The sequence below is a fragment of the Berghia stephanieae genome, chromosome 1, assembly GCF_034508935.2.
Source record: "Berghia stephanieae isolate SIO BIC M18660-M18661 chromosome 1, UCSD_Bste_1.3, whole genome shotgun sequence".
Lineage (NCBI taxonomy): Eukaryota > Metazoa > Mollusca > Gastropoda > Nudibranchia > Aeolidiidae > Berghia > Berghia stephanieae.
Genome location: NC_088360.1, coordinates 61,331,478 through 61,475,656, shown reverse-complemented (window position 1 = coordinate 61,475,656; position 144,179 = coordinate 61,331,478). Strand labels below are relative to the sequence as shown.

Below are 144,179 nucleotides of genomic sequence, written 5' to 3'. Positions count from 1 at the left end.
CGACCATCTTTATTATTATCGAAATCACGATTATTAACAAGTTCATTTGTTTCTCTCTTTTTGTCGTGATTATAGAATTATATAGTAATTTATTGTTATCAGTTATTATTATTATTGTCATTATATTATTATATATTATTATATATTATTATTATTATTATTATTATTATTATTATTATTATTATTATTATTATTATTATTATTATTATATTATTATTATTATTATTATTATTATTATTATTATTATTATTATTATTATTATTATTATTTATTATTATTATTATTATTATTATTATTATTATTATTATTATATTATATTATTATTTATTATTATTATTATTATTATTATTATTATATTATTATTATTATATTATTATTATTATATTATTATTATTATTATTATTATTATTATTATTATTATTATTATTATTATTATTATATTATTATTATTATTATTATTATTATTATTATTATTATTATTATTATTATTAATATCATTATTATATTATTATTATTATTATTATATATTATTATTATTATTATTATTATCATCATCATTATCATCATCGATCATCATCATCATCATCATCATCATCATCATCATCATCATCATCATCATCATCATCATCGTCATTTTTATAATAATAATAATAATTAATAATAAATAATAAAAAATAATTATTATTATTATTATTATATTATTATTATTATTATTATTATTATTATTATATTATTATTATATTATTATTTTATATTATTATTATATAATTAGTTATTATTATTATTTATTATTATTATTATTATTATTATTATTATTATTATTATTATTATTATTATTATTATTATTATATTATTATATTATTATTATCATTATTATTATCATCATCATCATCATCATCATCATCATTATCATCATCGTCATCATCATCAGCGTTATTATCATCATCATCATCATCATCTTCATCATCATCATCATCATCATCATCATCATCATCATCATCATCGTCATTTTCATAATAGTAATAATAATAATAATAATAATAATAATAATAATAATAATAATAATAATAATAATAATAATAATAATCATGATATATTATTCATATTATTATTATTATTATTATTATTATATTATTATTATTATTATTATTATTATTATTATTATTATTATTATTATTATTATTATTATTATTATTATTATTATTATTATTATTATTATTAATATTATTATTACTATTATTATTATTATTGCTGCAAAAATTGATATGAAAGAATGTGAACGAATTAAGCAATACATTTCTTGATAGTGATGCTATATGATGTTCGCGTGAATATGTGTGTTTGACTTTGTGTGTGTGTGTGTTTGTGTGTGTGTCTGTGTGTGTGTGTGCGCGCGCGCGTTCATCACACACGCACAGAGAGAGGGGTAGGTATAATGCTGTGGTAGTGATATTGATGGTGGTGCTGATACTTATGATATTGTGCAAATGATGGTGGTAGCGAATCTGATGGTAATGATGCTGTTGTAATAATAATAATAATAATAATAATAATAATAATAATAATAATAATAATAATAATAATAATAATAATAATAATAATAATAATAATAATATAATGAACTTATATAGAGCCTAGTTCCAATTTAGAATTTCTCACTGGCGCTTTACATCAACACATCATGTATGATATAAAAATATAGAACTGGCATGTTAAAAACCACACATATTCGATGATAACATAATATATTATAATAAAATACATACTAAGAGTCCAAATTATATGCCCTACAGAAAAGCTCAGTTTTTTACCGTTTTCTAAAGATAAGTGGATTTTCACTATTTTTAGTTTCAATATTGATGGAGTTCCACAGTCGGGGGGCATGGTGGTCAAAGGATTTCTCATGAAAAACTAACGATTTGGGGGTTCCCTTAGGATATTTAAATTAGCAGATCTTAAATTTCGACTGGGTTCATAAAGGTGGATAAATTCCTGAAGGTAAACAGGAGCAGAATTGTTTAAGCAATTGAAAACATGAGTGAGTATTTTAAATTCAATTCTTAACTTTACAGGTAGCCAGTGTAGGTCCTCCAAAATCAGGGTTATATGCTCGCGCTTTTTTGATAACGTTACCAATCGAGCTGCTTTGTTCTGTATCTTTTGGAGTCGATTAATGACATTATTATCACAACCATAGAGCAAGCTATTGCAATAATCAAGGCGGTAAGAATCAAAGAGACCACTAGAAGTTTAGTAGTATCAATATCAAGAAGCCTTCTAATAGCACCAATAGATCTAAGATAAAGATTGCAGGATCTAGTTACATTAGTGACATGGGCAGACATGTTTAATTTGGTATCAAATAAAACTCCTAAGTTTCTCACAGGTTCTTTAGTGATGGGAATTACACAATCAGAAAGTTCAGGTTAAGCGTGGAAAGGTCCACGAGGCCCCGTCTTGTAATTTGCAACACCTCTGTTTTGTTTTCATTTAACCTCAGTTTATTGCAACACATCCAGTCACTAATCTCAGAGATACAATTTTCTATATCCATTATAACATTGAGATGATTGTCTATATTAATGGGAAACAGTAATTGGGTGTCGTCTGCGTAAAAATGGTACTTAATAAAATATTTTTAGATGATGTCACCTAATGGTCTGATATAGAGGGTGAATAATGAGGGTCACAGAACTGAACCCTGTGGTACACCAAAAGATAGGGGACAAGGAGAAGAGAAGTCATGTCGATTTACAGACACTGATTGAATTCTGTCAGAGAGGTAAGAATAAAACCAGTCAAGAACAGTACCCCCAAATCCGTATAGTGTCTTAAGTCTGTCAATTAAAAGAGTATGGTCTATTGTATCAAAAGCAGCATTAAGGTCGAGTAGTATGATAATAACATCATCATTTTTCCGACATAAAGGATTTACGATATCATTGTGGATTTTAATAAGAGCAGTTTCAGTGCTGTGAAAGGGGCGATAAGCAGACTGAAATTTAGAGAACAAATTGTGTTCATTCAAAAACGTGTTAAGCCTGAAAGCAACAATTTTCTTAATTAGTTTAGACATGAGGGTGAGATTCGAGACTGGTCGATAATTATTTGGGTTTTCTTTGTCAAGGCTAGATTATGGGAGTGACAATAGCATGTTTAAGATTATTAGATACCTCACCAATAAACAAACTAGCATTTACAATATGAGTAAGAACGGGAACCAAAATATTAGCACTAGAAAGAACAAGCCATGAAGGAATGGGATCTATTGGGCTGGTTGTTTTGGAGCATTGTCTCAGCGCAGACAGTACTTCTGTTTCAGTGGCGGGTTCAAATTCGTCGAATGCTGCTCCGGCTGTAAGTGCATTAGTTTCAGTTATTTGTGCTTTCATTGTCTCTTCTTTGTCCAACTTATTCCGAATACCTGATATTTTATCTCTAAATTGTAGAGAGAAACTATTTGCGGTAGCAATAGGGTCCTGGAAATTATTTGTAAAAGTGCTTGTGGTAGTGATTATTGTCTGTGATGGTGATGGTTTTTAAATTGATGTGGATCGACGTGCACTTATTTTCAGGTCTGATTCTTTATTGCCTCATTGTTGTAATGGAAATCTAAAAAAAGACGCAAAATACTGTCCATTATACAACGATGTTAAACTAGGCCGAAAAGTGGGTTCGGATGTCAGACCTGCGTATTTGTACACGTCGATGTGGATGATTTGTTAACCTACAACGCAGCACAAATCCCTTTCGAAATGGTACTCTGCCATCCCACAATAATACAATAAGTCGAATGCTTGGCAGGTCTGTATCACTGCGTACATAGTACAGACACACTTTAGTTGTAGTAATATCTATTGAGTTACCACCTTGAGTGGTGATAAGCCAAATTACACATCTGGAATACAACGTTTGCATACAAAGTTGTTTGAATACAGAATTATTGAGAGAAATCGTTATTTTTTCTTGTAACTATTGTTTAAAATATATAAAGCTTATTATGTATATATTTCCGTGTTTTTATTTTTCAAATTTTAACTTAAGTTAGAAATATGTTTTTGGCCAGTAATCTTAGCTTTATCAGACGTTAGAGACGTTTCTAATATTGATGTTGTTATCCATAGACCCCTACCAAGATAAAAAAAAATAATGATCCCAACACCCCTGATAACATTACTCCTTGTTCTGAGTTTAAGAACATGGGCAAGTTATTGTTCTTAGACCGAACTGGGCTATTATGCTCTGTATCATTCTATTTCACCCAGTTTCAACCCGTAGACATATAAATCCCAGCCCGTTAACATTCTAACTTCTCGTCAGGGCAAAAGTGGATACCAAATACTTAATAGTATTTGCTAACGAATATACTGAAAATATTGAGGACTTGGTATTAGTGTCCTTTATTAATCTTTAATATGTTTGACATCGTATATGGAGATTAGATTAAATGCAACGCTGTGCTTTCGGCTTTGGAATTGATTTGCGTGATGAAGATGACAGTAATAAGGCAGCAAAGCATGATATGTACATACAAGATTGAAAGGCATGTCAACAGCAGTGCAAATAAGCATCATTCGTCATATATAAATCCTTCTCACATATTTGTTTGTAACTTCTCATATGAAACGTGATTTATTTTCTAGAACCGTTTTTCAATATCTAGGTGAACTAAATTGATAGCTTGAATGACTACGTTATATCTCAGCCATAGTGTCATGAATTTGCTAAATGGTTTGTATGTTGTTGTTTTTTTTAATCAGCCATCCGTTGTATGGTCAAAATTATGCCGCATTGGACCTAATAAAATTATTATTATTATTATTATTATTATTATTATTATTATTATTATTATTATTATTATTATTATTATTATTATTATTATTATTATTATTATTATTATCATCATCATCATCATCATTATTATTATTATTATTATTATTATTATTATTATTATTATTATTATTATATTATTATTATTATTATTATTATTATTATTATTATTATTATTATTATTATTATTATTCAAAATTGTGAAATGAAATGAAAAAAAAAGCGTCCTTTGTTGAAACTTTAGTTCTAAATTCATAATCAAAACCGTGACGACCCAAGAAAGAGCAGATTTATTATTTTATGACATTATTGTAAATTATTCTAATACTGGTATAGGCATGTCTTGACGATTTCCAAGATCGTCTATTTGGAATGAATAGAATTATTATAAAAGAATCCGTGAGGAGTGAAGATTTTGAATCTTTACATAAGAGCTAAGAAAAACATCCGGTATGAAAGTCATAAAAAATTGTTACTTATTTCCTCTGAACAGTGTCATGTCGGGCTGATTGAAAATGTTCAAAATTGATTTTATGCACAAAATCTATAAAACTTGTGTTGAGAGTTTTTGTGTTTTATTAAAGAGAATGATCAAAATTTGTTAAACTAACAAAATCTATAATTTCACATGTAATGACCAATCGTTTTACTGTTAAATCCATTTTGCTATTTAGTTAATTCAGATATAATACCGTTTGAAAGTTATAGGTGACATATGTTGTGAAAAGACTTCCCAGAATATCGATGGTTGCGGTTTGGATACGATAATATCTCGTATAGTTTGAAGGGCAGAATGACTTAGATACAAAATCGTTTGGTAATGTTATGAATTAGGTTCCGCGAATATAGATTGTTATGGTTTGGAGACGACATAATAATAACGATAATATCACACACAGTTTGGAGGGCATGGCGACCTACACATCGCTCGCACTTTCTGGTTTATACACGTCTTCATTTATTATCATTGACCAGTACCACAGATTTTCGACAAATTATGGGATCGACAGTTTACTATATTTTGGGCAACTGAAGTTAGTATTGAATTAATTGACATTGTCTTGGAAACAAGATTGTTGTAACTAAGACAAGAGATTTTGATCTGGACAAATTAGAATCAACGCGTTGGTAAGAAGAGATAAACTGTTTGTTATGAGTTACAGTTCTTGAATCAAGTTCTAAAAGCCATACGGATCAATAAGCCGGGATTGATCCTAGATTCTATCATTATCCTCAAAGTTTACCTACTGTCTAAGACACACGTTGAGATAAAAGGCACTTAATGCAAGACAATAAACGTTCAAGGTTACACATAGATTTGTGTGTTGGTCCGTTATATTTCCGGATGGCAATGTTGTGAACTTCTTAGCCAATCGCACAGCATCTATTCCCATCACCAACATTTGATCTTTTCATCATCACAACTACATCATCATTAGAGGAAACAGAGGTGTGATGTCAAAAAAACTGGTTCCGATCTCAATGCAAGTGTAAAACCACTCTTCCGGAGGACTGGATACCTTGTGGAATTGATCTTCTGGTTTCAGATTGATGGAATCTTATTTTTTAGTCTAAATAAATGCTAGTTGTCTATCAACGGTCCTCTTTCCTCGCTCTTTTACGTCCCATAATCTTAAGAATCTGCCTACGGTATACATCCTGCTATTAACTGAAATTAATAAAGTTATGCACCTTATGATTCAATATGCAACATTTTCATTATAAGTCCTCCAAAGGACTGGTCAAATCCCAGGAGTTTGGAACCGGAAGAGTAGAAGATGTGATGTCACCATTTCTCTGCCCTATTACGATCGCAACTATACTTTCTGTACTTCTCATTACTGTCTCCACCACCAATAAATATTTTAACCACATATTATCACTACCATACGATAGGTAGATATTCATTTAGCACAGGGACCAACTCCCCCTCTCCTTCCAGTTCCAGTGCATCCTAAAATCTTGACAGAAAGTGTTCCCATAGGCCAGTTTTAAATCTTTCGCGCCAGAAATAAAATGGACAAAAGATGATAGAGGTCGAGTGGATTTTAACATGAGAGGACTAACAAGTTGAGAGCAGAGATTAAAAAGGACAACAAAGGGGATAGAATAAACAACAAGATTGACACCCCCCCCCCTCCCACCCTATAATACGAATGACAACCATAGATAAACTTCAAGTCCCTAGCCTAAGACTTCGAGGAATCGCGGGTCAAATGTGCATAGGTCTCATACTCGTCCCTGGCATGGGAAAACCACCAACATGTGCCAGCGCTCGAGGGTCAATACTGACCAATATCACTCCGTTTTCTCTATAAAGTCATGGGGGCCAAATGACCCCCAAATCAGGAAATAGTACTTTCTGTATTTTTCTCTTTGAAAGCCACGTGGGCCGTTTGGCCGCCAGATCGGAAAATCTCAAATTCCAAATGAGCATGCTCAGTGTGAGTATACTATGCACGTGACAAGCATGAAATTTAATATGGTCATGGACCTCATGATTTTAGAAAAAGACACTAAATGTCAGGTCTCTGCGTCAAATATTGACTGTTTTATAAATAAAAAGCACACCCCTGGGTTTTTTGGCCCCCAAGTATGAAAATAGGGTTTAATAACGCATTGAATTCTCCATGAATTAAATCTATCATTCTGTTATACAGCTAGTCTACTCAAGACGGTACAACTTATAACAATTTTTTCTGGTTAAAGGACATGTATCGGCATTGTTCAAATAAATGAAAAATGTTGGCTAAATTCAAGCCAATATTGATGGCACTCACTGAATTATCAAGATTATAATATTTTTTTAAAACTGCTTCTTATGAGATACAAAACGTTGATGTTTTTGGGCTGTTTATATTATTATAACTAATATTATATTTTTGACAATTTTATACTAGTCATTTAAAACAAATAGTTATTGAGTGTTAAACCACTATCATAGATAGAAAAAATGTAATAAAGGCAAAACACACACACATACACACACACACACACACACAATAAATATTTTTAAAAATAAGAAAAAAATACAAAACATCAAATATCCCCCCCCCCCCCCCCCCAAAAAAAAAAATAGAAAGAAAAGAAAAGAATACCTGAGGAATCTTTCTCTGTGCCCAACCAAGCCAACCTTTCGAGCAAGCATTTGAATGGATACTTGCAGTGACATATATATTATTATGAAGTCCTAGAATACTTGCCAAAAGGAGAATACGAAAATAGTTCCTAATAAGGAAACGATCACGGTTCTGGGAAAAGAATCATATCCCAGAAGAAAATAAAAAAAAAAAACAATCCCTTCCCCCCCCCCCCCCCCCCCCCCCCCCCCACGAAATTAATACATACACACACACACAGAAAACAAACAACCCCCCCCCCCACACACACACACACACGAAATTAACACATACACACACACACACACACACATATATATATATATATATATATATATATATATATATATATATATATATATATATATATATATATATATATATATACACTCAACTGATTATTTGACTCACTAATAGTAGGGGGAATTAGGCTAAAACCGTGCAAATTCGGGTTGAAAGCATGACAATTTGCATAAAGGTTGCTAAGACCCATAGAAAAAACATCTGATATAGAACCACTCTGGCAATTTATCATAACAGTGCGTTTTTAGCACTTTTATTTTTTTCCTATATAGCATTACTTATCCGAGGAAATAACCACGACAATACAATGTGCGTTCTAAAACTTTAAATACACTGGTAACCATTTACGGTAGCTAACTGTTTTTATTTCGTGTTGTAACTAGTCGATATAAGAGGAGAGGAGGGAAAGGGAGAGAGAGAGAGAGAGAGAGAGAGAGAGAGAGAGAGAGAGAGAGAGAGAGAGAGAGAGAGAGAAAGGAGAGAGAAATTTTACTCATTACTGTACTGACCTAACACCCCCCGCATATACACAAGTCAGTGCAAGGCAAACTAGACCTTAAACACTTGCATCGGGTGCCGATACATTCTGTCTTAAACGAACACTTGATTAGTTTTTGGGACACTTTTGACAATTCTGGAAATAATCTCCACAGTGGTTCATGTCGATCGCCACATTTGTTGCAGGGTTCTCTTCCATAAAATATATAATGTTAGCAAAAGCTCAACTTCTTTCAAAAACTGTGACATCATCATTATCATCAGCAGTGACATCTTTTAAAGCTTGTTTTTTAAGTATCGTGCATGAAAAATTGTATGCCAGTGTGCCTCCTGGGCGACTAAATCTCCTCCGACAATAAATGACAACATATCAGAATCTTTGATGGATAACGCTATTACACGAAAATGTTCTTCCATGTCTTTTGCGATTACATAATGGAGTACTCCCGATTCCACGTTTTTACCAAAAAAAAAGCACGTTTGTTTATTACAGCCAATCTCTAATTTTGAACCGTGTCTCATTATACTCGTGGGTGGCGAAATAAATCTCATTCGGTGACTCCTCCCAGTCAAATGACGAAGTTTGGAATTCTTGTAGGACATTTCTTTTAGATTTCTTTAATTTTATCGCCTAATTTTGTTGACATTACATTTTACACGACAATACTTATGCCGGCCACTTAGCATCATTTTGTTTTAAGCTTTCAATAATCTCATTTCTTTCTGATGAATTTGAAAAAATAGATACTTCCAAGTTGTTTTCATCACAAACCAAAAAGAGTTTCATAGCATTGCCCTTTGTCATACATCCTCGACTTAGAGGGACATTCGAAACGGTCTGTGTTATCTTGTTGGCATATCAAACACTTGCCCCAGTCTCTGGGAGCATTTCTTTTTGCTATTGTATGTGTATCTGAAATCATGCAAACGCATTCCTTTATTAGGCATATGCAATATTCTTCCATCTCTCTCTCTCTCTCTCTCTCTCTCTCTCTCTCTCTCTCTCTCTCTCTCTCTCTCTCTCTCTCTCTCTCTCTCTCTCTCTCTCTCTCTCTCTCTATCTCTCTCTCTCTCTAGCTCCCTCTCGTTCTTTCTGTTAAAGACCCATCATCGGCAGGCAAAATGTGTGCAGTGCCTTACATAAGGACACAACAGTACAAATAGCCTATTCTCCCATTGTCCCCATGAGGTAAATAACGTAAAGTAAATAACTTGCCAAAATACAGCATCATAGTGGTTGATGATGATGATGATGATGATGATGATGATGATGATGATGATGATGATGATGATGATGATGATGATGATGATGATGATCATAGCGTTCTTTTATAATTTAAGTGGTATGCCGACTCTTTACTGTCATCATCAAGTTTGACCGAAATCGGTTTTAACTCACGTAAAATGATTATAGCAGTATTTTTGGAAAGAAAAGAAATAAGGAGGGGGGGGGGGGGAGAGAAGGAGCACTGTCCTTTGTCAACACCGGTTATCGGCATTTATTGAGCTGTTCTGCTGGTCTGCTTTGACTACCCCTCTGCTCGTCTGCCCTTCCGTTTTGGAGCAATTGATTATACTTATTAAATCAGATGCAGAAAAATATCATATTATAGAATATTGCTCGCTAGACGTCCTTTAAAACAAGTGAAATTGAATAATATTTACGATTAAATAATTTATATGGTTCGTGAATCGAAAGTAGAGGGAAAGGAAAACATCCGCTTCGACGCTAAAAATAGTCACCAATGGGAATCCAAAGGATGTCGTGAAACCTCCTTGGGTCGGCTTGCCTCGAATGTTTACACAATAACAATGAAATACATTTTTGTCGTCCATTTCAAAATTTTATATTCTTAAAAACCATGTATCTCAACTAATACTGATCTTTCAGAGTGGTTCTATATCATAAATTATAGGATTTTTCATATTCTACAACATATGTAATGATCATGCTTTCAACGTTGATTTGCACAATTCAAGATTGTTTTTTTTACCGAATTCCCCCTACTATAACAAAGGAGGTGAGGTTTGTCAGAAATTTAAGACGATACGGATATATCACTTAATTACGTGGAATCGAATCTAGCTCAGTAAAAACAGGAACGGAATATTGCCTAGCTTTAGCGTGAAGTACGAATAGTGCTAGCAACACTATTTGTCCTTACGTACGGCAATGGCGGTTGATGCTATTCGACCTTAAGGACGAATAGGGCTACCCATATTTTATTGTTGTTGCAAAATGATAAATATCAAAGCACAATTATTATTCCTAACCGTTTCCATCCTCTAACGTGAAAGGCAGGCTCTTCATCCTCGTTCTGAATTGTTGTGACGAGAGAACGGGAAAGAAAATTTGATCACATTTCCGTTCGTATAACTTGACGAGTGCAATCTATTTTTTTTTTTTTTTTTTTTTTGTTTGTTTGTTTGTGCTTTAGGTCTCTTCCAACACAATTGAGGTTATATGAGAGACCGCTGAAACAAAAAAACAAGCAATCTAACAAAAATAGTACAAATGTAAATCAAAATCATAACCTAAAGATATCATAAGCTAAATTATAAACAGGCAGAAGATTTACAGAAAAAAAAATATCCCCTGTCAAAAATACAATCACAAACCAAAGAAGCAGGATAGGCTAGTAAAGAGAAGAAGAAACGACATCACTATCGGATCGTACACCCATGCGAACATCATAGGTATATGATTCAAGGGCGATGCTCCCATCCAACCACCCGCTGTGCAATCTATAACTTGGTAATGAAGGCGCCCAACCGCATGCTCCAGCTGGTTGCGCAGTTGTGACAGGAGCAGAAAAACAATAACAAAAACACGTGTGGGTAACCATCCTCTACACTGTCTCTTTCTTTAAAGCTTGTCTACAAATAATTCACATGTTTGCTGCTATTTTTAATGTAGTTACAGATCGAAGAAAGGAAAATAAACTTCCTTCGAATTACTTAACCACTATAGGCACACGGTAAAAGGTAAACTTAACCGAAACCAGCCTCTCTCGGACAACAGTCGGCTTGACAATCAATTCGTCATCCCACTTATCTAAATCTAGTTCTTGGGAAATATTTCATTACAGGAGAGTATCGAATCAGTTTTACTCATTTGTCCAAAAATCATTATATCTACCACTTATTCTATCGGATTTAAGATCGGCACGGTGGTTAGGAAAGGTTGGGTCACGACCTTAGCTCTGAGTCTAGTTTGCTATGCCTATGGTCACGACATGATCAGTTTGCGGGCAAGACGAGTGTAAGACTCCTTCCGCACTAGGACAAAACTGTCCCAGGACAAATTTGTCCTGTCCCACTGGAGAAAACTTCTATTCAAAAGGGGTTCCGCACTAGGACAGGACTGTCCCGGGACACACCTGCGCGGCCGCAAAATTCGCACTTTTCCGCAATTTACCGCAAATTTTACAAATTTCATGAAAAATCTAAATTTTTCACCATTATTTAACCCGAGTGGTTTTTTTAAAGTGGCGAATTTCCGAAAGTCAGCATCGTCCCTTTCTTTCATTTTCTCATAGCTCCTGGTCTGTTTAAACTGCTACTGGAAGCTGCCCAGTCTGGTTTTTAAACTGCCATACTACTAACAGCCGTTACATTGCAATTAAAAGGAGTTTTTCTACTTTCACTTTCACCTTAGTGACGAGTGACGCTATTATTGTTATCTTCAATTGGTTTCGCTACCGGCGTTCTTTTCTCTTACATCTACTTGTTGATTACAAACTCGCTATGGACAAGTTCCTTGGTTTAGACATGAAGAAGGCAAAATGTGCTCGCCATGTCACTGCACACCAGCGACACTCAGACTACAGCCAGTGGACCCACGTCAGTGGTTCAAAGCTATTCATGCAACAAGGTTATTGACCACTTACGAAAGTCTTCTGTGGATAGCCACCGCAATTCCGCAGACCATAAAACAAAAGAAGAAAGAATGAAGAGGTCACATGCCACTGACGTGGATGAGAGTGAAGCGGTGAAGAAGCAGAGGACATTGGATTCTGTTTTGAAGAAACCGTCTACAGTTTCAACGCAAGGTGAGTGGTGCACCCTTTCCCTCTAAATGAGTACTTAGTTTTGGGTGGATATTGCTCTATAAATCTATACAATTACAACTATATAAAAGATGAGGGTATTATTATTACTATTATTATTATGATGATGATGATATGATTATTATTATTATTATTATTTATTATTATTATTATTATTATTATTATTATTATTATTATTATTATTATTATTATTATTATTATTATCATTGTTGTTCTTTTTATTTTTTACTTTGTGGTATAGTGAAAAGACACTCGCTTTAGGATCGGAAGGACCTGGGTTCGAGCCTCGCTCAGTGCATAGTTGAGTCCTTGGAGAAGGCTCTTTACTCACATTCTCTCATGAAATGGAGGTGTAAAATGAGTACCTGGCCGTTAACAGCGTTGTCTCTGTCCGAAAAAAATTGTAATATCCCCTAACAGGCTTCATGTCCCATCCTACCTGTTAAATGTTGCTGTTGGCCACGGACCCCTTGTAAAGTGCTTTGAGCACGTTTAGTGGATATTGCGCCATATAAAGCTTATTTTTTTAAGCTATTCATATTAACAAACTATTTTTTAAATTTCTTTCTTTCAGCAAGAAATGATATCTGCAATGAAGTTGTTTCAATGTTTGCTGCAGCAAACATTCCCTTATCGAAGGTTGACCACCCAGCAGTCAGAAACTTCTTGCAGACAAGAGTTGAAAACGGTGGTGCCATTCCACAAGCTCATCAGCTGCAGGAATGCTACTTAAAGAGGGAGTTCACCAACAAAAAAGAAGTGGTGTATAAGAAAGTTATAAACAAGCCTGTGGCCATCATCTGTGATGAAATGTCTGATGATTTGGAAGGTGGGTTTTGTTTTTTGTTTTTGACTGACAATGTTTGTAGAAACTAAAGCAAAAGAGTAATTTATACATAGGAGTAGGAGGCAGGTGAATACACACACACACACACACACACACTCACGCACAATCATATATATATATATATATATATATATATATATATATATATATATATATATATATATATATATATATATATATATATAATATATATATATATATATATACACACACACACACACACATATATATATATATATATATATATATATATATAATATATATATATATATATATGGGCGTACTACACAACACAACATACACAGTGATCAGTTCGAATCCTTAGTTTGAATTCTATAATTAAATGCTGAGAGCAATTATGATATCACTTTTGCATCCTTCCCTATATGTTATTTTGTGTTTTCTCTTATTTGTATCGCCTATCTTTTCAGGTTTGTCCTCAATGTCTTAGCTGCACCACTGGAACCCTTGAGCGCTGATGTGGACAAAGTCCAAAGTTACCTCTTGGACACAAGATTTTTGTCTGTCACAAACCACACAACCGTTGCGACGGCCATAATTGAATGCTTAGTCTCCACTGGCATCAAGTTTACTGACGTCGTCACCGTAAACACAGACAATGCAGCATACATGAGGAAGGCTTTCAATGATGTATTGAAAGGGCTCATGCCAAATGCTACGCATATCACATGCATGGCTCATATCATGAGCCTAGTGGGTGATGCCTTCAGAAAGCCCTTCAATCGCACCAACAAATTCGTCAAAGCTGCAAATGCGATATTTTGGAACGCCAATGCCAGAAAGGCAAGATATCTGCGATTCCTGACACCACTCGTCAAATCTCCAAAGATGCCTCCAAACCCAATCGCTACACGGTGAGATTTTGAGAATTTTCCTTTCTTGGTCATGATTCATCTGGGTCTTTAAAAAAACTTTTTTCACCTAAAGGTGACACATTGTTAATATTGGATATTGACAAATAGGAGGGTCAGTCATTCTTATTACCTATTTTGATATTTTAGTAAACATATTTAGTAGTATCATGTTACAGTTATAGTAATCTGCTCCCTTTTTTTTGTTGAAAAGATGAGCTTTAATTAAGTATCTGACTGGGAAAGTGCTTGCTATGGCTTAATAGAATTGATTATTCCATTATGTTATCTTTTTAGATTGTCATCATTTTTTTATTTCAAAGTTAGTTTGCTTTAACCATTGATATAAGAAAATGCACTAGAATTTTTAAAAATAAATATTGGAAGCTATCTTGCACAATTATTTCGGGGTAAAGTAAGAGGGTCATAGTCAACCATTAAAGTCAATGCCTAACATTAGTCCTCACTAGTCAAGTCATATGATGATGGTAAATTCAACAGACTATACTATAAGGCCAAAAACTGATAGATTAAGTAGGTATAATGTTATCTTCTTTTCAAATAAAAATTCAATTTAACAAATGAATTAAAAATGCATCATTTCTTTTACTTCCTTTTCAAAATCCAGATGGAATTGTTGGTTTGAAGCGGTCTCATACCATGAGAAAAATTTGCAGCACTTTGCCACATTCATTGCGAAGGAAATGGAGCACTGTGGGCGCACGGCTCCAGAGTCGTTAGTCTACTTGAATGATATCCTCTGCTCGGTGTCGGAGCGCCAGTTAATTCAAGCAGAGATGAGCTTTATAATCCAGCAGTCTCAGTCCATCGTTGTAGCTACTGATGTATTCCAAAGCCAACGTCCAATCGCCAGACAGTAAATATTCATTTTCTCCTCCTACCTTTAAATCTTATTTTATAAGATTAAGAGCAGGTACCATTATTAATGAAACGATTCCATCTTTGTTGAAACTCTGCCTTTGGACACAACATTATAGTTGAATGTCTTTGACTAGAGCAAGAAAAGAATTACAAAACAAAAATACTTTCTTATGTTTTTTAATCCTTGCCTTATTCTTATTTCTATTTTCACCAGGCGTGGTCAAAGCTCATGGAAATTAAGGACCAGTTTTCATCTTGCCATGTGACCCTACAAGATGTAGAAAGACACTGTCCGCATGACCTGGACCAACATCTCAAGCTTCAGCTCCAGGATAGTTTTTGTCAAGCTTTCTCTTTGGCCAATGAAAAGCTTGAGAAATATTCATCGACGGAAGGCCAACCAGGATGGAATTATTGAAGGAGATACCTTTCTTCAATCCTTGCAATTTAGTGTTCATTGCTGACTCTGATATTGATTCTTTGACCATTCCTGGTATTCATGAAGTACCTCGTGTAGAAGTACTTCGATATAAAGAGTCTCTTGGTCCAAGAGCAGTGTCGACATCTGGAGGCATTCCACTTGATCTGACTGTTTTTTGGAACAGTGTTAGCTCAGATGTTCCCCATCTTGCTACGCTGGCAAAGAGATACATATACACCTGCCTTAATTCTGCTGATGCTGAGAGGTCCTTCTCCATTTATAATCTTGTATTTTCAGACAGGAGAAGGCGGCTCAACGAAGCAAACTTAAAGGCTTTGGTGTTCCTTTATTATAACAGTTTTATTTCCTATGAATATCTTGTTTAATTAAATTTTGATACCTCTCTTTGCAGGTTTTTCGTACTTTTGTTTTGATATAAGATTAAGATTGATGTTTTAAATCATTTTTCATTCTGATCTGCACCTGAGTGACTTTTGTGTGCATCTTCAGATCATTGTAGTATTTGGGGTCCCCGGGAACGAAAAAAAGTTATCCGATTAGTTAACAAAATTTGCAAAATTTGGCAATTTTTACGGCAAAATGTGGCAAATTTTTCTATTTTTTGTGGCAAAATTGTCATTTTTTTGTGGCAAAATTTGGCAAAATTTGGGATTTCAAATGGCAATTTTCCGCGATGCCAGTTTAATAACGCATTGAATTCTCCATGAATTAAATCTATCATTCTGTTATACAGCTAGTCTACTCAAGACGGTACAACTTATAACAATTTTTTCTGAAGTTAAAGGACATGTATCGGCATTGTTCAAATAAATGAAAAATGTTGGCTAAATTCAACCAATATTGATGGCACTCACTGAATTATCAAGATTATAATATTTTTTTAAAACTGCTTCTTATGAGATACAAAACGTTGATGTTTTTGGGCTGTTTATATTATTATAACTAATATTATATTTTTGACAATTTTATACTAGTCATTTAAAACAAATAGTTATTGAGTGTTAAACCACTATCATAGATAGAAAAAATGTAATAAAGGCAAAACACACACACATACACACACACACACACACAATAAATATAAAAAAAAAAAAGAAAAAAATACAAAACATCAAATAGCCCCCCCCCCCCCCCCCCCCCCCCAAAAAAAAAAAAAAAGAAAGAAAAGAAAAGAATACCTGAGGAATCTTTCTCTGTGCCCAACCAAGCCAACCTTTCGAGCAAGCATTTGAATGGGATACTTGCAGTGACATATATATTATTATGAAGTCCTAGAATACTTGCCAAAAGGAGAATACGAAAATAGTTCCTAATAAGGAAACGATCACGGTTCTGGGAAAAGAATCATATCCCAGAAGAAAACAAAAAAAAAAAAACAATCCCTTCCCCCCCCCCCCCCCCCCCCCCCCCGACGAAATTAATACATACACACACACACAGAAAACAAACAACACCCCCCCCCCCACACGAAATTAATACATACACACACACACACACACACACACAGAGAAAACAAACAACCCCCCCCCCCACACACACACACGAAATTAACACATACACACACACACACACACACACATAATATATATATATATATATATATATATATATATATATATATATATATATATATATATATATATATACACTCAACTGATTATTTGACTCACTAATAGTAGGGGGAATTAGGCTAAAACCGTGCAAATTCGGGTTGAAAGCATGACAATTTGCATAAAGGTTGCTAAGACCCATAGAAAAAACATCTGATATAGAACCACTCTGGCAATTTATCATAACAGTGCGTTTTTAGCACTTTTATTTTTTCCTATATAGCATTACTTATCCGAGGAAATAACCACGACAATACAATGTGCGTTCTAAAACTTTAAATACACTGGTAACCATTTACGGTAGCTAACTGTTTTTATTTCGTGTTGTAACTAGTCGATATAAGAGGGAGAGGAGGGAAAGGGAGAGAGAGAGAGAGAGAGAGAGAGAGAGAGAGAGAGAGAGAGAGAGAGAGAGAGAGAGAGAGAGAAGGAGAGAGAGAATTTTACTCATTACTGTACTGACCTAACACCCCCCGCATATACACAAGTCAGTGCAAGGCAAACTAGACCTTAAACACTTGCATCGGGTGCCGATACATTCTGTCTTAAACGAACACTTGATTAGTTTTTGGGACACTTTTGACAATTCTGGAAATAATCTCCACAGTGGTTCATGTCGATCGCCACATTTGTTGCAGGGTTCTCTTCCATAAAATATATAATGTTAGCACAAGCTCAACTTCTTTCAAAAACTGTGACATCATCATTATCATCAGCAGTGACATCTTTTAAAGCTTGTTTTTTAAGTATCGTGCATGAAAAATTGTATGCCAGTGTGCCTCCTGGGCGACTAAATCTCCTCCGACAATAAATGACAACATATCAGAATCTTTGATGGATAACGCTATTACACGAAAATGTTCTTCCATGTCTTTTGCGATTACATAATGGAGTACTCCCGATTCCACGTTTTTACCAAAAAAAAGCACGTTTGTTTATTACAGCCAATCTCTAATTTTGAACCGTGTCTCATTATACTCGTGGGTGGCGAAATAAATCTCATTCGGTGACTCCTCCCAGTCAAATGACGAAGTTTGGAATTCTTGTAGGACATTTCTTTTAGATTTCTTTAATTTTATCGCCTAATTTTGTTGACATTACATTTTACACGACAATACTTATGCCGGCCACTTAGCATCATTTTGTTTTAAGCTTTCAATAATCTCATTTCTTTCTGATGAATTTGAAAAAATAGATACTTCCAAGTTGTTTTCATCACAAACCAAAAGAGTTTCATAGCATTGCCCTTTGTCATACCTCCTCGACTTAGAGGGACATTCGAAACGGTCTGTGTTATCTTGTTGGCATATCAAACACTTGCCCCAGTCTCTGGGAGCATTTCTTTTTGCTATTGTATGTGTATCTGAAATCATGCAAACGCATTCCTTTATTAGGCATATGCAATATTTCTTCTCATCTCTCTCTCTCTCTCTCTCTCTCTCTCTCTCTCTCTCTCTCTCTCTCTCTCTCTCTTCTCTCCTCTCTTCTCTCTCTCTCTCTCTCCTCTCTCTCTCTCTATCTCTCTCTCTCTCTAGCTCTCCTCTCGTTCTTTCTGTTAAAGACCCATCATCGGCAGGCAAAATGTGTGCAGTGCCTTACATAAGGACACAACAGTACAAATAGCCTATTCTCCCATTGTCCCCATGAGGTAAATAACGTAAAGTAAATAACTTGCCAAAATACAGCATCATAGTGGTAAATGATGATGATGATGATGATGATGATGATGATGATGATGATGATGATGATGTGATGATGATTGATCATAGCGTTCTTTTATAATTTAAGTGGTATGCCGACTCTTTACTGTCATCATCAAGTTTGACCGAAATCGGTTTTAACTCACGTAAAATGATTATAGCAGTATTTTTGGAAAGAAAAGAAATAGAGGGGGGGGGGGGGGGGGGGGGGGGGGGGAGAGAAGGAGCACTGTCCTTTGTCAACACCGGTTATCGGCATTTATTGAGCTGTTCTGCTGGTCTGCTTTGACTACCCCTCTGCTCGTCTGCCCTTCCGTTTTGGAGCAATTGATTATACTTATTAAATCAGATGCAGAAAAATATCATATTATAAAATATTGCTCGCTAGACGTCCTTTAAAACAAGTGAAATTGAATAATATTTACGATTAAATAATTTATATGGTTCGTGAATCGAAAGTAGAGGGAAAGGAAAACATCCGCTTCGACGCTAAAAATAGTCACCAATGGGAATCCAAAGGATGTCGTGAAACATCCTTGGGTCGGCTTGCCTCGAATGTTTACACAATAACAATGAAATACATTTTTGTCGTCCATTTCAAAATTTTATATTCTTAAAAACCATGTATCTCAACTAATACTGATCTTTCAGAGTGGTTCTATATCATAAATTATAGGATTTTTCATATTCTACAACATATGTAATGATCATGCTTTCAACGTTGATTTGCACAATTCAAGATTGTTTTTTTTTACCGAATTCCCCTACTATAACAAAGGAGGTGAGGTTTGTCAGAAATTTAAGACGATACGGATATATCACTTAATTACGTGGAATCGAATCTAGCTCAGTAAAAACAGGAACGGAATATTGCCTAGCTTTAGCGTGAAGTACGAATAGTGCTAGCAACACTATTTGTCCTTACGTACGGCAATGGCGGTTGATGCTATTCGACCTTAAGGACGAATAGGGCTACCCATATTTTATTGTTGTTGCAAAATGATAAATATCAAAGCACAATTATTATTCCTAACCGTTTCCATCCTCTAACGTGAAAGGCAGGCTCTTCATCCTCGTTCTGAATTGTTGTGACGAGAGAACGGGAAAGAAAATTTGATCACATTTCCGTTCGTATAACTTGACGAGTGCAATCTATAACTTGGTAATGAAGGCGCCCAACCGCATGCTCCAGCTGGTTGCGCAGTTGTGACAGGAGCAGAAAAACAATAACAAAAACACGCGTGGGTAACCATCCTCTACACTGTCTCTTTCTTTAAAGCTTGTCTACAAATAATTCACATGTTTGCTGCTATTTTTAATGTAGTTACAGATCGAAGAAAGGAAAATAAACTTCCTTCGAATTACTTAACCACTATAGGCACACGGTAAAAGGTAAACTTAACCGAAACCAACCTCTCTCGGACAACAGTCGGCTTGACAATCAATTCGTCATCCCACTTATCTAAATCTAGTTCTTGGGAAATATTTCATTACAGGAGAGTATCGAATCAGTTTTACTCATTTGTCCAAAAATCATTATATCTACCACTTATTCTATCGGATTTAAGATCGGCACGGTGGTTAGGAAAGGTTGGGTCACGACCTTAGCTCTGAGTCTAGTTTGCTATGCCTATGGTCACGACATGATCAGTTTGCGGGCAAGACGAGTGTAAGACTCCTTCCGCACTAGGACAAAACTGTCCCAGGACAAATTTGTCCTGTCCCACTGGAGAAAACTTCTATTCAAAAGGGGTTCCGCACTAGGACAGGACTGTCCTGGGACACACCTGCGCGAATGCATTATTTTTTAATTTTTTTTTTACAAGATTCAAAAGTTTGTTTGCAGGCAATTAATTGTCAATATAACTCATACAAGAATATAATATTTTCATCAACAAATCAAGTAAATAAAATCAATAATAAAGCAAGGCAAACAATGATAGTAATAATGATAATAATAGTAATAATAATAATAATATATAATAATAATAATAATAATAATAATAATAATAATAATAATAATAATAATAAAATAATAATAAAATAATAATAATAATAATAATAATAATAATAATAATAATAATAATAATAATAATAATAATAATAATAATAATAATAATAATGATAATTATAATGGTGATAATAATAATGTAAAATCTTCTAATTAATAGATTAGTTATTTAATAGTTTGAATTACAAATTAATAATTTAAAAAATAAGTCCTTGGTACAACTCTAATAATTCACATTTTATGAATCAACATAAGATACGACATGACGATAATGATTTTTTACACTGTACAATGGCATTTGTTTACATAAGATTTATATAATCATGAAATATTCTTATAGCAAGAGTAATATTATTGCTGCTCCTACTACTACTACTACTACTACTACTACTACTACTACTACTACTACTACTACTACTACTACTTCTACTACTACTACTACTACTACTACTACTACCACTACTACTACTACCACTACTACTACATACTACTACTACTACTACTACTACTACTACTACTACTACTTCTACTACTACTACTACTACTACTACTACTATTACTACTACTGCTGCTACTACTACTACTACTACTACCACTACTTCTACTATTACGACTACTACATCTACAACAACAACAACAACTACTACTACTACTACAACTACTACTACTACTACTACTACTACTACTACTACTACTACTACTACTATTGCTACTACTACTACTACTACTACTACTACTACTACTACTACTACCACCACTACAACTACCACAACTACCACCTCTTCTACCACTACTTCTACTACTACTACTACTACTACTACTACTACTACTACTACTACTACTACTACTACTACTACTAGTAATGGATGAAATAGAGGTTGCATATTTCTGTGCTTTACTACGTGGAAAAAAAAAGACAAATTGAAAGAGAAAACAATATTGGGTGCATCCTTTAATGACCCAAAGATTGCTCAAGGGTCAATTCCGTAGACTCTATGGTGATCTCCGATCTTATCTTAAAATGACTTTCTTGGAATCACCTCATTTTACCCAGGTGCAAATGAGTACCAGTTCGCTGATGAAAGTAATCTTTGACGGACTAGCATCATTCAAGAGGATAATAGAAAGTCAGCATGGCTCGGTGGTACGGTCTTTGCTTCGTACCCGAAAGGCATCAGTTCGATCACCCGCTGATGCGCTGTGTTGCCTTGAGTAAGTAACCTCGCCTAGCTCAATTTGCGGCGCTGCATTGCGGCTGACGCCTGGGTTATTCCAGTCTTCCATTGGAATAGACCCTCGAGAAAAATTTCCCCTATGGGATGAAAAAGGGAATTTTATTTTTTTTAATTTTAGACTGTTATCTGTCTGCTCAACGCTACAGCAACATGGATAAGTTCCGGATTTATAAGCTTAGGAGGCAAGATGGCCCATGGTTAGCGCGTTGTACTCTGGACTCAGAGGTTCTGTGTTCGATTCCGACCGAAGCCAATTTGTACTTTCTAGAGCAAGAAAATTTACTCCAATCACTCATTCCATTCAGGTGTAAAAGGGTACCTGTCAATCTGGGATAGTAATCTGCGATAGACAAGCATCCTGTTCAAAGGTTTTCAAACAAATACGTTAATTGTCCGCTTCACGCTATTGAAACCGGAATAACTCCTGCACCATTGGCTACAAGGCTCTAGAGGAGTTAATTTGTCTTACAATGAGTCCAAGTGGCTCAGAAGGACTTACTTAAAAATATTTTCATTGAAAATTCCCGAAATAAATAACGATAAAGATAATTGATCCCACAAGGTACCGAATAGATGTGCGACCGGTTTTAGACACGTTACTGCTGTGTCACAAAGTGTGACACTTCTTAAAATATATTTATAAACATACGTTTTTAAATTGCCGAAAATGTTTATGTTGCTATGCCTTCTGTACGTGGTTTCATCACATAGAATTATTTTTTGAATTGTTCTTGCTTTTTTATATTCAGAATTGAAATAAATAAATAAATCATAACTGTGAAATTGAATGTAAGCTTCAGTTTACTATACGAAAACAGATAAAATGGACGTTTCGGGTTTCCCCTTCATCAACAATACATGATGAATTAAAAACTACAGACGAATGAGATAATGTGGTAGTGGCGTTGTTAAGATGCATAAACAAAAACATTGATGGGCAGGAAATTGTATGCTACTTTGTGAGGAAGCGCGAATTAAAACAGAGCAATAGAAATTTATAAAAGGTGCGTATTTAATTATGTTAAAAGAGGGGAGGCGGGTAGGAACTGTGTAATGCAGTAGAGAAGACAGTGAACTAAAATAAAGTGTGGACTATTGTTGGAAAATAAATACAATGGAATTGGAAATAAATACAAAATGTAAGGGATGTAGGTATTAATATATTAGTGGCATTAGCAGCAGCAGAAGCAACAGTAGAAATAGTAGTAGTAGTAGGGAGTAGTAGTGTAGTAGTAGTTTGTAGGGATGCAGAAAATAAAGACAGGCATTTCAATTTTGACACGGCGCCGCCAAGTCTGGGACTTTTTTGTCCTAGTGCGGAAGTCTGCTATATTTTTCTACTATCACAAACGATATGAACACGGGACTGGGACAGTCCTGTCCCGTTGATTTTGTAGCATTTCACAACGGCTTGGGACACAACGGGACTGTTTTGTCCCGTCCCAATAGGTGCGGAAGATTTCTCTAAATTCTATATGTTACAGATTTGGGACAGGACTGTCCCAGGACAGTCCTGTCCTAGTGCGGAAGAAGGTTTAAGTGAATGTGTGGGCTGTGGTGTGCATTTCAACTTTATATTCTTTTTTTTTTTTCTTCTGGCAGTAGTTTGTAAAAAGAATTCTTTTCCCTTAAGATGGGCTTTTACTTTCGACTTGGAAAATAAAAACACCATGGGGTGGTCAAGGATGACACTTTTCGGGTTTTAGCCGGAAATCCGTTTTTTTATTTTTTTACCACCAGCCGGTTTTAATCCGGAACATCCGGTTTGTGTCCGTCTTCACTATTCTAAAAAAAAAAAAAAAAAAAAAAAGAAGAAGAAAAAAATGGCGATCGAGATTTGAGCCTGTACTTTTTCGTCGGGTGAATAATTTGGGCTGTCACCGCCGGTCGAATATTCGGGCACCTAAATGGTAGTTTATCTCCGCCAATCCCCATCACAATTCCTCCTTTTTCAATTTTTTTTTTTTTTTTTGGATAAATAAAAAGTGATTTTGAGAATTTCTCAGAAAAATTCCGTTGAATTTGCCGTGTCAAACATTTTCCTCAAAGCCACAAAATCACCATTAAGTCTTATGTCATATTTTGACACCTGTGCATAGTCTCGTAATATTTAGTGACGGTCCCGTTTTTATGACGTCTGGCCAGACGGAATGCCACCAGATGTCACAATTGACACAGACGACCAGTGATGTTCTTTGATTAGCTAGTTGATGGTTGAAGGGGAAGGGGAGGAACAAATCTCTATCTCTCTCTCTCTCTCTCTCTCTCTCTCTCTCTCTCTCTCTCTCTCTCTCTCTCTCTCTCCTCTCTCTCTCATTTTTTTTCCTATTTCCTTGCGTTTCTTCTTTTCTCTTTTTTTCTTCTTTTTTTTTCATATAGATTCCTAAGATCAATTCATAAATTATTCTGGTAGAGAAGTCTTCCCTCCCCCTTCTCTCTCTCTCTCTCTCTCTCTCTCTCTCTCTCTCTCTCTCTCTCTCTCTCTCTCTTCCTATTTCCCTTTGCGTTTCTTTCTATTTCTCTTTTTTCCTCTTTTTTTTTCATATAGATTCCTAAGATCAATTCATAAATTATTCTGGTAGAGAAGTCTTCCCTCCCCCTTCTCTCTCTCTCTCTCTCTCTCTCTCTCTCTCTCTCTCTCTCTCTCTCTCTCTCTCTCTCTCTCTCTCTCTCTCTCTATTTCTTTCTCAACCATCCATTAAATCATCTGCTTATACAGAGATAATACATTAGAATAAAGCAATGGTGATTGGCTTAGTTTACTCTTCTTTCTTTTTACCTTTTGACCATGGCTTTAAATATGAGAGATTCTTGGGGTGTATTTATAAGCTGAATAACCACTAAGTTTCGGTGAAAAATACAAGATATTGTAGTCTGCTTTATAAAGTATAAATCAAAACAAAACAACACTTTCTGGCCTTTTATTTGAATAACATTGTAGGCCTCTAACATGTGAAAAGGACAATTCATTAAATTAAAGTAAATTTATGTTTAATGATACGGAGTGTCTACGTACACGGTAACTTTAGGCAGTTTAGTGAGCAGCAGCAGTGGGAGTCAAATTGTGACCCAACTCGCCCATAAGAAAGTTATGACTGGAAATTGCCGTTCGCTTTTACTAAGTTTGGGGGCGAGGGGGGGGGGGGGGGGGTTCAATTAAAGATGCATAACTTCGTTATAAAGAGGAATATCGCAGATATCTTGGTATCATTATTTTCGTTACCAACCGGGCACCTAGCCTCAGGATCTACGTACACGGTAACAGTAACATACATGGTAACCTTGAATCTCGCCTTTAACGGATTATATTGTATTCTTTGATTTTTTAAATTAACACACACACACACACACACACACACACATATATATATATATATATATATATATATATATATATATATATATATATATATAATATATATATACAGAGCGAGATTAATTCCATTGCTTGTATTGTAGCGGCAAACCATTGACCGGAGTTACCGTGTACGTAGATCCTGAGGCTCGGTGCCCGGTTACCGTGTACGTAGACACTGCCTTAATGATAAGAATGGATTTATACTAGTAATAGTAATATATTACATAATACCAATACAAAACTATGTTCCTGTTATTTTTACACTTTGCTTGTGTTTGACCGATAGACGGAGACATGTTCCTCCTTTTCGACAAATTGCTATTATTATCACTGAATAAAAAACACTCATCAAAACCACTACATCATCTCTACCACCACTACTATTACAACAACCACCACATCATCATCCCTACCAACACTACTACTACAAATAACACCGCATCATCCCTACCACCACTACAATACAACTACCACCACATCATCATTCCTACCACAACTATTACAACCACTACCACACAATTATCTCTAAAAGACCACCACTACTACAACCACCATCACATCATCATCTCTAAGACCACTACTACTACTACTACAATCACCACCACATCATCATCCCTACCACCACTACCACATAATCCCTACCACCACCTACTACAACCACCACCACACCATCATCCCTACCACCACTACTACTACAACTACCACTACATCATTATTCCTACCACAGCTACTACAACCACCACCACACAATCATCCATAAAACCACTACTACTATAATCACTTCCACATCATCCCTGCCACGACTACTACTACAACCACCACCACATCATCATCCCTACTACAACCACCAAATGTAATTACACTTTAAACTTTTCAAATTCTCCGAGTCGTGTCAGAAATTGCTGCGAGATAAATTTTGGATAATAATAATAATAATAAATAATAATATAATAATAATAATAATAATAATAATAATAATAATAATAAAAATAATAATAATAATATATATTATTATTATTATTATTATTATTAATTATTATTATTATTATTATTATTATTATTATTATTATTATTATTATTATTATATATTAATAATAATAATAATAATAAATAATAATAATAATAATAATAATAAAATAATAATAAATAATAATAAAATAATAATGATAATAGATAGATAGATAGATAGATGGATGATAGTAGATAGATAGATAGATAGATAGATAGATAGATAGTAGATAGATAGATAGATAGATAGAATAGATAGATAGATAGATAGATAGATAGATAGATAGATAGATAGATAGATAATAGATAGATAGATAGATAGATAGATAGTAGATAGAATAGATAGATAGATAGATAGATAGATAGATAGATAGAAGATAGATAGATAATAGATAGATAGATGAGATAGATAGATAGATAGATAGATAGATAGATGATAGATAGATAGATAGATAGATAGATAGATAGATGATAGATAGATAGATAGATAGATAGATAGATAGATAGATAGATATAGATAGATAGATAGATAGATAGATAGATGATAGATAGATAGATAGATAGATAGATTAGATAGATTAGATAGATAGATAGATGTAGATAGATAGATAGATAGATAGATAGTAATAGATAGAAGATAGATAGATAGATAGATAGATGATGGAGATAGAAGTATAAAGATTGATGTAGATGTGATTTATTCGAGATATGATGTACGTATTGACGGATCAATCTTATAAGTCTTTTTTGATACCAGTTTCCGATTTTAGTCATGATCAATGCTTCATCACACACATTCAATTCTTCTTTGTTAGCTTTTTCGATACGCGTCCATGTCGGACATGGTCGCCATTTGAAGTAAATCATAGCTTCAATCAAATCCCAACAACATCAAAATGTCAAAATCTATCACTCTTATCTAGCGCATACTCCCTATACCAACTGTCGTCGTCACCATCGACGCTGTCCGCGTCACATCATCATCGTCCTCATCATCATCCTAACCATCATCATCACATCACATCATCATCATCATCATCATCATCATCATTATCATCATCATCGTCGTCGTCGTCGTCATCATCATCATCATCATCATCATCATCATCATCATCACATCATCAACAGCGTCATCATCATCATCATCATCATCATCATCATCATCATCATCATCATCATCATCATCATCATCATCGTCATTATCATCGTCTTCATCATCATCATCATCATCATCATCATCATCATATTATAATCATCACAATCATCTGATGAGACCAGAGAGCAAACAAAGGTTATGTCAGATGCGTCTAAATACGCATCAAATATATACGGCCCCGAGTCATCCCAGAACAACCAACATTCCTCTCTCAACTCATCACCAACAATTACAATGATTATTACCAATACCATCAATACAAAACATGTATAAATGTATATAATGATAAACAACAATGACAACGAACAATCCTATATCCTGATGTGTAATGTGTTCAGCGCTGGAAGGCTGCTTTTCACAGAGCTCTTAAAATTACTTCATTTTACGGCTGTTGTAAGTGTTATTTCTATTCAGGACGAATTTTATTTCATATTCAGAGGATTTCGTATGACTTTGTGCTGCTTTTGACGAACATTCGTTTGTTTTTGTTTTTTGTTTTTGAGGGTTTTACGGCGCTTGCAACACATTAAGGTCATATCAGCGCCAGTAAAAAGGAAGAAAATAAGATAGTAAAAAGTTATAGAATTCAATTAAAGCACCCAAGAAAAGGTAAGACAAAGGGGAATTTGTTCAAATAGGAAACAGATGTAGATTCCAAGAGCACACCATCAAAGTACTTAGTTTGAGATCACCTAAAAGTCTCATCCAGACACAAGCACAGGTCCCCACTAAAAGGAATACACTCAAATGTTAACAAATTAAATATAACATGTAAATAAAACATAATACAGTACATAACAGAGAGATGATTTACAAGGAAAAAACATATCATCTCCCAAGGCAATAACTATACATTCGACTGTTTCCCTCTCAGCCAAGGACTCCGACCAAAGTCAGGACAAAACCAAGCAATCTCACTCCAAGACAAAGACAGAAGGCTATTGGAAAACATAAGAGGGGATAGAAGACACAGCAAGTACCGCCCTGCCCACTATGGGAAGTAGGAACCCCACCCAGTCGAAAATTCGTGGATTTTAAACAATTAATTTAGCAATACTTTAGTCTTATAGATAGTTCGAAGATGACGTCACTCAGGCTTTTGTTATTGTTTTTGCCATCCACGTTTGTGAGTTGTTCTCACTAAACTGTATTAACCAGACTATAAAAGATCATGGTTCCACAGAGTTTGTGTGTTGGTCCGTTATACTTCCGGATGGCAATGTTGTGAACTCCTTGGCCAAGCGCATTCTATCTATAAAATTTTTGCAAGGATTTTATCATCTATTAAGACCATTTTTGTTTACGTTTTACGATTTTAAGGAAAAACACAGTGAGTTATTTTAATCTTATTACAACGGTCGACGATGAACACCGAGAATGACAACACCTAATTATTGTTATAACTATTCACCCCAACACCAACGTACAATACGACACACAATTAATAATAAACCGAATTTAGAAATAGTGAACCTTTTGAGATCTATTAAATTATTCAAGGCATACAGAAAAATAACAAAAAGAGGAAATAAAGGTGGAAGGAAACAAAAACAAAAACAAATAGAAGCCAAAGAAAACATCAAAAACAACTCAGTCAAATTAAAATGCAATAATTTAAATTCTACTAATAACAATCTAAAAATTCTAACAGTGAGCTGTCGCAGCATTGTACACAAAAGAGCTGAATTCTGTGCACTCATTGACAAACATGAACTAGACATTGTCTGTGGACAAGAGTCGTGGCTAAATGACAATATTAAGTCATGTGAAATCTTCCCCAAAGAATACGAGGTATTCCGAAATAACAGAAAACTACCTAGAGAAGAAGCAGAAGATGAAGGAGGTGAAAATGAAGACGATGAGACCAGGCGACCGGGAGGTGGAGTATCCATACTCGTTGATAGAAACCCCCCAAAACACGATACCTTTTCAAAAAGGCCAACTGGGCCGCACTACGAAAACGAATCGAGGGACTGTCATCAGAGATCACAGAACAGCACAAAAGCGGTATGGATGTAAATGAAATGTCGAGCCATTTTCACTCCTGCCTACTCAATGCAATCAATGAGTCAATTCCCCAAAAAGTATATAAAAATACAAGAACGCCGCCGTGGATGAACAGGAAAATACGAGCACTACTAAGACGCAAAGCAAAAGCATTCAAGCGGGCTAAACTGAGCGGAACCTGGGATACAAACAAATCGTTGCAGCGTCACAGTAGGTGTGAAATAAGGCAAGCAGAATGGACGCACATTAACAATGTTATAGAAAAAGGACTTGAAACAAACAATACCAAGCGATTTTTGAACTACATAAAAAGCAAGAAAAACGATTCCATTGGTGTAGCCCCATTGAAAGAAAATGAAACCCTGCACATTGAGGGGAAGGATAAAGCAACGATCCTCTTGGATCAATTTAAATCTGTCTTTACCCCCCATGATCCACACGATACAACCACCCCACCGACATCACAGATGTGTGACCAATCTCTTACTAATATCAACATAAACATCTCAGGAGTTGAAAAGTTGCTGAAAAACGTCGACCCATCTAAGGCGTCAGGCCCAGATAACATCCCCAACACAGTACTAAAGGAGTGTGCTGAGAGTTTGGCCCCCTCATTATGCATAATTTTCCAAAAATCGGTCGACACCGGGATGCTCCCATGTGTGTAGAGAGCCACGAATCCGTAATTTTCTAGTTTCTGCAGGAGTTTTTGGTGGGACACAGTATCAAATGCTTTGGAAAAGTCGAGGATGCCGATGTCTGCCTGAGTGTTGGCATTCTGGAGTCTCAACAAGTCGTTTACAGTTATTAGGAGTTGGCTTTCACACGAGTATCCTTTGCGAAACCCGTGGTTCAGGTCAGTTAGGATGTCATTGTTCTCAAAGTGGATCATCATGTTCTTACAGATTATATGTTCTAATAGTTTGGATATTACACTTTGAGAACAATGAACAAATATTTCAGTAGAGTTGTGCGCCGTATCAATTTTTTTATTGACTCAAATAAGCACAATGTTAGCCACAAGGCTATATTTTTTAAAGAAAGGATACTGGGGATGTAGGAACTTTCGGAATGTCTCCCCTTTACTTAACTTATGGAAAAACAAACACCCTAGCACCTTTCATAACACGTATGACTAACCTCTCGAGCTAACCCTAATAGTAAAAAAACAACTCTCGGACTTCTTTGCACTACTTTTCAATACTTAACAAATCACATTGGCGGCCGAAAATCAAAACAATGGTCAAATTAGGAAATTTTAAACTTTCACAAATCTATCAAGGTGTGTTCTAGAGTTTTTAAAATGCCTGACAAAATATCAACGGTGAAAATACAAATTTAAAGAATACTGGGGATGTAGGAGCTTTCGGAATGTCTCCCCTTTACTTAACTTATGGAAAAACAAACACCCTAGCACCTTTAATAACACTTATGACTAACCTCTCGAGCTAACCCTAATAGTAAAAAAAGAATCAAAATGGCGACTGAAATACCTTCATGTGATCAAGTGAATAATATCACTATGAATGCCACGATTTGCTGAAAAATGCCAACACACACACACACACACACACACACACACACACATGTATACACCACACACAACACACACACACAAACATACACACATACACACACACACACACACACACACACAAACATACACGCAATTAGAACAAAACTGATCACCGCTAAATCAACAACACAACGGAAGTAATAATAATACTTGATGTCATAAATAGATGACGCAAACTGACAACTTTTTACAGTGACGAAATTGGTTGATTTTGGGACTATGATATCTGTGTGACTCAACGAACATTCAAACTGACTTTAAATTATAAAAGGAAATCAAGTTATCTGTTTATCTATCTGTAAAAAATACATTTCTAATTTTCAAATCTTTCAGTAGAGTTGTGCACCGTATCCATTTTTTAATTGACTCAAATAAACACAATGTTCTCCACAATGCTATATTTTTTTAAGAAAGGATTTTTATAAATTTTGAGTCAGGAAGAGGTAGATGAACAAAAGGTTTCGTTCTTGATCACCGTAAAGTTTATAATAGATTTCATACTAAATAAAACAGTTTTCCGACTTTCGTAATTTCCAATGTATTTTCATAATATGACAGTTATTATCATTATTAACCTTTTTAATTTAATTTAATTTTTTATTTTTTTTTTGGTTGTACTTCTTTTTTCTTTTTCTTTTCTCCTCGTTGACGCGACATCACGGTCGACATTGACACAAACCAAATTTGGGATTGGCAGATGCCAAAAAGCCTTGACTACGTGATAACAGGGGTGGGCACTGTCGATTTGTTTTATAAATAATAACAATAATAATGATAATAATGATAATAATAATAATAATAATAATAATAATAATAATAATAATATAATAATAATAATAATAATAATAATAATAATAATAATAATAATAATATAATAATAATAATATATAATAATAATAATAATAATAATATAATAATAATAATAATAATAATAATAATATAATAATAATAATAATAAATAAATAATAATAATAATAATAATAATAATAATAAATAATAATAATAATCTAAAATAGGAGAATTTTAAGGGGTGTCATATTGTTAGTAGTGTTTGGCCACCTGAATTATATTTTATCTCTTTGATGTCTAAATTGGCCACAATAAACCCTGGCCATCTGGTAGCACACGAGTCGTACTTTCATTTCTGGGAAAGAATAAGGATACCGATATTATCTACTATGCTCATGTAAACACGTAATAATGCTGTTATACCCATTTCAGTTGATATTATTTTCGAGCAATTCTAGCCAACGGATTAATATTAAGTATGTTTGGATTCTACATATCTTTGTCCTATCTATCAGACGATTAAAAGTAATCGAAAAGTTAACGGCAACAGGTCTTTATTATTATTATTATTATTATGTCGAATTATTTAAAGGCTCTAGACTCTAGACCTAGATCCTGTTTACATTTGTATCCGTGTTGGAGATTAATCCTACGTGGAGGGTAACACATTCATTTATGAAGGAAGGTTGTGTCTATTATTACTTTATTGCAAAGTTTTGATACTTCTTAGAGACCCTAGAGTACAATATGGATTTAAATAATTTTTAAGTTCCATAAAACCCCAGCCCCAGGCCAAGGAACCAATCATTTTAGGTAAGTTGGTGGACACTGGACGTTTTCTGTGTTATGGACCATCTATCTATCAATCGGCTTCAGGATGTATTATTATTATTATTATTATTATTATTATTATTATTATTATTATTATTATTATTATTATTATTATTATATGCGGAGTAGTAGAAATAGTAGTATCTAGATCTAGATAGATCTAGTAGATCTAGATAGTAGTAGCAGTAGTAGTTCTAGTAGTAGTAGTTGTAGCTAGTGATAGCAATAGTAGTTGTAGAAGTAGTAGTGGTAGTGTTACTAACACTGTTAGAAGTTAATTATTATTATTTATTATTTATTATTATTATTATTATTATTATTATTATTATTATTATTATTATTATTATTATTATTGTTATTATTATTTATTAGTAGTAGTAGTAGTTATTAGTGTTGGTGTTTTTGTTGTTGTTGTTGTAGTAATAATGGTTATAGTAGTAGTAGTATTAGTAGTAGTAGTAATAGTAGTAGTAGCCTATTAGTAGTAGTAGTAGTAGTAGTAGTAGTAGTAGTAGTAGTAGTAGTAGTAGTAGTAGTAGTAGTAGTAGTAGTAGTAGTGGCATTAGTAGTATTAGCATTAGTAATAGAATTAGCAGTTGCAGTAGTATTAGCATTGAGTAATAGTAGTAGTGATTTTGTAACTGTATTTATTTACGTTAAATGACCAATAAAATGGACAATTTGAGAGACTGACGCAGTTTGAAATATATAATTCATCAAATAACATGATACCACAGGGTGTGTGATCCATCGCTCAATTCAGTATTATTTCGGGTTGAACCAGATATCAAAAGGTGATTTTGAAGTTCAGATGATCACAGAAATGTGATAATTTAAGAACTCTTTTAAAACACATAATATTCGTTTTTCTCAATTAGAAAATGTTGGCACAAGTGTTTTATTCTGTGCTATAACTTTAATATTCACTTGATAAACCGTTCCGACATAATATTATATGCCAACTACATGCTCAGAAAGGACTTGGGATCATCTTTGATAATAAATTATGTTTGATGAACGTGATTGTATAAATAAAGCGAACAAGCTTGTAGGAATTATATACTGAAGCTTTAGCTATTTTGATTTAAAAACATTTGTCCAACTTTATAAGTCTCTCATAAGACCTTGTCTAAAGTATGGAAATAGTATTTGGAGTCCCTTATATAAAGGTCAGTCTGTTAACATTGAGAATATACCAAGACGTGCTATGAGACTTTTACCTGATATTCAACATCAATCCTATTTAGAAAGATTAAAATATCTAAATTTGCCTTCACTAATATATAAGAGGTGATCTATAGACTCATGCATGGTTCTTACAATATAGATTTTATAATGATTTTTTAAATTATTCGCATGTTACAACTACTCGGGGAGATAGGTTTAAGCTATTTGTTGAAAGATGTAATTTGTCTATATAAGGAAAAATATTCTAATTCAAAGGACTGTGAAAATTTGGAATAATCTAAAGTTTAGGACAACAAATTCGAATTCAATTAATAATTAAAAGAATGTTATTGATAAAGATCTAACCAACATATTTGATTTTGATGAATAATGTAACATGACATTGGATATTATTGTATTTTGTTATATCAATTATTTGAAACTCTCGAATATACATGTTGGACATGTCAAAATGAATGTAAATAGGGCAAATTATACTACGAATATTGAATATGACACTTATTTATTTTTAGATATTTAATTCTAAATATTATCAATTAATTGACATTGAATACTAATTATATAATTGATAAATTATATCTATGCATAAAAGTTACAAAGAGCATTTAAAGGTTTTTAGAACCTAATAGCTCTTAAATGATACAATACGATAATACCATTTTGAGTTGACGGAGCACATATGACATTATAATACATATGAAATGATGATATCATAAATGACATTAGGTTTCCCTACTACAGTTATAGAGCAAATAGTTACACTTGGTGCTTATTCCAAAGGACTGTGTAATGCAAATGGCCAGTTTCTTACTGATTTTTGCTGCTAACATAAATTATTCATATATAATAGTGCCTTTAAACATCCTTCCCACCATATTAAATCTGGCAGAGAATTAACAACAATATCCCCTCAAGGAGACCGCTTGAGTCCAATTCTATTCACAATATACCTCGAATTGGCCATGAAAGATCTAAGACCAAAATTACCACCAATAAAGAAGATCACATGTGAATTGATATACACAGATGATGCAGACCTAATCTTTGAATCAGAGCATCAATCGAAAATATACACACCAATAATATCAACTACTCTAGAAGCATGGAATCTAAAAGTGAATCGATCCAAAACAGAATATACAAAAATCAACAGAAATTTAAATGAATGGAAAAGTGTACAATTTGATCTATGAAAATGAATATCAGAAAACGAAAGCAGCTGGCCACCAATGCATTCAATCAACTCCAAAATTTATGGAATAGAAATAACATAATCAGTGAACATAAACGAATACAGATTTACGAGGCACTGATTATTCCGATATTGACATATAATTGTGGAACCTGGGGCCTCACAAAAAAGAACTTATAAAGTCTCGATTCATACCACCACAAACAATTACTACTACTAATAGTTACACAAATTTACACACATAAACTCTTTCTCTCTCTCTCATAATTTTTCTTCTTCGGATTGAAAAGTAAAACAAATATTAAGGGGTGGTTTTGGTGTTTTCTAAATAAATTTAATTGCCTATATTAGATGGTTTACATCATTCTGTAACGTCACCATAGGTTAAAAATCAATGATTTGGGTGGGAAAAAAATACATTGTCTGTTTTGATACTCGTTTCGCAAATAGATTTGGGGGCTGGAATCAAAAATTATAACAATCTTGTGGCAAATTTTCTGCAAAAACTATTGAACTTCCATATTCTTCCCTCTTATCAACGTTGTAGCATACTGTGTCACCATAGAGATTTTACAGCTTTAGCTTATCAGATTTTTATTAGAACATTACAATTACGATTCAAAATTTTATGACAAAATTAATGTTAGAAATTTATAATCTGGATTCTAAGTCATTATACACACACCCTTTTAAAAAAATCTCTCTATGGTGACATAATACATTATTTCTGTGATAACTGTGGAAATTTTAAGACAATTTTATGGAATAGGTTTTGAGTAATATTCGACACAGTTTCCTATACCCCTAGAAAAATGACAAATTGAGAAAATGTATTATTGTTATTATTATTATTATTATTATTATTATTATATTATTATTATTATTATTATTATTATTATTATTATTATTATTATTATTATTATCATTATCTTTATCATTAATAATTTAAGTATTATTTTTAGTCATTATTTTATTACTGCTACAATTATATCATTATAATTTTCATTTTCATTTTTCTAATCATTATTATGAGTAATGTTCACAGTGGTGGCAACAATAATAACCTTATTATCAATAATATATTCTTTATTACCGATTTTTCATGATTATTATTATTATTATTTTTATTATTAAATTTTTTTATTATTTATTTATTTATTTATTTATTTTAAAAAAATTATAATTATTATTCTCACGATACTATTATCGTTGTCATTATTTCATTATTGTTATCGCTATCCAATCTATTGCTGTCCATATCAATCTCAGCGTCGCCTATTAAGATGACATCATTAGTGCTTTTATCACCAGAAATGTGATAGCAAAATTCACTAACCAGTGTATTATTTATTTATTTATGTTTGATTATATTTACTTTTTCTAATATCTCTTAATTAGGCAGTGATGGTAATCTTCCGTGGAATTCCGGGATTTGGGATTTGCTCAGAAATTTTCCTCTGGTCAAGCTCAGGTCAAGTTGCGGATCCGTGAAAGAATTAGACTCCTTCCGCACTAGGACAAAACTGTCCCAGGACAAATTTGTCCTGTCCCACTGGAGAAAACTTCTATTCAAAAGGGCTTCCGCACTAGGACAGGACTGTCCCAGGACACACCTCGCGAATGCATTAGTTTGTTTTTTACTAGATTCAAAAGTTTATTTGTAGGCAATTGCCAATATAACTCATACAAGAATATATTTTCATCAACAAATCAAGTAAATAAAATCAATAATAAAGCAAGGCAAACAATGATAGCAATAATGATAATAATAGCAATAATAATAATAATAATAATAATAATAATAATAATAATAATAATAATAATAATAATAATAATCATCATCATCATCATAATAATATTATTATTATTATTATATTATTATTATTATTATTATTATTATTATTATTATTTATGATTATTACTATTATTATTATTATTATTATTATTATTATTATTATTATTATTATTATTATTATTATTATTATTATATTATTATTATTATTTTTTTATTTATTATGGTGATAATAATAATGTAAAATCTTCTAATTAATGGATTAGTTATTTAATAGGTTGAATTATAAATTAATAATTTTTTAAAAAGTCCTTGGTACAACTCAAAATTCACATTTTATGAATCAACATAAGATACGACATGACGATAATGATTTTTTACACTGTACAATGAGATTTGTTCACATAAGATTTATATAATCATGAAATATTCTTATAGCAAGAGTAATATTATTGCTACTACTACTACTACTACTACTACTACTACTACTACTACTACTACTACTACTACTACTACTACTACTACTACTACTATTACTACTACTACTATCACTACTACCACTACTACTACTACTACTACTACTACTACTACTACTACTACCACTACTACTACTATTACGACTACTACATCTACAACAACAACAACAACTACTACTACTACGTGTGGCCTTGAGTAAGTCACCTCGCCCTAGCTCAATTTGCGGCGCTGCATTGCGGCTGACGCCTGGGTTATTCCAGTCTTCCCTTGGAATAGACCCTCTGGACTCAGAGGTTCTGTGTTCGATTCCGACCGAAGCCAATTTGTACTTTCTAGAGCAAGAAAATTTACTCCAATCATTCACTCCATTCAGGTGTAAAAGGGTACCTGTCAAGCTGGGATAGTAATCTGCAATAGACTAGCGTCCTGTTCAAAGGTTGTCAAACAAATACGTTAATTGTCCGCTTCACACTATTGAAACCGGGATAACTCCTGCACCATTGGCAACAAGGCTCTAAAGGACTTAATTTGTCTTACAATGAGCCCAAGTGGCTCAGAAGGACTTTCTTAAAAATATTTTCATTGAGAACTCCCGAAATAAATAACGATAAGATAATTGATCCCACAAGTTACCGAATAGATGTGCGACCGGTTTTCGACACGTTACTGCTGTGTCGCAAAGTGACACTTCTTAAGTTATATTTGTAAACATACATTATTAAATTCCCGAAAATGTTTATGTTGCTATGAATTCTGTACGTGGTTTCATCACATAGAATTATTTTTTGAATTTTTCTTGCTTTTTTATATTCAGAATTGAAATAAATAAATAAATAAATTATAACTGTGAAATTGATTGTAAGCTTCAGTTTAATATACGAAAATAGATAATATGGACGTTTCGGGTTTCCCCTTCATCAACAAAACAGGATGAATGAAACACTACAGACGAATGAGATAATGTGGTAGTGGCGTTGTTAAGATGCATAAACAAAAACATTGATGGGCAGGAAATTGTATGTTACTTTGTGAGGAAGCACGAATTAAAATAGAGCAATATCAATTTATAAAAGGTGCGTAATTAATTAAGTCAAAAGAGGGGAAGCGGGGAGGAACTGTGTAATGCAGTATAGAAAGTGAAATAAAATAAAGTGTGGACTATTGTTGGAAAATAAATACAATGGAATTGGAAATAAATATAAAATATAAGGGATGTAAGTATTAATGTACTAGTGGCATTAGCAGCAGCAGAAGCAACAGTAGTACTCGTAGTAGTAGTAGTAGTAGTAGTAGTAGTAGTAGTAATAGTAGTGGTAGTGGTAGTGGTAGTAGTAGTAGTAGTAGTAGTAGTAGTAGTAGTAGTAGTAGTAGTAGTAGTAGTAGTGGTAGTAGTAGTAGTCATAGTAGTAGTAGTAGTAGTAGGGATGCAGAAAATAAAGACAGGCATTGCAACTTTGACACGGCGCCGCCAAGTCTGGGACTTTTTTGTCCTAGTGCGGAAGGCTGCTATATTTTTCTACTATCACAAACGATATGAACACGGGACTGGGACAGTCCTGTCCCGTTGATTTTGTAGCATTTCACAATGGCTTGGGACACAACGGGACTGTTTTGTCCCGTCCCAGTAAGTGCAGTAGGTCTCTCTAAATTATATATGTTACAGATTTGGGACAGGACTGTCCCAGGATAGTCCTGTCCTAGTGCGGAAGGGGTGTTACCTTCATGTCTTGTGTCATATTTTTCACACCTGTGCTCAGATTAATTTAATTTAGGTGACACTCTCATTTTTATGTTGTCAGTCTAGACAAACTGGCGCCAGATGTCAAAAGTGAGACAAGGCAATAGATGATGGAAAAATAAGGGGGTGAGGGGAGGGGTTAACTACGTCTAGATTTTATTTGTAAGTAGGCCAAGAGTGGTAGTACGGTTATAGCTCCGTTTAAGTTGATAATTATTATAACTTCCCCCTAATTAGAAAGAAAGCCACATCAATTATACTCTCTCCCTCCCCCTCCTCTCTCTCTCTCTCTCTCTCTCTCTCTCTCTCTCACTCTCTCTCTCCCTCTCTCTGTGTCTTTCCCCTCTCTCTCTCTCTCTCTCTCTCTCTCTCTCTCTCTCTCTCTCTCTCTCTCTCTCTCTTTCTCTCTCTCTCTTTCTGTTACTCTTCCCACACACATTTTTTTCTCTTTGTTACTCTATCACTCCCCCTCTCTCTCCCTCTCTGTCTCTCTCACTCACTCACTTTCTCTTTTCCTCCCCCTTCCCCCCCCCCCTCCCCCCTCTCTCTCTCTCTCTCTCTCTCCTCCCCTCCCCTCCTCTCTCTCTCCCTCTCTCTCTCTCTCTCTCTCTCTCTCTCTCTCTCTCTCTCTCTCTCTCTCTCTCTCTCTCTCTCTCTCTCTCTCTCTCTCTCTCTCTCTCTCTCTCTCTCTCTCTCTCCATTTCACTTTGTCCATTTATATCATTGCTATGATATAAAAGCCACCCTATCTACCTCTCCCTTACTCCTATCCCATTTTAAAACTTCTTTGTAGTATCTTTTACTGTATAATACATATTACTGGTCCATTCTCCCCCTCCCCCCTCCACATCTCCTCAACCCTCATTCCATACTTTTCACACACACATACACACATACGCACACAAACACATACATACTGTCTCTCCCCCCCCCCCTCTCTCTCTCTCTCTCTCTCTCTCTCTCTCTCTCTCTCTCTCTCTCTCTCTCTCTCTCTCTCTCTCCATGTATCCCCCTCTTCCTTCTCTTGCGCTTCTTCTTGCATCCACATCCAACACCATCTCTGTACATTTACATTGTGTCCACATTTGACAAAATGTGATTTTTTGTAATCTTACATTTTTGAGTTATGTTGTTTGTCTCCTGACGAAGACCAAGGGCTGAAAAGTTGTTTGCTTTGTGTTGTTCCCTTATATATGAATCACATTTACTCATTTTATTTTTCTCTCCATCTTATCGGCACATTTAGGCACCTCTAGTTTTTGGTTTTACTACTTGTGTGCCAACAGTACGAAGAAAATTATCAGAAGATTAAGAACAGAATCTCACTCTATTCTACTCAAATAAAATATTTATTTTAAAAATTTTAAAGTTGAACATAAACTTAAAATTCACCTGAAAGTATAAAATTCAACCCGACACAGTGTTGTGAGCGGATGGGTCACATATAAACAATAACTCAATGATTCAGTTGATAGAGAGTTTTCAACTTACGCAATAGGATCTTTTTGGTATCGAAACAGATTTCGGATCCCTATCCCCCCCTCCACCTCCACCGACCACCACTAGTTCTTGCGGAAACTGCTTCGTGATGCCACAGTTATTCTGTAAAGTGTTTGACCAATATTTTTATATTCCTTTTCCCGTTACAAAAACTGAGATAAAGTCCAGATTCATGAGCTTTATGGTACAGAGAAATTATTATTACATACATTAAAGTGAGATCGCAGTTACCAAGTCCGAAGTGTTATTTTGCCGGGAACAATTTACATAGTATAGTCATCATTATATACAAGAGCTACTTAAGTGCCTCTTAGTAACACTTGATTATTCATCGTTATTGCATGCACTACAAAGACCAAGATTTTCTTTCCGTAAATAAATTAATGGTACTTGATCCCATCTTTGTCCTCAATAAAAACCCTACTTTGACCTCATTATGATATTTATTTTTATCTAGAATCTAATGTTAAACGGTTTACAACATACCGTTTACTTAAGTTTATATCTCTTTTCATTACAGGTAAAGTAAACTAATCATCAAAAAAGTCTGACCAGAATGAGAGTGAAGCACATAACAGTACTTTTGTCCATATTGTTCACTTTGACATCTGCTTCCATTGGCAGTCAAAGACTGAAAAGAATGGCGTTTAACTTTGCCAACAATAACGGTGCCTCTAATGACGGTATTGACTGGGAAGATGATTCCGCCAAAGCACCAACTTTAAATGACCCACCCCCTGATTTATCGCCTTGGAATGTCCATGTAAATGATGATTCTGAGATTAAACCTGCTGCTGTAAAGATTAATGCTGAGAGTTCGATTCAGTCGACACCACCATCAGCATTTTCCTCTACTACATTACATTATCGTTATGACTGTCGACCCAGCAAGAATTTCTGTCTCCTCGTAAGCCCTTGCAATAAAAATCTTCAATATTGTGCTATGGACCTGAAGTGCATAAACTATGTATGCGTTGATAAAATCTCCCCAGAACCAACAACAGTGATGAATTTCAACGGTGTTCCTGATATCAATCATACATCGCCACTGACAGTAAATACAGCAGTTAACTGTGAGTTGTATTTGTCTTATTCTCAACAAAATAAATTTAAACGATATGACAGGGGGGGGGGGGGAATAGACTTTTCACCTAAATGCAATACAGGAATCATGTCAGATTGTTGAGGACTAACCAATTTATGACAAGTGAAAGACGATGGTTTTGAATATGAGAAAAATATCACAGTGAAAGTCATTTGTCATAAATTTGTTGGTCTATTGAACTCTTACGAGTTAGTACAGTAAGTAATCTCAACAGCATTAGTTATAATATTGGCATTGATTGGCCTATCAAAATTCATATGAATAAAGTATAATATGGGACTCTGTGAGAAAAATACAGAGAGATGATATTGCCAGTAATAAAAAGATTGAAAGCTGACTCCAAAAACTTTTTAATTTAAAGTTCTAGCACTCATTTTGGAACCTGTGAAACGATCAGAGTAAATTGTACGAGGCATTATCTGAAAAAATATACAAAGATATAATTGTCAGTAAAAGATACCAATCCATGATTACTGTTTGTGTCCAGGCATTTAGCTCTCAATTCAAGTGAAATATGCTGTGTCTTATAGTTAACGCAAAGACACAATGTATACCCATCATCTTATGATGTAACTTATACAGTGAAACAACTTTTTATACCGACACATTTGAAACCTTCCCAAGTATGACGATATGAGTTATGACATGTGTATCAGGTTTACTAATTTCATCAAGGAACGGATTTATTTTGTAATCGACTGACAAAAAGATCATTGGTACTGATCGATAACTAGTACATTCACCATTGACAAAAAGATAATTGTCCCTGATTGATAACTAGTACATTGACAAAAAGATTATTGGTACTGATCGATAACTAATACATTCACCATTGACACATTGATCATTGGTGCTGATCGATAACTAGTACATTAACCATTGACAAAAAGATTATTGGTTGTCGCGTCTATGTAGGAGAGTGGTGAGTAGGAGTAGACAAATAGGAGTCAGATAGTTTCCCCATAAATTATCTGGTGCCGCTTTATTTTTTTCCCTGTTATAGTCGGGTTAACGCTCCTGACAACTCGACAGATAATAAGAAAGTGTTTTACGTATAAAGAAATAGGTAGTATAAATAGTGGTAGATTATTGGCATGTTATGTAGGGATAGGTAGGTTCAGAAGGCAAGTATTGATCCCCATTAAAGCATAAGTACTTTAATATAAATCATTAGAATTGCCTCATACAATAAGTTAACACATAATCAGCCACAGAATAAAAGTGCTTGTTTTAATTAATTAAATTTAGGCTGTAGGTAGTTCATTTCATCCCGCATCGTAAACTATTCATTTTTTATTATTTTTGTAAGAGTGCTTATCTTGTTGGATGTGACTGGTGGCGGCGCTAAGGTTTCTTCTGTTTAGTTGGAGAAGGTTCCATTTCCATTCCAGTTGTCTCAGTGGATCGCTTGTTAGATTCCACTCCGTATCAACTTGTAGCCAACAGACATTTACTTGATCTCCAGATGCATGTTTGGTCAGTACCCCGATCTGTGAAAATACCGGAGCAAATCTTTGACTAGTTGCAACATTTTTATATTCCTTATGAAAAGTGGTGTTGTGAGGGATTTCAATTAATACCCTTTACATCACCACTGATCTACATTGTGTTAGTCAGTAATTTAATTAACGGGATACATCAAAGTTAGTGGGATGGGGAGCATAATAATCAATACATATAAATACTGAATAGAACTATTGTGTATTAGCGATAGCACATTGGTAATGTAATTTGTGTAATGTAATTCATTCATTCGGAAGGCATACATATACGATATATATATAAAGATAGTGGATGAAATACTTTGTTATACATGAAATACATGAGTTATTGATTTCTGTTATTTTAAGTTGTGTCTACTTACGGCCAGGCGAAAGACAATATTAATTATTACTTACTACACATACTATTTTTAAATGGCATTAATTAATAATAACACGATGTAAGTCCATCACCTACCCCTATTCACACATGTTTCTCACTAAGTAGAATTTTCGAGTCCCCACTTGTGGATGTCAGTGGTAAGGAAGATGAAATGGGAGAGAGAGCACGATGGCTGATTTTTTTGTTTATATATATTTCTCACGGAAGTTAGTGAATCACAAGGAACTGGTGATATTCCAGGATTCGGCCTTGCCTGTTTTTTTACTGGTGGTTTTCTTGAGACCAATTGTATTCTGCGTGTCATCGTTGTTAGCGTCTTGTAATCTTGTGAATTCCTTATTAGGTCGTTTATTATGCGTATTTGACCATGGGCGGTCAAAATCCACATGGCCCTCTCGCCTAGCGACTAGGTGTGAATTAATGCAGTGTCAATGCAGCGTTGATCTCGTAGCTATAGCAGATGTCCTTTTAATGCAGTGTCAATCCCATAGCTATAGCAGATGGCCTTGTAATTATACAAAGAGCAATAACAATTAACATATGGGCGACGCTGTGAGAATATGTATTGATTTATTTACAGTCCTGGAAAAGTTAAAAAGGATTTGAAATAGATCACTTCATTGGTACTGATCGATGACTAGGACCATTGACAAAAAGATTATTGGTACTAAACGATAATTAGTACATTCACCATTGACAAAAAGATTATTGGTACTGAACGATAATTAGTACATTCACCATTGACAAAAAGATTATTGGTACTGAACGATAATTAGTACATTCACCATTGACAAAAAGATTATTGGTACTAATCGATAACTAGTACACTCACCATTGACAAAAATCATTGGTCCTGATTGATAACTAGTAAATTAACCATAGACAAAAAGATTATTGGTACAGTGACCATTCACAAAATGATTATTGGTACTGATCGATAAATAGTACATTGACCATTCAGAAAAAGACTATTGTAACCGATATATATGCCTTCTGAAAGCTCCTCATGCTAAGGGAATAACTCAAATATTCCCTCAACTAACCCAAAGAAAAATAAAACCTATTACATTTAACTAACCCTAATAGGAAAAAACAAACACGTTAACACCTTTACTAAGACATATGACTAACCCTAATATAAGACAAAAGCCCTCCGACCTCGAGCTAACCTTAATAGAAAAAACAAGGAACAACCTAGTACTGCTTTCAATACTTAACAAAACAAAATGGCAACGGAAAACCAAAACAATGGCCGCATTAGGAAAGTTTAAACTTTCACTAATCTATCCAGGCTTGTTCTAGAGTTTTTAAAATGCTACTATATATTGACAGATAGAATAACTAAACTCATGACAAAATATTCACGGTGAAAATACAAGCGTCGGACAGCTCTGATGGCCTCTGGGTGGCTTGAGAATGCTTTAGAAGGGCTCCGGACGGCAATTAGTAGGACCCCTTTGCACCACTATAGGATGGTGTTGATTCAGTTATTATTCGCGCTGTGATGTTACCAACACACGAGTCGGCGCAGTGCGTGAATCGAGTGAGAGTAAAAAGGCAGTATGTTGTTGACGAGTTGGTGAAAGACAGTGTAGTTATAATTTCTACGTTTTATTTTTTAAATTAAAGTATGCTGTTAATGATTTATAAAAGATTGGTGCGGTACTTGGCACCATTCGATCCAATGGCCCCACGCCCCTGATGGTGGTTCAAGCAAGCCAAGATAATGGGAAAATAAGTAAGAGTTAAGAGTTAAGACTATTGACATAACGAAACAAATTTTATGGATTTTTCACGTAATGCCTATCATTACCCTTTGTATTTATAAACTTGTATTCAATTGTTGCTTTTTAAAAAAATGTTATTGTTGTTTATATTAAATATAATTTTCCACTCATAAACATGTCTTACTAATTTTACGAATATAACTTTACCAGTATCAACCAGTGAACCTTATACCCTGACAACTGGAAGAAGCAGAAAATGCCCAGGTTCTAGTTATCTGTAAGTAGTAAATGACCATTTCACAAGTAATCTCAAACTGCGTTGCATAATTCATTTTAATTGAACACACACATGCAACTTTTTGGCCATGGTTTATAATGCGTTTCTTGTTCACTTTACATTATTTACTTTTGACAAGTTTAAGTAAAGTGTTCTGGACACGCAAAATAAACTTGATGGGTTTTTTTTTTTCCTTCTTAGAATGGCCCGAGGTTGACTACTAACTTGTCATGTTAAAGATCTTTCATCTGGACCGGTTTGTTACGAAGGGTTAAAAAGGCAGTCCCTACCCTTGCCATGATTATATAATATTTTAAGCATGATGTATTTTGTATTGTTTTCTCGTAATAGTATTGATATTGATATACATATTATTTATTGGAAATAAAATAAAAGTGTGCAAACAGTGAAATTTGAGAGAGAGAGAGAGAGAGAGAGAGAGAGAGAGAGAGAGAGAGAGAGAGAGAGAGGGAGAGAGAGAGGGAGGGAGGGAGGGAGGGAGAGAGAGAGAGAGAGAGAGAGAGGGAGGGAGGGAGGGAGAGAGAGAGAGGGGTGGGGTTCATGTATCCCAAAATCTCTACATTTTTGTCTGCATTTGACCTCTTCAAACTTCAATGCTATGTTGAAAAGGGGGCCTAGGAAAATTGATGTGTGGAATCGAACTTGGTTATTTCCTGTGGTTAAATTACTTTGTGTTATGTTTTGATTCAAAGATGAAAATTCATTCCTTGCTTTAACTGTATAGAAATAATCTTGAGATAAATAGATTATGATGAAGGCTTACTGTGAAAAGAGCTTGGTGATTTAAAAAAAATAATTTTTGTGTGGATTTATTTTTGAGGGGTGGCGGAGGAGTGACCAAGTGGAAAAGACATTTCACAAACAGTGAATTGACCCCGGTTCAAGTCCGACTTTTGGTATTATTTTTTCTTGACAAGAAACTTAGCCGCTGTCACTCTTTTAATTTTATTATTTATTTGTTTTGCTTGATTGACTAGAAAGATTTTTTACGCCAGACTAAGTGAACTTTCATTTAAATTGAATACATATTTTATCTATTTCATTAGTTGCGTTCATGGCTACTGCAAACAAAAGAAATGGCACAGTGGAGGCATTTCATTGAAATGTTTGTGCGACAAAGGGTGGATTGGGGACAAGTGTGACGAGCCATGCACAATCGATTGTATTCACGGCAATTGCATGGTTATCAAGCCACAAGGGGTGTATTTGCCCCCAGAAAACATCACTGATCAACACATGAAATGTAATTGTCAATCTGGTTGGCAAGGAACATTTTGCCAAGAGGAGATTCCAGATATAGCAAGTAAGTCGTCTGAAATGCCCACTTACAAAATATCTTTTTTATACATTTTGGCCAGGAAAACAACATTTGAGTCATATTATACTGATTATATGAAGTCTCGAGTTAAAGAGCTTTTGACAAGTTTTTGTAATTGCAATTCATAATTAAGTATTACAGTATTGGATTTTGTGTTACCTATGACATCTCCAAAGTATTGAAATATTGAGGCAAAATAGTTTTTTAAGATAAAACGTATTGTTGATTAAATGACTTATGACCTATTTCATTATGTAAATCATTACTTAATGAACAAGATTATCATCTTAATGAACAAGATTATCATCATTGTCATTACTTCTACTATTTTTCTAAATATGCATAGACCTTATTGATATCACATTAATTATTGTTTCCTTGGTTTAAGATGAAATGACTGTCATTATTTTCAATTTCAGAGGAAGCTGCTGAAAGAATCAGGACCATTGTCTTTTCATTAGGTGCAGCACTGATTTTTGTCATAGTAGTATCTTCTATAGTACTTGTCATGCTGTGGAGAAAGAGGGTCATTTTCGTAATGAAGCTCGTTTATTTCTTCAAAATGGAAATAAAAGATGGTAGGACGAATTATTTGTTTTATTGAGTGCATAATGAAGTTTGTCATAAGTATTTGAATCTTAAAACTTATGAATTGAAAACTTTTTCTATCAATTTTTCAAATGATATTCTGCTTGCACAATTGTAAAGTCAGACAGATATTTGAGGGGTAAGTAGTGCACCTTACAGGCAGTCGTGTTTTGATTGCTGTGATCATTTTCTAATTTTTACTTTTGATCTGCAAGTTCTACCTATCCATATTTTATATCGTTTTAATCGTGATCTTTTTGTGCATAGGACTGAATAGTCTGTATCAGATTTTAAAAGTGATTTTTTGAATTGATACAAAACTGTTTTATCCTGAATATCCCAAGAACAGCTTTTTTAAACATAGATTTATTCCTAGCCATAATTGTATTCACTGTGATGGCTAAAATTAGCCACTATTTTTATGACCAAAACAAAAACGAACCAGGTGTGTTTGTCACAGAAAACAAATGGAAATAAGAGTCAATTAGGTTGCTGTCCAACATATAATTACTGTTCACCACGACCTCCACCAATTCGCGTAAACATAAACACACAGAGAAATGCAACGACAAATACTACCAAATTAAAGAACCCAACTAAAGTTTAAAATTAACAACTAAATATAAAATTATACAAAATGATGACTCAATCAACCAATTTGAATGTGGTGACAAATCGTCAAGCCTCTTATCTCAAAATAAAACCTTAATAAGAAACAAGTCTGAGAAGAGTGATGAACAACTCAGTTGTAGAGGAGGCTCCCCAACTATGAACACGGGTCCCACTAAAGAGTAAAGCTAATCAAATAAAGAAAAAGTCTCACTCATTAAGGACAACAGTTGTCATTGTACAAAGTTTGATAGCAAAAAACGTTGAACTATGGCACTTAATACAAAATTCAAAACCAGATGTTTATTATGCCACTGAAACATGGTTGAAACCAGAAATTGAAAACTACGAAATCTTACCACCAGAATCAAGGCTGCAATATATTTTGGAAAGACAGAAAAGATGGTTATGTCAGAGTACTGCTAGCTTTTGACAATAATTTTAACTTGCATCATCTAGACATAAAGACCAACTGTGAGACTATCTTTGTTAAGCTATGTTCCAATAAAACCAATATTACACTCGACACAATATACAGAACCCTATCACTAAACTCAGGAAAACAAATGGAACAAATGGTGGAATTATCAAAATGCCTTGACAGCCTCAGCACCGATGATGTAATAATAATAGCAGATGATTTCAACCGACTGGACATTGACTGGACAAACAAAATTATTACAGGTCACCAATACCCGATTGCGGTAAATACAGCAATTATTGAAAAGATGTGGACATAGACAAAAAAAAATCAGATCCCAACACGTGGAAGAAACATCCTTGATTGATTTTCTACAAACAGACCAAGCCTTGTGACCGATTGCAAAATAGTACTGGGGGTCAGTGACCATGATATAATCAAACGGAGAGTAAGACAAAAACAGAGAAAATCCTAGCACAACCCCATACAGTCCTTATCTGGAACAAAGCAAACAGTTCACATATTAGAAAAGAGACAAGTGATGTGACAGACACAGAGGTAGCATGGGACTCTATCCGCAAGCATCTATCTCTATGGTCAATGACTTCTCACTGGAACTTGACAAAGGTGGACAAACCGACCTGAAATTTCTTGATTTCGAGAAAGCTTTTGAAAAAGTACATCTCCAAAACATCCAGAAAGTTGGAATAATTGATCAGACACTGACATAGATAAAATCATTTCTGACTGACAGAACCCAACAAGTAGTTATATAGGCCAGGTAACCTCAGAAGTCCACAAAGGATCGCATCTAGGTACTTTGCTTTTTCTTGATTTCACTAACTTGATTTCCCTGATTGCTTAACATCTGAAGTTCGTCTATTTGCAGATGACACTGCACTCTACAAGCACATCCACTCAATTGAAGATAGCATTGAACTTAAAAAAGACTTTGCAAAACTGGAAGCATGGGAGAAATCATGGCTTATGAGCTTCAATGTAAGCATATTCAACGTTCACGTTCTGCCGATATCAAACAAAAAAACACATGTAAACTACGAGTTCCCCCTACATGGCCAAAAATTAGATAAGTCAAATCTGCTAGATATCTTGGACTAAATATTACCCATAACCTCAAATGGAAATCACGTTTCCCAAATATAACATCAAAGACACACAAAACAAGTGCTTTTTTACTACGAAACCTCAGTGGCTGTCCCATCAAAACTCAGACACTGACCTACAAAACTATAGTAAGACCCATCCTCGAATATTCAAGAATAGTATGGGATCCTTACACAAAAACTGTTATCAACAATATCGAAATGGTATAAAATAGAGCTGCAAGGAGAATAACTAATAATACTCATATAACAAGTGTAACAAAACTCACAGAAAGCTTAGGTCTGGAAAAAATGCAATATTGTCGCAAAAGAAACAAGATATGTACCTTCAAAAAAATTACTACAGGCAACACAAGCATAAAACTCCCCAACTACATAAAACCAAAAAAAAAAAACAGACGAACAAGAGGACACGCCAACAGACTATCAATTCAAATATCAAGAAACCCGCCCACCCTCTTTCTTTCCCTCCCCCTTCGCTTATGGGGTTGATAGAAACTAAAAACAATATAGAATTTGAAAGGTCTTTTGGAAGCGTGGAAAAAATACTAAATAATGAAATGATCATATTTTGAATATGTGTGTGTGTCATGAAATTCATAAATGTGAATTTTAGTCTGGATCATCTATTAAAGGGGCTACTACAACGACCACAAATAAGAACAGTGCAGTAAAATGCATATACTACTACTACTACTACTACTACTACTACTACTACTACTACTACAGTCCACTCCGGATAATCGCAACTCGGTTAATCGCAACATTTCCCAAGAAACTGAATTAATTCTATATAAAAGTCACTGGTTAATCGCAACAAACTTCGGTTAATCCCAACAAATTTTCACCCTCAAAAAGTAAAAGTGGTAAATTCAGGAATTCAATCAAACAAAATATCATGATTAAATTTCATCATGGATGAAATCGTGACAGGTGGAAGAATCAAGAGTGAGCGTGGTTTAATGCTACAGCAGTGTGTCATCACTCTATTAGAATCAAAGCAGGGTGGGGATTTGCAGTATGGGTTTGTGATGTGATCTCTGGCCATTAAACAGGAGGGGAAGGGGCTGTGCATAGTCCTGACAACAGGTAGACAATGACAGTTGTAAAGAGAGACTGAGCAATTTCCTTTGTTTTGGGATTGACAACTGTGAATTGTGACCAAAGAGTTTGGTGAGATCTTATTGTCTATCATCAAGGCTCATCTTTATGACTCTTATAAATGTTAAGAACAAATCCACATCTGAATAAAATTTCGGCTTGCATCATATCTGCTTTTAGTTGACTAACCTATACAGGGCTGCCATATGGTTTTTGTTTCAATCAAATTTGCTCAGTCTGTGGTGGACTAAGAACAATATTTACAACAACTGGTTTGAGTTTACCATATATATGTGTAAAATATTGCAATAGAGGACAGGAAAGTCAACTTCGTTTAATTGCAACTTCGGTGAAACGCAACATTTTCGCTGATCCCAAGGTGTTGCGATTACCCGGAGTGGACTGTACTACTACTACTACTACAAATTCAACGTTCAACGTTCTAATGATATCAAACAAAAAAAAACACCTGTAAACTAAGATCACCTCCTACATGGCCAAAACATATATAAAGTCAAATCCTCATCATGTAATGACCAAACGAAAATTTTGGAAAAAAGATCAAGAACAAAATTTGGTGATAGATCGTTTGCTTGTTTCGGTCCCAAGATTTGGAATAAACTATCACGTGGTCTGAGGGAGTGCAAGTCTGTACCTGCCATTAAAAAGAATCTCAAGACACATCTTTACTGTATTTGTTTTTATTGACACTTATGGATTCTTGATTTGGCTATGAATTCATTGTATTGTATGTTCTATTTTATGTTTTTTCCAAATTGATAATTTACATTGTAAAGTGCCCAGAGCTTGTGTTTTACACAAGAATGAGTGCTGTATAATAATAATAATGATGAAAAGAAATTATTATTATTATTATTACAGTTCACTCCGCTTAATCGCACATCGGTTAATCGCACACTCCGCTTATCCTACACATTCCCGAAAAACATATCTTTTTCTATATAATCACTCCGCTTAATCACACACCTTCTCTGCTGAATCGCTACACCTTTATTCCCTATTAATTGGACAAGAATATACCCTTCAGCAGTGAACTAGCATCTTAGGAACTATTGGACTCCGTTCATCCATACACTGGGTGGGGTACCTGACCTCCCATAGTGGGCAGGGAAGTACTTACTGTGTCTTCTATCCCCTTATATGTTTTCCAACTTGCTCTGTCTTTGTCTTTGAATGAGATTACTTGGTTTTGTCTTGGCCCTGGCTGGATACCATGGCTGAGAGGGAAACAGTCAAATGTATAGTTAGTTTATGGAGATGATATTTTTTTCGATGTAAAGCATTTCTCCATTATGCACCTTATTATGTTTTGTATACATATTATTATTATTCGCACACTCCGCTTAATTGGCACACTGACCCAAACTCCCGAAGGTGTGCGATTAAGCGGAGTCAACTGTATTATTATTATTATTATTATCATTATTATTATTATTATTATTATTATTATTATTATTATTATTATTATTATTATTATTATTATTATTATTATTATTATTATTATTATTATTATTATTATTATTATTGTTATTATTATTATTATTTCATAATTATCGCTGTTTCTAAAGATGGCAGATTCTATGATGCCTACATTTCTATGGGGACGTCATGCAGAGGGATAGACTTTGTCAAGAATAAACTTTGTCCTAAACTGCAAGACTCCGGCTTCAATGTGTATGTTCAGGCAAGAGATCAGTTGGCGGGAGAGGGTAAGGGTTTCCTTTAAATTTTTGTTTGCTTTGTAAATTTAGATGGTGCCAAAAATCCTAAATGTTCATAAATAAGAGAAGATCAGCAATTCAGATCTATGGGGTAAAAAGAACTAACCAAACATCAAATGTATATCGATATTGGAGAGAGAAAAAAACGGGTTTGAAGAGGACAAACTAGGAAATCTCAGACAAGATAACACCCTTGTTTGGAACTTTCAAATCAGGAGAGAAAGGCAAAGAAACACCCAGCAGAGAGACCTCTTGACTGTTTTGCCCTCAATGAAGACAACCAAAATGATCAGCCAAGGACCAGAGAAGAATTTAAGTCTTGTCGTTGATGACAGTATACCCCAAAGGGTTGGCATGCCTTTGTAAATTAGTAAGGCAGGGTATAGTTATACATAGATATTATTGTTGGTTCAAACTCGTCAATTTGTGTTGGTGTCTGTGTATTGTTTACTTTTCTAAGCTATAATATGCAATCTAAATGTAAAAATCCAATTTTCAAAACATTAATTACAGTTATGGTTGAGTCCATTCACAAAGTTATGGAGCAAAGCAGAAGAACAATTCTTATCATCACGCCAGAATACTTACAAAACGAATGGAGCAAATTTGAGTGTGTCATTGCTCAGATTGAGACTTTGAAACTACATCAGCGTATCATTCCAATCGTTCTAGAAGACATTTCCGAAGTAAGTTTGTATACTTTCCTCTTGGAATGACCTTTACACTTACAATTTGAAGATACCGTTTTAAAAAAAAATAATTAACTGATTTTCAATTTTATTAAAACAAGAAAGTGTTTACTCTACTTGTCAAAGAGAGGCAATAGTATGCTTTGCACGATTGTGACCATTAATAATTTACTTTTCCATCTCTACCTTCTTGTTTTTTTAAACAAAGATTTATATTAAAATGAAATTACCATTAAACTACTTTTGAAATAAATGCTTATTCAGAATTATAGATGTTTGTGGCAGTGCTATAAATTATTTGATTAAAAATAATAGTGCTCAGTTTCATAGAAGTCGCCAGTCTTTTTGACAACAAACAACTGACTTTTTCATTTTTCTTCTGTCTCTTTCTTCAGGAAAAGCAAAACATGAACAAGACTCTAAAGCACATTTTAGCGTCGGTGAAGTGTCTGAAATTCCCTACAGTAAAGTCCAGTGAGACTGAGTCTTTGAAGGAAAAGAAAAGAAAAGAAGAGAGATTTTGGAAAAGGCTTCGACTTACAATGCCTAAAAAGCAGAAAACAGCTGTTGAGGAACCACGGACAGAAACTTCAGACCTTGAAGATATCGTTGTTGCAAGAGATGCAAGGCCTATAGATATTAGCTCTGTAGATGTTATGTACAGCGCTGTTTGATAAAAAACATTGTATCATTTCAATTATGTGGCAACATGATACAACGCTCTGACAGGGTGATGCCACATTGTGATGACAACCCATTTTTTGGTTGAAAAAGCCAATTCAAGTTGAGACACTGAGAATGTCCTTTGTCTCCTCAGAACATTTCAAAGAATGTTTTCCCAATGTTCTTTATTGATGCGAAGCCACAATCATTCAGTTGAAATCAACTCTCCATCCACTTTCTTCTCACTATATCTTCTAAAATTAAAAAAAAAATATATTATATACCATCGCCTAGGCATTCCATGAAGGAATACAGATAATCCATCAAACAATATGTCTGATGTCAGCAAGAATCACCCATGTTATCCAAAGTGAGCAAATTGGGGGTTAATAATCTTGCCCAAGGAAACAAAACAAAAGTGCTTGAGGTGGGGCTCGAACCCGGGACCTTCCCAGTCAGAGTGCAATGCCTTAACGACTCGACCACTTTGCCCCCCTTCTTCTATATTGTCCTACTAAAACAAGATGATCACAGTGCATATCAAATGTCACAGAAATGCAAAACTTTGTATTATCTTGATTCCTGGCATAACCCTAGGATCAAGTTTAGATTTACTGGAGAACATCACATTCACGTGCAAAAGCTTTGCCAAATTACAAAAGCCAGACAGCAACTGGGTGAATGGAATTTCCGTGGAGACAGATGGATTGTATTTGCACAACATATACCCCTATACCTGTTTTATGATTTTCCACAAGGTCCTGTCCAGGGGTCTGTGATTGTCACATGATTTAGTGTACTGTTGACTACATCAGCAATCACGAGAAATAATGGTTTGAATTAGCATCATCAGCTTACTTAAAAATGAAAATATCAATATCTCAGTGATACTTTTATTTATTTATTGTTTGTTTGATTTTGTTATTTTTTCTTCTTTGTTTCGTTTTATTGATATTTTAATCCATAAAATATTTCTGTGTATAATAATATTGATCTTCAGGAAAATGTGACTCTTTTGTCCAATTTTGTTTTCCAAACTTCTGGGGATAATCCTCACTATATATAAATGAAAAAAAAGCTGATCTCGGAGTTGAAAGTGAAAAAACAAATGTGTCTCTTTTTTAGGATGTACATAATCTTGCAAATAGCACAAGATTGACTCATACATTTAAAAGTACTTTACACATTCACGTTATTTATAGTGTGTTAACAGATTTCAATACTTTAGTTTTTATATAGAAAATACAGAGATAAAATAAAGAACAGAAGGAACAAAACTAAAAATTCTATTCTTTGACCAGAAATACATGCAAAGTGGCATTAATGATTGGGTCTCCTAATAGCTCAGTAGGAAGAGCACTTACTTCACACACAAAGACTGATCAATCCCGGATTCTGTCGAGATTTTCTGACCCCTCCCCCCTGGTCCACCCAGCAGTGATTGGGTAACTGGGTCTGTTAGATCTGATAGAAAGTACTTTGCAATAGACTAGCATCCCAATCAAAGGACAGCTAACAATTGCTTTTGTTCGTTTCAACTATAGAAACTGGGTTAAACTCTCGCTCCATGGGCCTTATGGGCGACGATGACATTATTGGAGTCGTATTATTGTTTTATTATCGCAAGAATCACGTTTTTTTACTATTGTTCCAAAACCACAATAGCATTACTATTACTTTTTTGTTTTGAAAAATATACATTGTTGGCGTGGTTTGGTTCCACTGTTTTTATATTAGAAAATATAAAGAGAAAGAAAATTATAAACCCCCGCCCCCAAAAGATTAAAAAAAAAAAATTCTTCTTGAGTTTGCATCACACTGTATGGATAACATTCTCAGTTTCTTTCTCTCTTGCATGAGGATTTTATTGAAGATCAAATGTCGAGACATTGTATGTTTTGAATTATTTTTGTTAAATATCTGAGTGATAGTGGGATGACACTCGCTTTTGGATCGGAAGGTCCTGGGTACGAGCCTTGCTCGGCGCATAGTTGAGTCCTTGGAAAAGAATGGGTGGGGATCCTGACCTCCCATAGCGGGCAGGGAGGTACATACTGTGTCTTCTATCCCCTTATGTCTGTTTTCCAACATGCTTTCTGTCTTTGTCTTGGAATGAGATTACTTGGTTTTTTTCCTGGCCCTGGTCGGAGTCCTGCCTGGGAGGGAAACAGTCGAATGCATAGTTATTGTTTTGGGAGATGATATTTTTTTCCTTGTAAATCATCTCTCTGGTATGTATTATTATATGTGTTATTTTTAATGTATAATGTTAGCATTTGAGTGTGTTCCTCTTTGTCGGATTTTGTTCTTGTGTCCGGATGAGACTTATAGGTGATCTCAAACTAAGTACATGGGTGGTATGCTCTTGGAATCTACATCTGATCCCTATTTGTTCCCAGTTCCCCTTAGTATTACTTTCTCTTGGGTGCTTCAAATCTAATTCTAGAACTTTTTACTATCCCATTTTCTTCCTTTTTACTGGCGCTGATATAACCTAAATGTGTTGCAAGCGCCGTAAAACCCTTAAAAACAAAAACAAATCCTTGGAAAAGACTCTTCACTCACATTCTCTCACCGTACTCAGGTGTAAAATGAGTACCACCCGTTTAAAAAATGTAATGTCACCTAAGTTAAGTGTTACTGTTGGCCTGGGATCCCTTGTTAAGCGCGTAAAAACTCTCATCTTCTTTTTTTTTTTACTCATATGTTTCTTTTTAGGACAAGTCTAAACCCTATAAAATCACTTTAGGGTTGTAGTATTGCCCATCTTCATAGCAATATTCAGTGGGGCAATATATTACATTGTAAGACATTGTCTAACTTGCATTGACTAGAGCATCTAATTCAGGTCACATATTACAGGAAATACACCAAAAACATTTTTTTAAAAAGTTCAATGTCAAAAGGAGTCACCCATGTTATTTCCTTGAGCTCGTTGAGAGTAAATAATCTTGAATCATGTTACAACTTAATGTCTAATTCACTCGACTACCTCACAGATATGAAGATAAGACTATTATACAGTGCAACACACATTCAAGGAACTACAATTAGAGGGGACAGTTTGACGAATATGTAAACATAGCTGTACTGTAAGACAAGAGACACAAACTGTGATGTAGCTTACTGTATAGTATAGATAAAACGAAGTTGACACATCACTCGGTTCTTAGTTATTGTTTTTAGCCAGCCATTATTTAGCAATGACTATCCCGCACAAATCTTTGGGCCTCTTTTTCGCTCACGATGTGCCCGAATTCGCGTCAAAATATGGGACGAAGCCGTTTCGTATATGCTATTTAAAAGAATTAATTACGACGCTGTTTATCGATGAATATGACTGAAAGTTGGCACACAGAAAAAAGGTCATTTTAGATTATGTCAGGCGACAAAACTCGTGCGATTACCAGAAGACCGTTAAAAATAGATTTTTACTCTTTGGAGTAAAATATTTCTAAAACTACCGGGCGTGGAGGTTTTGTCGCTGACAAGGTAATACATGAACATTTCTTCTTTTTGGTTGTAAAATTTCATATGAATATGACGAGTACTTTTCCCGTATTTTACAAAACACCATCCTAATTTGCTCTTCAAGTTTCAATCTTTTAATCCACTTATTACGCAAGATACAACCAAAGGTTGAAAAAAAATGCCGAAAAAGCATCCCATATTTTCGCGTTTTTTTTCTCTTTGCGGGTCATCCAAATAAATGACATCTTTGAAACTGCATAACTTGTTTATTCATGAATGGATTTTCAAAATTCAAAAACATTTTTACTCAGTGGAGATAGGGCTATGATTTTAGACAAAAATTTTCCTCAAAAAGAGAAAAAAACATTTTTCATAGTTATTGCTACATTATTATGTGTAGTTCTCACTAAACTGTATTAATCAGACTATGTACATGGTTACACATAGTTATGTGTTTTGGTACATTATTTTAGGCGAATGTTGTGAGCTTTTTGGCTAAGGGCAAAGCATCAATATGATCTAAATGTTTGCGCATCCTAGACTCATAGATTCGTGCCCTTTTGTTGGCAAAATAATGAATATCATTCACTCCTGAGTTACTCGCTTAAACATACAAAATACACACCACCATGCCATACATCAGGACATGGTAGGATGTTGGGGAAGCATGAAGGGGGAAGGCACTTGTCTACACAAGCCTAATCTTCATAAAACTGAATCCATGGCTATCTAGTGCTTGTCACAGGCAATTGAAAAATTAAGCATAGCTTTGTCAAGTGTTGCAATGCAATTTCTTCATTAGTGTGTCAACAAACAGTATCGTAATAAATATTCACACATTGTGGGTCTGATTGTTTCTGGACAGGCAAGCACTTAAGATGGCTATGCCTGAGACTGACCAAAAATTGATTTCAATTCAGGAGGATCAGTTTCAGGCTATAAGTTCATTAAGGCTACGGCACAACCCAGCTTGCACACTCTCTCTCTCTCTCTCTCTCTCTCTCTCTCTCTCTCTCTCTCTCTCTCTCTCTCTCTCTCTCTCTCTCTCTCTCTCTCTCTCTTTCAATGTTGGACCTAAGTCTCTGTTTAGTTTGTTGAAACCGTGAAATCATTCGTGGATGCCATGAAAAATTAATAAAGACAATGACAGACATAATTTGGAATTCTGTCCTTGTTTGTTTAGCCTGTGAATTTGTTGAATGTGTGTTGGATGAACCCGTGTTGCACTGTATAATCTGTTCAGTAATCGAAAGATAATTATTGACCAATAATACTATAAGCCATATTACTATGAAAGATATTCATAATCCCTCGAGCATTTTACATTTATTTTAGAGGTCTGCAATGAGTTTAAAACATTTTTTTTTTTGCTTGGATCACATTTTATTGTTGAAAAAAATCTACATTTAATTGACATTGTTATAATGAAAATGTTTTATTTATGTACAGAATCAATATTATGTTGATGAAGTGTAAATGCAAATAAATCAAGCATTCTATTTTTAACACAAAATCCAATGTTATCTTTTTGTTTTACTTTCTTTTTCCTTTGTTAATTTTTATGTTATATATACGGGGTGGAGGGAAAGAAAAATGTATGGTGAAACATTATCTAAATGTGATGAAAATTGTTGTAAAACGCTTTAAGAAAACATTAAGAAACACATACATGGGTAGAGAAATGATTTCTTCCTCCCTATGGGACAATGGATTCTTTAACTACCCACAGCTTTGATCTCTCTTCTATCCCCCTATATTATCTGCCATGCGGCTTTTTTAGCATGGAGTCTTTTGTTGAGAGGGAAGTAGTCGCGGTTTTGAGGGAAATAGTCATTGTTTTTCCTCTTTGTGTGATCATATTTTACGTTATAAATTATCTCAACATTATAATATAAAACCACATGAGAGTGTCCACTTTTGATGGAGATCAATATACATAGCAGTTCTAATGTGTGACTTTTAAGTGATTTTAGACCTACATCAAGGATATTATAGTTTTTTAAATTTTCTTCTGATAGATTGTCTGATTGTTTTATTAAGTACAAATATCTTAATCTAAATCTTTTGGCTTTTCTATCTCTAACAGAGTGGTGCTGAAAATCCGTTAAGTAGTGTATGGGCTATTAAAACCAGTATTTAAAAATTCATTTAATGCGGTTTATAAAGTTCCAATAAAATTTTGACAATATACAAATACAAACAAAAAAAAGTTATATTTCGAGAAATGACAGTTTAATGGTAAAACTTTTTTTTAAAAAGAAAAAAAAAAAACAAAAAAAAAATAATATGAACACACCTAATCAACTGCACATACATGCAGGCTGCATAAAACATAATCCCCCCCCCCCCCCCCTTTTTTTTTTTTTTAAATTTCAAATCAGTAATCAGGATTATGAACAGAAAAACGTGATTCTCCCCCTCCTCTAACTGTCTTATTAAATATTTAAAAATCGAAATTAAACAACCATCAATATAAACGAGTAAAATAGAACAAATATTACATTTCTTCTTGTGTACTCGATGGGTTTTCTGGTCTGTTTTTAAATGCAAAAAAATACCTATTTAAATCTTTACAAGAAAAAACCCCAAAAAACCCCAGACCAGATTGAACTCCGGACAATCAATACTAAAAAAAAGTCAACAATTTCAACATATAAATTTGATTTACTTTGTCGTCCATCACCCAAACTACACAGACTAAAAAGAAATAATAGAAAGGTATCCACTATATGGCCATATCTTCAATTTATTGAACATTTCAGCAGCATATTTTTTAAAAGCACAAAGGTATCTGAAACTGAAAGAGCATATTGCTTTTATTTAACTATTTCTAAACTTTTCTTTAAATGTAAAAGAAAAAAAGTAAACAAAGAAATACTTCCATTGACTGCATTTCACAATGGCCATGCGATTTATTGAGTATTCAAAGATGAAGAGGTTGCATTTAAGCAAGCAGAGCATTACATGAAAACACAGTGTGCTCCGAGCAACGTTTTATCCTATTTTAACTTAATTCAATTAATAAGTGTTGCTTAACAATTGAACGGCCAATAATACAATGCCAAAGAATTATTTAACTTCAAATTAATGGCGGCACATCAGGATCATCTATAAAATCTTTACTGTTGCTTCTCTCCTCAACATTCGATACAAAAATGCGACTTCCAAAAGGTGCAGCAGTCTTTTCAGCTGCCTTATTTTCCGAGATGATATTTGAAAGGTCAACTGTCTTCTTTGCATCTGGTTCGACTTCAAGAAAGTTCCTTTTAGATATAGAATATTAAGAGATAAGTTTTTAAAATATGAAAATAAAAACAGCTAATCAGTGACATCACATCAAAATAATTTTTTCTTGTGATGTAAATTTAGATATCTGTTCCTTTCTTATTACAAGTAATTACAAATTCTACCAAATAAAAATGCAATCATTTACAATGTCTAATTTACATTACTCTTATGCATGAGATAATTATAAATTATCAAATCAGTATTTAAAAAAAAAAAGAAGCTAATGTAAAGAAAAGAGCGACTGCAGTATTATTTTTTTAAGAAAGAAAATATCTTACTCATTATTTATGGCAACTGTTTTTCCATCCTTTTTCACAGATGTTTTGGGTGGGACAATCTTGTGAGTAGGTTTCAATACAGGTTTAGCCTATATGAAGAGGAATGAAATCAAGAATATATAAGAAAACATAATAAGTAGCAAAACCTTTCATCCTCATACGTCGTGAGCAGTAAGGGTACTTAAAATTTCAGACACAATTTGTCACGAGTTCTACAAAGTTTTGTGCCAATGCCTATTTAGCAGATTATGATTTATAAAGTACATGCTCTAAATATGATCCTTTTTTCCAAGTGGCAGTCTTTTGATTTTAAAACAGAAAAAGAACCACATTTTGCATTTTAACATCAATCTAGTAGCTCTACATTAAACAAACTGTATGAGATCTGGATCTTGAGAATGAATTGCAAGTCGGATTGTGCCCACAAAAACAATAAGAAGCACACATATTCCAATGAAAAGAAAAAAAAACAAAAAAAACAATTGAGACCTAGTGAGTGTGACTCATATTGAAATTTGAGTTGTTTACTATTTTTTGGTGGAAGGACGTTCGAATCAGCGACAATAAAAAAAACAAACCTATTTGGTATTTGTCTGTACTTGTGAGTGGTTGTCTAAATTTATATATGTTGCCGTATCTGGAAGACTAACTTCTCCGCAATGCAATAATAATAATAATAATGTTACTTATATTATGGCACTCAACTTCCACACAAGTGCTCAGGGCGCTTTACAATATTAATTGGCATTCATGGACAATTTTGAGAACACATGAAGAAACATCCTTTTGTCCGCTCCTCCCATTCTGCTTATGATTAGCTCACACTAGCCGAGCCGATGAAGCAAACCCACCCCCCCCCCCCTGACCCCATACCCCCATCCCTCACTTACCGTTCTCCTATTCATTGCCCCCACCCCTTCTGCCCACATCCCTCATCAAGCCTTCTAATAAATTTTGACACATTCGAGTCAACCAAGTGTGATAACGAACTGTGGTGGTGACTCGCAATATTACGGAAATCTCACCGCTAGATGTTGACCAGGCATTGAGAAATGAGTCTTGAGAACATGAAATGCATGGTCATCTAGATTTTTTGTTTCAGAGGACCATGGGTATGCAGGAAGCCTTAGATGCTACAATGTTGCGTAAAAGAGTTTTACTATGTCACTATATCAAGTCTCTCTCTCTCTCTCTCTCTCTCTCTCTCTCTCTCTCTCTCTCTCTCTCTCTCTCTCTCCCTCTTTCTCTCTCTCTCTCCCTTCCATTCCCTACTCCCTCTCTTTACGTACTCTGTTAACAAATCACGTGGTGTGGGGAAATGTCCAGAGTAAAATTCTTTTATGTAAATATTCATTCCTGTTCTAACCATAACAACAGCAACACCATGTCTGCAAAATTTCAAAACCGGCAAATGATTTAGAGAAAAAAGTATCAAATCTTGTCCAAAATAGAAGTCCATAGGACTGGCATGGCAGTTTTTTTTGCATCACTTGCGGCTGTGTTGCGCCACAAAATATTGCAAAATTTTGAAATTTTGAAAATTTTCGAGATTTTTCAAAGAAATAAAAATTATTTTTTTTTTCTTTTAATTTGATAGCTCGTGTAGAACGTGAACAATAATTAAGCAAGATTAGTTTTCTTTTTTTACTATCTCATTTTCTTCCTTTTTACTGGCACTGAAATGACCTTATTATACTTGTTGCAAGCATGAGGAAACCCTTAAAATTCTTCAAACCGGTCCTGAGTGATGTCCAAATAATCAGGGGCGATCACTGATTACCTATGATGGTAATACTCTTATCAAGTTCATTATTTTTAGCTCCATTGACCAATTTCATCTAATTGCCCATTTCACCTAAATACCCGCTTGTTTTTGTTTTATTGCTTCCCGACCCCCCCCCCCCCCCCCCCAGACATTTAGATGATCACCACTATATTGTGATATAAAAGCTCACTTTTTTGTAATGATTTGATATTATAACAAACCTTGGGCATTGTAATCAAAAGATGGCCAGTTGTCTGAGATCTTTTCGCAGAACTCTTCTCTGCATTGACTTCTTCAGTAAGGCATAACTGAAATATCTGTGTTTAAGATAAAATCTGTGTTAAATTTTTATGCTTAAATTATCAAAAGTTTGTCTATGAACATAACATTAGGATAACTTCTAATAACGAAAAAATTACTAATCAGATAATCGGGATCATTAATTGTCTCTTTACGTGACATCAGTGACAGTACAGTTGTGTGTTGTCTTGTAACAAAGTTAAGCAATAAGTGTGTTCAGTCAGTAATCAGATTGGTAATCACAAAAATGGGCTCCAGCAGTGTGTTCATTGGTAAGACATTATCCCACGCAACCCAGGTTTGATTGAGTACTTTGTATAAGCAAAGAGGGAATATTGTACGAAAAATGGTTCAAAGAAAGAGCATCTGACAAGTCATTTGTGATGAATGGAATAAAAAGTTTAATTCCATATGGCCTAATAATTAAGGGACAGTATCGGTGATAAAATAATTGTATCAAATGTATGAATAAAGAATCAGATGGCAAGGTAGATAAAGTAGGCAATTTGGTATTTTCATTATCAAAAAAAAAACAAAAAAAAAACAACTTACAATGTAATTGAGAGTTATATAATTATTTCAAGGAGAAATTGCAAAATGATACACACAAACACAGCAAAATATGTTGATAGTCTTAGAGATGAATGGATGATACATGACACAATGTATAATTACCAAGTAAATAGTAACATCGTCTAACAAACAGGCGTCATGGCTCGTCCTACATTTTAAGTGTTGCTGTTGGCTAGGGACCCCTTGAAAAGTGCTTTGAGACCGTTTAGTGGATACTGCACGATATAAAAGCTCAAGTTTCTTTTGTTTATTTTTAAAAAGTCTATCAACAAAAGCGATGTATGAAAAGATGAATTTAAAACACAGAATTCAAAAGACCACATGGTATACCTTTCCTTTCATCGCCAATCTGACATAATATGGCTGGACATCACAGTCTAATAACGATGAATCCATGTGTCTGGAGTGAAATGTATTATGAAATAAACACTTTTTAAAAATGGGATTCATCTCTTTTTGTTTCTCATATTCAGGGATATATAAAATATATATTATCAAAGATTTGATGTCTTTATACATTCATTGAGGAGAGGATGGAAAATGTCTCCCTAACACAGCAATCAAGTTGTTTTTTTTTCTTTCTTATTTTTTTTTTCATACGTATAAAGGATTAAAGCCAAAGTCGGAAAATATACAGAGAAAAACAAAATAACAGAAAAGAAAACAATGACAAAGGCAACATACTGAATGTGATTGCCATAGATTTGGAACATAAATGAATAAAATAATTATATATAAATAAATAATGAAACAAATAGATAAAAGAAATACATTCGACTTACTTGAAAACCACCACATCTAAAATGATATTCTCATTGTCCTCAGTGAGGTTGAAATCAACTCTGAAGAAAATAAAACGCACAAAACATCAATTCATCACAATCAGCCTAAATCAATAAATGTGATAAAAACAAAGACGTATTGAAGCTAATATCAAAGAAAGTTTTAAAAAACGGAAGAGGAGGAGTATGAAAAGGAAGAGAAGGACTTGAAGTAGGCAGAGTAGGAGGAAGAAGAAAAAGAAGAGGAGGAGGAGGAGGATATCAACGACGACGACGTCGAGGAGAAAGAAAAAGAAATAGTAGCAGTAGTAGTAGTAGTAGTAGTAGTAGTAATAGTAGTAGTAGTAGTAGTAGTAGTAGTAGTAGTAGTAGTAGTAGTAATAGTAGTAGCAGTAGTAGTAGTAGTAGTAGTAGTAGTAATAGTAGTAGTAGTAGTAGTAGTAGTAGTAGTAGTAGTAGTAGTAGTAATAGTAATCAAATATTTAAAGAGAAGTGAAACAATAGTACTAACTTTGGTTCATTAATGTTGAAGGCCCTACCATCATCTGCAAATAACCTCCGGACTGGCTTTTCTTCTGTTTCATCTCTGGAGAGAAAAAAACAAATATGCTGCCAGAAGCTTTATAACCGAATAAAAATGAATATATGCAGATATGTTAACATCAATAATAACATAAGACCAATGAGACCCACCGTCTTAAAATGAAATTTGTGAACCTGATGCCCAAATTGAATTTTTATAGCATTTGAGTGAAATTGAATCAAGGAGAGTGAGTATTTTTTCCTTTCTTAAATTTTGAAAAAAAGTATATGTCTTGAATCGAATCTGATGATTTTTACTTTAAAGTCAGGTTTTTTCTTTCATCTGGTTCATTCCAATATAATACCAAATTGACAGGGTCGATAAAAATTGATTGTTGATGTTCCCGGCTTCTACTTAGACTAATCAAAACAAATGCTTTTACAAATTATAAAAGAAACTAGGACATGTGAATTGTTTTCAAAATGTAAACAAAGGCATAAAATATTGTAATTACATCTTAAAGGAGATGTCAAGATGATGCATTTTGATGTTACGCTTTCTTTTTGATTCTCTAACAGTAAAATGCATCATCTTGACATGATGTTAATAATGCAATATTCATCGCCTCTTATTATATCAGGTGAGTAAAAGACCTTTAACACTAAGACTTTATCATAACGCTTGCGATTTTGATGAGATATAGACCAACAATAAGCTTTCAGCAAAAAGAAAGAAAAAAAGGCAGTTATGTATTAGAATTCCATAAGGATAATTATAAAAATATATTGCTCATATAGCTATTTTTGTAAAATACGTAAAAAAAGAAAAAAAAGAAAAGGAAAATGGGGACTTCCGTATTGTATATTTTTATTCAAAAAGGTATTAACAATTTAATTTGTTATTTCCCAACTAAGATCTATTTTGTCACGACGAAAATGATTTTACGATTTTCCATGAAGATACTTGCCCATGAAAAAATGATAAAACCCCAATTAATCTTGCCTTCAGTTTTATTTTTGATGGTAGGTTGGGATCACCATACATGCTAGTAAATACAGGAGAATCCTTCCAGTTTAGTCCAGGGAATTATCAAAGACATTAGCCAAACACATTTTTAAATGAATACTTTTGTTGATGCATAGAAATAAACATTGGTTTTCAATCATTTTTAAAATAAAGATAAAATTACATTTAAAATGTAATCTTTATTGTGTGCTGTTCTTTCCGTGTCGGCTCTTTTTGAGCGATCTATTAAAATACAGTATTTTCTGGTCTTTATGACGTAGTTTTGCATGCATCTCTCATTATAAAATCGTGTTTCATTGATTTATAACAAGATTTTAATGGATCTTTGCATAATTATTTGCTTAAATAATTGATTCCTTGTCCATATACTTCTTTTTTGCTAGATTATACCAAACTTTATGTAATTACAGACGACCAAATTTTGTCTCCTTTTTCGGCTGATATGAAAAGACAAATTACTGAGAAAAAAAATAAAATCGAGGGTCAAATCGACAGAAAATAAACTCAAACATACATACATACAAGCACACACACATACACAAACACATATATACTACCCCCCCCCCCACACACACACACACATACACACAATACACTACACTGCATGCAACGTCACATACATCTACAAAAATATGCAAAAATCTTTTGCTGGTGTAGTAAACCACTGCATTTAGTCATTTGCTTTTCATAACTTTCACATGCTGTTAACTCGGTGGCGTGAATTTTATTTAATGCATAAGATACTCACGTCTTTTTATCTTTGTCCTTGAGCTCTTTTATGTGATTGTGAACGTCAATGCGAGACTCTGGCGTGTAGGGGACTTTCTCATTCCAGAAGCTATGAATGATTACGTTAGAAGTAAATGTTATCACATTTTTACTTACAAAAAAAAAAAAGAAAAATTATCAATACACAAAAATTATCCCTTGGTTCTTCACATCATATATCTTGCTTGGGGGACTTAGAGTTTTGTTTTGTTTTTTGTTTTTCAATTCTTTCTTTCTTTCTGTTTTTTTTTTTCTTTGGTCATTATGAGACCAAGGTCACTTTGCTATACATGTGGCCTTTAAAAATACCCTGATAATACTTACTTGTCAACTTTCTCTTCATGAGATTTTTCCTCCACTTTTTTCTTGGAATCTCTGAAAACAAAGGAAAATAGACATTCTTTGAAAATATGAGCTTTATCAAAACAGTTGAATGAAGCCAATTAATTGATGTTCCTCTGTGACTTCTTGTTGCTTTGCCTGTCAAGCTATTGACATGGATGCCTTTTTAACTATTATCTTATAGTATGGGCCTTAAATTCTTCAGTCAACATACAGTGCATTCTTTTGGAAATTACGTGAATTATCGTATATTTTATTAAAACTAGTCGAATAAACATTTAAAAATTTCAAATGAGGTATCGTTTGGCCCTGAAATCAACCACTGACTGTGAACCGTAGACCCATAGCCACCTTAAGTGCTTGCCTATCACCCGGAATAAATAGACCACAGATCCTGAGCATCACTCTCAATTTAACACAGAAGATTGAAAAAAAATGCATCCTGTCATCAGTTTTTGCGATGCAATTCCTTTATCAGTGTGTCAAAATATTGTGAGAAATACTCACTAACCGGGCCAGACCTATGTGTGTGTTTGACAATACTAAGGGTATCACAGGCTTTTTCATACAGGAAATAAATAATCAAGGGGACGAAATGGGGTAAATGGCAGTAAATATTCTGATTGGTTAATGCATAGTTAATGACTGATGAGACTGCAATTTTTTTTTTAATGGGACTGGGCAATTTATTTGTTGCATTGTTTCCATTTTGAGTCAGATGACAGCTTATTTTGTAATGGCTTACATGAAAACATGTCATTGAATCTTCTTCTTTGAGCTGCATCCTCAAGTTGTTTAGGACATGTCACTAGTTATCACCACCCCTTGTGGTCAATCGTCCTTTTTCTTAGCGTTCACATACATTGTTGACTGTCTTAAACACAAATGCACATACTAACACACAGAGCACTTATACCATGCCGACAGAGGACCACACAAAGCCCAGGCATTTTACTGGCTGACAGGCGCATGTGATCAGGTCTGACCAATCAGAATCTTTCATTTGTAAGGGTGTTAGGGGAAATGCTAGTATTTTTTACAGTTTTAAAGTTCATTATTGGTTGAACCATGCAACTGTGGAATCCGCCACGTATTATCTGAGATAGATAAAGACACGCCCTTTGCTGTGATATCTTACATGTTATTGATGGAAAAAAGGACTCAGTATTATTAATCCTTGGAAAGCATGGCTGTCTCTCATTTTGAATGTATCACTGATAGCTGCATAAAAGAAATATAAATATAATTTTTTTTTTTTTAAAAAGGGGAATTTTGTCTTTTAGTTTTAGTGTTTATTCCAAGGGAAGACTGGAATAACCCAGACATCAGCCGCAATGCAGCACCACAAAGTGAGCTAGGGCGAGGTGACTTGCTCAAGGCTACACAGCATGGTGGGTGATCGAACTTTGTAATTTTTGGGTACGAAGCAACGACCATACCGCTGAGCCATGCTGTCCCAAAATAAGAAAAATGAAAAAAGAAACACTCCCTTAAGCCTTTTAAGCATGTTAAAGGTTTATAATGATATTATATAATCTTTATATATTCTGGAGCGTTGCCCTTGACATAAACACGTTGAAGTTAAATTAAATGTGCAAAACAAGTAGGTAACTTTCTTCTGAATATAAATAGGGAGAAATAAGATTGTGTCAAAAGAGTCCCTATTGTTCTATATAATAAGATGTCCAACACCCCGTCCCCATCCCTCTTCCACTTAAAATAGGCCAAGTATACACGTTTTTATTTTTTTCATTATTTTTTTTATTTTGAAGATAAACCTAGCATCTGAAAATAAGTTATATGAAATTTGTCAAAAATAATTTTTACACCTTAGAAAAATGATCAATAAATAAAGAAAGGAATGCGTTTATGCTCAAACCATTCTTCAAACAACGATAAAGCAATAGAGAACGATGAGAGCAGTAGGTATCTAATCAAAATTAAAGAATTGGAGGAAAGAATTATTCCTTCATTTTGATTAGATAATATCAAGACCTCTGCTCTCATCTTTCCAAACCACAACAACCTTCCATTTTATATTGATATGTTATTGGACACAAAAAGGTTTAAGCCTGGTATGTATTTTACTCCTTTTTATTCTTTCTTTGAAGATAGTTCACATATTATTGCGCTATACTTTTACACTTCACATTTTCAGGCAACCTATTATAATTTACTTTGTATTTGCATGATTACCTACCCTTCATTAATATCTGTGTACCACCTTCCGTCAAAGCCATGCTTTTCAGATTTGTTGTTGGTATTATTTTCAATTTCTGGCTCTTTGTCACCATCAGCACCATTTTTGTTTGTATTTGTTGCAGTGCTTTCTTCATTTTTCTTCTGTGATTCTGCTTTTTGTTTTTCCTGCATGTTTGGAAATATATTGTGAAAGCGATTGACATTTAATCCAATCAAGAAAAATGATGATAACAAACTTAAGAAAAAAATAGAAAAATTTTTAGTAAAAACCCAAAATGGAAAACAAAAAGAACACAGATTATATGAATGTCAATGAAAAAATAACTTTACTGTAAAAAAAAACATATTGTCATTGATAGATTTAATTGCCACTTATGACTTTGCTATTGGTATTGATAGAGCTCACAATTTAATTACCCTATAAACAGAAACACAGCGTTTGGAATGGGACGAACATCATTAATGAAAATATAAGAATACGCTTTTACGAAGCACTAGTGCTGCCAATCCTTATGTATCACTGTGGTACGTGGGGTCTTATAAAAAAAAAAAAAGAATTTGGACACCCTGGACTCCCTTCATCACAAACAAATGAGATGAGTTATTGCGGTACATTGGCCAGACAAAATCAGTAATGAGGAAGTATATGACAGATGCAGAGTACAACCAGTAAGTACGCATATCAAGAAACAAAGATGGAAACTGTTCGGACATGTGCTCCGACGAGATGAAAATATTCCAGCACAAACTTCAATAGATGATTACTTCAAACAAAGAGCCAAATACAGAGGGCGTACACCAACTTCACTTCCAACAACATTGAATCAAGATCTCAAAAAATATCAAATACATTTAGAAACAACAACCAAAGAACTGATTTCAACAACACAAGGAAACATCCAACTGCCTCAGCACCTTAACACACATGATGACATTCTAAAGCTAAGAACACTTGCACTGGACAAAGATTTATGGAGGCAAATTACGAACTGGATAATAGAAACAGACTGACAAACTCGAAGTGACGCATACATTCACGGCCAGCGTCCATAGAGACTGCGTAGCCATATTCATGTTCAGAAATTCTTTTTCTCTCATTTTAAATTTTAAAACTGTACTTTTTATATAGCAGCATTTCATTTATTCGTTCATCAAAATATTTCAAAGATTTGAAATTGACAAAACTTCTATGCAAATATGTAAAGAATGCAAAGGATAACTTACACTGTAGCTCCCTGTATGATATATGAATAATGAGTACTCGTGAAAATGGAAAGAAGAAATTCACATCAAATAAAACATAAACTTTACCCTTTTTTTTTTGTATCTCTCTTGCTGCTGTAGAATAGTGTCTCTAATATAAGGCAGGTCCTGTTAGGCAAGAAAGATGGAAATAAAACGACATTGTTTGGATCAATAATTTCATAAACATTCATGCAGCTTCTAATCTTTTGAAATGCAACCTACTATTTTTATTTTATTTATACATCATTCACAAGATCATCTAATACCAAACAGTGTTGTCATCGAGTAGATAAGGCTGTGATAAAAGGCCCTTTAAATCGTCATGAGTGATAGAAATATAGCCTTAACTAGTTTCTTTTAAATTAATGTTACTGGCCTTCTTATTATTTTCACTAATAAAGATTTAGTCGGTCTAGTAAGCATCTACTCTTTCTTAATCTTCTACACTTTAGGTGTTGTGAGGACAAGTTATTTTGGAATTGTAATTTGAAAGTATAAAAACTGAATACAAAAGTGAATTTTACGTGGATCTGATTGAGACAATAACGCTTACACAATCGAAATGTCTATGTTTTAAATTTCAAATTATTTGTTTTTGTTCGAAATAACCTGCACCATTTTTAGAAACTTATTATGTCATTGTTCTTAAAAACAATCCAAGTATATCTCAAAAGCAAAACTGTATATAAATTAAATTGAAAAAAAAAGACCAAGATTCCACAAACATTGCTGACGGTGATGTCATTGCACGATGCTTTCACAGCCAAACCTTTAAATACAGTACTGTTTATTGTAGTGTTGTTATTAAGTTTAATATTTTAAAGCATTTAGTGACATGTTCTCATCAAAATGTCAAAATCATACAAAACTAACCCATAAATATAAAAAATATGCAGTAGGAATATTTCCTATTATATCTTCCTAAATAGTTAGCTTCATCAATACCCTTGTCATATTTAAGGCAATGTCTTGAATGTTAACATCTTATAACTCTGATAACTTTGGTTATTTACAGCCTTTTATTTATGTGAACCATCGTCTGAAAAAGGTATTATGTCGGGATGATTTAGCCGCTAAAAGCTGATTTTAGAGTTAAAAACTATTACATATGGATAAACTTAATGTTTTATTTAAGTTAATAATTAGTTCCTAAAAGTGATAGAGACTAAAACTTCACATTTTTGGCTACATTTACTCAAAAACCACTTTATAGCACCTGTTTCACCCCGATATAAAATCGTTTTGAGACAATATTTTAGGGGGGAGGGGGTGTGCCTAGGTGTTTAGCCAGAGATTAATAACAAGAAAAGTAGTGAGAAAAATGGATAATAGTAATTGGTGCAGCATTTATTTGATCCATCATCTCTATTTGGTATTATGTCTCCTTCTTTAAGTTGTCAGTCTTTAAAAAATTGTGCAGCAGTAGTAGTAGTAGTAGTAGTAGTAGTAGTAGAAGTAGTAGTAGTAGTAGTAGTAGTAGTAGTAGTAGTAATAGTAGTGGTGGTGGTGGTGGTGGTGGTGGTGGTGGTGTGTGGTGGTGTGGTGGTAGTAGTAGTAGTAGTAGTGAGTAGTAGTAGTAGTAGTAGTAGTAGTATGTAGTAGTAGTAGTAGTAGTAAGTAGTAGTAGTAGTAGTAGTAGTAGTAGTAAGTAGAGAAGAGGATATAGTAGTAGTAGTAGTAGTAGTAGTAGTAGTAGTAGTAGTAGTAGTAGTAGTAGTAGTAGTAGTAGTAGTAGTAGTAGTATTAGTAGTAGTAGTAGTAGTAGTAATAGTAGTTAGTAGTAGTAGTAGTAGTAGTAGTAGTAGTAGTAGTAGTAGTAGTAGTAGTAGTAGTAGTAGTAGTAGTAGTAGTAGTAGTTGTTGTAGTAGTAGTACGAGGGCTCTTTCAGAAATAACCGAAAAATGCCCATTGCTCAGCAACCAGTGGAGATTTTTTAAATTCTGTAAATGACATGATATTCCTTATTTCCTTACGGATATTCCCAGAAATTATGAAGTGCATCATTTTGCACAATGAATTTCTAGACGATTTTAAAGATGGCGGCCCACCTTGAAACTTGGTCAAAGGAGGAAATCAGAGCTGTCATACGTTTTTTGAACGCCAAAAGTCTGAATCCTACCGAAATTCATAAAGAACTTCAGAGTGTATATGGTGAGCATGTTATAAGCCGTACACAAGTCTATCACTGGTGTAATTTGTTTGAAGCCGGCCATTCTGACTTGACAGACAGGGAAGGGAGAGGGCGTTCGATAACTGCGACGTCAGAAGACAATGTGGAGCGAGTTGATGAGCTTATTCGTCAAGACAGGAGGTTGAAACTTCATGAAATCGCAAGCAGTCTTGAAATTTCGGAAACTTCTGCCCATAGAATTGTATTTGATGAACTTGGTTACAGAAAAGTCAGCGCAAGATGGATTCCTAAGCAATTGACAGACAATCATAAAGAACAAAGATTGGACATCTGCAGGGAACTTTTGAGAAGAAGCAAGAGCTCACGCAGGGTTCACGGGCATACTGCCAACGTCGGCGGAGACTTTCTAGGGTACAATGTGACTTTTCTTGACAGCATAGTCACCGGTGATGAGACTTGGTTGCACCATTGCACCCCAGAAACAAAGCAAGATTCGATGACATGGAAACATCCATCCTCACCTGTCGCGAAGAAATTCAAAGTCATGCGGTCAGCAAAGAAAATAATGGGAACTGTTTTCTGGGACAGTCCTGGTGTTATTCTGTTCGAAACCTTACAACCTGGAGAAACAATCAATGCTGCAAGGTACTGCCAAACTCTTGACAAGCTTAGGGAGGCCATTCGCAGAAAGCGCCCAGGGCAGTTGACCAACGGGGTCATTTTGCAACACGACAACGCTACACCCCACACAGCACGAGTGAGCAAGGTTGGCTAGAGAAATATGGATGTGAGATTTTGCCACACCCACCACACAGTCCAGACCTCGCACCATCTGATTATCACCTCTTTGGGCCACTGAAACGTGAGCTGGCAGGAAAGCGCTTTGATGTCGATGAAGAGCTTGTTGACCATGTGCGGAAATGGCTACAAAACCTTGACGGAAATTTCTTCCGAGAGGGTATCTATTCCATGGTGCGGCGTTGGCAGAAGTGTGTCAACAGACTTGGCTGTTACGTAGAGAAATGAAGGACGAGTCAAGGTATGAACACGTGCAAGAATTTTGTTGATAGAATAAAAAACGTGGATTTTACAGGCATTTTTCGGTTAATTATGAAAGAGCCCTCGTAGTAGTATTAGTAGTAGTAGTAGTAGTAGTAGTAGTAGTAGTAGTAGTAGTAGTAGTAGTAGTAGTAGTAGTATGTAGTTGTAGTAGTAGTAGTAGTAGTGTTAGTAGTAGGTAGTAGTAGTAGTAGTAGTAGTAGTAGTAGTAGTAGTAGTAGTAGTAGTAGTAGTAGTAGTAGTAGTAGTAGAAGAAGTAGTAGTAGAAGAAGTAGTAGTAGTTAATAGCAGTAGTTGTTGTTGAAGTAGTAGTAGTAGTAGCAGTGGTAGAGTTTGTGGTAGTGGCAGCAAAATAAGAGATGAAGGAGTCCCTTGGGAGTGATTGGAATGGGGGAGTTGTGTGGAGGTTGAATCTTTGAGAGGAGGCGGTCTGTTATTGAAAGGGTAGTAGTCAAAGAGGATTGGTGTTTGGTTGGGGGGGGGGGGGTTGGGGGGGGGGGATCAATTTGGACATGAAAGATGTGCTAGCCTTGTGTTTGCTCCACATAGGTTATGGCACCCCAGAGACTTGATCAGAAGAGCCTCCCTATGTTGGTGGGGGTACTTGAATTTCAATAACTGACTGCCAATACAGTACATCATGTTTATCACCAGTGTGACGTTCACATGTTTCTCAATTTGGTGGCTTCAACTTGATAAATCCTCGTCATTTTATTAATTTGACGCCGTAGAATAAAAATCACATTTAATTTATTAATTTTTCATTTTAATTTTTTTTTTTTTTTTTTTTTGCTTTTCCCCAAAAATTGAAATCTCGGACTGTCCTGGACAATAAGGCAGGTCTGGATTCAAAAAAGGGATTTGAGCCTCCTTGATTTACAGGCTGTGACACAGAATTCATGATAGGCATTTCCTGGTGAAGTGGTTACCCATGGGTAATCTAAACTGGTAACTACTGTGAGCTCTGGCCAGCAGTAGTCTAAATTTCACTCAGGGACCAGCACCCAGCAGTATAACTGGGAAAAGTAGTAGAGTCTGGCCCCCTTAACATGCAGCATGTAGGCCCACCATCATGTGGAACACGCCCTAGTGCCCATGCACCAGCCTCCCAGCTATGGGTAAATAGCTAATCCCAGGTAGATTGAGCTTGTGAGCCTTTGAAGGAAGTCAATCTAGGAGAGAGATAACCTTGATTTCAAACTCGGCAGATGGAGCTCGTTAATATTGGAATACAATCGTCTAAGGGATGGAAACCCTGAAAGAAAAGATCTCTAGTGCCCCACTGCCTTGTGGGTAGGTCTTGGTTAACCAAAAGCTAAGGAAGCTCTAAAAAGAAATAAGCACAACACACATTTCTCAAACAAAAGCACATAGATGTGGCTTGTATACAAGAAACTCACTTGTCAGAAAAAAATGGGATTCACAATAAGGGGATATCCATGCTACAGACAAGATAGACCAGAACATAATGGAGGTAAATTCATCCTAATTAAAAATGAATATCCTTACACAGAAATAACTACCACCTGCGCAGATCCACAAAATGAATAAAAAATACAAGACATTTCTATCATAATAAATGATATGAAATTAACTGTTTTCAATTGTTATTGCTCACAAAATAAACTTCTCAACCTAGACAGAATATCAGTTGAAATATCACAGTGTCTTGTGTCTTACGAGACCTGTCTCCGAAGATATGAACTTTAAAATAAATGGAAATGTCGAGCCACAACTTGCAGGAAGCGATCACAAACCTATATGCATAACAATTCAAAACCAAGCTTAAAACAAACAAAACTACATCCCACCCAGATGGAACTACAAAAAGGCAAGTGGACAGTTTTTCGAAAGCTAACAGAAAAATTTCAAAGAAAATAAACAGCAAATCCAGAAATATTGATCAAAAGGCAAAAGAGTTTACAACAGATGCGGTGAGGAAAAGTATACCCAAGGGTGCTCGAAAAGACTATATCCCTCTGTGGACAGAACTAGATAACCTGAATCAATAAATTAAATAAACAAGAGAAAGAGTGGAAAAGGATCCCACTGATGACAATATGGATGCGTAAAAAGAAGCGGAAAACAGATTCAAAACTGTATTATTAAATACAACGAGGGAAGCAGGAATAGAGAAAACAGAAAGTCTAGATTAGGATAAAAATGGAAACAAGATATGGAGCCTAGTCAAAACTTTAAACAAAGAACCAAACAGTTATTCACCGCCTGTGCTAAAATCAGAACAAGGGAACCTTCTCCCCTGAAAGCAAACAGCAAATGTTTTCATAAAACATTTCTAACATGTAGGAGACATTGTAGAGGAAAAATGCAAAACAAAGAAAATTAGAAAAAAAATAAATGAATGGAAAAAAGAAAATGTCGAGGCTGAAGAAATAAGGGAAAAGAAAATCATGAAGGAAGAATTAAATGATGCTTTAAAACTGTTGTCAAGCAAAAAAGCTCCTGGACCGGATGGTCTAACAAATGAAATGCTTATGAATCTAGGGAAAGGCGCCAAAAGAAAACTCCTACGACTCTTTAACACAACATGGAAAATAGGAAGAATCCCAAAGAAATGGAAAGAAGCAATACTTATCCCAATCAAGAAAGAGGGAAAGGAAAAAGATAAACCAGAAAGTTCTTCTTCTTCTTCTTTGTCTTGTGGAAACCTCCAATAGTGTCGAGGATCACTCCATAGTTTGTAGGGTTTTACATTTTAAACTTGCTAAAACTCTGCACATAATACTAATTAAAAAACAAAACAAAAAACACATAGATTGAAAAGTCACGTTGTGAACTCTAGCAATCGCGTGAAGGCATGTTGGCAACCGTTTTCAGCCACTTCAGCTGGGAGGCTATTCCATAGTCGGGCAGTAGAAGGGAAAAACGAATACATGTGGGCGTCTGTTTTTGATGTTGGGATGGTTACTCTTGCTGTGTGTCCCCTCGTATTTCTTGTGCCGATATCTTTGATGTCGTTTGGAAGTTTAAGGCACGAATTTTTGTAGTAGATCTCGTGGAACAATTTAAGTTTATCTATCTTTCTTCTCTTTTCCAGAGGTTCAAGGCCAATCCGTTGTGATATTTCAGACGCACTTGAGAAAGGATCGAATGTGTTTGTGATGAGTCTTGCTGTTTTTCTTTGGATGTTTTCTAAGGTGTCGATGTTTTTCTTTGTATATGGGTCCCAAATTGAGCTGCCATACTCCAAAATTGGTCTAACAATAGTTTCAAAAGCAAGGGTTTGAGTTGCGATTGGGCATCTTTTTAAATTGCGGGTGATGTAAGCGCTTGTTTGATTTGCCTTTGAAGCCAGGTGACATATGTGTTCATTCCATTTGAGGTTTTTAGCAAACTCAATGCCAAGGTATTTTGCTGTCTTTACATGTTCCAGGTTTTGACCATGAAGTTGGTATTCAAATGTAATAGGTGCTTTCTTATTTGTGATGGTTAGAACATTGCACTTTGATACGTTAAATTCCATTTGATTTATTGTTTCCCATTCTTGTAATTTAGCTAGATCGTCATTTGGTGTTTTGCAGTCGTCTGTTGTTCTTATCTGATTATATAATGCTGTGTCGTCAGCAAAGAGGCGCACTTTTGACCTTATACCTTGTGGAAGATCATTTATCTACACTAAAAATAGGACGGGCCCAAGGACTGAGCCCTGAGGTACGCCCGATGTCACCATCCCGATAGTGGAAGTCTCGCTGTCGACAAGAACTTGTTGGGTGCGATTGTCCAGAAAAGTTGCAATCCATTGTAAGGTTTTGTTCCTGATACCAACGTCATACAATTTCTGGATTAACCGATGGTGAGGAACCTTGTCGAAGGCCTTGGCAAAGCCCAGTGGTACTAGATCAATTTGACCACCTTTATCAATAGCATCTGACAGATCGTGTGTTAATGATAGAAGTTGAGTTTGACATGAGTGGTGCTTCCTTAATCCGTGCTGTTCATCACAAAAAAACTGTTAGTTTCGAGATATTCAGTTTATTGAGGATCTCACTATATGCTCTAACAGTTTGCAGCAAATGCAAGTTAATGAAATTGGACGGTAGTTTTGAGCCCTGCTTCTATCACCTTTCTTGTAGATGGGTTGGACAAGAGCGTGCTTCCAAACAATTGGTATGTCTCCGGTTTCAAGAGAGAGTTTGAGGGCAGGTGCAAATTCGTTACTCAATATCTTTAAGAGACGGGATGGTATTTTGTCTGGGCCACATGCTTTCTTTGGATCTAGAGTGGCGAGGAGTTTGGAAACGCCCTCTACTGTCACATTGATTTCGGCCATAGAGTTGGAATCGTTTTCTTCGCCTTGTAGTTGTTGAGTGGTAATTTTGGTATGAGCTTTTGAAGCAAAAACAGAGCAGAATTGGTTATTAAGTATGTCTGCTTTTTCCTTTGCATCAGAGTATAATACACGATCATGCTCAAGGGGCGCTACACTAACCGAATCGCACCTCCTACTTTTTATAAATTTCCAGAGCTTTTTGTTTGAGTCTTCACCGACAAGTTCCTTAACATGATTATGATAGGCTTTTCTACTCTCTTTTTGTGTTTCTTTTTCAGTCGGGCATAATTGTACCAGTCTTTCTTACTGTTGGACTTTCTCGCTCTGCTCCATGCCTTTTGTTTCCGTCTAGATAATCGTTTGACGGTGGTGTTTATCCATGGTTGGTGAAATTTCCTTGAGCTTTTCTAAGTTGGTACATGTTTGGTCATCATTTTGTTTAGGTGGTCGTTGATGGCAGTCCAAACATCCTCAGTGCTTTCTAGATGTTGATTAATTATGTTTTCACTAAAAAGACGTGTTTCTGTCTGCATTTCGGCGATATTTGCCTGTTTCCAAATAGTAATAGGGTGTGATTTTTTTGTGATTTTGTTTGCTTTGATAGTGCTTTCCGTGATGAGGATGTCATGGTCACTCATGCCTGGAATGGTTGTACACTTGACAATTAAATTTGGTCGATTTGTGATAAATAAGTCGAGGATATTTGTACCCCTTGTTGAGTTTTTGTTTATTTGACGAAGGCCAAAATCTTGCAATTTGTTAATAAATGCTTGGTTTATAAATGAAGGATATTGGTAACTGATTATTTTTTCTTGTTCCCAATTGATATCAGGTAGGTTCAGGTCTCCGCTTAACCAGAGTACCTTTTTCGGGTCTAGGCTATCAATACAGCGTGTTATCTCAGTCATTTGTTCCATAGTTGAGTTTGAAGGTGTTCTATACATAGCGCCGTCAGTGGGTAGGCCTTGTTCTGTTTTGATATTTACGATCACCGATTCTGATTTTGTTTGAATGTCAAGCTTTAATACTGAGAGGTTCGTTGTTGTTGCAACCAGCACCCCACCATACCTATCTTCTCTGTCTTTCCTGAACACGTTGAAATATGTCTCTGGTGGAAATATTTCACTGTCCTTTGTTTCGGAATGTAGCCATGTTTCAGTACCTATGATTATGTCTGGTTTTATGCCTGATATCAATTTCCAAAATACAGACCAATCAGTCTGACCAGTTATTTATGTAAACTACAGAAAAGAATAATCAATAAACGACTAATCTGGTACCTGGAACAAAACGATCTACTTATAGATGAACAGGTAGGATTTAGGAAGGAAAGGAACACAAAGGACAAAATAGCATATATTGCTAAAAAAAAAATCGAAGACTCATTCCAAAAAAAAAAAAGAAAATTGTTGCCATCTGGGTTGACATCAAAAGCCTTTGACAAAGATTGGAAATATGGGCTGCTCCTGAAATTGAAAACCCATAATATTAAGAAGAAAATGTTCCAATGGATCGAAAACTACCTAAGTGATCGAACTGCTAGAGTTACAAGGACAAGGAACAAAAAGTAAACAAGCTACCATCAGACACCGTATGTCACAAGGTGGTGTCCTATAACCAACTCAATTCCTTATATTTATGAATGACATCAAAGAAATCTTATGTAAAGAAGTAAACACTTCAATGTACGTAGATGAACTGGCACTACTCAGCTCTGAAAATAAATCTTGGAGTGGCAAGAGAAAGACTGCAAATTATGCTTGAATGTCTAGAGCAATGGAGTGCACATGAATATCAATCCTCAAAAAGCAACAAATACCATCTTCAGCCTATCTCCCAAAAACACTAACAATGAAATTAAAGGTCGGGGATCACATTCAAACACCAAAATATCTTGGAGTGCATTTTGTTACCAGACTCACATGGAAAAACCAGATTAATAAATGCCAAAAAGAAAAAGGATTGAAACGTTCCAAAGTCATGAACAAACTTTCTGGCACCAATTGGGGAGCAAACATGATTATGCAGCTACAAACATTCCGCAGATATGTCAGACCAACCCTAGATTTGGGTATGGCAGCATGGGGAACGTGCTCACATGCATTAATGGAAAAGCTCAATAAAGTTCAAAATCTCCAAAGAAACAAAGGAAGAATCAAATCCATACGATTGTACAAATGGAAACCCTGTGCAGCGTAGAGTCTCTTACGGAAAGAAAGAATCACAAAATACTTAAACAATTTAGTAAGATGACGCCTACCCTAATCAATCACTCCACAAACACACCAAATCAAAAACTAGAAAAAGACTGAAAAGAATGAGCTTCATAGAAACAGCAAGGAAACTTGAAAAGGAAAACGACATGAATGACATACAAATTGAATAAATGGACAGACATAAAATGCCAGATATTATCACTAATATACAAGGTTTGAAAGGCAAGGAACCAAACTATAAACCATACTTGGAAACTGTAATCGACATATTGAGGACAATTAACCAAAAGAAGACTGGATTAGAATACACAAGGACGGATCAGCAACAGCAGAAACCAAAATAGTGGCGCTGGAGTATTCATTAAATGACCAGATGGTAAAACACAAGAACTTTCCAAAGCAACGGGCACACGTTGCACGAGATATAAAGCAGAGGCAATTGCAATCAGTGCAAACCTTTTTGAAGAATTCAAGCAGCTCAATCAATGTCAAGGTGGTCTTCCTGACTCATGCTAAGCAAGTCCTGGAAATATTGGAGAATCCAAATAACACCGAGATGAATAATATAGAGATTAGCTGGTCCAACTGACCCAAAGAGCTAATAGAGTTACGCTTCGGTGGATCCTTAGTCATTGCGGCATTGTAGAAAATGAAATCTCTGACACCCTGTCTAAATTTGGAGCAAACCAGCCCCAAGAAGAAAAAAAAATGATATTTGTGAGATCAAATCCTTTATCCAGACCAAGGCCAAAGCCTAGTGGAACAAGAAGCACCCAGAATATATACAAAGTGATCAAGTTGCCGTTTTCAGGCTTCGATCGGACACAATTGTCTCCAACACCAAATGTTCAAAGCATTTAAGATTGGAGAAACAGACATTTGTGAATGTGGAGAGGGGAAGCAGAATGCTACACATGTTTTGCAGGACTGTACAAAGTACAATGAGCAAAGGATGACCATTTGGCCTCAGAGGACCACGCTAATGTCGAAGCTCTACAGGTCTTAGAACGAGATTGGGAAGACCACAGAGTTTCTGCATCTTGTTGACCTTCTGCAATAAAGACATCATGAGGGGACAGAAGAAGAAGAAGATTCAACAAAGCCAGAAATGGCATGAAATACAAGCAAAATATTGAAAATTAGCATGAAACACTATCAAAACCAAATAAACAATATACAATAGCTACGTTCTTTCAACTCTCCTTTTTTAATCAGAGTGTTGGCACAAGCCCGAAAAGATCCACTAACAAACTATCATCATTTTACACAAATAATCTAAGAAAAATACAGCGAATCTTTTGGGCTAGCAATATATTGAACAAGCACATCCTCAAGCAATGCAACACTAAAGAAACCCTAATCAGTGGAAGAAGATGGAGGTGGATAGTGCATGAATGTTCTGTGAATTAGGCATGATGCAATTCAAAAAATTGCTCTTTCTTGGACATCTTAAGGCAAAAGAAAGTAAGGCATGCCAAGGCAGACACGGCAAAGAGCAGTAGAAGAGGCAGGAAATCAGGTGGTGGAACGAGTCTTTGGGATCTCTTTAATGGCTGGCCTATGAGAGAGACAAGTTGAGACATTTCATTGTTGCTCTACATATAAGTGGGCATAAAAAAAACAGTAGGAAAGTAATTTAAACAAAAATAAAAAAATAAGAAACAAAAAAAACAAAAAAAAAAAAACAAGAAAAGTTGAAAAATTAAACAAGCAAACAACAAACATCAGTTCACCCCAACATTCTGCCAGATTGAGTGATATGTTGTAAACAAAAAAAGGAAATATCAGAATTGTTATTACTATTGCATCTTCAGGACAAAGTGACAATATCATAGGAAAAGAACACTCACTTGAATTGCCTTGATTCGCTCTGATTTTTCAATCTGCGTACCGTCAAGCCACTTCATGAAAACAAGAGAAAAGTCATGATCATGAAAATAAAAAAGCATAACTAAAAAAACTTTGGAGAGCTATTGATCTTGCAATATTAGTAAATAACTTAACGCCTCTAAAGCCAAGAAAAGCATTAATCAATTCTTATATATGGTCAATGAGAACGAAATTAAAAGGTTTACTTAGTTTTTTGAGAAAACCATTATTATTTTCAATTTTTTGTTGTTGTGTTTTTGCTATAAAACATCAGCGTTAAAATAATTTATCAAAAGATAACAAAAATGTTATAGAAGGAAAAACACATGTCTGATTTTACCTGTAACTGAGGAAGAGTAGCGATGACATATTCTCGGTAGTATTCAAAGTCTGTGCATGGATTACCAGTGAGATATCTGTCGATGAAATAAAATGAGTAATATAATTAAACTTTACGTCATATTTTTTACTGTCATAGAAAATGATTTGTGAAAAAAAAAAAAGAAGAAGAAATAAACCAAAATAATAAGCAAAAATAAAATAAAAAATAAGTATAAATACAAATTCATAAAGAAATGAATAAACAAACCAAAAATCAAAACAAAACAAAAAAATATATATAAGCAAGCGTAAAAAGCAACTTGGATGATTTATATATCTTTAGATAATTTGTCAGTTTCGTGGCATTTAAGATTTTAAAGAGAACTCACCATGTCATAAAATTTCTAACGACTATTCAAGTAAAATAAAAAAAAAGTTACAAAAGTATACTTTGTAGTGAGATATGCAGATTCCAATGGTAGACAAAAATCTTACAGCTCTCTGAAGTTGTAAAGTTCATTCAGACATTCAATTGAAGTTAGCTCTCCAACGAAGTTCACCGTTAAATCCAACTTTTTTAATGATTCACAACCTGTACATAATAGAAAAAAAAAGTTAAACATTGAAAATGAGAAACATTAAGGTCAGAAATTTATAATAGAGAACTAAATATGAGTGACAATATTAAGCTTTTGTAAATAAATGGTTACATAAAAACAACATGTCAAGATTTTCATGACACTGATTTCAATTTATATGACTCGTGAAACTTTCTTTTTTTTTTCTCATTTAACCACTTACTCACCTTCTAAGTTTTCAACCTTCTCGACATTGTTGAGGGCAAGGTTTATGTATTCCAGTTTTTTAAGACGACTCACATTTTCTGTTTTATAAAGGGGGAAAAAATAGATTATTAAAATGAAGTAACTCTACTGATTATAAATTAATCCCAGCTTCACTTAGTAACTAAGAAGATGAATAAATCGAGAAGCAAACAATGGGGTGTAAGATAAAAATAGAACAAGAAAAAGCAAATATAAAAAATACAATAACAATCAAGCCAAAAAAATATTTCAAAAATAAATAAATCAGTCTTTCTCGACAGTGGCTAAAACTTCATCTGATCTAATCATGATCATTACATCATAGAGACCATTGAGACTATATCATTGATCATGCATTACTTTTTGTACCAATTAGATTCTACTGAGTAATTTTGATGAACAAAATGAAAACTGATAAAACAATTCAAAGCAGTAAAATATTGAAATTATTGAAATCAGAAAAAAAATTAATAAAAAAGAAATGAATAACTCACCTATTTTGGGGATTAAATTACTTTGTAGATAAAGAATTTTTAAATGTTTGCACCACTTGTCTATATGTTCAATCCTGAAAACAACAAAGTTGGTAGAAATTCAAACTATTGACCAGAAAAGAGGTCAGAAAATTAAACAATAAATATCTAAAACCGAAGTGAAATGATATTTTGAAAGGTTCTGAGACTTTTATCATACTTGACATAGTATACATTTATTGACTTACAAAGACGTGTCTATATGACACAGAACTGCAGTCTGGGAACATAAAATGTTCATTTATACTTAAATTGGACAAGTCAGTTTAATTGATATGCAGTTTGGGGAGTCAAAAATTTTCCAGTCTTAATCCCGCATTGTAAGCTTCAAACTTCTTAAAATCCTCATGTGTGTGACTTATCTCAGAAATTTATAGGACAATGGATGAAGACTGAAATAATCAAACGAGAAATATATTTAACATGTCCTATCCTTAAGACATATGAAAAAATAGCCATCTTTCCAAAAGACATCACTAAAAGGTCACCTTTCAATATCTTGTTGGTGGAGAGAAATCTCTTCAAGGGTTGAAATTTGAAGTTCATTGTGTTCAGAACGCTTCCTCACTAAATCTTCTGTGACTGTAGGAATGTAAAAATATTGGCCGCATATAACTGAATAAAAATATTTTTTGATAAAATGACCACAAACAAAAAACAACAAACAAACAAACAAAAAACAAAAAAAAACTAATTAAAATGAAATTGCAACTAGTGTTGCTTTGGTATAAAAAATAGATAGGTTTGGCTGTTTTTAGAGATTTAACGTTAAAGGTGAAGGTCCTCCACTACTAGGAAGAAATTGGCTACAGTACATTCAACTCGACTGGAAGACCACGTTTGTGATGAACGACATCAACACTAACCTTGTATCTACTAGATCAACACCCCTAAGCTTGGAGTCAAACATCAATGACTACAGTGACGTGTTCGGTACAAACGGTTTGCTTAACGACAGAACTGTCACCATTAGTGTAAAAGACACCAACCCGAAATATTGTAAAGCAAGTGTCCCACCATATGCAATGAGAGAAAAAATTGAAAAGGAACTCGACAGATTGGAGCAAAATGGAATCATTCACAAAGTAGAGAGCTTAGATTGGGCTACTCCCATTGTACCAGTGCAGAAAAAGGACGGTACTATTCGAATCTGTGGTGATTATAAGATTACTGTGAACAGAGAAATAGAACAGAACAGATACCCGATTCCAAATATTGAAGACATTGCGTAAAAACTGTCAAAGGGTGAAAAATTCAGTGAACTTGATTTTTCTCATGCCTACACACAATTGAAGTTGAATCCTAACTCCATGAAGTATACAACTATAAACACACATGAGGGACTGTATCAATATGAGAGACTGTGTTTTGGCATTAGTTCTAGTCCAGGTATATTTCAGAATGTGATGGACAGTATTTTCCAAAATATGCCAAATGTATGTGTTTATTTTGACAATCTATATGTCACTGATAAAGATGACACCGAGCATCTTCAAACGCTGGAAACATGTTTTGAAGTTGGTCAGTGAGAAAGGTCTTAGAATAAACGAAGAAAGATGTCAATTTATGATGGAAGAGATCAATTTCTTGGGACAGACTAAGCAAGGACGGGTTAAACCTCAAGACGAAAAAAAACAAAGCAATCAAAGAAGCCATTGCACCTGAAAATGCACAGAAACTCAAAGCTTTTCTTGGTATGATAAATACCCTTTTCCCCTTATACCGACTATTACGAAAGAATATTCCATGGCAATGGGGAAAAGACCAAGAGAGGGCTTTTAATGCAGCCAAAGACATGCTATCTTCAGAAACCTTGCTTATTCACTATAACCCAAGAAAGAAACTTGTTTTAACATGCGATGCCGCACCAAATGGTTTGGGTGCAATCTTGTCTCATGTTGATGATGATGGAGACAGACCAATTGCATATGCAAGTAGATCACTAGGCCCAGCCGAGAAAAATTATTCTCAATTAGATAGAGAAGGTCTCAGTATCATTTGTGGTTCGAAAATTTCACAAATTTCTTTATGGAAGGAAATTCACCGTCTTCACAGATCACAAGCCTTTATTGGGCTTATTTAGTGAACATAGGTCATTGCCTGAACATGCCTCACCAAGGGTTCAGAGATGGGCAATTACCGTAGCAGCGTATGACTATGAGCTTAGGCACCAACCAGGTTCGGAGAATAGTGCAGACGGTCTGAGTAGTTTTCCATTAGAAGAGCAAAATTGTTGCTATATTCCAGATGATATTGAATTATTATTCTCAATAAAGGATAACAACTCATATGTCAATGTCAGCGATGTAAGAAATGAGACTCACAAAGATGAATGTTTGATAAAAGAATACAACTATTGTATGAATGGTTGGGTAGATGATTTTGTACATGATGAGTTTAAAAACTTTCAAAAACAGAAAACTGAAACTAAGTCTAGAAGACGGATTTATCCTTTGGGGATCTAGAGTTGTAATTCCTAAGAGTTTATATAAGATGTTCTCACTACATTACATGATACACACATTGGTGCATCAAAAATGAAGAGTCTTGCATGGTCATGGTTTTGGTGGCCACAAATGGACACTGATATTGAAAAGTTTGTTAAACTGTGTTCTACGTGTGTCCAACATGCTAATCGTCCCACTAAGGCACCCCTACAAAACTGGGATTGGCCGCTTGAACCATGGAAATGTATCCATTTGGATTTTGCAGGACCCTTCATGAACAAAATGTTCTTGATTGTTATAGATTCGCATTCTAAGTGGTTAGAAGTCAAATTAGTGAATACCATCAATGCCTCTGACACAATAGTAGAATTGAAGGAAATCTTTTCCACTCATGGATCACCAGATGTCTCAGATAATGGTCCAAGTTTCACTGCTCATGAATTTTAAACACTTTTGTGCTGCAAATGGTATTGAGTGGTTTGGCTGAATCAGTCTTGAATCCTAACCAAGAACCCACTAAAAATCTCGAGCTACCTCAATCATTACTTCTACTACTACTACCACAGCAACCTCTACATCGTTATCAAAACTATAGCAACCACCACCACCTTTGCATCATCATCCTCGTCCTCGTCACCATCACATCATCATCATTATTACTACCACTACCACAGCTACCGCATCGTTATCAAAACTACAGCAACCGCCACCACCATTACATCATCATCATTCGTCAGTACCGCGACTACATCATCAACACCACCACTACAATCACAACCACCACATCAACACCACCATCACTACACAACAACAGACACATCGTCACTGTCAACGAAATGCAAAATAATGATAATAGTAATATTTTTTTTAAAATAAATAAATAATTTTTTTAAAAAATAATAGTAATAATAATAATGTAGTTCATTTATATTTTGTGCCCAATCCTCTATACAATAAATCTCTAGCCTCCAAGGCTACTAATGCAAATAACTGAAATGAATGGTTGCAGTACGACTGCGAATAACGAATACAAACATTATCTACTATTCGCAGTACAACTGCGAATAGAGGAAATCATTATTCGCAGTACTACTGAGAATAGAGGTGGCCTTATATTTTATACTGATAGAACTGTAATAAACAGAAAATAGTTTTGGAAAGGATGCATTACGGGTGCCTGCTTGGCATTTGTTTTTGAAGTTCCTTGGAAAAAGATGCCTAGAAACCACAAACTTTTAATGCTGGAAAAAAATTGAATTTTCAGTCTCTTTAAGAGCAATTTAAATAATTTTAGCCTAGCCGGTACTTTTCTTTTCTCTTTGTTTTTTCATTGATAGGCGAATCAGATTGGGATGGGGGTTGGTTGTGGGGAGGGGTGTCAGTTCATGCATTGTGGTGCTATGCAAAGTGACGTAGCCCACAGGCTACATGTAGTTTAGTGAGAGATGGAAATGGAATGTGGAATTATCATCTCAACATTACCCCAAACATGAAAATACATAGGCTAAGGCCTAGTGCTCCTACTACTATATTACCTGTCATCTTGGCTACAAAATAGTACAACATCAAATCAAAAGGTAATATGAAATCCGATCACCTGACTACATAAAATCTCACGGTCTCGTGAGCTAGCTTACAAAAGAAAACACCGGTTGGGAATAGCCCAATTCTACTATTCACAACACCGGTTGGGGGTAGAGGTAAATTCCACTGTGCCCAACACCAGTTGGGAATAGACTATAATACTGCCACTGGAGACTATTCAGACTGAGTAAGAGTCCGAATAATCTGTAGATTGCACATGCACATTGGAATTTGAGTCCTAAAAGCCACTGGAGACTATTCAGACTCGAGTCCGAATAGCCACAGCCTAATGGAAGTCTCATGAAATGACCCAAAGTGTTGTCCATTACAACAATGTTAAACTAGTTCCATAAGTGACTTCGGGTGTCAGATCTTCATTCGTAATATGTATATATTATGTGGAGTAGACGTCGGCTTCAAATTCAACGTTATCTGTGACTGTGACTGTAGTGTGCAGGCTAAGACACAAGAATAAAAACCTGAAAGTGAGCATGTAGAAGATGAAAAGTAATTGACAACCCAAGTAATGAATTATAATTTCCTGACTTACTCCGAACCATTATGTCAATATTATCACAACTTTTTATTATAATTTTGCCAAAATGTTTTTCACGGTGAAAATATGTGTCGTTTCCAATGACTCTTTTTTTCTGTAAAAGGTTTTATTTCCGGGTCATTGAAACTGACAAATAAAATTTATTCGATTTCGTATCAAGTTTGTTTCTATTTATTAACAGGCATTTAATATCACTTCGTTAGATTTTTCATATGATGAAGTTATTCAATAATTATTTCATAATTTTATTCAATAATTATTTTATAATTTTATTACGACCAATTTTGCAAACATTACAGCATACATTGAGATTGACACTTCGCTGTTGATGAGCTTTTAACAAGTATTGTAGCATAATTTTAGTAGAATCGAATATGGATTTCTCTTACTTCCTGGAACAAGACTGCAACAGTGTAACAACACCACGAAAGAGGAAAAGAAAAAGTTGTAGATTGAACATTGACAATTAAATTGAGTATAAAATTATGGCTAGTCATACTCCTGGAGAGCCTCTGGAATGTTACAGTGTAAGATTTCTATTCGTTTAGTTTTTTGCCAGTCTTAAATCATGGTGTCACAATAATTATCACAACCCAATGCCGTTCTACTTCGGCCGGACTCTTCTTCAGTCTGGCCTCTCTGGTGGATGGAATAGAATAGACACTGTGATAGTCTACTAGTATTAGGTACTTTGGTAAAAAATTCAAATTGGATTGAGCTCAATGAAACCTATATCATTTTAAAGTGCTTTTCAACACGATTCTAATGATACCAAAAATGTGAAAATCAGATAAACAGAAAAAAAGTTATGTTAGTTTAAAGGCTGAAAAATGGTCTTCTATTTGCCTTTGTTATTTACTGACGGACTTTGTGACCTGAAAATTGTTGCATTTCCGGTAGTAACCACCATTTGGATTTCAAAACTGGTCTAAAATAGCCGCTAAGATTTGAGTAAGGATTTTACTGGAACGAATTTCATGGATGCGGTATACAACTTTGCCCTGAATTTAATTTTATAAAAAAGTTAAGATGTTAAATAAACGTGCCAGCATGAAATTTTGATTTACCAAGTTCTAATCTTTTAATTATCCAAAGCTAAATTATACCCTATTTTATCCATAATCAAAAGTTATACTAAATTGTCATTGATTTTAAAATAAACTACACCAAACGATAGAGTAATTTCTCCTGAAGAAAATAAGACATCAATCATTAAAATCCATCCATAAACAAAAAATCTATGGAACTTTTTCTGAGACCCATCACTCAAAAGTCCAAAAAATCGGGTCACAGCCACTAGGCCATTTATCGGCTCCATGCTGGAGGGTCAAATGGACGTTTACCAAAGTACCTACTAGTATAGTCTCCCGTGGCTATTCGGACTCAAATTCCAATGTGCGCAGTGAAACACAGTGGGGAGGCCTTCCGAAAGCTCCTCGTGCTGATATTCCCAGATATTCCCTCAACTAACCATAAGAACTAGACTTAGTTACTAGAGAGGTGGGCCTTTGGCCTACCAACCTCCGCTGCACGTCCAACTCGCCTTGAGCATGCATTCACGTAAAATATAAAGATTTTTTAAAAAAACCTACCTCTGTTTCAAAAACTAGCATCTTTCACCTTTCTAAGAAACATTTTGATTTTTCAGAACTTTAGTTCGTTAAAAAATACCGGCCAATCTGACCCGTTGAGTCGAATGAAAACGAAATTTTGTTGTTTACACGGTTCAAAGGAAATGCCGTAAATAAGCTTTCATGGACTTCCTGTGTTGTTTTTACAGTGTCACGTGACCGTTTTGAGAAATTTGTCGTCTGCTACAAATAATTAGACCGGTAGGGGGTAGGTATTTTCATTGGAGCAGAGAAAAAGTGAGTATTATTTCTTGGACTTGTAGAGAGGCCTAGGGTCCACCAGCAGTCAAGTTTATTGAATAAAAGAAAAAAAGGCCTTTTTACTGCACTAATGCACCAAATTGCATACCTATCTATGGACACTTTGTTCCGTATCTTTTTCCCAATAAACTTTTTTAAAAACCTGGGGCCAGGGTTGCTAGTTTGGCCTCCTTCCCAAGCCATTTGGCCTCCCAAAATTTGGTTTGGCCACTTGGCCTCCTGTAACCAACTTTTTGGCTTCCTCTGACTTTCCCCGTTATATCGTTTTACTCTGGTACCGGTAAAACTTATTTTATTTGGCAATCTAAATATCTAAATGCAGCACGTGCTAACGCCACAGATTGCATTTGCTAATGCTTCTATATATACGAATTTTCCTTATCCTATCTAAATTGTTTAACAAATCTAAAGAGTTTTCGCGAGGCTAAGGTGGGTTTGGTGGTATTTGGGCTCTTGCCGAGGAATCTGGCTTCTTGCTATAGCTAGTTTGGTCTCTTACTCAAAAATGATCTGGCAACCCTGCCTGGCTAGGCGGAACCTTGATAACAGAAACGGGGCCCACACGATTTCGCGAGGAATTAATCATGAAAACAATTAGGATATAATTTCAACACAACTTTTGAAATTCATCAAGGATTGTCCATTACCGAATGTTTTTTGATAGAAAACAAATGCATCTTCAAATCTAAACTGCTTTTGAAGGTAAGCGGTAAGTTTTTATTTATTTTTCTGTCCAAACGAATGATTTGTCCTGGTTATAGAAGCTAAGTATTGGTAACACCGGCTCAGCTCTCTAAGTACCTTTAGTTTTACGGACTGACTATTTTCACCGTACGGTGATAATAGTCTGACAGACTATTATCACCGAATGTATTAGCCAATCAGAAGCCAGGATACTAACTGTGACGTATGTGCCTCTGCATCCAGACCATTAGAATTCGACCCGTCATCATTTTCTCCCTGCGTGCAGACCCGTTTTTAAAAAAAGAAAAAGTTTGCCGAGGCCTCCCGAAAGCTCCTCATTATAGAATAGAATAGAAGGTATCGACGTCGCTTGATTAGGCCACTGGCCTGTCGCTGAGTCTTTCCAGTCACTGATTGTCTTGTTCACAACTATCTAATGCATTTCCCTACCTGATCTTGTGATCAGGGGCTAGCCTACACTACACTTTCTCTACTGATCTTTTGATCATAGCTATTTTGGGTGGGAGGCACTTCTACACTATGCATATAACTTTCCATCACAGCATCTAATCTATTCTTGAAAGCATTGACGCTCGGCGCTTCAATGACATTTGCTGGCAATGAGTTCCAACGTTCAATAACTCTCGGTGTAAAAAAGTTCTGTCGAAGGGTGGTTTCAACTCTGGGTTTCAGAAGTTTATATGAGTGGCCCCTGGTGACTGATTTTTTGTCAACTGTGAACAGCCTATCCTGAGTCGCGTACAAGCAATGTGTGAACTTATACTTATAGGTCTCAATCATATCACCTCTCAAACGTTGATAGACCATACTTGGCAGTCCTACTCTTTTCAGACGCTGTTCATAACTCAAGTCCTTGAGTCCACCAACAACCTTTGTTGCTCGCCTAAGCACACTCTCTAAAAGCTTCTTATCCTTTTAAAGATAAGGTGCCCATACACAGTTTCCGAACTCCAAATGCGGTCGAACCAAAGCTGCAAACATTAACTTCATAATGTCACAGTCAAGATAGTCAAAAGATCTCCTTATCAGTCCAAGCAGTCTGTTAGCTTTGTTGACCTGCCTTTCCAAATGCTGTGAAAACTTTAGCTCTGGCTCCATATGAACTCCCAGATCTGTATCCAATATTGTCTCTTGTAAATCAATTATCTCTTCACTCCTATGTTTTCTCATTTTGTAGGTTGCTTTCTGGTTTTTGTTGCCTTTATCTAAATGGGGCACTTTGCATTTGTCGGCATTAAACTTTAGCTGCCAAGTATCAGCCCAATCGACCAAACTATCAAGATCACTCTAAAGTCTCTTTATATCAACCTCACTGTCAGCCTCACCATACACTTTCGTATCATTTTTTTTTAAAATGAGCTTTTATATAGCGCAATATCCACTTAACGTGCTCAAAGCGCTTTACAAGGGGTCCCTGGCCAACAGCAACATTTAACATGTAGGACGAGACATGACGCCTGTTAGGCGATATTACAATTTTTCGGCAAAGACAGCGCTGTTAACGGCCAGGTACTCATTTTACACCTGAGTAAGGTGAGAGAATGTGAGTAAAGAGTCTTTTCCAAAGACTCAACTATGCGTCGAGCGAGGCTCGAACCCAGGTCCTTCCGATCCGAAAGCGAGTGTCATACCACTAGACCACATAGCCGCACTGCATACATAGAACACAAGCTTGATATAGCATTTCTTTCAATTTGTATTTTCACTTTGGACCTTTTGTCAGATGTTTATTTATTCAATTTGTCATCATATAGAACAAACCTTGATAGATTTGTGAAAGTTAAAAATTTCCTAATTTGACCATTGCTTTGATTCTCAGTGGCCATTTTGATTTGTGAGGTATTGAAAGGCAGTGCAAAGCAGGCCTAGGGTTGTTTTTTTTTTGGTTTTTTCTTCTTTTAGGGATAGTTAGAGGTCATTTGTTTTACCTATTAGGGGTAGTTAAAGGTACTAGGTTGTATTTTTTCTTTGGAGCGAATATTTGGCATGATGAGACTTCGTTAGGCCTCCCAAAGCTATAATAATACAGGCAGGATGGCGGATTCAGAATTGATTACAGTTACCGATGAAGCTTTCCAATTTCGTGGCGGCGATGGGATCTCGAACCCGCGACCTTTCTGGTACAACAACAACACCTGGCCGGGGAGGGCGTGGCTCTACTGTATTAGTATGAGCTGTTCACAACTCGAGAAATAGTGATTTCAATCTCTATGTCTATCATGAACCGCCACCCCCGACTTATTGAGGTCATGGGTTCAACACAGACAAACGCCGCAAAGTTTGTTAGCTACCAAGATACCATTATCACCCTACGATGAAAATAGTGTGTCAGGCTATTTTCACTGTACGATGAAAATCGAAACCCTATACTATTATCACCGTACAATAAATATAGCCTTCCACACGATTATAATGAATATAGTCTCCCGCACTATTATCACCGTACACTGAATATAGCCTTCCACACCATTATCACCGTATGGTGAAAATAGTGTGTCAGGCTATTTTCACAGTACGGTGAAAAACGTCCACCAAGATATTACTGTACAGTGAAAAAAGTCTCCTACACTATTATCACCGTACGGTGAAAATCATCTGCCAAGATATTACCGTACGGTGAAAAAAGTCTCTCACACTATTATCTCCGTATGCTGAAAATCGTCCACCAAGATATTACCGCACGGTGAAAGCCTGATAGCCTGACAGACCGTACTGTGAAAATAGTGGCTCCTTAACTTTAACTGTAACTTTAACTATCTAACTCTAACTGCTTCCTGGCAGGGGGCAGAGGGCGGAACTGATAAAGAAACAGAAGAAGAGTTCAGAAGATATTCTGTTTTGCTCATATCAGACTGACTCCTGCTTCGGACTATAGATGGATTGTTGCCTGTCTAACACTATCAGAATAGCGATCCCTCATATTATGTTAATTATAAATTATAAAGAAAATTGTCCTGATTTTGTTTGAACATTGCATTGTGTTGTTAACAAAGCTTTTCCTTTAGATCACTGTTACTTAAACTGACTTTTGTTACTTTTGAAGAATTTTAACTCTTTTCTTTTCAATTTCTAACTGGACTTCCAATTGATCAATGATTTTGTCTTTTTTTTCAAATAAAGCGGCTTAGACTACCTTCTTCTTCTTCCATAAAGGACACAGCTTCAGGCTGAATGTATGGCCATCATTTCAGTAACAGGGGTTGTAGAGGGAAGCAGGGAGTGATTTTTTAAAAGTTAACAGTCGAAAGAGGGCTTGTTTTCAAGTGGTTGATAGGGAGTTCCAAAGTCGGATGGTGGAGGGGAAGAAAGAGTAAAGATGATGGTTTGTTCTTGAGTGGGGGATTTCAAAATTAAATGCTGAGTTTCTTGTTTTGTTTCAACTGGCTAGTTGCAATTTCGAGTTTTCCATTTTGTGATTTGTGAAATATAAGGAGTTTGTTGATGGATCATCTTTCATGTAGTGGTTTTCATTGGAGATTGTATATGAGCTGAGTCATCTTGCTCATATCTTGCTCATAGTTTCCACTCTAAATCTGATATGGCCGCCCAATGTTGGACTTTTTCTAGCTCATTGATTTCTTGTGATGTGTGTGGTTGATTGTTACTATAATTGCTATTTTGATTTGCATCAATTCTATGAATTTATCAATATTTAAAAATATATTTTACAAAACAAAAACTATACTGCCATTGGAGACTATTCAGACTGAATCTAAATAACTTGTTGATTGCACATGCGCATTGGAATTTGAGTCTGAATAGCCACAGGAGACTATTCAGACTCGAGTCCAAATAGCCAAAGCCATAAATAATGTTATATGCACAAGGCATGTTCTCCACCTGAGTGGTTAGGTTCGCGATTCACTAAGTACATATAACTAGGCTTGGTCTAGTCTAATAGGTTTTTGTGCGGATATGTGGTCTTGTGATATGACACTTGCTTTCGGATCGAAAGGTCCTGGCGCATAGTTGAGTCCTTGGAAAAGGCTCATAACTCACACTTTCTCTCATCTTACTCAGTTGTAAAATGAGTACCTGTCCGTGAACAGTGTTGTCTCTGTCAGAAAAACATTTTTATATCACCTAACAGGCGTCATGTCAAGTTCTACATGTTACATATTGCTGTTGGTCAGGGACCCCTTGTAAAGCGCTTTGAGCACATTTAGTGGATATATTGCGCTGTATGAAAAAAAGCTCCAAAAAAATATACTAATCTGGACGGATTGATTATTAAATCCAACAACAAAGTTACAGATGACGACCGCTTATAACCTGATACAAAACATGATGTCACAATTCACGGGAAAATCATATACACGAAAACGAAACACCATGACAACCCAGGAACAGCTCACAACAACCTCGATTGAGACAGTAAACACAATCACACAGCAGAGGAATGCATATTCATTCCCTCCATTCTTCCCCCTTCTAAAACAAACCTCAGTCTCCAGTTTGGATATCATAAAACTAGAAAATTCTTACCTTATGAGGTGATGCTCCACTTGAGCCATAGACAGGACTAGGAAAGAAAATCAAACAATAAATTTCCCATCCTTGGTCTAGAAATAACTTGATATGGTAACAAAAAATAAAAATTCCGCAGGGGATAGTTTCCTCCTCCTGGGTTATATTTACATGGAAGGGGATGCCCTTAAGGTGCCTGTAAAACAATAAATAACAGATTCCACACAGCAAAATAAGATTTTAAAGCTTAAGGACTCATTGTATTGTATTTGCATATGCACAATTTTGTATTTGTTGTTTCTGAAAGTAATAATAATAACAATAATAATATTTCTTTATCGTCCTCAAAATAGTGGCAATTTGTCATTTGGTTACACATTTATAACAAAACAATATAAATAAAGAAAATAAATAACATATTGACATATATACACACACAGATACATGCACACTAGTAACATAGTAGTCATCGTCATTAACAGCAGGGCCATTCCACGTCAAGTGGACCACGGGTGGGAACCACACCCCTTTTGATTTTCCTCAAACTTGGCTCAATTGAAGATACTTATGAGACATGAAGAAAACCAAATTTTCAGTTCAGAATATGGATATTTGAATTTTTTACAATTTTTTGAAATTTTGTCTCAAAACACGTCAAAATCAGATTTGCTCGTGGGTCCATTTTTGAGAGGCTATAACTTTTTTATTAATCAAGCTAACTCTCTCAAATTTGGTAATCCTGTACAACTTTTAGCATAGATTACAATTATTTGAAGGAAAATGAAAATACTTATCAACTTTTGGAGTTATCTGCCCTTGAATATGGCTCCCCGTGCTGTTCGGCAAAAAAATGAATTTTTTCAATATTTTTTTTTCATGTCTTTAATGTTTTATTCTTGGTCATTGATGATTTGTATATCAATAAATGACATATGGTCCAACATAATATAGCAAAAATATGGGTCTGGTACTATAATTTTTCGAACAATAACGCATGGCATAATGCAACTTTCACCAAAATCGTAAATTATTTGATATAATTGTTATCATTTGTATTCACATTCTAAAGGTCTATATAATTTCAACTTATGGTGAGAAATTATATTATTAATATTATTCTATTAGGTTAAATCTTGACAACCCACAAATTTAGAGAGGGAAGGTAGAGGGTGGGGAGGAATAAAGTTATATGAATAGTCAGTTCAAATTGTGTAATAGTAATAGTCTCAAGCCCAATATAGTTAAGCAAAATTTTCAAAAGCAGAACTTTCCTTCCAATTTATTTGAACTTCGTGATTTCGCCATTTTATGAAATTAAACTGCCAGGGTATAAAAATATACTCTTTATCCAATATGTTTATAATGTGTCTTATCCAATATGTTTATAATGTGTCATTTAGGTTTTGGCTCAAAAACACTTTTTTACTCTATGTATTAAACCCAGGCTTGTAAATTCTCAGGCAATTGCATGAATTCAGACAATCCATTATTCTCTACCTCAGGGACAATAGTAGACAATAATAAATTTTAAGAAATTTGATCCCATATGGAAAAAAAAGTAATGATAGCCTAAATTAAAAATTTTAAAATCACAGGAAACGTAAAACAGTGGATGACAATACCGTAGCATATTATTATAGTCAGTCTCGGATTATATAATTAAAGTTAGGTCGTGCTCTCTCTCTCTCTCTCTCTCTCTCTCTCTCTCTCTCTCTCTCTCTCTCTCTCTCTCTCTCTCTCTCTCTCTCTCTCTCTCTCCCTCTCTCTCCCTCTCTATCTACTTCACTGCATGGCCGTCAAGGGGATTCCCTGTTATTCTGTGTTTTATCGTTTGTGGCTGTCTCCCACTCCATTCACAACGGTCGTTCGCACGCTCGCTCAGTTTTACCAACACACATTTGCGAAGTCTTATGTCTTCACACACAATTTGATGCAATTTCCATATTTCTTTGTAATTTTTCAGATGAACAATCTTCAACTCTACAGTTTCTTTGCAATTTATGATTGTTCGTCTGAATATTGTCGAAACGATTTTTCGTCTAATTTTTTTATGTAAAAACAAATTTTTGTTTAGTTTTGTTTTGCTGGCTTTGTCTGCAAGAGAAAAAAAAGCTAGCTGAGCTGCTTTCTCATAAAGACAAAGAAGAAATACAAGAACTAACAGTAAACGATTCTGCAACATGCCTGAAACATTTGTAGATTGCGGAAGCAACCTTCAATTGATAGGCCACATTTAAAATAAAAGGTCTCCGGGGGTTTTTTAAAAAATTTCAGACGATTTACAGGCCTGTAAACCATAGAGGGGAGGGGGATTATTTGCAAATGTTTCAGTGAGATATTAGGGATAAAAGATATATAGCAAACTATGTTTCATATATATAACTGATTTTAATTATGAAACATTTGTGCCCTATTATGTAATGTGTTATTTTCAATTTTCATCTTCCTCTTTATTAATGTAAATGCATTGTCCTCGAATAGACAAACATTTTGGTATTCAACATGTTAATAAGAACTCCATAATGACTGTTTTAGTTATATTTTATTTACGGCACGCTATTTCGATCACAACTGCTAAGGGTAATTTGAGGGTAAAAATCAGTATGAAATTTCAGACTTTGAACTGTCATAACTACATTTCTAATCAAGATAGAAACAAAATTTAAATCGTTTTGTAATCAGTGTTGCTATCTCTTTTATATGATATTGGTTTCAAGTGCAAGAGTTACATTAAAAAATTTTGTTTATTTTTTTTATTTTTTTTTGCCCAATCTAAAACATTAATTTTATGCCCTTGAAGGGATTTTGAGAATTTCTCAACCTGTCACTGGCCGGCCTCAACATGTCCAGTGTCATTTTCAATTTTCAATTATTTTAATTTCTTCCTTAGATTCCCATTATCTTGGAGAAAGAGCAAGATTATGATGCTCAAGGGAATCCACTTAGAGAGTCTGATGGCAAACCGAAGTATCGATGTGGTTTCCGTATTGGTGGAGGCATTGACCAAGACCCATCACAGAGCCCTCAAGGATATCATGACAAGGTCAGAAGTTAAAAGAATTTTAGATATGTTTTTATTATAAAGGGTGTATTTATTGTTTAGGTTATATTGCTATCCATGTTCTTAGTTTACAGCAGATTGAGTTAATAAATATTGCCTGGAAGGGAATATTTAACCTTTTTAACAAGAGTGGTGACACATTAAATTCTTTTCAGCCAGTCTCAAAGTTATTTATAAAGAATCTAATTATGAAGGCCCCAAATAAGTTTTGTGAGCTAGATCCCCTTCCAACCACACTTTTAATTCTTGCATTGACAAGCTTATTCCATCAATAACTGAATTAATTAATCAGTCACTGTCAACTGGTACCGTCACCACTTGTTTTAAGACAGCTCTATCGCCCCACTTTTAAAGAAACCCTCTTTAGGCCAAATCGAATTTTAAAACTACAGACCCTTTTCAAATCTTCCCTTTATTTAAAAAATCATGGAAAATCTAGTTTTTCACCAACTTTACATTTAAAATTACATGATCTATATGAGCCATTCCAATCAGCTTATAGAGAAAACCATTGCACCGAGACAGCGCTTTTAAGTGTAGTAAATATTTCAGATTTTAAATGCTGACAATAATGAGGTGAACATTTTTTGTATCTTGGACTTATCAGCTGCATTTGACAAAATTTACCACATTCTGTTGAATCGACTCAAACATATTTTTGATATTAATGGAATGGTGTTGAAATGGTTCTAATCTTAACAAATCACAGATTGTTGTGGTTTACAATGTCAAATCTTCTGATCATCTTTTGAAATTTGGTGTGCCACAGGGAACAGTATTGGGTCCAGTTCTTTTTACAATGTACATAAAACCCATTGGATCAATTATTTCTGCTTTTAATCTACATTATCGATTTCATGCAGATGATAGTCAAATCTTTAAGTCAGCAACCTACGACCATTTACATCTCTTAATTGAATGTTTCCAATCTTGCTTTGCTACATTGAAAATTTGAATGGAATTAAACAGACTAAAACTTAACGATAGTGGAATTGAAATAATTTTTATTACTAGCAATTCTTAGAAATGTAAATTGTGAACCAATCATTTTAGGAAATAGTGTAACTGAAACTGCTAAGGTTGAAACTTGTACCATATCTGTCTTTTACCAAGTAAATCATATTGTAAGTTTAATGTACCTGGAAAGGAGAAGAATACATAATGTTAGACATCTCATTACATGGGATATCTAGACCTTGTTTTTTTTAATTTTCTCATTCTGTCAAAGCTAGATTATTCTCTAATTCTCTCCTCTCTTCCATAAATTAAATAAAGACAAGATAAGATCCTTTCAGGTAGCCCTGAACGATGTTGCCAGGCTTATTTATGGAAAGAGGAGAAATCAATCTGCTCCAAGAACTTCACTGGTTTCCTGTAGAGAAATACAAAATCTGGAACATCTTCCAAGATATATCAAAGGCAGTAATGATACAGAGCTCTCTAAAATACATCTTAAAACATTTCTTTTCAATAGGCTGCCTATATTCTCATCCCCCCCCCCCCCCCCCCCCCCCCCCCCCGGCCGATTGGATTACCGAAAAAAACGTCGCCAGCTTTTTGCGATTTGGATTTGATTGGTTTTTTTTTTTAATTGTGCAACTTGTGACAAGAAACTTAACAAATTACTGCATTACAATCTTTGGATTAAACATACAACAATTGTGGACTACTATTATGAAGACTAGCATCCTAGAATAGGGGGATGAGAATAGTCACTTTCTTTCAATATGTAACACTGTATGATTAATTATGTTGCTTTGTTTTATGTCGTATGTTTGATTGACTGTATGATTGAGTGACTTGTATTGCGTTACTGTTAAGCACATTGAGCTTGTTAAGATATGGGGTAGGGCACTATATAAAAACCATATATTATTATTGATATGAATCAGCTTTTCATAATTATTTGGAGGCAAGAGTTTTTTTTACCCAAATACATGTTTGTTTGATGTTGTTTTTAAGATAATGACTTCTATCATGAAAAATATGAATCTTTTTCTTCTAAAGGGAATTTATGTAACGTTCATCCATGACAACAGTCCAGCTTCTCGATGTGGTTTACAGCTTCATGATAAATTATTACAGGTGATATTGCAATTTTATTTATCATTGGCTCTGACTTATTGAATGAGATCTATTCTAATGAGCAAGTTTTTGGGGTTTTTTTTTTTTTATTTTAGGATTTTTATTTTAAGTGATTTTAAACTTAATCTTTGCATGCTGCTCATTTTGTTACTAAGCTCTACTCTAAAAGATTGTGAAAAATATGTCTATTATATACAATGTTACAAACACCATTTCTCACAATATTTTAATGGAAAGAGCAAAGAAGCAATTGTTCATTCATTCATCCCATGATCGTCGGGGTGATACATGGGATGCAGCTCTCACCACTTTCCGCCATTCTTCTCTTTTGTTGGCCTTCTCCAACAGATTTTCCATCTTCATTTCATTGTCCATCCAAACTTTCCTTTGTCTTCCTCTTCTTCTTCCTCCTTCAAGGGTACCCTCCATCACCGTTGCATTGTGGCCAAACCATGACAGTTTCCTCCTTCCAACTGTGGTGATGAGGGGTTCCTGTTGTCCTGCACGATCTTGCACCTCTTCCAGTACGTCTTTATTGGTTCTGTGTTCTGTATATGGCACCCGCAGGAGTTTTCGATAACTTATCATCTCAAAAGCAGAGATTCTGCACTCTGATTCCGCAGTTAATGTTCATGACTCACTGCCGTATAGTAAGATGGAAAGCACCAGTGATTTGTACAGTTTAATTTTTATTTCGAAATTGATTGCACTTTTCCATATTCTTGTCAGTCTCGTTAGTGTTGCTGTTGACATTCCTATTCTTGCCTTAATCTCAGCGAATGTGCCCTAGCTATATTTTTCTTTGTTATCATTTGTATCTACAATTCAAGAAGATTTTAAAGCTTCATCTTCTCTTGAATGTTTCATATGCCTCATTTGGTCTTTCTGTTAACTTATCCTCTGCTTTCCTCTTACAGTTATAGTTTATTATCCTCAGTGTGGTTATGACAATCATTCCGTGGATGATTATTTTGTCTTTAGCTGCATTGCATTCTCAGCATTAGAATTATTGTTGAGTTAACATCAGCTCTTGAGGTTAAACAGTTTGTTTTTCCGCAATTGGTAAATAAAGAGAGCCATCCTACAAGAATGTTATAACATATACCACATCCTATTTTAAATTCATTGTTTCCTGCAAATACTGGAATTGTTTTGTTTATTAATGAGTGTTTGATACAAGGTGTCCAGGCAAGTCGATATTTCTAAGAATTGCTATTAATTGAAAACCCCAAAGGGAGATTAGGACAAGAGGTGCGCTCTAGTTTCCATTGTATTATTGATATAAATAAAATGGCCCTCTTTGTCATGATCAGCCCAATAGTCTGAAATTTTCAGCACTCCCTGGTAATTCGGCAAACCACCACTCGTATCAGTTTGGTTCTTAAAGTTAACTGCCATTTTCTCTTCATTATCCATTATTTTACACTACATCAAACAGTAAATATTTTTTAAAAATCTTTCTATCCATGCTTGAAGTTTGGTTGTGATATATATACTGATGCACAAAAGTAATGCATGACTTCTTTCAATGGAAATTCAACATATTTATTGAAATTGGGTGTCGAACTTTATTTCAATTTTGAAAGATGAATCATTTTGCTTTAAAATGAATCCAAATTCACAATGATAGAAGAATGAATGAAATCACAGTACCCTCAAATGTAGAGGTAGGGTTAGTTTTAAAATTGCCCAAAATTCAATGAGAAACAATATTTGGGTGCAACTTCCTTCAGTACTGTGTATGACCTTCGTGGGCTTGAATTATGGCTTGGCATCATGTGCGCATGGATAAGTCAAGTCTTTGAAGCATAATTTGCTTTTTACTATTCCATTCGTGATGCAAGGAATCTTTCAGTTGTTGAGGATTTGTAGGAGAATTAAGGCAAATTAAGTATAATATGAGGCCTTCTGCATACCAAACCTACTACAGGATCAGATAGTCATAGAGGATACTGTTCCTTCTCTACAGGTTGCTGTACTTGATTAAAAATCGATTTTGTAAACGACAACCCACAATATTTATTTTTTTAATTAAAAAAATAAAAGGGGGCAGTGTGGCTCCGCAGTTTTTGCTTCGTACCCAAAAGGTACTGAGTTCGATCACCCGCCACTGCACTGTGTGGCGTTGAGTGAGTCACCTCGCCGTAGCTCAATTTGCAGTGGCTGCACTGTGGCTGATGCTGGGGTTATTCCAGTCTTCCCTTGGAATAGGCCCTAGAGACAAATTTTCCCTATTCGATGAATAACAGGAATTTATATATCATATTGTATTTATATTTATATAACGATCTTGACCTAGAGATGTCTCTTTTGGTCGACAGCTTTTTTGTCTATTGCTGGTGGTCTCAATATATTCATAGCTGTGAAACAGTCTTATTGTTATGTGAGAACAATTAAGCCATCTTGCAATCTCTCTTTTTGACATATTGGCCCCCGCTGTGCCAAGGGCTGGTAAACTCTGTTATTCACTTAATCTTGGCATCTTGTATACGTTAAATGTGAATGAATAAGAGTCTCATTTTTGTGACTTTTTATACCCATGGTGAACACTACTAAACAACAAAATTTTGTTCAGTTCACAACTTATCAAGTTGCATGTGCCTCATGCTTTGTTTTGCTCTTTTGCGCCTCGAACATACTTTCCATAATTTTAAATCAAATTTTGATGTTATTGTGATTATTTATCGTTTTTTCAACCATGAGGAGATCTTTTTAAACACATATGTAAAAAGAATAAAAATTGTAGTGATTGATTGACAATGGTGTGTTTCTTTTGTGCATCAGTATATATGTATATATATATTATCCTCACCTCATTTGGTTGTTTCCTCCTACTACGTTGTTTCATCCATTGATGGAATCTTTGGAGAGGTATTCCAGTTAACTCCCTACAACCATATATATATATATATATATATATATTATATATATATATATATATATATATATATATATATATATATATATATATATATATATAAAATACACAAGGACACTCACATTGTATTATGACAGGACGATCGTTTCAATGCTAGTAGCATCTCCTCAGCCTATGATAAATCCGTAGTTCATCGTTGTTTATTCTTTCGTCCTGACAGAATACAATCTGAGTGTCCTTATTTATTTTACATGCTCTAATTAATATTATTGAGCACACATTTGCAGCAAATGCCCGAAACAATATTGTAGAAGTTGATCATAATTATACTTGAAATATTTTATAAATAGCTCCCTTTCTCAAAAAGTTGAGGACTATTATTTCATGGTTTTATTGTTTTTATAATTTGAATATATATATATATATATATATATTATTTAAAATATTTACCACAATGTTTGGGACAGTCTACATCAATTGATTGATGTAGACTGTCCCAAACATTGTGGTAAATATTTTAAATAATAATTCGCTCCATTACTACATGTCGAGCACTTTTCGTACCATACTTGTATCAAACACGATTCAATAATATATATATATATATATATATATATATATTTATATATATATATATATACATACATACATACATACATACATACATACATACATACATACATACATATATACATACATACATACATACATACATACATACATACATACATACATACATACATACATACATACATACATACATACCTACATACATACATACATACATACATACATACATACATACATACACAAGAAAATTGCTAATATATATTTTCTTAAATTAATCTTTTATGATGGATGCTTCATGCCTTTATTGCACGCACATTCGGAATGAATTTGATTCAATACCAAAGACTTAAATACCTTAAATAGTTTCTAGATATTGGTCATTGGGAAGCTCCATTCCTTAAAAGTATGAGTCATAAGTAATTATTGTAATTCTGATTACAATGATATTCTCTTGACATAACAGCTTCAAAAAAGAATAAGAAGGAATTAATGGCTTGGCCTATTTGACCTTTCATTTTTATTGGAATCTGTCTACATCTTTGTTGTAAAAGATAATCAGAAAACTTTATTTAACATGAATAATTTCTGTCTTTAGGTGAATGGAAAAGATTTTACGTTGGTAACACACAAACAAGCAGTGGATAGTATCAGGAAAAAGCCAATCTTAAAGATGCTGATCTACCGCAAAGGGGTGCCACAGCTTCAGAAGGCACCCAGTCAGATGGGCACCCCCCAGACTCAGTTTCAGGCTTATAATCAACATGGGCCACCACCCACCAGCCAGCACCAACAACAGCAACTTTACATGCCTCAGCAACAACCGCAGTATCAACAATACTAAAACTACTCACATATTAATTATTACTATTAAAAAAATCTCACCTATGAATACGACTGCCTGGTATTTCGATGTTTTGATCTTTTAATTGACAACATGGGACAATGTTTTTACAATTTAAAATTTGAAATTTAAAATAATTAATTCAAGGAGTAAAGAAGACTAATATGTTAAAGGAAAGACCATATTCCAAATAAAGTTTCAGCGTTTGAAGCTCATGAGAAATCAAAGTATATCTTGAAACTGAATCTTCAAATTATATTTAATGATTAATTTGTCTTAATTGCATTACATCATGCCTGTTTTAAAAGATATGATTTCTCAGTATTATAAATTGCTTTCTTTATCATCATATTAGAAAGCTCTTGATTATTTTTTTAATACCATCTACCCAAACTGGTCCATTGGTGAATTTACAGACAATACTGCATATTACTACTATAACAGTATACCATTCTCTGATGTGCCGTTAGTAGTTCCACATGATTAGGCTCAATGCTATTCTCTGAAATTAGAAAAAATAAAAGACTTTACTATGAATTAATGAAGTTAATTGGAAACATAAAGCCAGAATGAAATTTTTGGAGTTGCTAAAGCCATACTTTTGACCTAAAATATCCGTCATTAACGAAATATCCATTTTCATTAATTTTTTGGTTGTGATATTCTTTATTTGATGAAATATAAGCACTACAAAGGATGATCTTTCATTACATCCCTGTCATGAAATGATGTCAATAATAATATGAATAGCCATTTGCAGATAGGTTTGTGTTTTACTGTATCCTACATAATATTTTACCATTTTCACTTATGAGAGTGCTGATACAGCAATGCAACGGTGGCCTCAGATCACATCATTGTCACTGCTCACTCGATTAGACATTATGATTTTAAAAGTTCAGTAGTGCAGGTAAAGAGTTAAGGTGATGGACGCTTTTACATTCTGGACCAGATATTGATTTAGTGGACAAGAGCCAGTCCCTGATATGGACATTAAAAAGTGAGACAGATACAAACAAGAGTTTGTTCTCACCAGCGATCATTTTATTATTTTAATATATCATATTGTAGTTAAATAATTATTTAATTTTGACTAGTGTCAGTCCTCAATCCTTGCAGGATTTACAAGGTTTCTGAAATTATTAGGCATTTATTACCATGCTAATGTTATTGTGCTCGATATCAGTTTTGAGATCTCTGCTGTATGATTTGCTTTTTTTTTTTTAAATTTCAAAACATCATAAAAACAAATTGTGACAAATTTTAATATTAACCCTTAGTTATATTTAGTTGATAATTAAGATACTTTCATCTTTAAAAAGAAATGTTCTTTCTCTTATTTTACTTCTTCTCTTTCTTCTTCTTAATAATAATAATAATAATAATAATAATAATAATACTTTATTGCATCCCAAAAAGGAAATTTTTTGTACAGACGTGTTATAATTTACACAATAAGATAAAAATACAATGGAAATAGGATGTATATATATAAAAAAAAGAGAGGAGCAGCTCTATAACCAGAGCTGCGCTTTATAATATGAATAATATCAACACTGTAAAATAGTTAAAACTGTCACTATAAATTGAAAATTGAAAAGATTGCAAAACAAAAAAAGTAATAAATTAATATTTATATTTTTAAAAAGTAAAAATGAGAAATAATTATATAAAATGATTATTGCTTGTTGTTATAAAGCCTAATACTGGACGGCAGAAAAGATTTTCGGTGTCTCTCTGTTTTCGTTGAAATAGAGAAAGGGCGACCACTTCTTTCTGACATAATAATTGATGGTCTTAATGGATGATACTGGTCATTTAATATTTTAGTTATTTTATTTATACAAAATTTCTCGTATAAAAGATCTACATCGTCAACATCATTTATATAGCGTTTAATGGATTTTTTAATATTTGAATTTATTTTGTTCCTTTCCACTGCTAAGCAATTGCCTCCCCAAGCTGTTATACAAAATGACAAAACACTTTCGATTACTGCTCTATAAAATAATGTGCAGAGGGTTTTATCTATTCTAAACTGAGAGAGTTTTGATAAAAAATATGTACGTCTGCACATCTTATGCCTAATTATTTTCAAGTTTTCATCCCACTTGAGCCTGTCATCAATCGTTACACCAAGGTATTTGTAGTGAGGAACTCGCTGGACGAATTGGTCTTTCTGACATAATAATTGATGGTCTTAATGGATGATACTGGTCATTTAATATTTTAGTTATTTTATTTATACAAAATTTCTCGTATAAAAGATCTACATCGTCAACATCATTTATATAGCGTTTAATGGATTTTTTAATATTTGAATTTATTTTGTTCCTTTCCACTGCTAAGCAATTGCCTCCCCAAGCTGTTATACAAAATGACAAAACACTTTCGATTACTGCTCTATAAAATAATGTGCAGAGGGTTTTATCTATTCTAAACTGAGAGAGTTTTGATAAAAAATATGTACGTCTGCACATCTTATGCCTAATTATTTTCAAGTTTTCATCCCACTTGAGCCTGTCATCAATCGTTACACCAAGGTATTTGTAGTGAGGAACTCGCTGGACGAATTGGTCCTTTAATTTTAACGGTTCTATCGGTTCCTTCACTCTCCTAAAGTCAATCACTAGCTCCTTTGTCTTGCTTATGTTAAGCTCTAGGTGGTGGGCATCACACCAAGACACAAATCTATCAATTTCTTGCCTATAAGCCACTTCGTTGCCATTTGTTATGAGGCCTTGAAGAGCGGTGTCATCTGCAAACTTTATTAAAGGTACACTCAGGTTTTGACTTCTACAGTCATTCGTGTATATTGTGAATAATACAGGGGACAATACACAACCTTGAGGAGCACCAGTATTTGTAGTTATACAGGAAGATTTGTTTTGTCCTAATTGAACATATTGTGCTCTCTCCGTAAGAAATTCGAGCACCCAAGCAATTATATACTTGTTTAAATTCAGACTAGTCAATTTTTGAACAACCAACTGAGGTTGCATTGTATTGAACGCTGAAGAAAAATCTGCAAAAAGCAATCTGCAATAGCTCCTAGCGTGATCTAGATGCCTGTAGATGTTGTTTGTAAACAGCAAAATGGCATCCTCTACGCCACGTCCTGGTTTGTAAGCAAATTGATGACTATCACTCAATGGCATAAACTGATTCCTAATTTTAACAAGAACAAGTTTTTCTAAAGATTTCATGACTATTGAAGTCAGCGCAACAGGTCTGAGATCGTTCATAGTTTCAAGTTTTTCTTTTTTTGGAACAGGAATAATTTTTGAAGTTTTCCAAATTTCAGGGATCGAAACGCATTGGAGGGACCAGTTAAAAATATGTGTATAAATGGGGGAAAGCTGATGGGCACATTCTTTCAATAGTTTTCCTTTCAATCCATCCGGCCCAACAGCCTTCCTCTCGTTTAGTTTCGAAAATACGAATCTCGTTTCCTCTTCACTGACCTCAATAGTCATTTCATCTTCCAAAGCCCTGTCTAATTTATGTTTTTCATTTTCAATATCAAATTTGTTTGCTGTGTCGAAACGTGAATAAAATTTATTTAAAGTTTCAATTTCGATATCTTCTGATATAATCGTGGGCTTTGGATTATAGTTAACAGCAGTTTTAAGCCCCCGCCACGTGTCCCGTATATCCCCAAAGAAAAGCATTTTTCAATTTTATTTTTGTACTTGTCTCTACAACTAGATATTACCCTCTTTATCTCTTTTTGTTTTGTTTTCAGATCTTTTTTGTTTCCACTAGTATAGAGAGTTTTCTTTTGGTTCAATAAAAGTTTTAGGTCTTTTGTTATCCAAGGCTTGTTGTTAGGATAATACTTTATTTCTTTTTTACAAGACACTAGCTGTTCACAGAATTTTAAATACTCACTCACACAGTCATTCAGCTCATCCACACTATCACATGATTCGATAAAAACATTCCAGTCAGTGCATTCAAAACAACCACGCAAATCTTCACACACACTTCCGTTCCAGATCTGTACACTTTTCTTTACTGGTTTTACACGTTTAAAAACAGGGCGGTAGGTGGGGAGTAGCAAGAGCATGCAGTGGTCAGATAAACCTAATGGGGCACGGGGTAAACATTTATAACTATTTTTAATATTACACAGGAATAAATCTAATGTTTTTTTGTCCCTTGTCTCGCAGTCCACGTATTGATGAAGTCCCGGGAGAGTAAAATCGTTACATTGGTTAAAATCGCCAGTGACCATCAATACGGCATCGGGTGACTTAATTTGAATGTCCTGTATTTCTTTCCTCAAAATATTTTTCGCTGTGGTGTTGTCTGATGATGGTGGAATGTAGACGTTGATGATGATGACATGAGTATATTCCCGGGGTCTTCTTCTTCTTCTTCTTCTTCTTCTTCTTCTTCTTCTTCTTCTTCTTCTTCTTCTTCTTCTTCTTCTTCTTCTTCTTCTTCTTCTTCTTCTTCTTCTCTTCTTCTTCTTCTCTTATTTTATATTATTATTTATTATTATTATTATTATTATTATTATTATTATTATCATTATTATTATTATTATTTTACTATTGTAAAGCACATTGATCATTTTTGGTGGATATTGCTCTATATAAAAGCTCAAGTTTATTATTTTTTTTAGTGGAGAACCTGCAGTGTTTGCGGAGAAATAAAGGCTATTACGAACGACAGTCAAGTCACCTATTATACTTCTACTGTATTGTGGAAATTAACATAGGTTAAAGTAAACAATTAAATGATTTTTAAAATTTTAGACAAAAGCTTTTTAAAAATTAAAAAAAGTTAGTTTTGTTTTTGTTTTTTTTTAATCAAAGCGAAAACAACAATGAACAAACATGGTAAACAAAAACTGATGGTAATGATAAAGTATTATAAGATATGATATCAATAATGAAAATGCCAATGTTGTTTTTTTTTGGGGCTTTTTTTTATTTTTTATTTTTTGTACAATAAAATAGGTAATAATAATGAAAAAATGTATTCAAAGATCAAATAACTATAACAATAATAATAGTGATATTTAAAAATAAATAAAATATAGTTTGTTTTTTTTACAAAATTGTCCACATCAGGATTCTAACCTAGTGTCTTAAAGGGTCGAGTCTGACAGCTTAACCACTACACCACAGAGCCACCTAGCTAATTAAGATATTTAATCATCTCTTTATAAAACATTATTTTACTTGTCTTTCTAAAAGATTATTTTATCTTCAATGCTACTTCTATTTTTTAGTTTTAAATTTCGGTTGTACTCCATCAGCATTTCTTTTATATTTTTTTTAATTAACAAAGTTATACATATATCATAATGTAACTTTTGAGACATTATTCTTGTGATGGACTACAAACTCTGTGTACCAACTAAACGAAGACTACACTGCATCGATAATGAATAATGTGGGTAGCGAATGTGCATAAAAATGCACTGTTAAGATGCACTGTCAACTGACGTGCTAAAATAACACTCTGTTTATATTAGTTAATGGATAAATCACATTATTTTCAGAGAAATAAAGGCTATTATGAACGGGCATCCTTCTATTTTGAATATCATATTACTGTGTTGTGGAAATTAACATAGATCCGCACAAATTGGGTAGGGTGGGTTTGAGGTTGTGTCACAAATTCAGCACTGGATGGGGTCCTGACCTCCCATAGTGGGCAGGGAGGTACATACTGTGTCTTCTATCCCTCTATGTCTATTTTCCAACAAGCTTTCTGTCTTTGTCTTGGAATGAGATTACTTGGTTTTGTCCTGGCCCTGGCTGGGTGGGAAACAGTCAAATGTATAGTTAGTTTTGGGAGATATTTTTTTTCCTTGTAAATCATCTCTCTGTTGTGCACTGTATTATGTTTTGTTTGTATACTAAATACAGTAGAATTACTTTAAACCGAAATTTTGGGGACCTTCTAAACCATTTTGGTTTAAAGCAAGTTCCCGTTTTGCGATGTTTTTCAAGTGTAGTAACTATTTAAGAAATTTGCTCATTTAATCGTATCATGGGTTTCCCCTTAAATGTAGTTGTTGAATAAATGCCGTCTTCGTAAGCATTAAAATCATTTTTTTTTAAATTTTATTAATTTTTATTTTTTTTTGGTGTGTTTTAAAAATATTTTTGGGGTTTTCGTTTTCAATTCAAAATTGTTGAAAGAGTTGAGTTCGGGATGCCGTGTTTTTTACATATCTCTGTCTTGATCAACTTTTTTTTCATCGACTTCACATAGTATTTTGATTTTTAAACTCCAACGTGTAAGCACAGTGTTTTCTTTTAGTAAAATGTAAAGCTAAAATAAGATCGAAAGTTCTTGTGTGATAATTGATAATGAATGATGCGCAGCTACTCAGAGGTGAAGTGAAATGGAAATGAAAAGGCGTGTCAATGCTAAGTTGTTTACTACACATCTCTCTTTTGTTGAAAAGCCATTAGGTTCAAAGGCCTAATTACATAGAACCCCCCCCCCCCCCTCTCACACACACATTCAATCAAATTGGAAATGAAATGGCATGTCAATGGTAAGTTGTCTACCAGCCCCCTCCTTATTGTCGTGTTGAAAATCCAGTCAGTTCCAAAGTATCAACACACGAGCGAGAACACCTCGCTTGCATGATTCTACACCCCAACTCCCCCTCTTTCCTCATTTTTCGCCTGCCAGTCACCCGTTGTCTTCCTTTTCCAGTCTGCGATCGTGGTGCTGGCCAAACCCAAGTGCAGTGATTGAAGTGTTTGCCTACCCCCCACCCCTCACCCTCATCTTATACTTACGCTCTTTGTTTTAATATCGCCGGGCATTATTATGTGGGGCCACCTTCCCGAATTTTTGAAGAAAAATAGAGAGAGAAAAAGGGAAGGTGCTCTCAAGTTGTTTCGGTTTAAAGAAAGTCCTTCTTAGAAGTATTTCGGTTCATCGTAAGAATTAGTACAAAGATAATGAAGAAACTAGTACAATTTATTAAATTCTCTGCGGTTTAAGGTATTTTTCGGTGTAGCTTCTTTCGGTTTAAAGTAATTTTACTGTATTTGTAAACATTTGAGTGCATTCCTCTTAGTGGGGACCTGTGCTTGTGTCTGGATGAGACTTTTAGGTGATCTTAAACTAAGTACATTGATAGTGTGCTCTTGGAATCTACATCTGTTCCCTATTTGAACCAATTCTCCTTTGTCTGCCTTATTCTTGAATGCTTTAATTGTAATTCTAGAACTTTTTACTGCTCCATTTTCTTCCTTTTTACTGGCGCTGATATGACCTTAATGTGTTGCAAGCGCCATAAAACAAAAAAACAAAAACAAATCCAGCAGATTGAAAAAATAATTATTTGAGTCAATTGGAATTCATATCAAATGTAGTTTAAGAAAAGTTTGAGTGTTATCTGTATATCAATCTGTAAAAAAATAGTCTTATCATTTTTTTAAATGCCAGTTATTCTGTGCTATTTATTTTTTTAGAATAGATTATTTTTATTTTTATATTATTATTTTATTATTTTTATTATTATTATTATTATTATTATTCTGGGTGGGGATCCTGACCTCCCATAGTGGGCAGGGAGGTACATACTGTGTCTTCTATCCCCTTATATCTGTTTTCCAACATGCTTTCTGTCTTTGTCTTGGAATGAGATTACTTGGTTTTGTCTTGGCCCTGGCCGGAGTCCTAGCTGGGAGGGAAACAGTCAAATGCATAGATATTTTTTTGGGAGATGATATTTTTTTCCTTGTAAATCATCTCTCTTGTCATGTATTATCTTATTTATTTTTAATGTATAATGTAAGCATTTGAGTGTATTCCTCCTTGTTGGATTTTGTGCTTGTGTTCGGATGAGACTTATAGGTGATCTCAAACTAAGTACATTGAAGGTATGCTCTTGGAATCTACATCTGATCCCTATTTGTTCCTAGTTTCCCCTTTGTCTTACTTTCTCTTGGTTTCTTTAATTGTAATTCTAGAACTTTTTACTATCCCATTTTCTTCCTTTTTACTGGCGCTGATATGACCTTAATGTGCTGCAAGCGCCGTAAAACCCTTAAAAACAAACATTATTATTATTATTAATATTATTATTATTATTATTATTATTATTATTATTATTATTATTATTATTATTATTATTATTTGTATTGATTTTGTTTCCTTTCTTTATCATCTCATATCAATTTTTTAAATTATAGAATTTGAATCTCTGTTTTATTGTCATAATCTGGTGCTTGTTGATAAATTGTACTGATTGATAGAAAATGAGAATTGTAAGAAGTATAATTTAAGTCATCTTTTGAATTATACACACATGCACATCTGAGCAAGATGTTTGAATATATATTTTTGATAAAATTGTATGAATTGTAGTACTTTTGCTTATGCGTTGATATGGTTTCTGCTGTTGTACAGTGGTTTTATCTATTCTTTTTCAGTCATCATTACACACTAACCTTCTTATAGAAACGTGTTTTAGTTTGTTATATTTTGATATGTCTAAATAAGACTCAAAGTGCATTCTCTCATAAATATCAGTTTTGTTCTATTCTTCCAAAAACATTCATTGAACAACCAACATGCAAATGAGGTTGATGGGGCTGCCAATGGTGATAAGCTTTTCTTTCTCCTTATACAGTCCAAGCTAGTGTATTGGGACAGCTCAGTTCCTGACAAATCGTCCCAATTAAGCAGTGTCCCCAAAAAAGCAGCACCCATGAAATTGAGTGACATTTCACATCTTAATGAAACAGAAACACCTTAATCTACCTCTAACAATGAGAAACAAATCAAACTGCACAAAATGATTAAGTAATATGCCACTCATAATGATTGCATAAGTAAGTAATGGATTAAGAAACCATTGTCTAGCAAAACGTCTCATTGAACAAACAAACCATTTGGTAGTGATAGCCTTGAACAATCAAAGCCATCTCATTACCCATCGCACCATTGGTCAGTTGTCCATGACCATGAATGTGACAATGACTGTCCATGACATTGACAAAGGATACAGGTTAATTCTATTGTTCACATCTCTGATGAGTATGACGAACGATTCGACCACGCACCGATTGGCTGTCGCGATAGGTACTACTAGGAGATACAAGTAAAACCTATTTGTATTTTATGAACCATCACTTTAAATGATTGAAGACAATGAGATACTGGGTGGGGATCCTGACCTCCCATAGCGGGCAGGGAGGTATATACTTTGTCTTCTATCGCCTTATATCTGTTATCCAACATGCTTTCTGTCTTTGTCTTGGAATGGGATTAATTGGTTTTTTTCCTGGCCCTCGTCGGAGTCCTGGCTGGGAGGGAGACAGTCAAATGCATAGTTATTGTTTTGGGAGATGATATTTTTTTCCTTGTAAATCATCTCTCTGTTATGTATTATTATATTTGTTAGTTTTAATGTTTAATGTAAGCATTCGAGTGTATTCCTCTATGTTGGATTTTGTGCTTGTGTCCGGATGAGACTTATAGGTGGTCTCCAACTAAGTACTTTGATAGTGTGCTCTTGGAATCTACATCTGATCCCCTATTTGTTCCCAATTCCCCTATGTCTTACTTTTTATTGGGTGCTGTATTTGTAATTCTATAACTTTTGACTATCCTATTTTCTTCCTTTTTACTGGCGCTGATATAACCTAAATGTGTTGCAAGCGCCGTAAAACCCTTAAAAACAAAAACATAAACAAACAATGAGATAAAACTTTTATGGGGATGGTCATTGTCAAATTCCGTCCCCATTAAGTGGCTGGGAATTGGAAAGAGTATGACTTTTTATATAGAAAGAATTCCATTCCCAAGGATTTGTCCCAAATAAGTGGCATCCCCAATACCAGCTTTGACTGTATATGTTTTCTCTTTGTTTATGGCTTTCTGTCTTTGTCCCAGAATGAGCTTGTCTCTGGCAAAATTTATTCGCTCTGAGGAGGGCAGTTAGATGTGAGAGTTTGTGTTTTCCTCTGAAGTGTTATTTTTACTTTTTAAATAAAATATCTCTCTGAGAATAAGTGCATGTATCATAATGTATTTTTCCTGTTTGGTTGGGGTTCTGTGTATGCGTCTATGTAAATATTTATATGGCCTCTGTTCTGATAAATGACCTGGGTGGGGTTCCTGACCTCCCATAGTGGGCAGAAAGGTACTTACTGGGTCTTCTATCCCTCTATATTTGTTTTCCAACTTGATTTCTGTCTTTGTCTTGGAATGAGATTACTTGGTCTTGTCCTGGCCCTGGCTGGGAGGGAAACAGTCAAATGTATAGTTAGTTTTGGGAGATGATATTTTTTTTCCTTGTAAATTATCTCTCTGTGATGCACTGTATTATGTTTTGTTTACATATTATATATGATTTGTAAACATTTGAGTGTATTCCTCTTAGTGGGGACCTGTGCTTGATTCTGGATTAGACTTTTAGGTGATCTCAAACTAAGTACACTGATAGTGTGCTCTTGGAATCTACATCTGTTCCCTATTTGAACCAATTCCCCTGTATCTGCCTTATTCTTGGATGCTTTAATTGTAATTCTAGAACTTTTAACGATCCCATTTTCTTCTTTTTTACTGGTGCTGATATGACTTACATGTGTTGCAAAAACCCTAAAAACATAAAAACATTCTGATAAATGTTCGATTGCTGCTGGGATATAGTAATTGTCTATATTTTCATTTAGACACTTGTGACCAAAGATTATTTCAGACACTGATGAGCTGTATCTTTCTATTCTGTATGTTGTGTTCCACCATCCTTTTCTATGAGCTGATATGACCTTAAACACATCCAAAGGGTAGTTTAATTATTTTTCTTTAATGATTTGAGAGCTCGTACAATGACAAAATGTTGGGGGTTTTGTTTTGTTTTGTTTTTTGGGGGTTTTTTTGTTGTGTTTAAAAAAAAAAAACATTTGGCCAAAAAACTTTACATTAAAATGAACCCTAGGTGTCAAAAAAGTCACAAACCTATGGTGACAAAGAAGTATTGCGTTTAATACATTTTGACAAGTTGGTGGTCTTTTTAATTTGATGGTCTTTGAGATTTAAATTTTCTGGCCCCCAATTTTTTTTAAAAATGTTTTGTAATTGTTTTATTGATATGTTTAGCGGCTTTGTGGTCCAGTGGTATGACTGTTTGTTTCCTGCATGAAGTGCCAGTTAGAGTTCTTGGAAAATGCTCTTTACTCAGTAGTGGGTGGAAATCCCCTCAGGAACATTGGCTGCTGCTGGGTCGATGAACTATTCTTTATGTCGTTCTGAAATGAAATTTTTATTTTACTTAGGCCCACCTGGGGTCTTGCTAAGGAGCGAACAGTTGGATGTATTTATCTTTTACCGACAGATAATATTTTAATCCTTGTAAATCATTTCTCCGCTATATATTGTCATTGTTAGGTTTTTTGTCATGATGCCTAATTTGTAACCATCTGAGTATATTCCTTTTGGAGGGGATTCTGTGGCTATGTCATGTGTAAAATCATGTCTTATCAAAAGGAATTTCTGGGTGGGGATCCTGACCTCCCATAGTGGGCAGAGAGGTACATGCTGTGTCTTCTATCCCTCCATGCCCGTTTTCCAATTGTTTCCTGTCGTTGTCTTGGAATGAGATTACTTAGTTTTGTCCTGACCCTCGCAGGAGTTCCTTGGCTGGGAGGGGAACAGTCGAATGTATAGTTATAGTTTTGGGAGATGATATTTTTTTCCTTTTAAATCATCTCTCTGCATAATTATATGCTTTGTAAACATTTGAGTGTATTCCTCTTAGTTAGGACCTGTGCTTGTGTCTGGATGAGAATTTTAGGTGATCTCAAACTAAGTACTTTGATGGTGGAATTTACATCTGTTCCCTATTTGAACCAATTCCCCTTTATCTCACCTTTTCTTTTGTGCTTTAATTGTAATTCTAGAACTTTTTACTATCCCATTTTCTTCCTTTTTACTGGCGCTGATATGACCTTAATGTTTTGCAAGCGCCGTAAAACCCTTAAAAACAACAAACAAAAAGAAATTGTAATAGTACCTTGAAGGCGTAATGTATCATCCTACATTTTCAATGTTGCAGTTGGTTTGAAACCCCTTGTAAAGAACTTATTCTAAAAGTAAACGTGAAGACAAATTCTTATTACTGTCTGATGATTTTGATTTCTCATGTTCTTATCACAAACTTTTCTTCACTTAACTTCAATTAATATAATGATAATGATAATACATTTGAGAAAATATGTTAATTGTTTTACTTGTAGAATTTTACTTATCACTGAGCCATTGCAATCAAAATAATTGATAGAAAAATATTAATGTGGGTTCATTAACGGTTATGGAAAGATTGATTTCATATCATTGACATAGTACTTTTAACTCTCTTTTTTATTTTATTTCTTTTTTTTTTTTGGACAGAATGGGGAGAAAGTGAGTGAATGCAGAGGAATATGTATTGATTATGTTGGCAGATTTCTTTATGACAGTTGTCATATTCTTCTTGCTGCCATTTAAAAGTTGGTTGAAATCGTATAAATATCATTTGATGATTTCCGTGTCTTATTTGTTTATTTTTTCCAAAAACAGGAAACATCACTAACTGATAAAGATATAAGACATACATCTTGCACTAAAGCATTGATATGTTTGTCTTGAATGAGACTACTTGATTAAGCTTTAGCCATGTCACCAAAAGAGAAATGGTCCAATCCCATAGTGGGCACGGATGCACTTACTGTGTCTTCTATCCTCCTATATCTGTTTTCCAACATGCTTTCTGTCTTTGCCTTGTGATGAGATTACTTGGTTTTGTCCTGGCCCTGGCCGCATACCCTAGTTGAGAGGGAAACAGTCAAATGTGTAGTTAGAGTTTGGGAGATGATATTTTTTGTCTTGTAAATCATCTCTCTGTTATGCACTGTATTATGTTTTGTTAACATATTATATTTGATTTGTAATTCAGAAAAGTGGGTGGAGCAGGCACTTATGTTGGTAACAACAAGAGATGAAGTGAGTAGAAAAGTGCCAGAAGACAATAGAGAATAAAAAAAATTTTGCGGCGGTTATGGGGTTTGAACCTGTGACCTTATTGGTACGACAACTCCGCCTGGCCGGTGATAGCGTGACTCCACCGTATGAGCTATCCACGCTCGTTATAATATGACATATCCTTGAGTTTGAGAAGCAGTACTGTCGCTCGTCTTTGAATACCCCAAGATTTATTGAGTATCTTACTTATACTGTGCTTCAGACGCTGCTCCCGAACATAGGAATATATCTTATGATACCTTATAGAAACAATAGAGACATGCTTTTGGTCAAATAAATAAAAGCAGTGTAAATGAGTCCCAACGTGCGAGTGCCTTTAGTCCTAAAATATAAAAGTGCACATCGATACCCAAACAGGACTTTCAATTGTGAGAAGCCTCTCATGATGTGAGTCAAAATAAAATATCAATACATTGGCCATCACCAATCATGCTAGAAGAATAGTGGACAGGAGATCACTTGCTGTGTTTTTGTCCCCTAGTATGTTGTCCGAATTAGATTAATTGCATTGCTTTGTCGTGACACTGGTCGGAGTCCTTGGCTACGGGGAAACAGTCAGATGTATAGTATAAGTTTTAGCAGTATATGTTTATTATTAATTTTTTTCTGTCTTCACTTGTAAAATTATCTCTCGATAATGAATTGTAATACTTTTTTTTTTCATGGTTGATGCTGTTTTGAATATGATTTGTAAAAAAAAAAAAGTATTGTATTTCACTTGTTAGGATCCTTTGATTGTGTCTTTGAATCCTAAGCGATCTCAAACTAAGTACACCGAGGGGTGCTCTTGGAATATAAATCCGTGCCCTAGCCGCACCATTTACATTTGTCTTATTTATCCGCAGGTGCCTTTGACAAAATTATATCTTTAGACTAACTTATACATTTTCTGTTTGAGGATAGAGATAAACTAAAAAATCTAGGCTGACCTGAGTAAAAGAGAGACGTAAATATGGAATAATTCTAAAATAAAATAAAAATAAAATAAATTTAGCTTAAAAGTACTGTAGAAATAGACACGCCTTTTCTTCGAGGAGTTTCTACATTGCTTTTAAGGTAAGTTTACTTTATTTTTATTTTATGTTAGAATAATTCCGTATTTAACTATTTTACTCAGGTCAACCTAATTCTTAGTGGTGTAGGAAATAAAAATACAAGAAAAAAAACATCCCCATAAAAGTCTGAGTAGACTGATTTTTTGGGGATGTTTTTTATGTTTTATTGTGTTTTTCTTACTTGCTTTGTCTGCCACCTTTCATATGTACGTGTACAGATTTTTTAAAATATCGAAAACCAACCTTTCCAACAGAACACGGAAGACGATAATTTTGATAAATTGTTCTAAAAATTAAATAGGCTATGATCTCTATTGCCTGCGGGATGTCACTGTCAATAAAGCATGACCACTTGGAACTGATTATACAACAGAATGTGTGAAATAATAAAGACAACAGCAACAGAAAATGAATACATTATACAATCAGGCTTCATAGGAGACCTATAAATCCATGTCTTGGTAAGGATGTGACCATTATGTAAGATAAAACTATGCCAATTTCACGTAACTCACGCATAACACAACATGTTAAAATGCAAGAAACACAGTTTGGAATATTCAACCTTGAATCTTAAACTGAACGAGTACTTGGTTTCTTTTAAAGGACAGATTGTTGGTAATTGTTGATGAAACTGTTGTTGATAAGGATGATGATGGTGGTGGTGGTGGTGGTGGTGGTGGTGATGATGATGAATAAATAAATAGGTAAATTTAAAAATAAATAAATAAACAATGGAGACATTTTGGGGGGAAGAAAGGGATAACCCAAGCGTCAATCTTAAAGCAAGCCATGAGGTCAGCTAGGGCGAGTTTTTTTAAGGCCCCACTGACGACAACGACGACGAGAAGGAGGAGTTCAATGATGATGATGATGACGATGACGATAATGATGTGATTGGATCCTGATTACAAAAACAATAATATTGTCTTAATTGGAAAAATGAAAAAGTGTTCATGTATAAAACCTTGTACTTATTCAATTGGCGTTCTAGTTTTTTAATTACTTCACAATAGTGCGGGGCGGTCCTTGGCAAGCTTAAGGACCACGGTCCTACGGTCCCTTGGAAATGAAAACCGCAAGGACCGGTCCTATTCGACATTGAACATTCCTGAGAGACTGTCGGAAGTTCGAACCGTTTTGACCTTTGAGACCGTGGGATCGTTCATTCTTGAACCGTTAAAGACCGCTACACGATGAAAACCGTGGTCTACAGGAGTAAAACACACGGAGTAGTCACACTCATTTCAAATTGTAACCTAATTAGAGAAGAGGGGTGATGCCTTCTTTATTTGCTCACCGTACTTCATTGTTACTTCGATAATTTAATAAAATTTGAAATTTATCCCCATTAACGGAGATAATGGCATCGCCCAAGGCGTTGATCGAGTTGTTCGTGGCGTTGATACACACACGCAACTCCTACCCCCCCCCCCCCCCCCACACACACACACACACACATTAGAGGGCAGCGAGCATTGAAGAGTAAGAGAGAGACGTGAAGTTATAATAAGAGGGGGTGGATGCGGTAATAAGTTAATAAGTAATAAGTGGTGTCCATGGTGACTTTTCGCCAGATCTAACAAACCCAGCTACCCATTCACTGCTGAGTAGACAGGGACTCAGAAAAAACTCGACTGCACCCGGGATCGATCTCTGGCCCTTTGCGTACAAAGAGAGTGCTCTATCAACTGAGCTATCGGGGTCCCCAAATATTTTATTGGACTTTTTTAAAATACAGACGTTATGACTGGGTTTTTTGGAAGGAAGAAACTAATGAAACTCATATTATTTGATCAGTTAAAACACCAAACGAAATTTTAATATTATTGTATTATTTTAAATGACAACAATGCGATAGAAAGGAGTGGTGACAAGAGATGGACAAAAGAAAACAAAAAATCGGACTTGCTACTTGCAAGGTTCGACACACACACAAACACAAACATCTTTAGTAGTCACATGCATTTCAAACAATAACCCATTAGAGAAGAGGGGTCATACCTTCATCATAGATCATTGTCATTGCGATCATTATGGTGTAGTAAATTTTGAAATTTACCCCGTATAATGGAATCGTCCAAGGCGTGTGCCTCCTGTTCCCCCCATCTCACACACGAAAGGGCGGTTTGTGGAGTGGAGGGAGGTGGTCGTCTGCCTCTATGGTCGTCTGTGTCGTTTAGTGTATGGCAAAGGGGGGTGGGTGTGATTAATTAAATGGGATGGGTGGTGATTGGTGGAAGATAGGCAACCGAGCCAACGAATCGCTGGGGAGGTAGTATGGCGCGAGACTGTTGAAAGGTGATAAGAAGTGAGGACCGCCGCCGGTCTTCCGCTATCGGACCGATCCTCGGTTCACAGCTAAAAGACCGTGGGACCGATCCAAGGACCGGTCCTCAGCGCGGCACTACTTCACAACCAGTAAGATATTAATAGATCAAGGGTAAAGCATAACTCACAACCGGCTTTCTAAATAATTTGCTATATCTAAAAATAATTTCTTCGTGTTATTTAACGTATCTTAAAGCTGTATCCACATTGTCATACAATTGGGCGGATAGTTACCGCTACAGTTAGATGATCATAAGTTTTAATACTGGACAAGCAACGTAATCCGATTTTTTTACTTTTTAGTATAGCTGACTATAAAAACGGATCGCCTTTGTAAAACACAATGCTATTTTGTGTCCTCGTCACAAAGGACTCGAACAAATTACCATTATCAGATCCCTTAACATTTACGTCCTATGGACAAGACTTTTGACTTTTACGCTCATGAGTTATTCGTAAACTCCTGTTGAACATTATACACTCATGTCTTTTTTTGAAAGCATAGTTGATGATAAGTCGATCAACTCAAAATTTCGATTGTTTTAATAGACAATGCGATTTTCGACTTAGTAAGAGAACTTTCCGGAGCTTTATATTTGCGTACGGAGATATCTTTTCATCTTTTAATGTCTTATATTATACTTAGTTCATAATAATTCTTTCCCAATATTAAGATCAGAAAATGGTAATTTTATTAATTTTAATAAATTGATTGTATTCAAAATGATAACAGGAGGTATTGATTCAATCCCAGTACTCCCACCTCATTGTCATACTCGCTAACGGGAAGGTTGACACACAACCCACGTGCTAAACATGATAGCGTCTGTTTTCGATTGCATTAACGAAACAAATTTTATTTTCCGATGACATGATCACGATGTCTAATCAATCACATAATACACCTTCATGTCAATTGTAATTACCATGCAAAATTAGGGGACGATTGGTCCAGTGGTTTCGGAGCCTTAGTGTTGCTAAAAATCCAATTTACCAAATATATAAGATGACTTTTGTGTAACCTCGAAATCATTTATTATTACTCCAGCACGATGGCATTAAGATTGTCAATGGGGCAATAAAGCAATAATGTAACCGCATCTTTAGAGAGTTAAGGCCATCATAACCCACCGCTCCATGAGTTGTTTACATATTCACAAAAACAAATCACAACTTACACACCTTACTCTCCACGAAGTTTTATTTTCATATTTGGCGCGGAGATTCGAGTGGTTCGACTTCAGCAATATATAGGTAAGCAATTTATTGTTTCATGATTTAAAAAATTCAAGTTTGAGTTTCACAAACTGAAACCGTAGATACCGTTTTTTCACATTAGATTACCTTCAACATTAACCAATATTAGGTATTTATGAAATAGCATTTTTCTCAAGATAATATAAATTTGAGAGTTTAATGATTTTTACTTTTAACAGGCGATGTCAAAAATATCAAGTTATTAATTATCGCTATGTTGCCAGACTGCATATTTTTCAAAACATAATTTCTTAGATTGTTTTATCTTTTTTACAAATTCACAGTATAAACAATAATTAAGACTTTTAAAATTCACTAAAGAACGACGTCAAGAGACTGGATTGGATTGTGTATTCTTAAAAGGATGGATTCGTTAAGGGGACTTTAACTCTCTCTCTCTCTCTCTCTCTCTCTCTCTCTCTCTCTCTCTCTCTCTCTCTCTCTCTCTCTCTCTCTCTCTCTCTCTCTCTCTTAGTCGGTCACTTATTTTAAGTCACCATCTTTTGTTGCAGATAAGCTCCTGGAGACAGGGATGGCCATATTGGGGCGGTAGGGGAGGATGTCCATGCAAGGGTGGTGAGGTCATAGAGGATGGTTGTGGTATTCAGTGGAGCAATTGATGGACCATGTTGGAGGGCCCCTGGGGTTGTAGTGGCAGAGATCTTGATGATGGAGGTGTTGTTGGTGGCGAGGTGATGATGGAGCAACAGTAGTGACATTGTTGGTGAAGGTGGCATCGTTGGGTGACGAGATGATGGAAATCATGATGGTAGGGTTGTGGTGGTGAAGGGATGGTGATGGGAAGTGATGATGATGGCATTGGTTGTGAAGGGAGGTGACAGTGGAAGAAGGGATGATGGTGGTATTGGTGGGGTTGCAGTGATTGTGATGTAGAGATTGTGTTCGTCGAGGGCGGTGGTGGTGGGTGGAAGTTGTGGGGAGGATGAGGATGTTGAGGTAGATTCAGTGATAAAATGATGGTGGTGGTGTGTTTCTGGACTTGGGTTCGAGTTGATTCCAACTGGTTGGCGCCGGGTGAGTTACATTCGTGTTCTTTGTTGACAAGATGATTGTGGTTGGCATTCGCATGGATTTGAAATACAGATGAGTGTACCTCAACCGGTGGGGGTGCATTTGTTTGTGTCTCACGTCCATACCCAAGTGCAGTAGGTGGACTGGAGGCCTACAGAAAGCCCGAATGTGTTTGGGCAGAATGTTGATTTACATTTTTCTTGAAGACGGGGGATAGGGATGTGATTTGTTTGACTCTTTCTGGTTGGGTCATTTCGATCCTGGGTTTGGAATTGTGCCATTTATAGGATCTTTATTGTTGAACCTGCTTCTACCATTTTCGCCAAGCCATGGCTTCCACTTATTACCACTAACCTCACAGCATGGTCGCTTCTATCACAACCACTATGACTCTACCATTACTTCCCATCATCCCATCCAAAGCAATCACTTCCCAACACAATCACTGCCATCAGAATCACTTCCCATCATCATCATCTTCACCACCATAGCCCTGCCGGAGTGACTTCCATCATCACGTCACCTGCCTTGCTATTTTCACCATCATTGTCACTGCTGTTGCTTTCATCATCTACATCTCTGCCATCACTTCTATATCAACATCACTTTCTTCATCTTGAGCTCTGCTGTTGCAATCTCGGCCAACATGATCCTGAAGGTTACTCTAGGAATGCCATAGTCATTTTCAGTGGCTTTATCATCCCTGCATTGTCAAGCTAGCAACTTCATGTCGAGGTAGGTCTCTCTCTCTCTCTCTCTCTCTCTCTCTCTCTCTCTCTCTCTCTCTCTCTCTCTCTTATATATATATATATATATATATATATATATATATATATATATATATATATATATATTTATGAGTGTTGGTGGGTACTTGTAGGTACGAAAGCGCTCGATAATGGTGGTTAGAGCTAATATATAATGTAAATTTTCACTCACATTTTTTTGCCGAGTCGTCTCGGCAAAAAAATGTGAGTGAAAATTTACATTATATATATATATATATATATATATATAATATATATATATATATATATATATATATATATATATATATATATATATATATATATATATCTCACTTTTTTTCCCAAGTTAATTATGATCAACTTCTACAATATTATTTCGAGCATTCGCTCTCAACACTTTCTGATGAGAATGCTTGAAACAAGACTGTAGAAGTTGATCATAATCGTACTTGAAATATTTTATAAATAGGTCCTTTTATAAAAAAAGTTGAGCACTATTATTTCATGGTTTTTGTTATATATATATATATATATATATATATATATATAATATATATATATATATATATATATATATATATATATATATATACTCACCCAATTTCCAATGTGGAAGAACTGTTCAAGAGATTTTGTCTAAGTAAAATAGAGAAAATTATGAAGGATGGCGATCACCCCCTTCACAAATATAATATTAAGTTCTCCATGAGGAGCCGTTGCCTTATATCTGTAAAAACAAAGACAACACGTCACCTTAATTCATTTTTCCCACATAGTGTTCGAATTTTTAACCGGCAACTGTGATTTAAATTAAATACAATCTTTTAAATATACACACACAAGTTCGGAATAAAGGCCAGCGGTATGGCCTATCTCAATTTATCAAATTAATATATAAAGTGTTACTATTGGTTCTTGGTTGTATATTTTTACATTTTTGTGCATTTGCATATATATATATATATATATATATATATATATATATATATATATAATATTTTATATATATATAATGTATGTATACATTGTCGCTATAGATTCTCAACTTTGTGTTTATACATTTTTATGTGTGCCACGTCTGTAAACGAATTTCCATTTTTTGGGGTGAATAAAGTATATTATTATTATTATTATTATTATTATTATTATTATTATTATATTATTATTATTATTTTACTATTATTATCATTATTATTATTATTATTATTATTATTATTATTATTATTATTATTATTATTATTATTATTATTATTATCATCATCATTATTATTATTATTATTATTAATTATTATTATTATTGTTATTATATATGTAGATATATATAATATATATATATATATATATATATATATATACTTCACTCCTCTCTCTCTCTCTCTCTCTCTCTCTCTCTCTCTCTCTCTCTCTCTCTCTCTCTCTCTCTAGGAACGCCGTCAAGCGAGGCAAGCAAATCAAGCGCCTCAAGCCATCAATGGTGACTCTTATCACCATTGCCTCTTTCACCATCAATGGTGACTCTTATCACCATTGCCTCTTTCACCATCAATTTTGACTCTTATCACCAGTGCCTCTTTCATTTCCTCCTTTCGTGTTTCTTTATTTCCTGACTATTTCCAACGCCTTGTCAAGCCTTGATTATAATATACACAAGCACTTAAAAGTATTTCATTCACCATGAATTAGAGTTGAAAGCCCAATCTTTCACAACAGATATGATTACTTTCAGTTTTTTGTCTCTATTTTCTCAATCTAAATATTATATTCACATAATTAAGATATGTGCAAATTAGGTCTCTTTATTAAATCTATTTAATCCTATCTCAGAACAATTTTTCAAGTGACTTGGCTTTCTAATACATTATTTTAACATTAAATGAAATTTAATATTTACAATACATACACTTAACCCTATTTTGATCCCTTATTCGTGTATCATTCATTGTCTCTAAGTTTTATTGTCCAATAGTTTGTAATCATATCATTTGTTGGATTTCAATCTAATAGTTTGTAATCATATCATATGTTGGGTTTCAATGGAGTGTAATTGTAAATTCATTTTACACATTATACTATTCATGTAAATATAACATCTTTTTAAAAGCAGAATGATTCATTTATTTAATATTGATTTGTTTGAGTATATTTCTCTGTCGATGTAAATGCTTACGGCTTAAAGAAGAACCCTTCTGTTTTAGGCAATGTGTAACATATTTAAAAAATCAATATATCAAAATTTTAAACATTACATAGATCGCTTATTGACATATCATTCTAAAAATATATTCTAATAACCTTTTAATTTTGTATTGTCTATACGCTCTTTTATGGCTTTACGTTATGCTATATATCAAATCTGTTATATACTTGGTTTTCTCAAGGCAGTCGCCATTCCGATCGATGCATTTCCTCCATCGAGGAAATCATCATCATCCATCGTGGCTTGTGCTCTTGAGCACGTTACCGGTCAGCTGTCTCCACGAATCACGATCCTCTGCGGTACGCATGAAATCTGTGTTGCTTTTAAAATCACCCCCTCCATAAAAAATATTAACGTCAAGACATTAAAGGAAATTCTCCAATTCTGAAATCAATTCATCGTCGTCGTCAAACTTTTTTCCACCCAAGTGTCTCTAAAGGGGCCAAACAGATGGAAATCTGACGGGCTAGATCTGGGCCATGAGGAGGATGTGGTAAAACTTTCCACGCATTCCTTTGGAACCAGTGCTTTGTGCTGTTTGCAGTATGGGGAGTAGCATTGTCGTGTTGAAAAACGACTCCTCTGCTGAGCCGACCGGGTCTCTTTCGTCGTACGGCTATTTAAGTTTGTTCAAAGTTTCACAATATCTGGCAGCGTTTATGGTCTGACCTGGGCCCGTTCTAATGAACGCGGACTAGCGCTTAGTCCCGGACTATCTCTGACTTTAGTAAATGACTAGAAAAAATCGGATTTAATGTGAGCTGACTAAGCTAGTCCCAGACTAAAATCACGTCACCTTCGGACTAAGTTTGGCCAAGATTTAGTCACTTGCTCGAGTCGGACTTGATCGTTTAGTCTCTGACTAGTAACTAAGAAACGGCGTCAACAAAGTCAACAAAGATGGCGGCCAATGTTAGACGACTCGGTTCGCGAGAAAAAAATACATAGAAAAAGAATTATAACGACAAAAGTAATCTGTTGATATTTGTCAATACTAAAGGAAACGGTTTAAAGGTCACAGATCGTCGAAAGCACACATTTTTGTCCGGGAAACTAATAAATCTGATGAAGTTGAGTGACTCAGTGAGTCTGAGCCTGAGATTTCAGCTTCGCTTGGTTCGAAGTTTAGATTTAGATATTTAGAGAATAACAAACACACAACTAGACCTAGCTTATTTTTTAATATGAAAATTATGTTGTTTAGCTAAAACACCCCCTACCCCCTTTTATTTTCTTTATTTTTGTGCCAAGCAAAGCAATGCGAAGTTACTCTCGATCACATGACGTGATTCGTATGACTATGACTATGACACTGTCATTGACAGTACTGCCAAAACAACTGTCAACACATGAAAATGGCGGCAGCTGTGCTGTTTCAAATTCGTCAGAGAACACTGATTCAACGGGAGAGGGTGTTTCGGGTCAGACTTAATCCCATCGATTCGTTTAACGACGATGAAATATACGAACATTTCCGTTTTCATCGTGAACACATTTTTATAATTTGTGATCTTGTAAAAGACGACCTTGATCGTCTTCTCTGGAGGAAAGGTTAGTATCTGTATTCATTTTAATTTTAATTCTAATCTCATACTAGACTAATCTTTAAAGAGAAGTTTTCTTATATTCTCATGCATCCAACCCTAAATCGGTGCGGGCAAGACTTCTTCTTCTTCTTCTCCTTCATCTTCACACCTCCTCGTCCTTCTTCATCAACATCATCATGTTCATCTTCTTCTGCCACTTCTTCCTCCTCCTCTTCTTCTTCTCAACTGAACTAGTCAAACTAAGTGTTAGTGTTGGTAGATTTCTCTAATCATCACACACAAACCACTATGACTGTTACTGGTATGACATGGAATGGAAATTTTTTCACCGCTCTCTGGCACTATTGAATTTTGCATTCCCTTAACCAATTTTCGAGCTCTTGTCGGAGATTATTTTCACTGTAATTGTAATATTTTTGAAAGGGAACATTTTTCATTAGCAAAACCAGTTTAGAATTGAAGAAAAAAAAATTGTACAGTTGGACTGACAAATTGCTGAGGAGAATCAATCTTTAAAATAGGATTTTTCACTCGAGGCGATGGGGCAGCGTGGCTCAGCAGTATGGTCTTTGCTTTGTATCCAAAAGGTAATTAGTTTGATCACCCGTTGTACTGTGCGGCCTTGAGCAATCCATCTCGTCCTAGTTCCATTTGCGGCACTGCACTGCGGCTGATGTCTGGGTTATTCCAGTGTTCCCTTGGAATAGACGCTAAAGACAGACAAATTTCCCCATTGGATGAAAAAAGGGAATGTTATCTTTATATGCATATATGCTGGTCTGACATCCGAATGCAATATGGGCCTCGTTTAACATTGTTGCACTGGACATTATTTTGTGTAATTTTTTGAGATTTTCATTATAACAATGAGCTCATGATGTATTGGGTTATCAGACCTGCAAATTAGTGCACGTTGCCTTAAGGCTTAAGGAAAATTAGTTTATTTCATCCCAGCTTAAATGATGAGATTTACCGTTATAATATTATAATAAATGCGAGAGTAAAATACAAACTATGACACTATTTCAATACGAAGCAGAAATCAGAGCCATTCGAAACATTACAAGAAATACAAACAAAAAAAGAAAAGAAAAATATCGGATCGGAAGGTCCTGGGTTCGAGCCTCGTGCTCGGCGCATAGTTGAGTCCTTGGAAAAGACTCTTTACTCACATTCTCTCACCGTACTCAGGTGTAAAATGAGTACCTGGCCGTTAACAGTGTTGTCTTTGTCCGAAAAATTGTAATATCGCCTGACAGGCGTCATGTCCTGTCCTACATGTTAAATGTTGCTGTTGACCAGGGAACTGTTGTAAAGCGCTTTGAGCACATTTAATGGATATTGCGCTATATAAAGCTCAATTTAATTTAGTATGAATCAAGTAAAAATCCTCTCTTGCGGTTATACCAAAGCTGTTAAAAAATCGTAATATGTTGTTTCAAAACTTGTGTCGTGTTTTTAAAATTTCACTTCAAATACACATTACAAAGATGTTGTCGACGGTCAATTTAAATAAAGTATTTCACTGGATAGACTTTAAAAAGTGAAAGTAATACATTCGAGTACAGTTTCCTTGAACTTGAACTCATTCGAATATCCCAAATTTTTTCATTATTATTTTTAGTTGTCATTCCATTCCTTACTTGAACTAATTTCACCTAGCCAATGTAAAAAAGGATTTGATTAATTCAAGGTTTTATTTTAATGCGCCCTGTTATTTCGACCACCGAAAATTTACTGTTACATTGACAGTTACGTTTGTGTACAATATGATACACATGCATACACACAGGCACTCACACACTCCATTGTCATTTCGCATAATTGACACCTTACTTATTCTTATCACTTCGCCATTCATTCTAATTTCAATGCCACATGCCATGATTTGCTACTAGTTGGCTACGTCATTAAATGAATGATGTGATACAGGAACCTCCCAATAAAGTAAATAATAATTATAAATTTCCCTTTAATAGTCCTCATGCGGAAATTTGTCTTAGGGTTTATTCAATGGGAATACTGGAATAACTCCGGTGTCACCAACAGCACAGCGCTGCAAATTGAGCTAGGGAGAGATGGCTTGTTGATGGCCACATGCCATGGTGTATATTCGAACTAGGTATCTTTTGGGTACGAAGCAAAGACCATACTGGTGAGGCACAAGCGTCAAGTACAATGACATTTTTTTAAAAATTATTAAAATTTAGCTTTACATAGCGCAATATCCACTAAATGTGCTCAAAGCGCTTTACAAGGGGACACTGGTCAACAGCAACATTTAACATGTAGGACGAGACAAGCGCCTGTTAGGCGATATTACAATTTTTCGGACAAAGGCACCTCTGCTAACAGCCAGGTACTCATTTTACACATGAGTACAGTGAGAGAATGTGAGTAAAGAGCCTTTTCCAAGGACTCAACTATGTGCCGAGCGCGAGGCTCGAACCCAGGACCTTCCGATCCGAAAGCGAGTGTCATACCACTAGACCACATCTGCACAAAGACATCATGCTGAAAGTAATCGCATCAAATAGTTCTTCCTTCACTCCTTCAGAGCTGCAAGGCTGGTGTAGCGGGAGTTTATCTATGTTTCTTTAGTGTGAAACAGACAATAGTAATTGCTTGCTACCCCTTGGATAGGACACAGGTTTATTGTAAAGAACTTTCCACCAGATCTAACAAATACAGATTACCCACCCCATCATTCCTGGGTGGTCAGTGGGGTCAAATAAAAATCTCTACTTTGCCCTTAGCATGTAAAGCGAATACCCTAATAATTGAGCTAGAGGGACCAACTTCGCATCAAAGACCTGTTTAGATATCCTTAAATATTTGAAATGAAAAAAAAAATAATTTAATGAATAGCAGTCCTTCAGAGGCATGAAGCCCAAGGAGCCAGGGTTTATCCCGGTTTCTATGGCATGAAACAGACAATAACAATTGCTTGCTACCCTTTGAATAGGAAGGTAGTCTATCACAAAGTACTTTCATGAGATCTGACAGACTTAGCTACAGAAGCACAACCCCTCCGACTATCACTATCTCCCCCCCCCCCCCTTTCTACCACTTACATTACATCAGAAAAAGGGGCAAGTTGGAACAATGCAATGGTTTATTCCTCTGTTCCCCTCTCCTCTGCCTCCATCCATTCTAACCCCACTACTGGCAGTCACTACCACTACTAAATGCTCTTCAAAACTTGTAATAGTAAAGCACCATCCCAGTGATAAGAAAAGACATCATCAGGCTTCACATAAAAGCTCATTACCCAATCAGTTTTCATCAGGCACAGTTACTCAATCAGTCAGTTGTCACACATCATTCGCTTTATTAGGCATAGGACTATCAACATATTGATCAGTCAGTCACTTGCCTCCCACCCACTAGCCTTTTGTTGAGTCGTCATGGTATGTTACACAAAGTACATGGTTGTTAAAAGGTCACCCAATGACTATTACTCCCCCACCCTCATCCCATCTCCATTCCCTGACGCCTGGGTTATTCCATTCTTCCCTTGGAACAGACCCTGAGACACATTTCTCCTATGGGATGAATAAAAGGAATTTTATTATTTTATAAGAGGCCATTGTGCGCGAGCTGTACTGTACGTAAGTTGACTACACTTCCTGATTTAGATTTTATTGCAGGTTTTAATATATGCAAAAATTTTCCTTCTCCCATTTTTAGGTCGTCTCTGATGCAATTTTATAAGTTACAAACTTGGTTCCTAAGTGGCCTGGTTCAGTGCATGATGCAAATTTTTTAGGAAATCTGGGCTATTCTTTGCATTTGAGGATCCACATCGCAGGGCTTTGGATGGTGTGATCCTTGGAGACAGTCGTTATATGTTAAGAAATTGGCTAATGACCCCAATACCAAAACCCCCAAAATAGAGGAGAAGAGGCATTTAACACCGCCCATCGTATCACAAAATGCACGATTGAAAGGTAAGTTTTACCAATCATATAATCCCACCCTCCAGGAAACAATAACATTTTGATAATTTTTGAAATTTAATATTTCAGGTTTATTTTTATATCCACTTTAACAATACAATTTGCAAATGATCAATGAAAATAAAAGAAAATTAACCAAAAAAATAGTTGTAATCATACTGTCATTGTCATGCTAGTATAAACATTACATTTTTTTTTTTTTTGAAGAACTCAGATTAACCATTATATGTAATTCTTTCCCTTCTAATTGTAATTAAATGACTGAGAAAAAAAAAAAATAAATAAATAATAAAGAGAGAGAGAGAGAGAGAGAGAGAGAGAGAGAGAGAGAGAGAGAGAGAGAGAGAGAGAGAGAGAGAGAGAGAGAGAGAGAGAGAGAGGTCCATTTAATTTTAATTGGTTTTAAGTGTACATGTACAAGTACAAGCAATTATTGTCATTTCAACAGAGTCATTGGAGTGGTTAAAAGAAGATGGAATTGTCTCCATGACGAGCTCAGAATGACGCCTGACAGAGCCTGCAAGGTTATTTATGTGTTTTTGGCTCCACAACTTTGCTGTTGATGCTGGCCTACCCATGGAAGAAAACAACCGTAATGATGATGATGATGACAGCAATCATAACTTTTCTCCTATTGGGACTCGGGAAGGAGCATCTGAACAGAACGTCTTGCTGCTGGCAAGGCAGCCAGGCTGACTTTGATTAATAGTGCTTTTAGAAATATCGTTGAACCTCTCTAATCAGGAAATAAATATAATCATTAATGTAGTACATCACTCTGCAAGTATACTGTGTGCAGTATTCTTGTTGTGATGAGCTACATAAATGTCATACTGTTTTAATTATTGTTCCAGCTGGTCATATGGAAACACATTTCTATATCATATAACTACAAGTCGCCTATCAGGCATCTAGTACTCTTTGACTATCCCATTTTACTCCTTTTTACTGGCGCTGATGTGTTGCAAGTGCTGTAAAACCCTTAAAAACAAAAACAAACCTGTTTGGCAGGAAGTATTAAAGTGCATTCACTGTAATTTTTTCTGGAATGGGTCTGATGTAAATTGGAAAACTGAACAAGAATTCTCATGCCTGAGTCGGTTATCAAACAGAAAACAAAGGGGCATTAAAATTTTCTTTTTTTAAGGTCATCAAAATCCTGAGTTGAGCAATCAAATTTTAACTGCCCTATTGTCATAAGACAATTACGTATTGTAAGACCTTTTGTATAAATCATTATACCAGCCGCTTAGCCAAAGCCCAGGATAGTCCCAAGTCACATTTGTGATAAGGGTCTTAAATCGCCATGCCACTGTACAAGTTTGTGACAATAGGCCAAAATAACAATCTGTATTTATTCCAGAGGATTTGTTCTACCAATAACATAAGGAACAATGGAGTGATTGTAGTAAAAAAAAGGCCTTAAACACTGCATGCATGCGATTTTAAGTAAATTTTAACAAAAACATATCAGCTCTATCAAAAGTACAGATTGAGATAAATACAGGACTAAAACCCCTCTAAATAACAATTAGAAAATCTCAAGAACCATTTTTTAAAAATGGTTTAAGGCAATTCATAAGACAGGTTTTAACTGCGATTTTCTAAGATACTATGAGGCCAATTTTTTCTACACTATGGACAAATGTATTGCAACATGTCTCCATGGATTGCTTTAAACCATTTTTAAAATTGACTCAAAATACATGTGATTGAATTAATATTCAAATTCAAGACATTAGAAACCAATTGGGTCATGGATAGAAACTAAATTATGATGTCATTTGTGAACGCTCCCAGCTGTGATTTTCATACATGAATTAATTTCCTATAACTGTCATCTGCATTTTTTGCAGCCGCAAATCAGGGCGATCCGCAAATTTCCCAAAATTGGCAAATCGTGGCAAATTTTGGGAAAATTGGCAAATCGCGTGGCAAATTTTGGGGGAAAAAAAGAAGCGAAAACAAAATAACGAAAAAGAAAGTGCGAAACTTGAGAAATGTTGCAGCTTTGCCTGGGCCCAAACCAAGGGAAGCTACTCTCTACGGATAATGATCTCATGCTCGCAGTGTATCTGCATACACTGCAATTCCCAATTTTTGTGATATTCCTCAGCATGAGTCTGATACTGGAATTATACATCTGACCCTATTTTGGAAGTCTGAGGCAGATTATGTTCTAGCTCTCGCTGCATTGGCGTCCCGGTATGCCTTCTCAACATGCTCGTCAGCTGATGTGGAGCGAAGTTTTTCTCTTTACAATCTTGTCTTGTCTTCCAGAAGGCGTAGACTCACAGAAAACAACATCAAAGGACTAGTTTTCCTTTACTACAATAAGTTTATCGATGCCTCTTTTTTTGAGTAGTAAAAGAAAACTAGGCCTTTGATGAGTCTGACTGAAAGTGTACGTTTGTTTGTGTGTATGTGTGTGTGATTGTCTAAAAGTTTGGGCGCATAAATCGCTTTACATTGTGTAAATTAATAAATGTAGCCTCCTTAAATGTAATAAATTGTCTTTTATAAATTTTTTTTTCTGTATCGCGTGTTAATTTTTACTGAAACGCTTAGTTCTCCTCGGCAAATTTTTTGGCAAATTTTGGTCTTTTTGGCAAATTTCTTGGCAAATTTTGGGGGGTTTTTTGGGCAAATTTTAGGTCCCAATTTGGCAAAAAATGCAGATGACAGCTATAATATCAAGACATATAAAAAGAATAATTTAATTATAAGTAGTGTAATAATTAATATGCCTCATCTTAAATTTCATGTATTCAATTCTTATGGTATTTTGTTCAACAATGGAGTTGGGTTTTTTTTTAATGGAGTATTTCCGACTGCAGCCATTGATCCACTAATGGATTGTCAGTGATCTGTCATCTCCTCTTGGGGCCAGCTTGTCGTAATCTTTGGCTGATGCCATCTGAGGCATTCCACTCCTCTGGTGTATGGGGAAGAGTTTCTATTGTCAAATCATCTACTACAACTACTGACTCCACCACAGAGCAATCAACAAAACTGATTTCATTAATCTCACTCATATCCATCTGTCTGGCTAGTGTTGAAGCTGTGGAGGAAAAAAAATCTTTAGAACATCTTTTTCACTGCATTGAAACAAAACATGATTATATCTGTGAATTATGAAACTGGCCACATTATGAAATCAAGTGGTGCTGAAATCAAAAACGTCATTTCATTTTGAAACTTCTCTGATCCCACATAGTCTTCAGGTCAAAGTCAGAATTTGGAATGATAAAAACTTTTGAACAATGTTATCTCCTTAAGCAACATGAAATGCTGGCCATTTAATTGAGATGATTTTAGAACCACATCCCACTTTTTAAACAAATCCTTATAAACTGTTTGTCAGTGCTTAAAAGTGTTAATATAAATATATTTGAGAAAACAATGGACTCAGCAACAGTATGCATTTTTGTTTTATTTCCTTGTAAATCATCTTTTTGTTTGAGTATTTTTCTCTAAGGGGGAACCAGTATTTTTTTTTACATATGTAATATGTGATAAGTAAGCATTTGAGTGTGTTCCTCTTAATGGGGACCTGTGCTTGTGCCTGGACGACACTTTTAGGTGACTTCAAACTAAGTCCACCGATGGCATGCTCTTGGAATCTACATCCATTCCATATAAGAACCATTCCCTTTTTGTTTTACTTATTAGTGCTTTGAATTGTTAATCTAGAATTGCTTGACTATCCATTTGCATCCTTTTTACTGGTGCTGAAATGACCTAAACATGTCGCAAGCAATTAAAAACAGAAGAGGATTTATAATTCTAGAACATTTTGTTCCTTTTTACTGGCACTGATATGACCTTAATGTGTTGCAAGCGCCGTAAAACCATTAAAAACAAACAAATAAAGAATGTTGATTAAACAAAATCACACAACCACACTTATGTTATACTTCGTGGTCCCACTGTCACTTCAATGTCCCCCATTTTGACCAACTTGTTAGCCGTGATAGTCCTTTCAGTACTGTTGTCAATGTTAAATACACTGTTAGTGGCTATGTGGTCTTGTGGTATGACACTCGTTTTCGGATCGGAAGGTCCTGGCCTGAGCCTCGCTCGGCGCATAGTTGAGTCCTTGGAAAAGACTCTTTACTCACATTCTCTCACCGTACTCAGGTGTAAAATGAGTACCTGGCCGTTAACAGTGTTGTCTCTGTCCGAAAAATTGTAATATCGCCTAACAGACGTCATGTCCCGTTCTAAATGTTGCTGTTGGTCAGGGACCCCTTGTAAAGCGCTTTGAGCACGTTTGTGTTTATTGCTATATACAAAAGCTCATTTAAACAAATTTTTCTTTATTCTTTCGGGTGAAATTCTATTAATAATTTAATGACTTTGTAGCAAAAGAATTATGCTTACTGATTATGGTGTAATCTCCAAGATTACAGTCAGATATGTCAATAATAATTCTGGCTGGACTGGGATTCGGAACCAAACTCTCAGTGCCCATTACTGTAAAGAAAATTGTTGATAAATTTGAATTAAATGAAGTATAGAATTCACAAGTTGCACTTCAAGTCCAGATTACCCATTACAAACTTAATGAGGAGGAACACAGTGGTGTTTTTTTTTAAAGGTGAATTGTTATGAAATTATAATGATTTTAATTCTATTTATATCAATTTTAATATGATACGATATCAATTGATTTTTAATGTAAAATTTGCATCATATAATTACCGGTCTCTGGCTCTTTTTTTTTTTTTTTAACCATGAAATGCATCCAAGTGTAATCTTATCTTCTGATCTTGAGACCCATGAATCCCAGAAATAACAAATCTGCTGGGAATTGAACCCATGACACTTTGATTCATATGCAAGCATGATAACTCGCTGTGCCATTGGCTTGCCCTAAATAAAACACTAAATGAAACAAAATAAATCTTTACAGGACCCAACTCCAAAGTGGAATTTCAATACGTTGCATGATGCCACTTTGACGATTTGTGATAAAAAATACATGGCAATCCCTTATGACACAAAAGCTCTTGCTCCATCACTTATTTCAAATTTGAAATATTCATATAATTTTGTCAGCTACTTCAGGATTGATGGTGTAAAGTAAATTTCAAGATTTTAACTACCATTGAATTATTAAATGTGAATAATCTTGTTTTGATACTCGACTTCAGCCTTCATTTATTCTTTTAATGTTTTTAAAATTGAGAAAAAATCAAGAGGGAACGTGTCCCAGAGGCAGTTGTTAGATATGCAATAGAGGTGATATACTTTTGAGACTTAACTACCAAAAGAGGATAGTTATGTTAGAGAAAAATGAATCAGTGCATAGGCAATTGTAAGGATGTCAATATTAGACGATCACAAAAGATGCATGCATACATAGTACAAATTACTTGTTTAAAATATTGTAAGGTACTATTTGTATTCATGTCAGGCAGCCCCAGAGACCAGCGATCACATCGTCCTCCACTGTCCAGTCACTAAACTTGAAGGTGGCTATGAAACCGTCCTTAGGGTGGAGGAAGACTTTAGAAGCTGGGTTGACGAAATAAATTTGGAGGTGTAGCCATATGCTACTACTACTACTTTATTCATGGAATGCCTAGATGACAGCCTTTTACATTTGTATACAGAACAATGTATGGAACTATTATAATTGCAGAAATTTACCTTGAATACCATCAACAATGTTACTACACTCGCCAATAATGACGAGTACCGGTACTTGTTCAGTAAAGATTGAAGAGGGTCCTGGTTTCCCCCTCCAGTCTGCTTTACATAATCAACATGACTTTGGACTATTCTTTTCGTGTCCTTGAATTTTTTTTATAGCTCCATCACCGAACGGTTTTTGAGAATTCCGCATTGACTCTCATTCTGATCTTTTCCCAAACCTGAAAATGAAAAAGGAGAAAAAAATATGTAAATCAACGATTATGTAATGAGATTGTTGAGGACATTCATTTTGCACTGGAATCAGTTCTATTGATTGCTTTTTGTTGCCATAAAATCTTTATTTATTATTATGGTTGTAGCAAACTTTACTTGTATAATTAGTCTGTATCCTTTAAATTATTTGCATAAAAAATGTCATGCTTTTGAGTGTAGATTATTATCAGTCATACCTCTTAAATTGGCATTTTATCATTAAATATTTGTAGGGTCTGACTGGAGAGGGTGAAGATTTATTTCTTGCTTATCAAATGTACTCGGGTAGGTCGCCCTAAATCTGTATGCTTTTCTATACCTCAAATTCCAACAGCTCTAACTGCAATTATTTGACATCTTTTGTTAGTTTGATGTAAATACATATGAGGTATTATCAGTTAACCTTGCTTAAAAAACCGAAAATAGATACCAAACCCCCTCACCCCAAATATGTATGCTCATGCCCCAAACCCGTATACGGCTTGCCCTAAACCAGTACAGCATTAAATTAGTCTCCTAATTTTTCAAAATTTCATAATTTTTTTAATATGATAATGTTGTGGTAGAATTTCATTTATAATTAGTTTTTAAAAATATTTTCTAAAAGACAAAAAAAAATAAAAAAATTGAGCATATATAAAGAGCATTATCCTAGCATTTACGTTTGTTGCGGTTATAACTTTTGACGCATTAGCGATTTTCTGTTATTTTTTGCACTGAAAAAAAAAAAAAAAAGAATAAATAAAGACACAGCTTGGGAATTTTTTTTAAAAAGAAAAAAAACAACCTTTTACTTTTAGAAAGAAGTTTATTTTCACTTCCACTTCATTTCGAATTTTTCTGGTTGACTTGTTCTAAATATTCAAGTGAGTTGAAAGCTTAAAACTTTTGTCATTTTTTGTGGCAACTGACACAGATGCTAGATTTGTATACGGCTAAACATGCTCAAAGCTCTGTAAGGGGCTCCAAGCCAATAGCAACACCGCAATATCACAACTTTTCCCCGACAGAGTCATTACTTTTAATGGCCAATTACTCAATAAGGAGCCTTTTCCAATGACTCGACTTTGAACCACTCAGGGAGGGACTTGAATCTTGGGCCTACGGGTCCAAATGCAAGTGTCATACTACAAGACAACAAAGCCCCACTTAGTAGGGGCAAAGAGGAAGGGTGAAATTTATTGCCTAACCTCCGCACTACACTACATCTATTTATATTGTTTATTGATAAATTATGGGTGCCATGTCGGCTATTATGATGCTTTAAAATTTTCATTGAACATGCCAACCTGTTTTTTTCATTTTTTTTCCATTAATTTTCTTTTTTTTTTTTTTTAGAAACCCGAGACCGGGTTGCCACCTTGCCTGTTCTTGCCAAGTAGGTAGTAAAAGGGTGGATCAGAGAGCAGAGCAGGGAGATAGGAAGTAGATAAACACGAGGTATACAAATACAAAGCAACATTGTGAGTGACAGGGACCTACAGTAGGCACTTGCAAGAATTTTTCAAAATAGTGGCTATGGGTATTAATTTAGCGTAGAAAAATAAAGGGGAGTGAAACATTAACTAGAGTGAAAAAAGTATCGCTCTATCTCCACTGGTTAAAAAGTTATGACCGTTTATGTGGAGGAAAATCTCTATATAGCTTAATAGGAAAAAAATGTGACGAAAGCACAGCATCCAATGCATAATCAAGTTTAATTCAGAAACAGCTTCAGATACAACTTTGAAATTTTTACATGTGGTAAATCATCTCTGTAATACATTGCAAACAGAAAATGAATTATTTATTGAGAAAGAAAAGTATAGTTTAGAGCTGAGACAGCTGAAATCAAGGAAAAATAGATCACGACATACAAATGAATGACCTATTGGAATTTTGGAAAAGTCAATAATAGAATATTTATTCACATGAAGATAAACCAAATACACCACTGAATCGGCGTCATTTAGTTGTTCACTTTGAACTTTTCAAAATGAAAATAGACCTCATAAAAGCAAAGATATGGACTGACAAATGTTTGAGGTGGTGTATTAGCCTACTCTACAGTCCTACAGATGCCCAGTGTCAGTGACCGTGCTGTAGCCTATTTTTATTTCATTTCATGATAGACCAAATACACCACTGAATCGGCGTCATTTAGTTGTTCACTTTGAACCTTTCATAATGAAAATAGACCTCATAAAAGCAAAGATATGGACTGACAAATGTTTGAGGTGGTGTATTAGCCTACAGTCTACAGTCCTACAGATGCCCAATGTCAGTGACCGTGCTATAGCCTATTTTTATTTCATTTCATTAGTGACAAAGAAAAAATATATGTACTTCTCTTTTTTTCGCACTGTCACGGAGTGCTGCAATCTCGACATAATTGTATTTTCCAGGAGGGCTGCAGTTTCAGGGTTTGAAAAGTTATAGTTTTTCTCTTGTTGAGCTCCATTTTCGTCAATGAATTTCAAAAGGAAATAGAATCTAAACAAAACGAAAGCGGATGTAGCGCTGATTAAATCTTTTGCGTCAGAAGAACCCAAACAGCAGCACAAAATAACCGATAGAGTCAAGGGATAGGTCAGGACTAGGTCAGGACTAGCCACGCCCATTTCTAGGCTAAAGCCCAGCTAGTCCGAGACTAAATAATGCTCATTGAATCCGATTTTTTTTAGACACTTACTAAGTTTGGGCTAAAGACTAGCTAGTCATTTACTAGACTAGTAAATTACTAAAGTTAGTCCGCGTTCATTAGAACGGGCCCTGGTTGCAGAAAATCAATCAAGAGAACACATTTGGCATCCCAGAACACGGTGGCTATCAACTTTCTCGCTGAATGTTGCAATTTAAACTTTTTGTTCGGTGGCGAAGAAAGACGTTTCCAGATCATCGAATCTTTTTTTATTCTGGCGTGTTGTGGTGAACCCTGGTTTCATCACCAGTGATCATATGGTCAAGAAAACACACAGACTGGTCAGCTGGCCCAAGGTCTCCACCAGGTCCAATTCGCATTTCTTGCTCATCATGGACTCGTTGAAGGAGGTACTGTGGCACGCTGTGCCTGATGGTGTTCTGTCAGCTGTTTCGGGACCCACCGAGCGAAACCTTTCCTAGTCCAATTGCTTGATTATTCTTTCGACAGCAGATTTTGACATTTCAAGTCTAAGGGCAATTTCTCGAACTTTCAGTCTCCTGTCTTCACGTCTCAGGGTCTCAACACGTTGGACAATTTGTTGTGAATGGGGAATAGGGAAATCGCCATGCGCGTTGCTTATTATGCACATTTGATCGACCTTATTTAAACTCATTACACCAGAAAACTACTCGTTTGAAGCTTATCACAGATTCTCCATCCACGCTTACCAATTCTGGATGGATTTCAGGACAATTGCCTTTTGCAGAAAAAAACCTTATTACTGCTCGAACTTTTTCTTAGGACCACTCAGTTATGAGAGTAGCCATCTTTGTTTTTATGCAGATCAAAATATTGTTCACCAATAGTGCTGAAACGTCCAGCACTGATGCACAACAAAATTATCTTTAATCTCCGGTTTACAGATTTTGAATATCATAATTCGTTCAGGAGATATGGATCCACTTACCTTATTTCTGGGACAGCCCTCGTAGATGTTCAAGAATTCATTTACCAAGGCAGCAAATTGACAACATATGGTGACTGCAATGAGGAAATCGCAATCAGGATTAAGAAGGCAAACCAGACATTTACATCTCTCAGACAAATTTGGAGAGCAACAGGATTGTACATATTTCAGCACCGAAATCAAGATTTTAAAAAGTCTTGTCCGGCACATTCTGACATAAGGACCAGAGTGTTGGTAGACCACAGAAAGTATCATCCATAAAATAAAAAAAAAAATAAAAAAATAAAAATAATAATAATAATAATAATAATAATAATAATAATAATAATAATAATAATAATAATAATAATAATAATAATAATAATAATAATAATAATAATAATAATAATAATGCTGAAAACTTATATAGAGCTATAACTTCGCGACACCAGACTCTAAGCGCTTAAATTACAAATTACTTAGGCTGAAACATAATCATTTACACACACAAGCACACACACACACACACACACACAACACAACACACAACACAAACCAACCCATCTTGCTTCTCATACCATCTATTAAAATCGAAACAGATATGTTTTAAGCGAACGTTTAAAAATAGACAAAGATTCTTTTTCACGAATGCTCTGCAGTAAGGCGTTCCAAATAGAGGGTCCGAAATGAGAAAAGGATTTCATTCCAGCATTTTTCCGAATTCGAGGGACAACTAGTTTTGTGGAATCACTGGCCGAACGTAAGGGTGGGGTTTTGAATATCTTTCAATTAGTTCCGTAAGGTAGGAAGGGGTAGTACCTTCAAGACAACGATACACTAAAACACAAGCTTTGAATTTAATCCTTTTCTCAACAGGCAGCCAATGCAGGTCATGAAGTAGAGGTCCGGCAGAGTCGCACCTACGCTTCATGAAGACTAGTCTGACAGCGCTGTTTTGGACAATCTGAAGACGTCTCAGATTGTATTGCGAAACGCCAAACTACAGAGCATTACAATAATCCAATTTCGATAGTACGAGGGACACAACCAGGTGCTTGATCACATCCTCAGATATGAACCGTCTAATGGAAGCAATCTTTTTTAGTTGGAAAAAGAGAGATCTGACCAAATTATTAACCTGATGCTCCATCGACAGTCCAGAGTCTAAGAATGTGCCAAGGTTTTTCACTTTGTCAACAATTTGAATGGAGGCATCCCCCAACTTCAAATCTGTTTCACTTTTCCACTTCCTGCTCCCCACATACAGCACCTCCGTCTTATCATCATTCAGTTTCAGTCTGTTCTCATTCATCCATTTCTTAACACTTTGGATACAATTTTTACTATTGGCTGATACTTCTTGTAAATTTCTCGTATTGAAAACGCAGTACAATTGCGTATCATCAGCGTATTGATGGTAAGACAGACCGAAACTTCTGATGATTTTAGACAGAGGGCCAACGTACAAAACAAAAAGAACTGAACCCCGTGGAACCCCACAATCAAGAAATATTTCCTCAGATCTATATTCATCCACGTAATAATCTGTTTACGAGTAAACAAATATGACCTAAACCAATCAAGCGCTGCACCAGACACGCCATAAGTAATTTCAAGACGTTTGAGAAGAAGATTGTGATCAATAGTATCAAAAGCAGACGATAGGTCAAGCAAATTCAGCAAAGAACATGAACCATTGTCTATAACAGAGAGGAGATCATTAACAACCCTAACAAGTGCGGTTTCCTTATTTTTAAGATGAGACAGTAATTGTTTCAAAACAAGATTTTCTAAGATCTTAGAGAGAAAAGGAAGATTAGAGACAGGGCGATAGTTTTTTAAGTTCTCTTTATCGAGATCAGATTTTTTCAAAAGGGGTTTGACATGAGCAACTTGCTTACATTATACATTGAAAATAACAAATATAATAATACATAACAGAGAGATGATTTACAAGGAAAAGAATATCATTTCCTAAAAAAATAACTATGGATTTGATTGTTTCCCTCCCAGCCAGGACTCCGACCACGGCCAGGAAAAAAACCAAGTCATCTCATTCCAAGACAAAGACAGAAAGCATGTTGGAAAACAGATATAAGGGGATAGAAGACACAGTATGTACCTCCCTGCCCGCTATGGGAGGTCAGGTTCCCCACCCAGTGGGACATGCTTGTTTCAGATCTGCCGACACATTGACAAGGAAGTCCCAAGATTCACTCCGACATAAAAGACTTTGAATTATGTATCTCTTTTTACATTTCAGTGATGTTTCAAAGTTAACCAAGATATATGTAAAAATAAATGAAAAGATATTTATTGATATGACTTTTTTTTTAATTATTTCAAAGGAACAGAGTGACAACCAT

At 34.9% G+C, this 144,179-nt stretch overlaps 5 protein-coding genes and 1 long non-coding RNA gene across 12 annotated transcripts; 5 read left to right on the top strand and 1 right to left on the bottom strand.

Annotated features, from left to right (window-relative positions):
* Nucleotides 1–12,406: 12,406 nt before the first annotated feature.
* On the top strand, nt 12,407–14,118 carry LOC144974827 (CGG triplet repeat-binding protein 1-like). The gene is made up of 3 exons (XM_078918195.1): nt 12,407–12,802; nt 13,395–13,649; nt 14,099–14,118. The coding sequence occupies exons 1-3, from the start codon at nt 12,547–12,549 to the stop codon at nt 14,116–14,118; spliced, it is 531 nt and encodes a 176-aa protein (XP_078774321.1). The 5' UTR covers nt 12,407–12,546.
* On the top strand, nt 13,949–15,820 carry LOC144978836 (uncharacterized). The gene is made up of 3 exons (XM_078925392.1): nt 13,949–14,542; nt 15,168–15,416; nt 15,636–15,820. Exons 1-3 carry the CDS (start codon nt 14,298–14,300, stop codon nt 15,685–15,687), a joined length of 546 nt encoding a protein of 181 aa, XP_078781518.1. The 5' UTR covers nt 13,949–14,297; the 3' UTR covers nt 15,688–15,820.
* A 16,399-nt stretch (nt 15,821–32,219) lies between these two features.
* On the top strand, nt 32,220–59,284 carry LOC144978869 (uncharacterized). Of its 7 annotated transcripts, none has more exons than XM_078925495.1 (9): nt 33,808–33,938; nt 36,923–37,238; nt 41,552–42,104; nt 45,958–46,024; nt 47,092–47,348; nt 47,783–47,941; nt 52,796–52,936; nt 53,462–53,634; nt 54,033–59,284. In XM_078925495.1, the coding sequence occupies exons 3-9, from the start codon at nt 41,588–41,590 to the stop codon at nt 54,309–54,311; spliced, it is 1,593 nt and encodes a 530-aa protein (XP_078781621.1). In that variant the 5' UTR covers nt 33,808–33,938; nt 36,923–37,238; nt 41,552–41,587; the 3' UTR covers nt 54,312–59,284. The 7 variants fall into 7 exon arrangements, with proteins under 7 accessions (XP_078781629.1, XP_078781584.1, XP_078781590.1 ...); XM_078925479.1 differs by having other exon boundaries at nt 33,882–33,938; nt 36,923–37,152; XM_078925503.1 differs by lacking the exons at nt 33,808–33,938; nt 36,923–37,238 and adding an exon at nt 32,220–32,254.
* On the bottom strand, nt 59,191–88,810 carry LOC144978908 (dynein axonemal assembly factor 11-like). The gene is made up of 17 exons (XM_078925516.1): nt 88,689–88,810; nt 84,596–84,689; nt 84,069–84,142; nt 83,556–83,633; nt 83,246–83,342; nt 82,770–82,845; nt 82,411–82,461; nt 70,930–70,989; nt 69,617–69,783; nt 67,399–67,449; nt 67,055–67,144; nt 65,269–65,343; nt 64,758–64,817; nt 64,306–64,375; nt 63,324–63,419; nt 61,338–61,426; nt 59,191–61,034 (listed from the first exon to the last, which is right to left on the bottom strand). Exons 1-17 carry the CDS (start codon nt 88,696–88,698, stop codon nt 60,851–60,853), a joined length of 1,422 nt encoding a protein of 473 aa, XP_078781642.1. The 5' UTR covers nt 88,699–88,810; the 3' UTR covers nt 59,191–60,850.
* Nucleotides 88,811–89,092: 282 nt separating this feature from the next.
* Nucleotides 89,093–109,652, top strand: LOC144978852 (tax1-binding protein 3 homolog). The gene is made up of 4 exons (XM_078925425.1): nt 89,093–89,221; nt 98,649–98,801; nt 100,827–100,904; nt 104,948–109,652. Exons 1-4 carry the CDS (start codon nt 89,180–89,182, stop codon nt 105,191–105,193), a joined length of 519 nt encoding a protein of 172 aa, XP_078781551.1. The 5' UTR covers nt 89,093–89,179; the 3' UTR covers nt 105,194–109,652.
* Nucleotides 109,653–127,551: 17,899 nt separating this feature from the next.
* On the top strand, nt 127,552–137,474 carry LOC144978975 (uncharacterized). Its single transcript, XR_013646632.1, has 3 exons — nt 127,552–128,376; nt 132,063–132,322; nt 132,780–137,474. It is a non-coding gene; the product is annotated as an uncharacterized LOC144978975 (long non-coding RNA).
* Nucleotides 137,475–144,179: the final 6,705 nt, after the last annotated feature.

Bases quoted from the DNA above. Each gene is read 5' to 3' on its own strand.
- LOC144978836 (XM_078925392.1), top strand. From the start codon at position 14,298: ATGAGGAAGGCTTTCAATGATGTATTGAAAGGGCTCATGCCAAATGCT. The intron at 14,543-15,167 runs GTGAGATTTTGA...TTCAAAATCCAG, and splicing joins CCAAACCCAATCGCTACACG to ATGGAATTGTTGGTTTGAAG. The intron at 15,417-15,635 runs GTAAATATTCAT...TATTTTCACCAG, and splicing joins CAACGTCCAATCGCCAGACA to GCGTGGTCAAAGCTCATGGA.
- LOC144978869 (XM_078925503.1), top strand. From the start codon at position 41,588: ATGAGAGTGAAGCACATAACAGTACTTTTGTCCATATTGTTCACTTTG. The intron at 46,025-47,091 runs GTAAGTAGTAAA...CTATTTCATTAG, and splicing joins TGCCCAGGTTCTAGTTATCT to TTGCGTTCATGGCTACTGCA. The intron at 52,937-53,461 runs GTAAGGGTTTCC...CATTAATTACAG, and splicing joins AGATCAGTTGGCGGGAGAGG to TTATGGTTGAGTCCATTCAC.
- LOC144974827 (XM_078918195.1), top strand. From the start codon at position 12,547: ATGTCACTGCACACCAGCGACACTCAGACTACAGCCAGTGGACCCACG. The intron at 12,803-13,394 runs GTGAGTGGTGCA...TCTTTCTTTCAG, and splicing joins GTCTACAGTTTCAACGCAAG to CAAGAAATGATATCTGCAAT. The intron at 13,650-14,098 runs GTGGGTTTTGTT...CTATCTTTTCAG, and splicing joins AATGTCTGATGATTTGGAAG to GTTTGTCCTCAATGTCTTAG.
- LOC144978908 (XM_078925516.1), bottom strand. The intron at 84,143-84,595 runs GTGACCTTTTAG...TGTTGTTTTCAG, and splicing joins CACCAACAAGATATTGAAAG to GATTGAACATATAGACAAGT. The intron at 82,846-83,245 runs GTAAGATTTTTG...TTTCATCGACAG, and splicing joins CTTTACAACTTCAGAGAGCT to ATATCTCACTGGTAATCCAT.
- LOC144978852 (XM_078925425.1), top strand. From the start codon at position 89,180: ATGGCTAGTCATACTCCTGGAGAGCCTCTGGAATGTTACAGT. The intron at 98,802-100,826 runs GTCAGAAGTTAA...TTTCTTCTAAAG, and splicing joins CTCAAGGATATCATGACAAG to GGAATTTATGTAACGTTCAT. The intron at 100,905-104,947 runs GTGATATTGCAA...TTCTGTCTTTAG, and splicing joins TTCATGATAAATTATTACAG to GTGAATGGAAAAGATTTTAC.